This window comes from Camarhynchus parvulus, chromosome 9 (assembly GCF_901933205.1).
Source record: "Camarhynchus parvulus chromosome 9, STF_HiC, whole genome shotgun sequence".
Classification (NCBI taxonomy): Eukaryota; Metazoa; Chordata; class Aves; order Passeriformes; family Thraupidae; genus Camarhynchus; species Camarhynchus parvulus.
Window position 1 is genome coordinate 25,102,652 of NC_044579.1, and position 144,179 is coordinate 25,246,830.

The 144,179-nt window shown below is 46.3% G+C and overlaps 2 protein-coding genes across 4 annotated transcripts; both read right to left on the reverse strand.

Annotated features, from left to right (window-relative positions):
* Positions 1-9,632: 9,632 nt before the first annotated feature.
* PIK3CB (phosphatidylinositol-4,5-bisphosphate 3-kinase catalytic subunit beta) lies at positions 9,633-105,409 on the reverse strand. Of its 3 annotated transcripts, XM_030954742.1 has the most exons (27): positions 105,375-105,409; positions 104,108-104,190; positions 95,762-95,846; positions 79,831-79,998; positions 59,822-59,937; positions 46,994-47,179; positions 45,728-45,953; positions 42,878-43,101; positions 39,996-40,178; positions 39,585-39,752; positions 39,027-39,104; positions 36,207-36,458; positions 35,799-35,895; positions 34,886-35,016; positions 31,886-31,939; positions 30,982-31,170; positions 26,267-26,388; positions 25,235-25,378; positions 24,178-24,277; positions 21,780-21,958; positions 20,973-21,082; positions 20,604-20,682; positions 14,961-15,128; positions 14,420-14,543; positions 13,211-13,356; positions 11,615-11,747; positions 9,633-11,142 (listed from the first exon to the last, which is right to left on the reverse strand). In XM_030954742.1, the coding sequence occupies exons 6-27, from the start codon at positions 47,144-47,146 to the stop codon at positions 11,005-11,007; spliced, it is 3,198 nt and encodes a 1,065-aa protein (XP_030810602.1). In that variant the 5' UTR covers positions 47,147-47,179; positions 59,822-59,937; positions 79,831-79,998; positions 95,762-95,846; positions 104,108-104,190; positions 105,375-105,409; the 3' UTR covers positions 9,633-11,004. The 3 variants fall into 3 exon arrangements, with proteins under 3 accessions (XP_030810602.1, XP_030810601.1, XP_030810603.1); XM_030954741.1 differs by lacking the exons at positions 79,831-79,998; positions 95,762-95,846; positions 104,108-104,190; positions 105,375-105,409 and adding an exon at positions 78,579-78,666 and having other exon boundaries at positions 11,005-11,142; XM_030954743.1 differs by lacking the exons at positions 79,831-79,998; positions 95,762-95,846; positions 104,108-104,190; positions 105,375-105,409 and adding an exon at positions 78,526-78,648 and having other exon boundaries at positions 11,005-11,142.
* Positions 105,410-128,966: 23,557 nt separating this feature from the next.
* FOXL2 (forkhead box L2) lies at positions 128,967-131,547 on the reverse strand. The gene has a single exon (XM_030954374.1). The coding sequence runs from the start codon at positions 131,177-131,179 to the stop codon at positions 130,256-130,258; it is 924 nt and encodes a 307-aa protein (XP_030810234.1). The 5' UTR covers positions 131,180-131,547; the 3' UTR covers positions 128,967-130,255.
* Between the last annotated feature and the right edge of the window lie 12,632 nt (positions 131,548-144,179).

Here is a 144,179-nt window from a genome sequence, read left to right on the forward strand (position 1 = left end):
CTTTCACTCAAAACTTCTATTCATTCCTTCACAGCAAATTAGTGCTGCAGTGATAATTTCCTTTTATAGGTCAGTGAAGCATTTGTAATTTCTCTCATAAATTGCCTTTTCTGCCATTTCTCTGAGAGATCTAGGTCCAGCTTACCTGGGCTCTGTTAAAACCCTGGGTGGCTCATTACCAAGGCTGAGTAGCAAGGTGTGATGCTCTGTGCTCCTTCAAGGCATTTACAGTTCCTTGTTAATGTGCATTAATGGATAACTTTGAAAACTTTGGAGCTGCGATCCTGCCTGGCATTTGCACAGTGAGGCCCAGTCCCTCCTGCCTGTGTGTGTCCCTGTGGTAAAAAGTGGGTACAGGGAACTCTGCTTAAAAATCTGTGAGGGGCTGAGGAGGGAGGAGAAGAAGAGTAAAAGAAGAAGAGTTAAAAATGGTTGCCAATTTTGTTTTTAAGCCTACAAGCTTTGTGTGGTTTGATTGAGAAGATTTGTGGGAAATACTTGTAGCAGGCAGGAACAAGACAACAGACAGAGGAGGGGGGAGCATGACCCTCCAAGTCAAGCAACCAAAAGTTAATGCAATTACCAAATATGAAATGTGGAGCAGAGGCACTAATTCGATCAGAGAGGCCAAAGGGATAATTCTCGGAGACAAAGCATTGCAACACGGAAATGCAGGCTAATCAACTGCTTTATCAAAAGAAAAAGGAAACAATTTCCAAGCCTTAACTAAAATCCCCAGTTGGTTCTTCATCTTTTCAGGGGTCTGTTTTTTGCCTAGCAGCATTTGTTCCATCTCACATTTGTTTCACTGCTTCTGGTCCCTGCACAGAGCTGTTTCCCTGGCTCCTGCTCTTCGACCCGCCTCTGCCCTCGGTTTAAGGAACTCCTCAGTCATGAAAGAGAGCATGCAGAGGGAAATATTCATTCTATTTAATGTCCAAGCCTACTTTCCATAATTATCTGGGATAGAGCAAGACTATCCAGAGTCACTTTGTGCCTGCAGGATTTTTCAGAGCAGGTATTTGCTTCATCTGATGGAAAGCAGCTGCTCAGTGATCTCCGCTGAGCTCCTGCGTGCCCGGGACCCTCTCAGGTCTGTAGAGCAGCAGATCCAGACTTCACCAGGTACAACCCAGCAAAGCAGAGGTTTTCAGACTCAGATTTCTGCTTCCAGGTGCTGCTGGTATGACAGATAAAATGAGCTGGCACAAAGGAAAGAAGGAAGTGACAGAAGAAAGCACAGGAGAGGGGAAGCACGGCCGGAAAAAGCGAGAGCGGCTCTTCAAGAAGAGATTTTCTCGACTGAGCCTCTTCTCTGGGTCTCCCAAAAATAAACTGTAAGTACATCCAAGATTATATTTTGCATACATTTTCAAACAAGAAATTTTGAGAGTATTTCCAGAGCAGCTTTGGAAGAGCCACAGACACCTTGTCACCTCCATTGGATTCACTGTTTCACAAACAAGGAAACAGAGGCTAATTGGACAACTTGAGCTAAAAACTATTAAGTCTCTGGCAGCACTAGAGATGAAATTAACTTCTCCAAGTCTTGTGTGTCTGTGTGTTTATCTAATATCCATTTCCCTATGCCTCAAGCAAGACATTAGCAGGGGCAGCATCTCTGTTTCTCCAGGTACACCCCAGCACTGCCACTGGGACAGCCCCACTGTTTCCAGCACTAACTTTAAAAAAAAAAATGTTGTTGCACCAGAGCAGGAACTCCAGGGTGCAATGGAAAGTGTCAATGCATGGGCAGCAGCAAAAATCACTGTTCAACAAAGTTAATGATACTAAATTTCTGTAAATTCATAATGAATGCCTGTGTTCCTGCAATAGTGTCTTTATACTTACTCATTCCAGTTAAAAGGAGAAAAAGGGAAACGAAACAAAAAGACAAATAATAACAATTAGTTTTTTAAACCAAAGTAAGCAAAGGCAAAAATTACTTCGAGCTCATTGCTTTGTGAATGTATTAGTTTTGAGCTATCATAATCATTCTTATGGGATTTGAAATTCTTTTCTTGGGTCTGTCTCCCTGGTATTATTCTTCCTTTACATGAAGCATACTGAGTGTATGCTAAGATCAAGGAGGGGTTTCCAAAAAGTGTCTTTTCTCATCCAAGAGCTGTTTTCTCTACAGATCTCCTAAAAGGAGTCTGTCTTTGGTAATTATCATGAAATTACCGTCTTAGCAGGAAGTGCACGCAAGTCTCCACAATTACTCAGCTAACTGCATTAGCCTTGATAGCCACAGCAGCTGGTTGCAGGCTCCACAGAAGATTAAAATACACTAGCAAGAAATGAACCTGAGAGCCAGATTTTCCCCTCTGATTTATTTGCAGCACAATTAATACCAAGGGCTTGGTTTTGGGATTTTTCTGCTGAGGAACTGGACTAGAAACATAGTCAAACACCCAAGAAGTGAATTACTGCTGTGAAATGTTGTCTGCTGTTCATAATTTCACCGAAGAGCACATTCAGGAGGCAGACAAATACAACTGAAACAGTAAAATCCTGGTTTCTGAACATTCATCCTTATTTGTAAGTGATAAATACGGATTTTCCCCAGTTTGAGCTAAAAGAAAGAAAAAACTAAAAATTGAGCAGTAATCTAGTAACCTCCCATGGTACTCCCATGTTAGTGAGAGAGAGTCAGCCTTCAGACTTTACTGGATCTGCCCCTACAGACACACTGCATGGCAGTGAGCTTGAAACACATTCGAGCCATCAGGGCTTACAGAGCTTTCACAGTGGTGCAGCCAAACCAGATCATCTCTGCAGGCAGCACTGATTCATGAGCTCTGCCAGGGATTGTGTAGGTAGAACAGAAGGGGGTATAATTTGATCAGGAGAGCTTTCCTTTCAGCTCTTCCCTCTCTGGCCAAGGCCAGTGCAATAGTGGCCAGTCCTGGCTTTACTGGCCAGCATTGGTGTGCATTGCTGGTGCACACAAGTGGGACAAGAACCTTTGTGATGGTGTAGGGCAGCACAGGGTCAGACACAGAGCTCTCTGGAGTTTGTCTTCATGCAAACACATGAGGCTCATGCCACAATCATGCACAGAAGAGTTGCATGTTGAAGCTCCTACCCCGTTAGGAATACAGGTAGGCATCAACTCCTACCCATAGCTGATGCCACTCTTTTATGGTTTTGTTTAAATGATGGAAGTCCTTCAATAATTCTGGGCTCTAAAACTAACAGCTTGTCACTGCCACCACAGCACCAGAGCCAGACTCTCCTTTTTGCTGTCCATCCCTGCTTTTCCAGGTGGCCACACACGGCACCCACTCATAGGGTGTCACAGGTACAGCCTCTGGAAGGGTTGATAAATCTAATGATTTATGAACTCACGAATCCTTCTGCTGCCCGAATCCATGCCCGGGCTGATTTGTCACCTGTGTGTGTGCCGCTTGCAGCCCGCAGGGAAGGAGCCCGCTGCCGGAGGACACGCGGAGCTGCTGGCACAGGAGGGGCTGCCGGCGGCCGCAGGAGGAGCCGTGCTCGCTGCCGCAGCTCGGGGCCCCGCGGCGCTCCGGGGGGATGTGCCCGAGCTGCGAGATCCTGCTCTGCCGGCCCTGCGGGACCCTGCACTCGCAGCGCGCCTTCATCGCACACAGCCTGCTGGACCACTACGACAGCGCAGCCCTGCCCTGCTGAGAGCTCTGGGGGATGGAGGCTCTGGGAGCCCTGAGCGCATCCCAAACCCAAAGCTGGATCCATCAGTATGATGGATCCCGGTATGGAAGCTCTGGGGGCCCTGAGCACATCCCAAACCCAGAGCTGGATCCATCGGGATGATGGATCCCAGCATGGAAGCTCTGGGGGCCCTGAGAGCATCCCAAGCCCAGAGCTGGATCCATTGGGATGACAAATCCCGGTATGGAAGCTCTGAGGGCCCTGAGCGCATCCCAAACCCAGAGCTGGATCCATTGGGATGACAAATACGGGTATGGAAGCTCTGAGGGCCCTGAGCGCATCCCAAACCCAGAGCTGGATCCATCAGGATGACAGATCCCAGCATGGAGGCTCTGGGGGCCCTGAGCGCATCCCAAACCCAGAGCTGGATCCATCAGGATGACAAATCCTGGTATGGAAGCTCTGGGGGCCCTGAGCACATCCCAAACCCAAAGCTGGATCCATTGGGATGACAGATCCCAGCATGGAAGCTCTGGGGGCCCTGAGCGCATCCCAAACCCAGAGCTGGATCCATTGGGATGACAAATCCTGGTATGGAAGCCGAGGCCCTGAGCTCCCAAACCTAGAGGAAAGAGAAACTGGGGGCCCTGGAGCCTGAGCGCATCCCAAACCCAGAGCTGGATCCATTAGGATGACAAATCCTAGCATGGAAGCTCTGGGGGCCCTGACCACCAACAAGCTGGATCCATTGGGATGACAGATCCCAGCATGGAAGCTCTGGGGGCCCTGAGCGCATCCCAAGCCCAGAGCTGGATCCATTGGGATGATGGATCCCGGTATGGAAGCTCTGGGGGCCCTGAGAGCATCCCAAGCCCAGAGCTGGATCCATTGGGATGATGGATCCCGGCCCGGCAGCAGCTCCGTGCAGCCGCAGCCACCCCGCAGTTCAGTCTGTACCCATCACTCACTTAACCAGCACAAACCCGGTAAACAGAGCTGTAACCTAAACATTTCTCAGCTGTTCAGGACAGGGAATTGTTTCAGAAATACTCTCCAGAGCCCTCATTCTCCTCTCAAAAAACAAAGATTATCCCATTGAGCTGCAAGCACGAGTGTGATGATTACATGCAGAGCCACTTGCAATGCCTTTGTTTGCTTCAGTGTCGCTTGTGGTCTGAAATATTAAAAATTTTATTTCTAAATTAACTACCTCTGAGAAGCAACTTTATTGGGGAAAGGGGCTTCTAAAAGCTGTCCTGGCCACAATGATTGCAGCTCACATCCCAATTCCCTCCTAGAATTTCCAAACTTGCATAGGTTTTTGATATCTCACTTGTGATCCTGCACCTTGCCTTAAAAGGAGCAACAACAATCATAACTCAAAGTATTTAAGCCTTCTTTGAGCCCTTAAAGCCTGACCTGTATTTTTAAGCAGTTCTTCCAACAGTGTAGTAGAGCTGCAGACACCAGGCCAAGGCTCTGGGCAGGGGTGGGTGGCATTAAGCTCCAGGTGTACAAAGACTTTACCACTGCGGAATTCCCAAGCAGAGGTGAGGGGTGGAAGTAGCCTCAGGAACAGCTGGTCCCAAGTGCAGCAGCATGCACCTTTTCCTCCCATGCCAAGGGGCACACATCTATGTGCAGGATTAATTCCTTGCTCTTTGGTAGGGAATAGGCTAAACAGACTTTGTCTCCCACAGCCATTAATGTTAAGGGTTCTTTTATTTAGCCAAGCAGAAGAACAGAGGCTGGGACATTTGGACCTTCATTTCATCTCTCCTTTTCCTAAATTCCAAAGTAACAAGTCCATAGGGAAAAGGACTTTCTGTCCTTCCCACTCCTCTTTTGGAGCTGTTCCATTTTTGTTCAAATGAATGTCTGGTAAGGTGACTGGAATCCAGATTTTTTTCCTATCCCTAGGGAATACTTGGACGGGGCTATGACATCTATTCTTGTGTTTTGTTTCCAGCCCCCCAGGAAAAGGGTTTCAGCAGGAGGAGTTCAGAGCCACATATACAACATTCTGTGCTCCAGAGTACCTTGAACAACAGTGCTCAGCTCCCTTGTGGAATGTCTGACACTCAATGCTCCTCATACAAGAGTACAGAGATCATTTCAGAAAACCAGACTGAGCTGCTGAAAGCTCCCAGGGCAAAGCCCATTAGGAATTCCATGTAGGACAAAGCCTTAGGCAGAACTCACAAACTGGAATGAACTGCTGCCAGGTTCCCTCCTTTCTGCCCAGACTTCACTGGTTCTGCCCATTGCCAGCAAGTGCCCAGATTTCCTGCCCAAATGCAGACTTCTAAAGCCAGAAATGAGATCTTACAAACACCCTTGTGCTACAAGGGCCTTAATCCTTCCAAAACCACATTTCCATGGTGCTTGATTGCCACTTTCAAAAGCCAACCAGGGCCTGGCAAACCAGAATTAACCTTTCACATTTCTTTGGGACTGCTATTCTTAAACTGAGACCCCTTACAGCTCTCCCAAGAGTAAGCCATGCCATTACTCTGTAAGCCATACCATTACTTTAAGAAATATAAATTCAACCCCATCCCTCATAATCAAGCAATCCAGAGGAGACTTCTCCAAACAATCACCTGAGGAAGAGCAAGGTGACAGACTGAAAGGATGAAGGATTAGCTCATCACAACAGCATTATTTTAAATCCTTCAGTGCCATACAGTGAAATCAGTTCAAATAGGTCACAACTGAGCCTTTATCCAAGTGTTCCAGAGGGGACAGAACAAGGGAAGTTCTCTCAGCATCTGCCTGGCAGGATTTCCTGTGTGGCTTGCTGAAGGACACAAGCAGCTCCTCATGTGGCTCATGAGGCTGGAAAGGCACCTGAGCAGCAGCAGCAGCAGTGTGCAAAGAGCTCACTGAGCCCAGCTCTGTCCTGTCCCCATGGCTGCTGCTGGGCTGGGCTGTGCTGGCTGAAGGACAGCTGCCAACACCAGGGTGAACAATGCTCCTGGCAGGAGCACCTCCCTCTCCCCATCAGGCACGCAGCCACGCTTGGGGAGAGTAACTACAACATTTCTGTTATGCACTGAGGCAGCACCAACAGTTTTGTCCTTGATTTCTCAGAGCTGGTGAATTACTGCTCCTTGCCTGCACTGGCTACCAAAACCTGCTGCAGAGATCTGCCTGGTGCTGTGTTTGCTCCTTCCACATCCAGCTTAATGTGTGTCCATTGAGGTCAGGCAATAGAACCACACCTTGAGTTTAGCTTGGCTTTAATTTCATCAGCCTCACCACAGCCAGCCCCTTTTGTCTCCAAAATCCCCAAAGCAAACAGCGAGGCCCAACAGCAGCAGGGCACGGAGCCCTCACATGGCAGCACCTACTGACACTTGTGCACCACAGCAGCTCTGCTCCCTCAGCTCTTGGACTGTCATGCCAGACAAGTCATTTTAAAAATTATTACATCTTAGCAGAGGATTTCAGGCTTAGATTTTAAAGCTGGCTCCGACACATAATTACACTAATACACTATATTGTGAAAGAATAATAATAGAAATACTGATTGCACATTTAAAAGATGTAGGCTTGAGACCATCCTACAGAATAAAGCTACAATATAGCCTGACATACCAATTATTAAGAGCCTCTACTATTTAATTATCTGATTTCAATAGCTCTGGGAGATTAAAGAGGAATATTGGACTCTTCTATATGAAATACAGGAATGGGCTCTGTCCAAGGCATTTGCTGGAATGTGAGTGACTGACAACCAACACCCCACTGCCAAAACAACCAATACAAGCACAAGAGGGAAAGGAAGCAGCTCCACAGCTGAGGAGCAAATCCACGGGAGCTCCTTCCCTGGAAATCCAAGACAGGACAAGCAGGAGTGTGAAAGCAGCAGCTGTCAGTCTGTCACAAAATGAAAGATTCAAGGTAGAAAGCAAAGCCCCTCAAGTATTCATGCAATCAGTAATAAACCAGAACAAATAATGATCATTTACACACTGCACATACCAAGTTTCAGCTGTGGTTTTTAAAGCAGCCCAGGTAGCTTTCCCCTCTGCCAGATACAATGAAGGCCTTGAGAAGGAAAAGTTATTTTTCCAGTGGACATATACAAAGAAAGGTAATTAACATGAGACCATGTGAACTGAAGATTCAACACAAACTCTTTAAATTCTCTTATTATAATCTATCAGTTTGATGTCTTGTGAATTCAGAAACTGATCTAAAATAATATGTTCCAAATCAGCCCAAATTAACTTACCAATTTAGTATTAGAGCTGGATGTTGTGAGGAAAGTACAGAAACAATCAATGGACTGATGTGCCAAAATCCAGTCTTCTCTTGGATGACAGTGTCAAAGTTAGAGTCTCCTTTGACTTTTCACAAAGTAATTTATTTATTTGTTTGTTTTCTGAATGAAGGTCTGTATGCCACAGGCTATAGCAAGTATGATGAAAACCAGGGAAAGTAGTGATGTTTTTACTAATACAGTTCAGCACACCAGGACTCTGCTCAAAACTTAACATGAAGGTGTCACAAAATCAGCCTTGGTGACCTGGTAAATGCTGCTTCCTGCCAGGTTCAGCCCTGAGAGGTCAGCCTGGGAAGCACTGCTGTGAGATGGGATCTCTTCTCAGCTATTTGGAGATCAATTCACAAGAGGAAAACGCTTCATTGTCTTCGTTGCCAAACACAAAAATAGACCATTTAACTCGGCTCTAACTTTCTTTTCCCATTCTTGTTAATTAATTGCCAAGAGTAAACATAGAGAAGGTAAAGACAAGCAAACACAACACAGCCATTGAAAGGCTATTAACCAACACAAACACTGAGCAGAAGCAGTATTTCCTAATCACCTCTAAACACTCCTCAAGGAACACAGGCAATAGGATTTTCTCACCATCTCATGTACTTTTATAGCCTGCATTAAAGTCACATCCAAAATCCTCTCTGGACTCAGTGCAGTGCCCCGGTGGTGCTGGTGGCAGGGAAGGTGTCCCTGCACCTGCAGCTCACAGCTCTCACCTGCAGAGGTGCAGAGGGGAGCAGAGAGGGGAGCCTGAGGCACAGAGGGGAGCAGAGAGGGGAGCCTGAGACACAGAGGGGAGCAGAGAGGAGCCTGAGGCACAGAGGGGAGCAGAGAGGAGCCTGAGGCACAGAAGGGAGCAGAGCAGAGGGGAGCCTGAGGCACAGAGAGGAGCAGAGGGGAGCCTGAGGCACAGAGAGGAGCAGAGGGGAGCCTGAGGCACAGAAGGGAGCAGAGCAGAGGGGAGCCTGAGGCAGAGTCTGGAGCCGCCTGCCCGAGTCCCACGGGACACCTGGGGCGGGACAGGAACCCAGCTGCCCTCAGAGCCAGGGAAATAAAGGAAATGGAGATGCCACTGTGCTCCCTCCTGCCAGAGCCCATGCACACCAGCCCCAGGCAGCCAACAAGGGGCACTTGCCAACTTCACCTCACAGTCCTGGAAAAGCTGATGTCTCCCTCAGCAAGGCCAGAGATGTCCAAGGGCTCTGTCCAAGCGCTCTGTCCCACAGAAAAACAAAATATGTCCAGGAATGGCTCCTTATGCACAGTCACATGCTGTGAATTACCTGAAGATGCCATTACTTTTTTCAGAGCTGTCACCTGCAATGTAGTTTCTTTTTAACTTTCTTGCTATCTGCTGTAGAAATAATAATTTTAAAAAGGACATGGCACACTTGAAATGCTACTATGCTGTACACTAAAAAACCAACCCACGTAACACTTGTTACTTTTAGAATATTCTAGAAGTCTTTTCAGAGAGATAACCCATAGTGTGAGGAGAAGAGAATCCATCCCTACACAGAACTGACTCCAGGTAAGTTCTTAACCTTTAAAATAAACATGGAAACCCCAAAACAACAAAAGCAAAACACTCTCAACAAAGTAAAACCTACTTTAATTAAATTCATACATCATCCAACATTTCTATGCAGAACAACTGTTTAGTCAAAAAGTAAATATATATGTTTAATCTCTTTCAAATGTCCACAAGAATCAAGAGCTACCAGTGCTCCTTGGAGAACAGGCAGTAGTTAAACCTCTCTTGCTGATGCTCAGGAACAGTTTGTTACATCTTTTAACCAGCAGTCCCCTATTGCACATAACAAATTTGCTCTCCATTTAAGCACCTAAAAGCCTGGTACCTCACTAAATAAATTAAAACAAATCCAGTTTCTTCAGCAACCATCTTCAACATATATATCTCAGTAAAGCAACATTCCTGCAAGCTTTTAATAAATAGAGAGAGAAGATCAGCGACTGCATTGGTGTTCTGTGGAATGATCTTTCCCCATCAACTCTTGCTTCTCCAACCAGTTGGGGTTTTTGGTATGTATGCTTTAAAAATCACTTTGTGTTGTTTATTTAATGAGAACATCCCTTACATAGGTCAGTACATTTCACAGGGAAGGACTGATCTGAGACAGGAATTTCAGTGTAAGGCTGGAAGGAGCTTCTTGCTGGAACCAAACCAAACTGTGCCTCTCTGGGAGCCGAAGGCAAAGCCCCAGAGGCTGAGTGGGAGACTGTAACCAACGAGGGATTCTCAGGCACGTTTGGAATTGGCCTAACCTTCCTCCTTCTGAAGGGTTTTTTTGTGTGTTAGGTCAGAGGAACAAAGCTGTGCAACCCTGAACATCTGGATGCTGCATCACATCTGTCAGGTCTGCCGCACCCTTCCTTCAGCAGCAGCACAGACACGAAGCAGCTCCCTGCAGTACAGTGATACCATGGTTGCTATTTACAGTAGAATTAATGCATCTGTGCCAGTAGGGCAGAGGTCATATGAAAAATATACACAATACACTCATTTTTAGCCAGATTAGGATATAAAAAAAAATTTACTCTTCAAGTCCTAACTTGAAATGAAGAACAGTTCTGCCAGAGGTCTTCAAACCTCCTGAGGATATGTTAGAGCACATTACCCTAACGTATAAAAACAAATATTTACACCTCCATGAAGTACCAAAGAATTTTTAAAAATGCCTAGTAGCTCTCAGCGTGCAAAGTCAGCAGGAACTGATTATCCAGGATGTTCACTAACTGTAGAGACAGTCTTGGAATCAAGCATTCAGAAGCAGAGTGCAAAAGACTCGGGAATTATTTCAGTCCATTTGTTCTCACTGTCGTTTCCTTTCTTGGTTTGGATCATTTCATAGAATCACAGAATGTGCTGAGCTGGAAGGGACCCATCAGGATCAGAGTCCAACTGCTGGCCCTGTGTGGGGGGGGGGCTCCCCAAGAACCACCTTGTGCCTGAGAGCATTGTCCCGGTGCTTCCTGAAGTTTCGTTGGTCCATACCACAGAAACCCTTTACAAACACTTATCAAGGTAACCTTCAGCTTAGTGCAAATGCTACAATCTCCTAGGACCTGTAATCCTTTCTGACAGTGTGAGCCATCCAGTTCACTTTAGTAGTCCAACTTTCCCGCAGAGCTTCATCAAACTTTTGCTTGAACTGTTTTAGTGCTTCTTCCTCACTCTTCCCTAAGGCCAGGGAGTCCTAAGGCAACAGGGAAACAAGGACTGTCAGGAATTTTAAAATGCACAGTGAAAGGCTCCTTCACCTTTCAACACAAGCCACAGTGCGTTTTGTTCTCCTTTGACACTTTTTCTGCTTACTACTCAATGAGCAATACATCAATTGGTTTAAATAATAAATCTTCCTGGGTTTAAAGATAAAACTGAAAGAGAATGAAGCAAATCATTTTCACCTTTCCAGGTCTGTGCTTGTGCATGAGCCAAGATGTAAAATACCCCTGAGATGACTCCATTTAAGATGCACAGATCCTGAACTCATTCTCTGAGCAGCAGCCCTGACTACAGACCTTGTCCTATAGAGCTGAAAAAGAAAACTTCAAGGAGAGTGTGGAAATCTTCACAGAAATGAAAAACAATGAAAATGCATTAATCTTGGAAAAAAATCATATGCTGGAAAAATGCTGAGTCCTGCTGAGCTGTAGCTCTTACTGTACCTTGAGATACTGGATGTCCTTGACAGAGGTGAGCTCTGGCAGCCCTGCAGTCAGCATCAGTGCAAAGAGGGTAATAAATAGGTTGCCGTGCTTGCGCAGGATCAGGTAGGCTTCCTCACAGTACTGCCGGAACCTGGGCACAGGCAGGGAGCACAACAGGCCAGTCACACACTGCAGATGGCTGCAACTGCTAGCTCTTTATCTGCTAACTCTTATCTGCAATCTGGGATCTGTCTGACAAATACACACTGTGGAACACAGCATAGAGACAGAGATGCCTGCAGAACCTGTTTGTGCACTCCCACAGTGTCCTGGGCTGACTATATGATGCTTTTATCCCCAATTGTCTGTTCTGTTTATGCTGAATAATAAGTTTTGCACCTTTAAGACTTGTTGCAGAGAGTGAAGGGGGGAGAGAAGCAGCAGCAGTTTGTTTTCAGACACTGCACTCACCCCTCCACATTCCTGCTCCTGGACTGTGCTGTCTGAGGATGGACAGACAGCAGGACAGAGCTCTCCTTTGCTTTTAGTTAGTTTTAGCTGGCTGAGGCAAAGAAGTTCCCTGGACTGTGGGGTTTTTTTTCCCTTTTCTTTGGCCCTGTTCAAACCTGCTCTGGACTGAACACCCAGCAGAGCACCGGCAGCTCCACCTGTGGCCACCGGGCCGGGCCTGGCCTGCGGCATTTCCAGCACTGAGGGACTGATCAGAGACTGAGTGAGCTGAGCTGCAGCCCAGGGAGGGACTTTCTCAGTTTGTCATCTCTTTTGGAGCAGCAAGGGGTTTTATTGTTTAATATTGTTTAGGTTTTATTGTTTAATAAACAGGTTTTTTTCACTTTTCTCCAAGGAGGTATTTTCTCCCGGACCGGTTGGAGGGAGGGGCCAATTGAATCTGCTTTCCTAGAGGAGCCCCTTTGGGGGTCTCTCCCAAATTTGCTCTGAACCAGGACACACAGACACATCCCATGTGTCCCCAGCGAGCCCTCAGTACAAAACACCACCAGCTGCTCTTCAGAAAGAACAAAAGGGCCAGAGCTCATGGTCCCAACTCCCTGAGAATTCGTTAGGTGAAATGCCCTGATATCCTATAGGGTGGGCTACAGTGGAAAAGCCAAAGCTCTACTGCAATCCCTCTAATCTCTGCCATTTCTAATTCCTTCTGTGGTCAAAACTGAGCCAGCTTCCAGGGCTGGTGGATCAGGAGCATGTGGCTCCTCATGGCCAAGCATCCAAGCAGGGCCAGCATGGGGCAGGACAATGAACATGCCCTGATGGGCAGGAAGGGCAGGAGGGAGCCTCTTCCTAAGGCAGTGCTTGAACAACAGCCTGGCAGCCCTGCCTGGAGCCCAGAGCTGCTGCAGGCAGAGCTGAGCCCAGCAGAACCTGCCACCTCCTGCTGTGGGAGGTCAACTGCAGAGCTGCAGCTTCTGGTTCTGAAGTCATCCGTGGACATTCCAGCTCAGGGAAAGCAGCAGATAGCCCTATAAATGCATGTTGGCACACTTCCACACAAGTGCAAATGAGCAAACCAACCCCAGGTAAGTTCTGGTATGTTGGAAGTTATCTCAATTACAAATAGATCAAAATAACACTCACCGACCAAACTTTTCAGTGTTCCCTGTTTTTCCTTGTTGAATAACATGAATGAAATCATAGGTGAGTATGAAAGGTACCCGTTCCCTTTTAATTCCAAACTTGGACTTGAAGTTTCCAAGAATATGCCCAAAATCTATGTGAAAGAGCTAAAAAAAAAACCCAAACCAAAACAAACAAACAAAAAAAAACAAGTGAAAAATAATCTCTCCAGTGAAATGTGTCACTTTCCTAATATCTCTACAGGATGCAGGTATCAAGAACAGTTAACTCCTAATGTGACTTTCCAAAACCTGTGGTTTCAACCCCTTTGGGAGAATTTGGTTCTAAACCACTTCAAGATTTAAAGTCAGTAATAACATCCATACACTTCTGAGTGACCACTGCAGCAAAAGATTCTCTCAGGTTTAAGCTGCGGCTGCCACAGAGAGACAGCTTGGTGGCAGCATCAGACAAAAATAAGCCCAAGGATGAGCCCACAAGGATCAACATCATCATATCCAAGGCCTTTCCCACACAAGGACAGAGGCAAAGGGAGCAGAGCTGAGTTAATCTGAAGGACCCTGTGGCAGCTCCCCATGTCAGAATTGAGGTTAAGGGCATTCCAGCTTTCTTCCAGGAAGTACAAACTTAAAAAGAATACTGCAAATGTCTGTAAAGCTCTCCATTTTATAACCCTTGCTGATTTTCTAGAAGAATAATTTCAATTAAATCAGACAAGTTGCATTGCAGGGTAACAATTAAGAAAGCAGATGGCTAGGAGCTCCCCCAGGTTCTGAGCGCACAGCATTGTGCTGAGCACACTGAGCATTTCTGCAGGGCTGAGCTGCACAGACTCACTTCAGGGAAACCACACTGCTCCAAAGTGCACCTCATGGATTTTTAAGGGTGGTCTTTTGCAAGATAACCCTAAGACCATTTTTATTCAATGAATCTAAACCACTATAAGGCCTCTTGCATGTTCTGTAAAAGCTCTGCAGAACAGCCTCTCTCCATACAGAATTGCTGATGGACCAGGCTGTGCTCTCTCCTTCCCCCAGCATTACATTTCCCTTCCTTGAAGCTCTCTCCAACCCTCAGTGAGCCACAGACATCAGTTCTAACCACGTGTGCCTTTCCTTTCATCATGGCACCAAAGTAATTACAAGTTCTCAAGAGAACTCTTGCACACCAAGGTCACCAAAGGCATTCTGCCCACAGGAGGTTTTTTACCTGCCCATTTTTCCTGACCATGATATTGTCACTGTGTCTGTCACCAATTCCCAGCACATATGTAGCTACACAGTAGCCAGCACAAGACAGAGTAAATTCTTCAATGGCTCGATCCAAGTCCTCTCTGCAACCACAGAGAAAATTGTATTAGTGCACACTGATGGAATTCATGTCATGCTTTGGCCTCAAAAAAGATTTTTACTTGTTTAAACTAGAAGTCCATTAGGATGCTGCAAAACCAGAATTACTTGAGAAAAAAATACTGTAAAGGTAGCTGTGGAGAACAAGCAGTATGGAAGGCAACATCAAGTACTGAGACCCATGTAGTTTCCTTGGGTTAGTTTGTGCTGCCAAATTTAATATAACCTATTCAATAGCACACAGCCAAAATGCTGCAAATGCCAGGTCCAAGGGTACCATGAATCTCAGGCAGAATTTGACATGCTAGAAAAACAATTAGCAAGAAACCACACCTTCCTCCAGACTGAAAGAGGAATTTTGTAGCTTATACTATAGCTAAGAGAATAAGTGTAGAAATTACCCTAAATTGTATTCCTTCAGCCAGTTCAAGAGCGCGTCCTTGTTGAAGGCAGCAGCTGCAGCAACGTTGCTGCTGTTTAACTGAATGTCAGCAATGGTTTCTGAGCTAGAAACAGCCTCAATGAGGCCAGAGTGATCTCCAGTTGCCAAACAGCCATAGGGCAATATCCTGCAAGGAAACACAGAATCATGTCAGAACCTAAACCAGCAAAATGCTTCTTTAGTGTATTCAATGTTTGGAGATGGCTGAATGTTCATGTGAACAGTAAACTCTCAAGGGGCAATATACAGGAATTGCTTGTGAGGGTTAAAGACCAGCAATACATTTAAAACATGCATTTTTCCTATTTTGTATATAGATGTAAAGAAGAGAGATACTTTAAAAAGCCCAATTTTTCCTTTTTACTGGAACCCAGTTTCTTGTAACTTCCCAGGATGAGCCACAGAGGGAGCCCTGTGCTTGCATTTGGGAATTCCTGCCCGGACAGACCCTGACCTGCTCCAGTTCATTACCCATAAATTATTGCTGGAAATGCAAAAGAGGATCTTATCCTTTTCCATCATCTTCCTACTTCAAAGGAAAATGCTAGAAATCCTTCTGAATCTTAACATAAAGAATGTTTTCCAGCTCATTGTAAACTGAAGCATAGAAACCCAATGGAAAACAGGAATACATCTCTTAACTGGCTTGGTTATATCTCAGAACACACCTGTGCATTCACACACTGTGACCAGTGAAATACCTCTTACCATGTCACTGCATTACAGAGAGACACAGTTCAGGATGAAAATCAAGGAGAGGTGTGTATAAATAGGTAAGTGTATCTTTTCCCAATCCATTTCCTCCCTTCAGATGCTTAAAAAGCTAAACAGAATGGCAACTCCCCATGAGATAGGAGCTCAGCATTTGCAAGGTAAACTTACAGCAAACTTTTCAAAGAAAAAAATCAGAAATTGAGGTGTCTGCTCTTGTGCCAGGCAGCTCAGGCCAAGAATATGATCTCAGTTGTGGTCATGGTCCATGGGTAAGAGAATGAACACCAACAAAAATCTACACTGCAGCACACAAGGTATAGACCAGCACTCACTGACTTACAGAGCTGTATAAAACAACTGCAGGACATGAAAATTGATGTGAAAATTTGATCAATTTTCAAATGAAAATTGATCATAAAAATTGATGTCTGAAGGTACATACATACATACATACATATATATATATACATATAAAAAGCTTCACTGCTGGTGAAGCTGACATTAGTATTTACATATAAAACTATGTATTTTTATATATATATATATGTAAAGTTTATTATACGATATTAAATTTAATAGCTACAAAGCATAACCACGTCTCTTAACTGACACAGTCTATTATCCCAAGCCATAGAAGAAAAATAAATAAAATTCCTTACAAAATTAAACACAATATTTTTGCCTTATAGCTATCAGGGAACTGAGCAGTTCTCCACCAAAGGGATAACACAACTGAAGTGGTGCAAGAAGTGATGCCTTGGAGGGGCTACCTAGAACAGAGGCTGGACAAGATTTAGAGAATAAAGTGGGTATTGATTAAAGGCCTTCAACAGCCACACCTTGGGCAGTCAGAAGCCTCCCAGAGGCTACACCCGAGCTGGACAATGGGCACCAGTTTTTCAGACAATTATAAGTTTGGTCCATTTACATATCAGGGGTTAATTCTCCAATTACAGCTTCAGGTAGTGAAGTCATTTACCCCCAGTTTGCCCCCCTCAGTTCACTTTTGTTTGTACTTTTTGGGGCCTGAGACAGTAAAGTGTCCTAGAGCTTCAGGCCCAGAGGGATTGTTTTGTCTGACCAAAATGTGAGGACAGTAACTCACACTCTGCATGGAGTTCAGAGTTGTGCACTAATGCAATACAGGATCTGAAAAATATGAAAGCTAAAATGCTAAGGCATCAGAAACAGTAATGATATAGATTAGGATTCTTCTCTACTGGCAACGAAGTGCACTGAAAACCAGATTGAACAGGGCATTTCAAGAGGACTCAACTTCAAAACAACAGCAGAAGTGCAGGCTTGGAACGTTCTTCCCGTTTCTGCTCTGAGCCCTGCCCAGTCCCAGCCCTGTCCCCAGAGCAGGGCTCTCCAGGAGCAGGAGGGTGGCTGGGATTGCCCCTGGGCACGGGGAAGCTCTGCCCATCCTTATCAGCAGAGCACAAATGGCAGCCAAAGCTGGCCAGGTTAAAGTGCACCCTGGCCTCCTCCCACGGCACCGCAACCCAGCCCGCTCGGGCTGAGCCGGGCATGCGGCCAACAACTTCCCCTTCAAAAGCAGGCAATGATGAAAGCTGCAGCCCCTGGAGGGCTGTGTGCTTACAACTGCAGGAAAAAACATCCTTGTCAGAGAGACAGTTTGACAGAAGTCAAGTTAGGGACAAATCCTCTGGGCCCTTTCCATCTCATCCTGATCTTTCTGACTTCAGCATCTGTCAGCAGGATATGCTCCCTGCTTTTTAAAGCCAGCAAAAGCCATGGACAGATCAATACTGAAATCCTGGGTAGGACAGAAAATTCTCTTCACTCATTTAAAACTGTTCTTTATTTCAAGTGTTTAATTCACCAAACCAGTGCCCTTCCAAACACACACAAAATACTGGTGATTTATCAACACATTCTCTGTGACTTCAGGTCCAATAGTTTAAAAATGATGACATGTTAAAGAGTTGTAACAAATACATTTTCCAGTATGTGTGTGAACTCTGACTTCACTCATACACAGCCATGTAACCTCAGATCTCACACACATAAGGGAGACAAAAATGAGAGCCTACTATATACAGGCACTGAAACAAAAAAGTGGTTTGGAGAATGTCCTGCATCTGGTCAAAAAGTAACCAAGTATTAAATACTTTTATGACAATTTCCCACAGTAAAGGTGACTTGACATAGATCAAACTCCTCAAATACATGATTTTCTGTTGCTGTTGCTCTACTCGTTTCTCCACTAACACAACTTTGATGCTATAACAGAGCTAAAGCAGCACTTTCTGACACAGGGATTTTCCTGAGAGGTGCAGCACCACAAACCCCACAGCATCCTTGGGAAGACAGATGTTGTGCTCCTCTGCTGTGACATGTATTTGTAATAGGCCATCTACTTCCTGCTCTGTGCTCAGATACAAGTTTGTCTTAGAAATTAAGGCATGGGGATTAACTAAAAAATGTACTTTTTGCTTTGTTCATTTCTCTCTGCCACTTTGGATGATGTTTGAGGTAGACTGACAAAGGCAGAGTGCTCTAAGTGTCAGTGTTTGTCTCGGTGCTGGTCCTGTTCTGGGAAGCAGATCCACCCTACACCCCATGCTTTCCTCACTGTGCCCACACAGGGAGAGCCCAGGATGAAGGACTTAGAGGAGCACATGGTGCCATCCTCCTGCACACAAGTGTCCCCTCTGATACACTCCCTGCCCTGTTTGTCACCTACAAGATAAATTAGTTGGCAGTTAAACAAACAAACATTTCTCCTCCTTCAGCTCTCAAAATCAATATGTATTTGGTGTTTCTCTCTAGAGCTGAGAAATCCCACTGGGAATATCGTGCCTGCTTTAGACACAGACTGAGCTTAGGTTTCATTTTCAATGACTGCTAGAGAACTGAGTGTGCACTGCAGTGCAATTAGAAGGGAACTGAGCTTGTCCCCAGCTCAGTGGGGCACTGGCTGCCATTTGATCCATGGAAGCTGGACAATCTGCTTGTGGCAAAACATGACTGATGGGGAGGAGCAGCAGCCAGAGCTGCTCTGACACTGCTGGCACAGCTGATACCCTGCTTTTACTTGGATGGAGTTACCAGACTCCACAGTGGAAAAAAGTTGAAAAGTGCAAAATCCATTGTGCATCCACAAATGGGAACAACTTCGGGGGAACTAAGGATGGTACAGGGCAACAAGCAAGGACTGCACTCTTTGGTGTGGCACTGTATTTTTCAGGAAAGCAGCTCTTTGACACTACTTTTCCAGCTGAGACCATGCTTCTCACCCAAGCAAAAAGTAACCACTGACTCCTGACTCACAAACAGGGCAAAGAACTCACTCCACCACTGCTGGCTCATGGATTCTGGAGCTGTCTCTTCTTGAGAGAGATGCAGGCTGTAAACACAGAGATGCCAAAGCCTTGCCCTGCTGGCTGTGCCCTCATGCTCTGGGTGTTCTGAGCGCTGTTTTGGCCAATTCTGTTCTCAAGGAAGGTCATTTCAGAGCCTTCTCTTGGCAAGTGCCTGATTAATCTCTTTGACAGACACTGAACTGTAACCCTGCCTCAATCCCAGGATTTTATTTCATAATGGTAACTATGACAGGATGAATGGAAGGAAGATGCTCCCAGTTAAGCAAACAAATTGAAGAGGCCAAATATAGAACTTCAATTCTCACTAGGAACTTCCCCTTCTCTACTTTTTTTTCTTTGCAGACTTTTAAGAAAAATCTTGGACATCAGAGCTACTTTTTTGTTTTCCTTTGTTGTGTTAAAAAAAATAGGCTTAGTCAGGAAAAGCATATTTGATGACTCTCATCACTATTCCTGTTTGCTAGGCATGGTGTGTGGCCCAGGCTGGAACCACAAACAGCTTCTGGGAAGGCAGCTACTGAGGAATGCCTCATCTGGGATTCCACAGCTGCCAGAGGCTGTCCTTGCCCCCAAATGCTGGATCAGCCTCCTCAAAGTCAATTTATAATGACATAAATGACCTAAGGTTTCTTCAAGTCAGTGTTCAACTTCACACACACTCAACCATCTCATCACAACTATATCTTTCTAGAAACAATTTGTAATTCACATTTCCACCTTTCCTTCAGCATTCTAAGCAACAAGTTGATAATTTTACTTACCTGTGCTGATGCTATGTGCCTTATGTAGTTCCCACTACTATACTTGAACAATAAAAATTTTAAAAGAGCTCCAAGAATCTAAATTAAGTACTTCAGGCAATATTTAAATATAAGTACTTCAAGACTTGTAAACAAAACTTAAACAGAGAGGATTACAGCTCTTGAAACAGGCATACAAAATTTAATTTATGGCTAAAAATGGTTTCTAATAATATGATACCTTCCTTAGGACTACTTTCTAAAGTGCAATTAGAATTTTTGAATTATGTTACCTAAAACTGGTTCATAAATTTGGGTGGAAAAGCTTCCCATGTACTAGAGGGTTGTGTGATAACACTGAGCAATGACTGATACTGTTGCTCTTAGGAATACTCCAGTATTCATTCAAAGAAATCACGTTGACCCTACCGAGGATACAAAAGCAAGAAAGATACTTTGCAAGAGACTTTGGAAGATACAAAGATACTTCTGGCTGGAAAAATGCATTCTGGCATCCAAGCAGTGTTTTACCAAGAAGAGAAAGTGACTTCAGAGCTGCAGATGTTCCCAGTGGCTGTGAGTGCAGGTGTGAGCAGCAATGAGAGCCCTGCTCCCAGCAGGAAGGAGCAGAGGTAACACTTCCCACAGCCTGCTCACCTTGGCCATGACAGCTGGGAGCTCTGGGCACCCCAACAGATGCGCAGAGAAAGGACAGTGGGGAAGGTGCTAAAAGCAGGAAAGCTTTATTTCTCAAAGCACCCTTCCATCCAAAGCAAGCAGCCCTCAGGAGCTCCTTACCGGAGATCCAGGCCAGCCTCTTTCCACAGAATGTCCATCAGGCGCAGAATCTGCAGCGTCAGCATGTCCTGCCGGAGATCTGCAATGAGAGGTGACACCACTGCTTCAGCTCCTCACACCTCCTCCAGCCCCCAAGGCCTTCAGAAAAGGGGATCTAAAAATACTCAGCCTAAGGGTTCAAGTGGTATTAATCATAATTACATCCTGACTGGCAGTGTCCGTGCTTTGAAACTCAGAAGATGCTTAATTTATTTACTGATGTCAGAGTAATCCATGCTTACATGATGGCAACACAGAATAATACCAAATAACTCAAGTGCAAACATGCCAGTGAAAAAGGAAAAACTGAAAGTTTCTAGCATTGCTTACCATCACCATTTTTAAAGATGATCCCTACAAGATCTCCTCCAAACATTTTGTTGTTGTACACTATCCAGAGAGGCTTCATTTTAGAATCCATATATCTACACTTCTCAACACTGAAAGAAAACATGACAGAAGTCTTAGTCAAATATATCTACACTTCTCAACACTGGAAGAAAACATGACAGAAGTCTTAGTCAAATAGGAATAATTCACCTGAAATGATCTAAACGTGGCTCAGAACATAAGAGAACAGGTAGACTTCCAGTCTGGAAGTACTTAAATGCTCTGTCTGCTTTCATTCTGCTGCTATGTCATGAGCACTCACCAAGCTATGAACACATTTGGTACATGTGGAATGTATTTGATACTGACTGGTGAATGTATCTCTACTTAAATCCACCACCCTCATTTTCAGAGAAAACAGTTTTCTTTACATCCTTTCCCATGAATTTTTAGACTTTATATTTAAGTGCTGTGGAAAGTTTTAGTGGCCTTTGTGCTGCTCATTGTTAAAAACAGAAGTCAAGAATGCAGTCACATTCACTTTTAGGCTTACATTTAAATATGTGTAGCCATGGTAATGCATTGACCAAGACAGTATTAAGTTTCATAGTGGATCACAAAAGTCTTCTAATTTAACTGATGCCTTAACCTCAGAAGATGCCCAGCAGAGCTTCTGTCACTACAGGACAAGTTCCCTGTGGCAGCATGTGCTGAACAATGCAGCCAGAGAAGTTCAGACACAAATGTGTTTCTGCTCTACTGTTTCCATGCAAAGCTATGGTGAAATTGTGCTCATTCTCTACTTACTGCAGCTCTGAGAGTATAACAGAAGGATTCAGAGGAGACTGGAGGTCAGAAAGTGCTTCTCTGTAAGCATTCTGTTTCAAACACGTATGCATTGCATCTTTGCCTTTTGCTTTGCTTTGCTTCATGGCATTCAGCTTAATTAGACTATTTAAAGTCTTCATTTTATTGAGGGCTTCCACCTGAAAGAGATATTTTAGCATTAAGAGTTACTGCTTTGATTTGAGATGTAAGATAATGTGAAATCCCATTTCACAACAAAACCAAGCATTAAATAATTCTACAACTTTTTAAAAATAGAAATAATGGATGGAAATTAAGTTGCCCATGTTTCAGAAATACCATTCTCATAATTAAGAGAGACACTAATGAGAGGAAAGCTCCTAAGCTTTGAGTCACTTTTAAAAGCATGACTTAACATTGCCAAAAAAATGAATGAGGCGTTTTAATGTATGACACACTAAGACAAATTCCTTCTTCAAAGTACAATTTTTAGTTCCCTATTTCAACAAAGCACATAGGTGCCCTCTAGACATACAGAAGTAACAGAAATACTGATTATTTCACACTCTAACAAACTCAGACATTGCTGGAGATGAGCTGTGGATGCAGACACTTCATTGTTCACATTAAGATGCATCCAGCAAGGAATGGCCATGCGACCACTTGCAGACAATTTTCACAGAACAAAGTCTTAAGTGTGTGTCATTAAAATCCTGCTGAAGTCAGGCAGAACACAAAAGCTTTAATTGGCTAAGGTGTTTAAAATCATAGCATCTCAACTAATCTAAGTTTTTACCTGAGAAGTGTGTAAAAAGTCAAGGCAATTATTTGCAATAATATAGGTGGGCTAAACTCCTTGTCTCCCTTGTGTTTTGCAAAGTTCTTTACTGTTCCAAAATCTCTAAGGAAATTGGTGATGTAAATGTGTAACACTGACAGAGCAGAGCCCTTTGACAAACCCAGATAGCACATACAGCAAATACAACTTCTACATCTAAGCAACTTTTTGAAAATAGCTCTTCTAATAATCAGCTGGGCCTGCACCAGTAAGATGCTGAGCAATGCACAGATTCTGTAGCAAACAGCAGCAATGTAACAATTATGAAAGCTCTTTTCTATCCGAGGAAGCTTCAGGCTGACTTACAAGGTGCTGAGTCAAAACTCACCCCTCCCACAGGCTGAACCCTGCCAGGCAGGATGCTGTGGAAATTGTATGGAGTTTGATTATAAAACTGGGCAGTGGAGAGCTGCCAGGTCAGCCATCTGTCAAAACCAAAAGGGCTCTGCTTTTCCACTATTCTAGGAGCTGTACAAACATCAGTGACAAGGGAACAAAATGGAACCTGTGTTGTACAAACAGGAACTTTTTGAAGTATTTCTACTTTGAATTTCTTCCGTGTTTGCACAGTTGGGAATTTTTTTGCCCCTTCTTTGATTGTACTGACATTTGCTTCCTGTAAATTGCACAAAAACTTTACTGACCTTACATCTATTGCTTAAAGCGTTTCACCACCTACTCTTTTTATGATTTTGACAATGCTAACAAGCACACATGGAAGAGATGGTCTTTTCCACGTCCTGTGAGCTGCAGCAATAAAGAGCACAACAGAACATCCCTGCTCCAAATGCTCCCAAATGGCAGTTTCAATGCAGACAAACACCACCACCAGTTACTCATCCACTGTGTGGATCTCTGAGGCCTGATACTGTAGATACTTTAACTCCAAAGAGAGATGAACTTTCAAATATTTTTAAGATCACAATCTAAATTAATTCACTAAAACCACATTAGAGACTTCAAACATGATTTGTGAGTGTCCCTTAATGATCTGGTGATATAATTATTAATGCTTTCAAAAGCAAACCTCTAGTACTTATTAGGGTATTTAAAAGCAAACATATCTCTCCTTTGTTCTCTCTTTTCGTGTGTGTGTGTAAATGAAAGACTTATATTAACACTAAAATGAGTATTTGGGTAATTTGCAACACCTTTTAACAAAAGCAAAAGCTGCAGGAAGTAGTCCTGAAGTAATCTAGGTAAAATGTAGAACAAGCTACCCTTACAGGGAGAAAAACTTGAAACACACAGAAGCTCTTCTTCAGTTGATCTAGAGTTTCTTGTGTCCAGAATACACAGACAGTGCTGAAGGTGCCTCATGGGTCTTAGAGGACTGTAAAACCAGCTCCCTGAGGCCTCACAGCTCTAGCTGCCTTCTGTGCCATGGAGGCTGCTCCATCACTCAGCCCTTTTAATTCCCTGTCTCACTCACGCCTCCTTCTCCTCCACACTGCCCAACTTTGGCAAGGCAGCCAATACCCCCCAGGAGCAACGGAGTAAGGATGGGAGTTCCAGGCTTGGCTAGGTCAGGATGACAGGAAAGGGAAGGGCTGTCCCTACCTGTTTAGCCAGCACCTTCATGTGAGCCACGCTGCCCCTGCAGTAAGCCTCCAGGATCAGCCCGAACTGCACCGACACGGCGGGGATGTGAACCTCCGACCTGCCGGGGGAAAAGCTGCTCAGCAGAGCACAGCACGCACACAACTGCATCCTCCCAGCCACTCAAACAGCCAGAACAAACAGTAAAACACCTCATGGGCACATCAAACATTGAAACACCTCATGGCCATGTAGCTGAAAGTAGCCAGGTTTCCTGTGAGATGCTAGAAGCCCTCTGTGCTGGAGACAACAAGGACAGGCCACTTTGGATGCAGGATCTTTGTTTCCAGCCCAGGACTGCTCTGGGGGCAGCAGGGCTCATGCCAAGAGGTGCTGACTGAGTATGTGCTTCAGGGCCCCCTTCTATTCAGAGCAGCTCTGAGAAGTCACTGAAGGGCTGACTTTAAACCACACATTCTCCAATCTTTGTAAGGGAAAAGGCCAATTTGCCTGAGGGAGAACACTTTGAAACAAACCACTGAACTTTGTATCAGAGCCAATTATCCCCCAAAACAATTTCATGTAACACTTGCTCTTTTTACCTAGAAATATTAAAATTAATTGTGTTCTAAAGACAGAATCAACCTATCCAGCCTATTCCAGTCCATTCTAAAAGGTTTTTGCCATTCATGAAACTGCTCATCAAAAGTAGCAAGAATACACAGAACAGCTTTTACTTTCTGTTAGACTTGCAACAATAATAATTTTTCCCAACTGTGAGGTATAAATATTGTGCTTTTACTGCACCCACAGCCAAAACAAACACTAGGGGTATTTACAAAGCTAACTCATCAGGTAGTCAGAGCTGAATGCAGTTTGGAATACTTTCATCCCAGGGTAGATTACAGACCACTCTAATTTATTTTTAATGAGAGGTCTGATCCATAGATGCCAAAAATAAATAAATGGAGTTGTGGGCATTATGATAATGGCTCATTTAGAAAAATTCTCAAGAAATCATATTTGAAAGCCCAATCATGCTCAATAGTTTCAGAAAGATGAAAGGAAAATCTCCTACCTCAGGTGCCAGAACAACATCTGTCCTATTCTCCGATTGCCGAGTGCTCTTTCCAGAAGAAACCTGGAGAGTGCACAATCCAGAAAAGGCTCATACTTCAGGACTTGCACAAGTTGGAGAAGATACTGGGACAGCTCTTCATCACTAGAATGAGGTACATAAAAGCAGTTAGTAAGAGAGTGGCTAGATTAGTGGTATTTCAGAAATTCAGGTGCATATGACAAACAGAAGAATTACAGGATTTGGTTCAATACCAAGAGAGTCTCCCAGTTTTTCCATCACACAGAGAAGGACAACACACAGCTTAGTGTAACTTCCAGATGGAAGTAATTCCCGATGCATTCTTAGGATAGAATTCTAAGCAGCCAAATTCCTTGTTTGGATTTGAAAGAAGTCAAAATAATTTATTTGTTTTACCCCAAATGTCTATCCTTGACCATTAGAAATTACTCACTATACTATTCACCACAGAGAATTCAGCATTCAAGGACAGGAAATGTGCAGTAATGATAATGTTACACAAGTCCTGCCCTAGGTTACAGAGGAAAGCAAATGAAATGCAATAATGGAAGAACTGCAGAGAATGAAGAACTCTGTGAATCAAAACCAAATCAGTAATTCTCTGATTATTTATTGCATGCTGCAGCTCACATTCCTATTAAATGGTACAGCAGAGTGGAGGTGGCTGGGTGCCAGGTGTTACAGTACTTGACTCAGGAATATTTCTCCCTTTGTTATTAAAACTCTCAGAGTTTCTCGCTCCCCTTGCCCAAGAAAGGGATGAACACCCAGGCCGCTCTGGGACAAAGGTGCACTGGTGCTCTCTTCCAACATGGAAAAAAATCATAATTCCCTACAAGGTGTCAGAATAAGGTGGTTTTATTTAGCCACCAGTGAGCCTACCCAGCAATCAGACTGGTTTATTTGGCTACCTATTCACGACAGGCGGTGTGGTCAGCTCTTTCCTCTTGGGCTTCTTTTGTCCTGTGAGCAAAAAGAATGAAGTTTGGTACCCCAGCAACCCCCACCTACCTCATCTGCCTCAAACAGCCCACTGCATATTCCCTGACGTACTGGTCAGGGTAGTTGAAATCCAGCAGCTCCAAAGCCTCCCTGGGCAGCAGCTTGGGCCAGATCTGCAGGAGGGCCTGGAGCTGTTCCAAAAAAAAGGTGACAGGTAAGGACACAGGTGGGTCTCACTGCTCATAAAGGCACTCAAATGAACAGAAGATGGTGACCAGCTGCCATGGGATGGGGGTGTGTAAAAAGGAGAGAAATCATTTGGGGTAACTGGGCCCACTTTTGATTATGTTTCTTACTCTTTTAAATGATGCAGATTATTTTCAGTCTGAAAAACCCATTTCTTCACATGTAGACACAATGCACAGTAAACGAAAATTAGGCAACACCTGATATGTGTGGTTTAAAAACAGACATTCAATAAAAATAAGAGGTTTTGTAAGTGCTCTCATAAATATATAACCATTTTGCTAACAGTGAAAGTTTTCTACTAAGGATAAAAAAAAGGGTTTTGTTGAGAGAGAGCTTTCTTTACCAAAAATATTTGACGACCTCAACTGATGGAGCCTTTTTGAACATTCACTGTGAATATTAATGAGCTTAAATTGAAAAAAAAATAAGTCAGGTTAGATATTAAAACAAATAAAGAATCTCTAGACTGATGCAATAATGTGCTGGAAAAAATTACAGAATACAGTGATGCATAACTTTGGACTACCAAAAAGAACAACATTTCGAGGCCTCACAAAATAAACTGATTTTATTGCATTTTTATGAAGCTCACAGCTGCCTGCTGAGAGCAATATGTATAGAGTTGTATCACTGAAACAGTGCACTATAGATACAAATAAACACTTTAATGCCCATTAATATAAATGTATATTAGTATAAATTCAGTGTATCAACAGCACAAGATGTTTCTTCCTGTAGGAACAAGTCATGATAATAACACCATTCCCTACAAATTAGGTTATACAGGTTATTTTGTATTTCAATAGCAACTTATAAAAGCTGAATAGTTGTTTTTCTCCTGATTTCATAATGACTTACAGCAGTGAAAAACCTTTATTTCTACTCAGTCACCCATTAACTCCTGCTTCCAGTTCCAGTAGGACAAACAGGAGTTCACATTCTCAGCCCACATTTAACAGGCATGTTCATAACACCATTTATACACCTTGGGGGCAGATTCTGAACTGAGTCATCGTTTTTGTGACATTCAGAAGGCAAGAAATGAGCATGAATCACATCACAAAGCCAGGGCTGTGCTGAAACTCCACAAGTGGAGGAAAGGACCAGCTAAGCCATGGGCAAATACAGGTATGGACACATGATGTAAAGTAAAAGTAAAGCTGTTTTAAACATAGATGTCACATTCCCACAGAAAAATACACTCAAGAATCTACTGACCCAGCAAGGATCAAGATGCCAGTCCTGACTGCAGCCACCACCATTTCCATAGCAGGAGCACTGGCACTGAAACTCTGCAGGCAATGTAACCCTGAGCACATATTTAACACACAAGGCAGACACTGAAAATGCAAACAGCAGCTCTGCTTGTCAGTCACAGACTCCAAAACAAAACGATCAGGATTTCTACACAATCTACTGTAAATCAGGGGCAGAACCAGCAAAAATATAGAGGTATTTTGTTAATACTAAATGATTGAAATGAGAAACTGAAATAGTCTGAAAAGATGAGCTCACGTGGCCCCACATGGCTCATACACCAGGCAGTGAAAGTCATGGTCCACAGCATGTACATTTACTGGGAGGAAGATCTGAAAATACAGAGCTCCTCCCTTTGCTGAAATCATTGCACAGGTGGTTACAATGAGAATGAACAATGCATGTTTCAGAGAAAACTTGAATTTGGCCTTGGTGTATCAATATTTTCTTCTGTGAAGAAATAACCACAATTTCTTCCCTAAGAAGACTGTATGAGACAATACAATTAAGCACAGGCCAGTATTTTTATTCCAATTATTTTCAGTATTTCAGTTGTCCTTTCTCTACTTCTCATTAATGATGGTGTCACTTCACTGAAAGCAAGTGGATTTTTAAATTTTTTTTTGTTTTAATTCTACTTTGAGAATCAGTACTGCCTGAGAATTCTCATAGCAAGTTTTGCCACTCTGCTACTCTGCTGAGCAGGGTAGGTTATGGCAGCAGTAAGAGCAAATTCCTGCAGTGCAACCACTCTGCTAAAATCCTGCAAATCCAACGAGGCCTTGGTAAATAATGGTAAATAATTCAGGAAAGCTGCTTGAATCCACTGAACATAACTTCAGGGACCACTGAACTAACAGATTAAAGATAATCTACAATCAAATACGAGAGAGTCCACTTCTAAAAGAGCCTTACTATTTTTAAACTGCATTAAATAAAAACAGGAATATAGTTATTAGGTCCATTTGTTTACAAATAGCTGGTATTTGAGTGCTTTTTCTTATAAACAGCTGATGTTTTATTGCTTCTTTGAGTTTTGCTGCTTTGTTCTATTGTGTTAGGGGTTTCTTGAACTTCTTTCCTGAAGTGTCAAGACTTACTGAAATACATCTAAAAATGGGCATTAAAACAACTTTTGGTACAACAGCATGCACATTGTAGCAGACAACTACAGCTAGTACAGCAAGTATTTCATTTTAAGGGGAAGTAAATTATAAATCCTGATCACTTTGGAATTCCTAAAATGAATGAGGCTGTCTTGCCTTACCTGAAAAGGTAAATCACCAGGAGAACTGACATGTCTATGTACTACAGAAATATTCAGCATGTTTAAGGTAAGAGCTCATTTTTCAGAGACTCTACACACAGCCAAAACCAATATTATGATATAAACTGCACTATTGTCTATACATAAGCAAATATAAATACTATACTCCCTCCAGAAAGTACACAGTAACAAGACAACAACATATTTTCAGCATCTGTTTAAATAAAAAGTTTTATGCAAATATAATATTTAATGTTTCCAAGTGTAAAGGACTTTGAGCTGTCAGCTAATAGCCATACACCTAGTAAGTTTTCAAAACCGCCACCAGGGGCCATATTTTAAAGCCCCAGAACTCAGAATGCCTTTTCTTTCACATATTTTAAGATGCAAACAAGTGCCTGTTTGTATTTCTACAGCTTTGATTTCCAGATAACTTTGAATAAAGAACAATAAATTCAGAAGTAATGGAACTACTAAGGAATGGGATTCCTGCACATGAAAGAACACAAGTGAGCAAGGAACGTGTGGGTGCTCCATGTTGTTAGTGTAGTGTTCATGGCACAGACAAGGAGCTGGGATGAAATTCCATTTATTTTCAGAAGTTCACAAAACTTAACACATCTAGCTGGGAGGAAGGATTTAGCAGAAAATGAACTCTCTGCTGGAGCACACTAAGAGCCTGACTGGATAATCACAAAAATCATATAATGGATAGACAGAAGATGGATGTTCATGGAGTGGCTGCCTTTTCTTCCAAGAACAGATAGCTTGTAACAGGTGAAGGTCAGAATACTAAGGGGCAATAGAGTTTTCTACCATCAGTCATAATCCTTCACAGCAAATGCTTTTTAGCTCTCAGTTTATAAAATTCAAAAAAGGTAGTTGAAAAATTTTTAAATTAGACTTAGGGAAAGACACGAACATTATCTCAGTGCAGTGGTCTGCAAGAAGATGAACATCATTTATATCTGAATTCTGTCAGGAACACCAGAACAACATCAGTGCTTGGTAACTTGGGCCAGACTTCATAGTCTGGCTCAAACTTCACTGTACACAACCTGACTAAAACCTTTCCATTCCAATCCAGAAACCTGTTGCTTTATTATTTTTACAACCAGTCTATCAAGCAGGGATGGTCTTACTATGAGCTCATATAATTTTTCCTGTATTAAAGTTCAACCTATTCTCACAAAGTACCCCAAGAGTTGGATTCTATTTGAGTAAATACAGCAAAAGGCAGCAACATCAACTCCTTTACAGTGTACTGAAATAACCTTGCACATCTGTGCAGCAAACAAATGAACCAATTTTACTGAAAATGCACCTTGTATCACAGCACCAGCTTCATGTCCTTAAAAGTTATTTTAAAGAGACTATTTGGTCAAAGAGACAGGATGGGAATGATGTGTTTTGTAGCACTGGTGGGTCTCATATCTGTCTGCCTTGGTGAGTTTTAATTACCCAGTCTGAGATCTGGATTTTATAGTATTTGAGCAGCTTAATTTTCACAAGCAGTTTTATTTCAGATCTTGATTTACAAAGTTTTTTTTAGAATAGCCCTATAAAAAACATTCTTGCTGTGAGGGTGGTCAAGCACTGGACTTTTTTGCCCCGAGTCTGTGGAGTCTCCACTGGTGGAGGTACTCCCAGCTCAGCTGGACACAGCCCAGCTCAGGCTGACCATGCTGGAGCATGGGGCTGCACTGGATGGGTCTGGGAAATTCTTGCTTTTAGCATCAAATTGAGCACGAGGTTTTAACATCAGCCTGTGTAAATATCCAATGTGCTTTTCTTATCATTCAGAGGATCCCTGAAATGCATTGTGGTTTTGGTTTATGCAGCTTTTTTTTAGAGAATAAGTTCTTTACGCGTCCAGGTTGCAGAAGTTAGACAATGAGCTCCAGCTTGCACACCAGCACCATTTCAAACTGGCTACACTTGGGAAAGAAATCCTATTTTCTGATGATTTAATTGAAGCTTTTTTCCCCACCAGCATTGTCTTTTCCCTTACCTGAGCAACGTCTTCAAGTTTGTTCCACTTTAAAGAGAGCAGCAGTTTTGGCAACGATTGTGGGAAATTTTCACGACAGTCATATCGCAAAGTCCAAATGAGATCCATTTCATTTTCACAAAGCTGAGATAAAGGATCTCTTTCCATTATATCTTTTAGCACAACATAAAACTTCTTACCACCTCGACCCTAGGAAATGAGACATGTATAATGTGATAAATTCAGTAAGAGTCTGGTATGGTACCTCAGATACCAGCAACCCTACAGCAGAAAGAACATCAGATAAAAACTCATGAAACACAGGGAAATGACCACTGTGCCTTTCTTTCAGATTCCTTACTGTAGACACTGTAAGTAACAGATTCCAAATGCAGTGTGCAGAACTTTCTGAAAAAATAACTCAACTTTAGAGTTAAGGACGCTAGATGGCAATATTTCTGTTTTCCAACTCCAACATGGAGCACTCTCATTTAGGATGCATATACTTTCTTCTCCTATTTTTCAAATGAGCAAATTTAGATAAATCTAATAATTTCTTCTCATAAGCAATAAAAAAATACTTTTGCAACAATCAAAAGAAAACACATTTGCCAAGTAGACACACATATATTTTGGTCTTCTAGCCCTAAATTGTTTTTCAACTCAAATGTAAATCTTAGCTGTCTTCCAAATCCAGAGTATGTAAAGCTTTTTGACAAAATATAGACAAATCCAAACTATACTGGGAAAAGCAGATATATATCTGAATTCTAAAGCAGTTCATCAAAGTGAATTATATAAGAAAACAGAGCCAATAGAATTGCTATTTGAGCAGCTGATTTATTTATTTCTAGACTGATGCAGAAGATAAGAACCAAATAAACCCAGAAAATTAATTATAAAATAGTCTTTAGATGATGCTCACCGCCATTGCAGCATTGTCACTGTTTCTTGCAATCTCAGCTGCCTTTTCAAGTATCTGCAAGAAGTTGGTTTTAAATACATTAGATTTAACCCCAAATCTGACCACATTGCTAGAGTAAGCATTACATAAACTAAGCAGATAAGGAAATGTTGCTACCTTTTAGGTAGTTTTGTATATCCAGTGGTATAACGTGGACTTGTGTGCAGTGTCCCCTTTCTCACCAGCAGGATCAGGGAGATCAGGACCAGCAGTGCTTAGGATGACCTCCATTATTTCCTTTTTCATCACTCCTAGGCTAAATTAAACAGCCTTCCTGATGACATCTTGCTTTCTGTTTCTGCATTTCCTCCTTATTTTTCACCACAGCAAATCAGTTCCTCAGCTCTAAGTTACCCTTTGCTTTCTCACCTCTACTTGTGCAGTTTCCAAGGGCACTGTTTCCATGCCCATGGATTCATGTCTCTAGCCCTCAATCCCAGTAAGAACACACAAGCCCAGTCCTTTCACCGTGCTCTCAGACTGCCCATATGATCTCAGTCAGTGTGTCCATGTACTTCTCTAGATCTTGGATCTCCTCTCCTTTTTTTTTTTTCCTTTTGAACATTTGACTTGGTTTTTGAAGTTCAGGCAATAACCCATAAGGGAGAATTAAGTCTAGAAGTAAATGCAGTTCTTCAAAGTGCATTCTGTACATTACTGCAACCAAGCCAGGTTTTACAATGCTGAGCTGGCCAGATATGTCTGTCTACAGCTGTCAGATGCTGCTGTTTCAAGGAACAAATCGTGAAATAAAACCTCAATAAAGAAAAAAGTCTAAGGAACTCCAGCATCTCATTTCCCTGAGAGCTCTGCCTCTCCTGTCACCCAGGAATACAACAGCACCCCAGCTGGTCTGGGAGTCACGGGTCCATCAAGACTTGTGCTGTCTTTACTCAGACAACACAAGAAACAACAAAAGACTGCAATAATCAGAGCATAAATACCCAGCAGCTAAAATCCCTAGAAAGGCATCCTAACTTGTTTTATTTCTTTTCTCTGTATGAAACTCTCATTAATATCATGTATTACATCTGCTACTTGGCTACAAAGGTTATTTACATACTGTGTGTGAAAACATGCATAAACAAAACCACAGTGTCCTAATTCTACGTTTGATTCTCTCCTCCCCCTGCTTCGCAGAGTTTCTCTGTGTGCAAATAAATTTTCAAAGTCTTTGCAAGCCCAGCTTTGTTCGCGTGAACCCGAGCCCCACGATGTGCCTGCAGCACTGGCCATGGCCCAGCCCCACACATGGCTCTTGTCTCAGACAAGTTTCTTATCCCTGCTCCAGGCTCTTTCACTCCCTCGGCCCCCCAAAAAGTTCCTCACTGTGCAAGCAGCATTGCACAGCTCGCTGTGCAAGCAGGTTGATGAGATGATTGAAAAGATTAATCTATTTTTGCACATTATGTTTCTCAAAACACAAATCTGGCATCTCGTTCTTTGTTTTCTTGGCAGAAACCAGCAACAACACTGGGAAAATGAGAAGCAGCCATAGAACAAGCAAGTCTCAGCTGGAGCATTGTAAGAGACAGATCCTCAGCTGATGTAATTCCAGCAGCTGCAACATCACCCCTCATTCAACAGAACCTTCACCAAGAGGATCTTTAGGAGATTGAGTTGAATGAAGCTGAAAGCCACAAGGGATGAAGACCATAAGACCCTACCTTAATGTCACTACACTCTGTCTCACCCAGTAAAATCTATTAGCTGACTTCAGCCCAGGGTTTTAACTTCCTGAGAACTTGGTATTGCAGGGACAAAGAAAAGAAACACCAGAGCCAGAACAAATATGTGATTACTAAAGAGACACACTTTTACTTAGTCTGTCTAATTTGTACATTCTTTTTTTTTCTTTAAAAATTAAATACCCATAAGTGTAATGAGCAAAAAACTTAAAGCAATACCAAAACTGGATAAAATATGTCCACTGTGAAGCATTAACTGGTCAGCCATAAATAAACAGCAATTGGTCAGTACTGGTTTAGTTCTTACTGCATTTCCAATGCTGTTTGAATAAAAGAAAAAGTACTGTGATGACAAGGAAGGGGAAACACTATTAACCCCAACTGAAACAAAAGAAATGCTATCTTGTTATTTGATTTCATTTTTATGAACCTTAAATCCCAAATCTGCCTTTGAACAAGATGATAAAACTTGGTAATTTCAGTCTTTTTGTTCACGCCTCTTGAAGGTGCAAAATCCTCCAAAAAGAAAAAGAAGCAATTTCTCTAGGTTGTTACTGAATTTCCCCAAACCAAAATTCAGACTAACGTGTACATGAGTTAAGCCTGACTTTTATAATGTATAATTAGCAGTCTGTTTTAAGACTTATTTCAATACTTGTTTCCAGGACTTAGCCTTTTTTGCTAGTTTCTCAACAATTTTCCATCTATCCTTCACACTACAGAAATAACCATGTGTTATTCCAAATATACACTTCCTTTCTAGACAGATTCTTATCTTCATCTGTAGAAAACTGCAGGGTCACACTTCAGTGGATTTAGTCCAAGAGCAGACCTTCAGAAATCCCTTTGCACACAGTGTTAAGAGTCCATTTATCCTTTAAAGGACTTGAGCTCACAGGGCAGTGTCCCAAAGAGTGCCTAACACACATCTGTACCAAGAGAGAACAGATCTTTATAGATCACAGGCAGGAACAGTTTGAAGGTTTCCAGAAAGGCTGATAAATTTAGCTTTTTGTAAAACCATTCATACAGGAAACTGATTTGCTTTTGACCTTCAAAAGACCAAGTACAGACCACTTTTGAAAGTGTACATCTTCAAAATAGACCCTGAAGTCAAGCACTGCCACTCATGCAGTGCAAGTTTAACAAACTGCAGTACAGTGACTAAAAGGCAGGAAAAGAGGAATTCACTGGAAAAGGCAGTGTTGAAAGGAAAGAAAAACCAGCTATTTCTACATAAGCATTCATGACTGCTCTTTAGGTCATCCCTTACCTTATCAAAGGGAGGGTAATTAATGGGCTGTTTTGAATATTCCTGAAATCTAATGTGCAAAGCTGTTGCATTTTCAGTGTAAGGGTTGGTCTGGACGGTTCCCATGGGATTCAACATTTCTTCAAGTTCATCTGAAATAGAGACAGAACAAGCCAGCATGCAGTAAGAAATCACTTCCTTATAAAATGGACAGAGCATGTTCTGCTGCACAGCACTTGCAGTGCAATGCTCTGTATTTCCAACATAAACCACCACCTGCATTCCCAAATATTGGATTATCACCCCGTGAGAAACTCATTTCCTTAAGGAAACATAATAGTCCAGGGAAGCTGAGCTATCCCTACACTGAAACAAATCCCAGTGAGATCTGCAGCTTCTGCAAAGCAGGACACACCCTCTGGATCAATTGGAGAGCAGAGCTTCAGGCCAGCCAGGCTGGGACAGAGCTCCTCAGGATGGGATCAGAGTGACATGAGGCTCCACACACTCCCACTAATTGATCTCAATAGCAGGGAACAAGACAAAATTCCAATTTACAACTTTTGCTGATACAGGTATTACCACTAACAATACAATTGATCTATTCAATCTGGGGTGCAAGGCACAGAGACCAAATGAAACCTAAACTGTACCTTAAAGGCAAGTAAGACCAGATATAAACATGCATCTATTTTATGTTCTTTTCCTTCCATAACAGATTAAACATTTAGAACACTACTTCTTGCTCTTCCTCTTTCCTGCTAAACAATACTTTCAGGAAAGAGATTAAAATGTTGTATATATATATCCACATAAAAATTACAAGTATAAAGAGATTATTACAAGAGATCTGAACATGCATACAGTCAATATTCTGTTATTGCACCCACTCTTCCCCACAGCCAAAGTCCAAATCTGAAAAGCTGAGGTTTACCAGGAAATGATGACCAGCTGTGCAGTACCAGTTCTCCATTCCTCAAGTGTCCTTTATAATCAAACACCATGGTATTTACCCAGGCTACAGGATAATGCTGCCAAAGGAAAGAATTGTTATATGGAAATGAAGATGCCAGCAAATGTTACTATACACAAAACACTGCAAATAAAATTGAGAGGATGACTTCGAGTTTTTTTCAAATGGTAATACCTTTCAAAAAATAAATTAATCACTGAGAAGTATCAAAAGTTTTCATACCAAGATGTGCAATTCTTAATACATACACTGCTTTTAATACCTTTTCATTTTGCATTCTTGAGCACAAGTGAGGACAAGGAAAGATTTCTGGATGCTCATTTTGATATAATTAGGAGGTCACTCAAGAAAAACAAATGAGATAATTACCACTTTTCCTGCTTTCCTAATGGTTTGGTATTTGGAAGGATTCATTGCCTTGGTGGACTTTTTAGTTTTCATCTTATCCATGACAGCATAAACTGCAAAGCAGAGCCTTGCCATCCTTGGCAGATCACAGACATTGATTTCAAACTCCAGCACCTCATTCCAAACGTGGTCACTTCTCCCAGATATTTCTGTGCTCACAACTGTTTTACAAAGGAGCTCTGTGCCATGGAAAAGACCAGCCCTAACATGAACCTGCCATAAAGAAATGAGAGATTTTAAGATTGTCACAGAACCTACAGAAGTCTGCATAGAATAATACACAGAACATACATACATATTAATTCCATCAAACAAACAACTAAGCACAGTGAAGAAGTTAAGACTGATTTTCTGAATACAAATTAAAATCTCCAGGTAGAACTAATTTGTGCTTCTAAATGAGAAATATTTGGGGTTTTTTTCAGCTTAAGAAAAACCTCACTTTTTACTTAAACTATTTCTAAAAACGTATAGAGGGAACACTGCTGACCCTAAATCAGGAGTCACCTGTAGTAATAATAAGAATGCACAAGATTTCCAGGGTTTGTTTTGTCTTTAGTACCCAGGAACCAACAAAACCAGGTAGCTTGAACAATTAAAATAAGGATCAGGAAAGGAGAAAGACAACTAGACAAAGAAGCTGGAGTTACTGGCACTGAAATTAAACTCATTACATGTCAATGCTAAGATGTTTTCTCTTCTTTCTTCCTTTTTCTGTTTCATTTCTACATTTCTGTTCCATAACATATATACACAGAAAACTGCAGAGTGAAATGTGCCAACTTCTTTCAGGTGGCTTTCCAAAATATCAGTGAGAGAGACACAGAGAGAGAGAAAAACCCACAAATGTAATCTTCTGGCTCAACACCAAAAAGAAATCCTCAATGTTAAATATGTAAAAGTGATCTGATGTTTCAGGTTCCCTCTGCTCCTGAATCAACCTTCCCCCCATTCACTTTAAGCTATCATATTATTGCTGAGCACTGCAAAGGAAAGAGAGAGATATTAAATTTGATAGTGGCTTTGGGTAAAAAAATAATTCACCTCTTTAATTCTATGACTTCTGATCCTGTTAATGTAAGGGTCTGAACCCCAGTTTTTTTCTTTTCATTCCAACATGCCCCTTTTTGGATGAAATTGTGTGTACTGATGGGGTGGTCAAAGACCAAGAGAAAAGAAAAGCAATTTTCAATGTCATGTATTTGGAAAATGGGGTGTTGGACTGCTGGGTGAGGTCACTTGGGCCCTAGGTCCATGTCCCCAACCCAGCTCACGCTGGGGCAGTGCTACCCAGCTGACAAATGTTTTGTTCCCCACTACCAACCCTGCATTTGTGAACCTTGGTGGTGGGTTCAGCAGAAATGGATGAATATTGGCTTATCCACAGCACAGTGGGGCTAAAGGAACAATGGCAGTGAATTAAACAGCCTTAGAATCAGGACTGGAAAACAAATGCAAAATTGTCACTATTGAGAGTGTAACACTGCAGACAAACAAGGCAGGGAAGCATGCACAGGTTTGCAGGGTCACTGCATTTGTTCCTGTCCTAGGTTATCCACAGGACTTGTAATTTTTCAAGACTGAAAAGCATTCAAAATACTAAATAACATTTAGATGGTGCCCACAGGTGACAGTATGAAAAAACTGCCCATTTTTCCTGCTTCTTCTCAAGCTTAGAAAATACTTTGATTGTTTTTCCCCTAAAAGCATACTGAAATTAACCAAAAGTCACTTTTCTCAGCATGAAAAAACCCACCCTAGAAACTCCTGATAGCTATGTTCATTCCAGAATCCACCAACTCTTTTATCTTTCCTTTTAAAAACTTAAGGGTCTACAGAGGAGGGTTAAGAAGATATTGGAACTAGCTAAATAATGGTTTAGACAAAAAAGAAGAAAACTCTGTTTTTGTAGCCATCAACTTCCACAATCACAGTGTCTCAGGTATTAAAATGTAACTGTGGCTCATTTATCTGTAATGTAGAACTTCTTTTTGGTGTTGACCAAAATGTAGGATTGTTTATTTACAAGGAGGTTGTAACAACAGTTTTGAAAGAAAAAAATGCACCGAGTACCCTGAATATAACATGAGAACAGAAAATATCAATGGTTAACTAGGTATCTTCCTTGTTTACAGGACTGGCTACACAATTCACTGATTTCTGAACAAAATAAAGGAGTTTAATGTTGTTCTACCTCACAGGCAAGTGTTTTGCAAGGCATTAAAGTAGCTGAGCAATAAATTCCCATGTGTTAACAACTTGTGGTCTGTATAGCAGTCAGTAGCCCAGTCATGTATATTTTTACAGGAAATGATACTCCAGCTTTCTTTGTGTTCCTCATGTGTAGAAAATAAAAGACAGATTGTATAGAAACACACAGCCCAAGTTTAGACATACAGAATATATTCAGGACTACTAAAATACCATGTTGCACTTTATTGAATATTTAATTTACTTGTGCAAGGTGTTTATGACAACCTATTTAAAATGAACTCATTTCACACCACTATCAGCACTTTAGAGAAACCATGTTTTAAAAAAATGAAATACCAATGAATACTTACGTCACACTGCCACAATGATTGCAATGTTCCAATGCACATATCCAGCTTCAGACAATAAAGGAATATTTTAGCAATAAAGCCACATTTTGACCAATGCTACCAATGCAATTGGGAATAATTAAAAATGCTGAAATCTGTATGATTTTGAGTTCATTTAGCATTAAAATCATTAAAACAATGAACAGAATGTCTTCTGACACCAGACACAGTTACTTACTTTGGCATTTTCTTCTGTGTTTAGTTTATTGCCCTTTAATAGAATAATCTTGAAAGGGTTGGAAATATCCCACACACTCTGAGGAGAGAAATAAAGATACAAGTTCACTCTTCACCTCTGTAACATTGAGACCTATTTTGTAAGCCAAGCATTTTAAGCAAAAATATCAAATACAAAGGAAAAAAAGTGCAGTTAAAAATATAAATCTGAAATCTTCAAAGATAAATTGGTCATCATAGCTACAAGAGGAGACGAAGCAAAAACTCAGTAAAAAATCAAACAAGGCTAAAGAAAAGAGCTGGGGATGAGAACATACATCATGTACTACACCCTGACAATTCCAAATTTATTGTTCATTCTGAATAACTCCAGAGTGTGTAATAGAGCAAAGACCTGTCCACATTTATGTTTCTGAGGTAAATCTGCCAAGCAAGAGGAGTTGACCCAGGTGACCTCCACTGGAGCACAGCAGTCACAGCACAAACCCCAGGCCCTGTGATTTATGTGCCACGAGTCACTGCTCCCTTTGGGTATCAGACATTCTTCCCACCAACTCACAGTTGTTGCTCTTTTTTTTGGTGGCAGAGGAAGAGGAAGGCTGGAGGATTTTCGGTTTATGGCAGCTTCTATGGCAATCATCTCCTGCTCACACATCTTCTTTATGGTGCAGCACTCCACCAGGGTCAGCTGGGGAAGGGTCCTGCTCATCACACAGTTGCGGATATACTGAAAGCCCAGGGAAAGCAGTTGTTAGCAGCCAGCAGAATATTCCTACAGCAACCTCCAAACCACAGAAACAAAGAATTCATTCCAGAGCTACAAAGGGAATGGTGCTCATATGTTTTACCACTGCAGAGGGCTGCAGACGTGAGGAGGGGGATGTTGATGTTCAGTAATGGGATAGGAGGAAGCACCTTTGGCCAAGGCAGCAGGGAATTGTTATATCAAGTTCCAAAAAACTCTGTGTACCTGGAACTGAATTAATGGGTGATCACCAAAGACATATTCCAGCCTTCCACTAACTTGCAGCACATAATCAGCAGGATCAACTTCCTCATCTTCTTTTCCATGGATAGTCAAACGTTTTCGGATTGCCAGCTCGTTCAGCTTGATGGGATTCATGTTAGGAGACACCTGGAAACTAAACACATCCTAACAAAACACAAGCAGGGATAATGAAGGTCAAACTTGTCTTCAGCAGACAAACAAGGCTAAAATTGTAGCACACATAAAAACAGGTAAAAATAATAACTGTTAAATCCAGACTATTTTAACAGTTAGAGTCTCTGTGTTTAGGACAATCAAAATCACAAACACTCTAAAAGCTGTAAGATGTTAATTCCCAAAGTTTTATATTATCAGAAGTACTTTTAAAAACATAGGCCTTTATTTGATTTAGCAGTGAATTACAGACTACTAGAGCAATGTATTGAGCTAGAAGGTTGTATTTTGGAATGTTGAATGAGGGAGACAGTCATGATGCATTTCAAAGTATTTAGCAGAACTAGAGGTGTTAATTTTTCATCTTTCTGGCCACTAGCAAGTTATCCTCTTTCTAAGTACCACTGAACTCAGAAGAAAAAGCTTCAAGTAAGAAAGCAGAAGAAACTGTGAATGTAATTTATGTAGAAAACCACCACCACATTGGGAGGAGAGCAGAAAAGAGGAGTAGTGGCCAATATCTGTAGCATTCTGAACACAATGTGGAAAGACTGCATTTTTTAAGAAAGTTTCTAATCAAAACCCTTAGAGGCTATCAACCTATTTCCAAAGTATCTCTACTTTTAATGTGTTCTAAAAAGATAAAGGTAAGAAAGTTCTCCGATTTTGTAAATTAAAAAGGAGGTTTAAATTAATTTCAAGTTCCTAAAGTACAAGATCTTCTGTGAAATCTTTGATCTCCCTTCATCTACTACATTATGCTTCATACAGGTTTATTTGCAAAGGTTGATTCAGGAGGTACTGGGGTTTTGTTGCTTTATTTTTTTCAAGTTTTTTAATTTTTTTATTTACATGCCCAATTCTGAAGATGTGAGCACCCTAAACTCAGTTATTGACAAATGTGTTGTCAGTGTTGTCTGCTTAGATTCTTTTGACTTGTGCTTTATTTATATAGACTGGTAAGGAGCCAAGCTGCCCCAATGGAACAAGTAAACTCTGCAGTCACAGCAAGTTAATTCTGTGTTTTCTCAGTTTCTGCCTGGTTCACAACAGCTTCCCCCTTTCAGAAAGCTGCCCCAATGTGAAGGCTTTCTTCTCCTGCCATAACTTCTAGTGGCAGACAGGGAATAATACTTTTTCTTCACAGGAAGCTGGTGCTCTCTGACAGCTGCCTTGCTCCCCAGATGATCTTAACAGACATGTCACAGAGATGGGGAGCAGTCTCTCCTGCTCCAAAGAAAACCATGAAGCCCTTACAGCTCACCCACACCTTCCAGACAAAAACTACTTCAATATTTCCTTCTCTCAATCTTGCAGCTGCAAGAATTGACAGAACAGTCCCCACACCTTCCTCTCTTACTCCCCTGGGATGACTCCAGTGCTCAGTGCAAGCAGTAAAGCCTGGAAGTTTACTGCTCTAAAAAGCAGCTCAGATTTGAACTGTTAATAGCTCTGAAGGTCAGAGTTGGCAGCAGAAGCATTTGAAACATTTGAAATGTCAGCAGCCTAAGCTATTATAGTGGCAGGCAAATACATTCTGCACCAGCAAGAACTTTTGCACTGCTTTTGTCTTGTCAGCACAGGCATATAGATGCAGTATTTTATCAAGGGCTGAAGATAATCTCACTCCTGGACAACACAAATTCTCTCTTAAGCTGAAGAGGACTGGAACATATTTTGTCATAAAACATTTGCATTTGCAACAACATTTGCAACACCTATGCATCCAACATCAGCTGGGGTTACTGGTGATCACCTTTAGCTTTTGTCTCTCCATTTAGTGTCTGCAGAGGCAGATATGTAAAGTGTACCACTTTAAACCTTTAAAGTTTAAAAGGTTAGTGCTAGAAATAATTCAGCTTTGTAACTAAAATAATCTGAATCATTAGAAAATCAGCCTCTTGCACCTGGGTCAAAATGGACACCAAATCCAGCCTGATGCATTTACACACTTGTAAGATTTTTAAGGTTTCCAATGTTGATCATTCACGGTTATCCAAAGGAACAGAGTGCAAAAAAGGGTAATGGGAATACTGGATTCTAGCACAGTCAGAGCAACTGCAACATCATAAAAACTCATGCTAAAACATTTCATGTTTTCCTGGTAGAAACTAAAGGGGGGTTTTATTTTAAAAATAAACTATAGTTTTGCTAGCCTTAATGAAAAGCTAAGTCTCAGTGTTTTGGTTTTCTACATGCATTTCTAGTAAAGGAAATTCTGATTCTTCTTTTTTAATTTTTTAAAAATTATTTCTCAGTCTAATTAGCAGATCAACCTCAAAGATGTTCAGTGAGTCACACACAGAGACAAGTATGTTGAATATGGTGCTACCAATTACCAGCAATCTCTGATGAACTGAGCTTAAAACTGAATGTAAGTGAAGCAACACAGGAACAGATGGCAAAACAAGTCCTGACAACTTTGAACTATGTTTTACATTTAAACAAATCTGAAGTAATACAGAAGATACAATTGTACATTCTGCCTCTAGAAGTTGAACTGTAATTAGAAGTTCAATTCTCAACTGTGGGCTCACACCCTCACTTTCTTTCAAGAGTCAAGGATCCTGCTGAAAGACTTTGCAAACACCATAATATAAGTACTCTATCTCATTTAGATCCTTTAGCAATCCATGCTAATTCAGACCTGGTCCAAGAACAGCTCATGAAACACGAACAACCATTCCTACCTGGCAGTTATCAAAATGAACAGCCACTACAAGGTTTCCACTGTAGAGCTTATCTTGGAAGCTCTCTGGGATAACAGGCTCCTGCTCTGGTGGGTAAGTGTGCTTCAACCAGTCCATCCAGGAGAGACCCACAAGTGACTGAATCTTTTCCTCACTGATTCTCCTCATTTTAGCTCGGAAGTCATTCACTTCAGGATCTTGTAAGGCATCAAACTCATGGAGACCTGAAAGAATTCAAGGAAGCAAAAGGATACACAGCTGTAAAAATACTGCCCATCCCATTTAAACTGTTACTATCTTTAAGTTAAGGTGACACAGGTGGCTTCCTTCAGAATCCCATCCAAAATGGATGCTCAAAGCTGAGCTGGGTTCTACATTGTCCTGTACATCAGTGTTCTTCAAAGTTACTTGCACAACTGGCATGAGTGTTGATTTTAAACAAGAACCAATGTATCTCCTAGGTATTATGAAGCAGAAAATCCAATCTCACCCTGAATTCAAGGTAGTTTGAAAGTTTCAAGTCTCTCCTCACAAGAGCAAATTTTAAAAAGCACAGTAAACGCATCATAAAGACCACCAGAAGAGCTTTCAAGCTATAGGGTTTTTTAATTGCCCAGAAAGGTGACATCATCCTTTTAAATTTTGTTTAAAAGTCAAAAAAGAAAATCCTCTACTCAAGTCAAAATGACATGACTGAAATTTCTACCAATCCAAGACCAGTAAAGTTCCTTTCCCAAAACATATAAAGAACAAACACACAGGGCAAGTCCTGCCTGACCAACTTGGTGGCCTTCTGTGACTGAGTGACAACAGAGGACAAGGGGATGGCTGTGGATGTGGACTTCTGAAAGGCCTTGGACATGGGCCCCATAATGTCCTTGTCTCTAAACTGGAAAGAGATGTATTTGATGGGGGGCTGCTCCGTGGGTGTGAAATTGGTCAGATGGGCACATCCAGAGGGTCACGGTCACCAGCTCAGAGTCCCAATGAACAAGAGTGACAAGCAGTGTCCCTCCGGGTCACCAATGTTATTAACTAGCTTCATTAATGACATGGACAGAAGCACTGAGGGCACCCTCAGCAGAGCTGCAGATGACACCAAGCTGAGGGGTGACACACCCAAAGGAGGGGACGCCAGCCACAGCAACCTGGACAAGCTCAAGAAGTGGGCACATGGGAATCTCACTGAGGTTCAACAAGACCAAATGCAAGGTCCTGCACCTTGGTCACAGCAACCCCCAGGATCAACACAGGCTGGGGGATGAGCAGATGGGGAGCAGCCCAACCCAGAATGATTTGGGGGGGCTGGTGGATGAGCTGGACATGACCTGGCCATGAGCACTCAGAGCTCAGAAAGCCAAACGTGTCCTGGGCTGCATCACAAGCACTGAAGGCAGGTGTGCAGGGGAGGAGAGCCTGCCCCTCTCTTCTGCTCTGGTGAGACCCCACCTGCAGTGGGGGCCCCAGCTCTGGGCCCCCAGTACAGGGGGACAGGGACCTGCTGCAGAGACTCCAGAGGAGGCCACAAAGAGGCTCAGAGGGCTGGAGCACCTCTGCAATGGAGATGGGCTGAGAGAGCCTGGAGAAAAGCAAGTTCTGGGGAGTTCTTAAATTAAAAGAGGGTAGATTTAGATTATATGTAAAGAAGGAATTTTTTACAAGGAGGGTAGTGAGACACTGGCACCAGTTGCCCAGAGAGGTGGTGGATGCCCCATCCTGGACACAGTCAAGGTCAGACTGGACAGGCTCTGAGCAACCTGGTCCAGTTGAATGTATCCCTGCCCACAGCAGGGTGGTGGAATGAGATGACCTTTAAAAGGTCCCTTTCAACACAAACCATCCCATGTTCCTATGATACAATGGAAAGCTGCGACTTTTTGGTACTTCAGGGCATGTAGGGCCTGCAAATGTCTTCATCTTTACTGGTGAACTTTGAAGGACATTGTCCAAATCACAAAGCACCCAGCACCTTCTGAGAACAAAGCACTAAGTTTAGAAGCTCAGACAGGAACACGTTTTTTTCCCTGCTAAGGTACAGAATAGGGGCTGCCTAAGGCAGGATCTCACACAGCTCTGATAAACCAAATATTCAGTCACAGAATGTGAATCTCTCCGAATCTGTCAGGATCTGTCTGAATGGTTAAACTGACCAACTGTTCCCATTGTCAGCTCTAACAAATAGGCAGACAGTGTACTGCTGAAATCTAAACAAAACTTGCAGTCTTTATAAGAGACCTAACAATGGCTCATTGTTTTAAAACAAGAGGTATGACCTCATATGACCCTGTCAATCTTGATTGTATAACCAGGCAGAGTAGATTTAAAAGCTGAAAATTCTGAAATAACATCAAGAATAAGTTACTGTGAAACCTTCAAAAATAGCATTTCATTGTTTGATGAAAATTAGTGTCACAATTGAGAGCAAAACCAAGAATCATTGTTAACCAACTCAGACACCACATATAATAAAATCATAATAATTTCTAGTTCCTTCTGAGTATGCAGTTTCTGGTAGGTTATTTACGATAACACTACTCAAGGATTATGCTGTTCTTCACTTAATAATAATAATAATAATATATATTTTCTCCTCATCTACAAAATAAAATTTGTTCCTGATTGATGTAGTAATACAATGCTGAAATGCAATACAGAAAGTAGCTTTAAATAACTTGCACGTGTTTCATGTTGAGTATTTAAATTCTTTCCAATTATATCAGTGCTTGTTTGACAAAGGGAAACACTGAATTTTTAACAGTTTTTTCTTTAAATCCACTCCTGCCTGCCCAATTAAGACCCTCATACACAACAAAGTTTAACCTCATTTCTCAAAAAAACAAATTGAATTACCTTTGCCTATAAGGACACCTATTTTGGAATCCAACTTTTCTCCTGGATCACAGTTCCTTGTCACTAATTTAAGGACAGGAAGAAAGGGTCTAACATCACAAAGTCTCCGTGTTTCATCCTCTAATTCTTCATGTACAGCAGTCTGATTCACACATGAGAACATGTAAGAGTCAATCTCCATGAGGAGATGAAAGAGTGGGTAGGAATGTGCCTGCTTCCATAACAGCTGCAATGAAAACAAAGACATAAATGAAAAAAAAAAAACCAAAACCAGAAAATAGGGACATATGTTGAAGTACTGAAGGTAACATTCATTTCCATTTATGTTCCCCAAAAAATAGAAAAGAAACATGTTTGCTGATTTGTTTAAATTTTACCACTATAAATCATTGTATGTTTACTTTGTCCCCACTTCTAGTCTCTGTCCTGAGTGATTTCCAGGCCAGACCTCTGGAGGTAGCATCAGCATTCCTTTTCTTTGGGAAACAGCTAAACATCAACAGTATATATTCATGGCATGTCAAGTTTCCATGTGCCACAAGCAGCAAGGCAACCAGACAGTTTAGTTCCAATCTCTTATTGCTGTCACTCACACATCTGTTCTCAAAATCTTTATCACTTGAAATCACTTGATATATTAGGAGTAGGTTAGTCTGTGTTGTAATTCATTCACTGGGAGAAGTTACTGAGGAATTAGGCAATGTCCTCACATGGCCATTATCTGATCAAAGGTCATTAGATTGCTTTTTAGTGTCTGTAGTCACTTCCTGACATTCTCCCCTTCCCTTTGTTTGGACATTCCATCGTGTTTTAAGTGATGCTCCAATTTGTACAAAACCTTTAAGAAGAGGCAGACGCAGTTTTTAAAGCAATTCTCTTTGGTGCCAGTCAACAGAAGCAGGGGCCCAATCTGTGACTTCTGCACTAAAAATCTAATCAAGGCAATGTTAGCTCAGCAAACAATGGACTGTCAATGTGTTAGAAAAAGGTTCAGAGTAGCAGTGCAGTATTAATATAGAGCTATTAGAATAACCTCTGCTGAAGTGTAACTATCAGCAAGAAGCCACTTTGCAAACCTTGCCCTCTGCCCAAAGCCAGTGCTAACCCCCCCAGACACACTTCTTTATCAGTCAATCTGCTGGGCACGTGCCTTCAGTACCTCATTTCTATGCCTGCCAAAACTCATGACTTGATTTGCCAGAGGGCAGGTCAAAATCAGAACCAGCCCTCGTTCCAAACCTCAGCTAACTGCCCATTTGGTGTTACCTGTTTAATCTGAGATATGGTGGCATCTCGAGGGACATCCAGGTTGATGTAGATTCCAGTGGGCAACAGGAAGTCCACAGATATTGAGCCATCAGCACCAATCTGTGAATCCACTGCCCAGATGTCAAGGCTGTCTGTCACGGCAGGAGGCATTATGGAATCTCAATAATATCATAACCACATGGCCTTAGGGAAAAAAAAAAAAACCCTAAAATTCAGTATACTTAACCTTCTATAATTAGACACACATTTTAAAGTCTTTGGAAGGTTTACATAAGCCTGCTTTGTACAGCTCAGCTTACAGCTCTGAGGTCTCAAATGCCAGTATTGCAAATACATAAGCATATTTTTACTCATTAATGTTATTTAATATAATAAAAGTATTTGCCTAGCAAAGCACTATTGTTGAGATGTTTATATCATTAAAACTAAGTAATAAGAGAAAAAACTAATTAGAGGTTAGCTGAAACAAAGTTAGAAATTCATTTCAAGTTCTCTCTAAAACTTTACCTGCATAAAACACAACGAAAATAAACTTCATGGATGAAGAGTGGCAATATTTTATATGAAAACTCATGATCAGTTTCATTATTTTATTTTCTGCAAGATTCCTCTTAGAATGAATGTGGCCAGTGACATTCAACTTGAAAGTCTGTATTAATAGCAGGAAAAGTTTCTTTGACTCTACTACACACTACACTACTAGAAAGTGCCATTTTCCTCTGAAGACACTTACCTCAATTTGTTTTCACCCTTAGAGAACCATCACCGAACTCCACCCATGGTGGGAACTGCATCCCTGCAGGGTAGGAGGAAACCCTGCCCATGATCTCCTCTGGCTCACTCTGCCTTCCTGCTGCCTGTCCTCTGTATTTCTGCACATTCCCATTTACTCTGAATGCTACCACTGGTTTTTCTGACATTCCAAGTCTTCTTTTGTGATTGCCACTCTCTAAAGCTGAGTTTTCCCTTCAGCCGTGGCTCACTGAATCATTTACCTTCCTCCTCATCCAGACAATGCTCCTCAGCTGCCAAAGGGATGGGGAGCATTGGAAAACACTACAATACAGCACTTTAACAGACAAGTTACCCCTGCATCTTTTGAATTCTTGTTGGACAGCACAAGATGTGAGAAATCACCCTTTGTAACAGAAAATGTCAGAATGTTGAACTCCACTCGAAGCTTTCCAATATCTCAATTAGGCCTTCCCTTCCCCACAATGGATAACAGATGATGCCAGCAGCACAAAAATCAACTTGCCAGTTCAAAGCTGCCTCAGGTATTTGACAACACACTCCATCCCACTCTAACTGCCACACAAATACACTGAAAAACAAAAGCCAGATCGTTCCAACACCTTTCCACCTGGCCTTAGCAAAGCTGTGAGGACCAGCACAAGCTGCCAACACATCCTGTAACCACATTAATGCATGGATCACTTCACATTTCACTTGTACTAGATAAAATATAGCAGAGTTTTCATTAATGCCAAATAAAATACCTTTAAGTTTCAGAAACCATAAGTACATAAGGAAAAACATTTTTTTCTCAATAGAAGCAATAATTAGGGAGCTTCCACCATCATCGCTATCAAAAATAGTTTTACCACCATTATGTCCACATTTTCATCCAAAAAAAAAAATCCACTACACTGAACAGATTAAACTAAAGCAGAAGTAATAAAGGTGGTAGTATGGTAAAAATAACAACTCAGATATGAAGGTATTTTATTTGAATTACCACAGTTTACAAATCCATCCATTCATCATTGGACATGCAAAGTTTAGCATGGTGTTTGAGCTCTAAGCTGTCCAAAGGGAAGAAATAAAATGTTACCCACCATTACACCCAGCACAGACTATGTTATTGGAATAACACAGCATCTACCCAAAAAACAAACCCAGACAAAATGTCTAATTCCTCATTACCAACCAGTATATTTTCCACAAGCTGCTATTTAATGGGAAACTATTTGTTTTCCTCCATCCAGTTACTGGTACTCATAAAATGCTGGCTGCAATTCTGTTGGAACTGAAATTAGCAGTCAGGAAAAAATACTAATACTGTACATTTTTCATATTTGGATACTCACATTTGCAGTTATTTTCTGTGGTCATGAGGGTAAAATAAAGAGGTATTTCCATTACAAAACATTACTTTGACAGGTACAGCAGCAACAAAATCTGTTTTATGTAGTTATTTTGTATATAGTCCATTCCTGCTTTAATTCAGTGTATCTTTTCTATTTTCATCCTCTTTCAGATGTTTTCCACAGCTGCAGTTGTTGAAACCACTTTAGTGTATCAACAAGAGTTTTAAATCTTCAAAGAACCAACACTTAAAAATGCTGTTCCATATCCTGGAGCCCAAACACCACAACACAGAGTTATAAAGTTCTTGTAAGATACTTGTTTCTAATTACAGATTTCCAGCACAGACACCAGAATCTTTTACAATTCCATTTGCATTTTCAGATAAAAAGGGAAGAGAAGCCATCTGACCAATCTGAGCATGCTGAGGAGCTATTCTTGCCTGCAGGCACTTAACATTTCCTTCCTCAAGGAAGCAGGTCAGTGTGCTTTGCAGGCAGCACCCCTTCTTCCCCAAGAGCTGACATCACAGGGTGAGAGAAGCAGGTTTTATCCTGAGAAACTCAAGACTCCCAACCCACAGCAGCTCTGGGGATGAGTCACGGCCCCAGCTGGGACATGTGTGGTGACTGACTCTCAATATCACATCTAGGAACTGAAACAAAGGCAAAAAGCCATCTGGATTGGGAGTAACAGCACCAGAGACATTTTAAACAACTTCCAGCTAAAGGAAAAACCCAACAATTCAAATAATAATAAAAAGCTATTTCAGGCTGTTAACCTCATAGCTATTCCTGCCCACTGTCACAGTAACAACAACCTCACTTACAAAAGAAGGAAGTAATTAAACCAGCACTTAACCTTGGCTCCTCAAGTGTCCGATCAATGACTTGGAATTTCACAGGAGCAAAGCCCAATACAAAATGCGTTTCTAAGGTACAGGTAGTACTGACAGACAGCATTCAAACCTTCCCATGTAAGTGTAAATTTTCTCGAAGCTTTAACCTGCACATTTCAGATTCATATATTCATGTGTGCCCACAAATGTGTCTCCCTCCTAATCAATTTGTATTTTAATATACCAGCAGTTCTGCCAGAGCTGCTTATACTAATGGAAAGAAATGGAACACAGATGAGTAGAACATCTGCAAAAGAAGGAAATTTATCACTCATTTATTTAATGTACACAAAGAAGAAGCCCTAAAACAGGATTTCTCAATTGGGTGTTGCTGTTGTGGTTTTTAAAGGACTTTCCATCTCTAGGCAGACAAAAGAATTTGCTCTGGTGCTAACAGCCTCATTCCAGAAGCCAGGAGACTTTACAGCTTTCCCCTCACCTCCCAGCAAAAGTACATCTCCTCATTTAATCAACAAGACCACTTGGAAAGGAAAAAAGGAAGAAAAAACAAACAAAGAAAAAAAGAGCTACCAGAAGCAGGCTGCTTCTTCGCTGATTTCTAAAATACTTTAAGGACAGACACAGTCAAAAGTAAGCTGCAGATATTTTTATGTGAATTGCAGCCCCCTCATGTTTTCTCCCTAACCAAAACAGAACTAAAATGTACAGGAATTAAATCAATGTAACCCGTGCTGGGTAGTTAACTTGCACACATACAGGAATTAAATCAATGTAACCCGTGCTGGGTAGTTAACTTGCACATGTACAGGAATTAAATCCAGGAGGTGCAAATATCAAAGAGTGATGACCAAGGAGATACAAAGGACAAGCATGGGAGGGAGTTTGTAAGGCTACCCTGAAATTAAGAGCTGCCCAAGAACATCCTCACAGAGAGCCTGTCTGGAGCACTGCAAAAAATGAGACATGGAATAACAATGCAATGAACTCTCCTTTGAAAACAATTTATCATATCAGCAAAAGGCTTAGACATTAAAAAGTACCAAATCCACTTTAATTGTCATCAACACTCAACATTTATCTGAGTCAGATAAGTTCTTCTAAAACCAACTTTTTGATGAATGCAGCAATTATGAAAACTCACACTGTGTCATTAAATCCTTTACTTCTGAACTCACCACAAATCCCCTATCACTCATCCTCTGAGATCTGTTTTTCTGTTGTTAAAAGAACACCAACATAAAATCCAACGCAATGTTCAATGTTTTATCTTGAACTATAATCCAGAAGAATAGTAATCAAACACAAGTAAAAGTAGCTGCAAAGAAGGTGATAATTATAAACACACATATAATGCAGTGCCAGAGGAAAATTTTGATGCCCTGTTATCTCTCCTAGTATTTATTCTCCTGAGCACCAAGTCTTTGGAAAAGTCTTTAGAAGAGCTATCTTTCATCTGAAATGATGTCACCCAGCCCTGAAATGTGGTCAGTTCTCTCAGGATGAAATCAGTATGCTATCATCCCAAAGAGATGGCAAAAAGTTGGAGGAGAGGATCATTTATATATTGAAAAGTAACTTTCCATAAGTTTCTTTTACACCACCTCTTCAAAACTCAGGTGCATTTTAAGGGCACATAGATATCTACAGCTCTTCAAGTTAAATATAAAGCTGGATTTACTCTTTCACTAAACCTATGAATATTTAAATAAAGGACGAGTATCAGAAGCAAACTTGTTTTGGATATGCAAAAACTAAGGGCACTCTACTTATCCAGATTTTTGCTTTGTGGAATAAGTTGTTACAACTGTTGAGCACCACATCCAAGGCAATCATCACTGTGATCAATACAGCTCTTTATCTACTGCTTGCTCTGTCATGTGGCAGTCAAGGGGCTAAAAAAAACCAGAAGTCTTGCAGTAGTGAAAAGGGCCACCCCATGCAGACACACAAGAACAGTGTTTGAACAGTATCTCACTGTCCAGAACACGAGATGACAATCTGACCAGTCTTTTTCTAGGAAATGGCAGCAGCACATCACGTAGTCTAAGTAGGAGAAACACTAAGCACTTACACAACACAACCATTGTAATCGTTTTTCTAACCATGTAAACATCTAGTACTATAAAAGGATGAGCAAGCTATAAATGAAATATTTGAGAAGAAACAAGGGAAAAGAACCTAGTAGTATGATGGAAAAGGAGTCTCACTATGCAGGAAGACTTATGTCCTATGAAACTTAGAAGGCCTTCAGAAAAAAGCTTTTAAAAAAGATTGAAAAAGTCTGATTTCTTCTGAGGACAGTAAAGACAAATATATGCATTAGATGAGGGGCAGTTCACAGCTCTGTAGAACTACATTCTCCTCTGTTCTCAATCTGCACCAAATTCCCGGGAGCTGGTCTGCAGCCCAGGGCAGTGCCCGAGAGCTGCCCGGGATGGCCATAGGCTGTGACAGGGGCACTTTGGGCACCAGCTCGACCCTCTCCCCTCATCACTCCTGCTCCATGGCCTCACCACTCCTGTTCTATCCCCTCATCACTCCCGTTCCATCTCATTGCTCCTATCCCCTGTCCCTATCACTCCTGTTTCATGTCCTCATTCCATGCTCCTTTTCCACTCCCCTCATCACTCCCATTCCCTCTCCTCATCACCCCTGTTCCATCCTCTCATCAGTCCCATTCCATCTCCTCAGCAGCCCTGTCCCATCCTCTCATCAGTTCCATTCCCTCATCGCTCCCGTTCCTTCTCCCCCATCGCTCCCATTTCATCTCATCAGTTCTGTTCCCTCCCCTCATCCCTCCCGTTCCATCCCCTCATGGCTCCTGTCCCGTTCACTCCCCTCATTGCTCCAGTGCCATTCGCTCCCCTCATGGCTCCCGTCCCATTTGCTCCCCTCATCCCTCCCGTTCTATGCCCTCATGGCTCCAGTCCTGTTCCATCCCCTCATCGCCCCAGTGCCGTTCGCTCGCCTCATGGCTCCCGTTCCATTCCCCCACCCCAAGGGCAGCTCTCCCTGAGGGCAGCCCGCAGCGCTGTTCAGCGTTCCCCATTCCTGCCATCCCCTCCCACCCGCTGTGGGCACACAACGTTAACACCGGGCACACAACGTTAACACCGGGCGCAGGCACCCCCCGTTCGGCACGGCCCGAGCGGCCTCGGCCTGCAGCGGCCAGCTGTGCGTGCAGCGGGGCACGGGGAGAGTGCGGCCCTCACCCACGGAACGGGCACGGGGTGACACCAGGGTAACGGGAATCACAGAATAACCAGGCTGGAAGAGACCTTCAGATCATCAAATCAGCCCCAACACCTCAACTAAACCCTGGCACCCAGTGCCACATCCAGGCTTGTTTTAAACACACCCAGGGATGGTGACTCTGCTACCTCCCCAGGCACGCCATTCCAGAGCTTTATCACTCTTTCTGTAAAAAACTTTTCCCTAACATCCAACCTGTATTTCCCTTGGCACAGCTTGAGACTGTGACCTCTGGCTACGTCATTTGTCACCTGGAGAAAGAGCCCGAGCCCACCTGGGCACGGCCTCCTTTCAGGAGCTGCAGCCGAGTTTAAAGGTTTAACGTGACAGGAGCAGCACTGCCTATTCCAGCAGTGAGCGAGTGTAGCCATATTTTCTGAAAAATCCTTGCCTGAGGATTTTTTTCTCCTGAGAAGCTGAGAGGCTTCAGGAACAAAATGTAAACATTGATTATCTGCTGCTGTGGAATGCAACAGGTGCATCTCTGATTGGTCTCATGTGGTTGTTTCTAATTAATGGCCAATCACAGTCAGCTGGCTCAGACTCTCTGTCCGAGCCACAAGCTTTTGTTATTCATTCCTTCTTTTTCTATTCTTAGCTAGCCTTCTGATGAAATCCTTTCTTCTATTCTTTTAGGATAGTTTTAATATAATATATATCATAAAATAATCAATCAAGCCTTCTGAAACATGGAGTCAGATCATTGTCTCTTCCCTCATCCCAAGACCCCTGTGAACACGGTCACATGTGGGCCACTGCAGAACCACATGGAAACCCTGCAGAACCTCCATGGCAATTCTCATTTACCCCTAGAGTGAACCCACTCAAGGTTCTGGCCTTCTACAGCTGCACAGGTGAATTTCCAGCCAAAATGCTTCCAAATCTAAAAATAAAATACAATCAACTTGATGATAAATACAAATGCCTAAATCATCAAAGCAGAGATATTTCCACTCCACAAATGTCACGGGTATCTACCTATAATAGCAAAAATTTTAGGAATTCAAGACATCTACAAAGTAGACTGGAAAGTTATTTTTAAAGATCATGTGGTACTATAAATATTTCCCAGCAGTTTAGTTCAACTTCCACATGAGCTGGCCCTATGGAATGGAAAATTAAATGTCCATTTAGTCAGGGTTTCTCCAGAAATCAGAATAAAAATATCACCATTTAGTTTTCTAAAAATATCTATGTACAGAAAACATAGAAGGCCTTTTTCAAAGGTCTCCTTCCCTCACAGTGCTCACACTGGTACCAAGAGCGGTCTCTCAGCCATCAAGCCCAGATTGTCTCATTTTCCTCACAAAATACAGCTAATTTTCCACACACAAAGATAATTTCACTTGAGGTTTTTTTTATCTCAGGTCCCTAATTATTTTGCCTGCTCATCTCCTGTAGCCTTATTCCTCTGGTGTACCCATAACATTATGCACCAAGTTTTAAAACCTGAAGTCAGGATTTTAAACCTACAATGAATGCAGTTTCTACTCAAATATTAATGCCTCTAAATAAAAGTGGCCCAGTTTTCAAGAAATGCTGAGCACCTACATTTGCAATTGACTTACACAGGACTCAGAGATATGAAAAAAATGCAAACATGTTAACTGGTTACAAATTAAAATTTAACTTACGTAACTTCATTTGAACAGATGGTTAGATTAGATTACCTCTAGTCATCCCTTTTTACAAAAGTTATTCTACAATTCAATGACAGTATAGCTTAAAAACTAACTGTGAATAAGACTGTCTTCAGAATTTTTTTTCCTGGAAAACAAGTCTACATGTAGAGAACAACACTACTAAAATGGTATTCCAGACTCAGAGGAACTCATGGGCTTGGCTTGCACAAGAAGGAAAATCTTACTTCCTGTTACTTTATACGCAGGCAAGCACACACGTCTGCTGCTCTCTCTGAAGAATATCCATGAGGAACTGAACAAGTGAATAAAACTTAAGTCCCAGCTTTGGACAGACTTCTGCCAATGGCCAGGCAGCAGGTAATTCTGGAACAGCAATCAGGAACACAGCAGCTTCTCACAGCCAATTCACAGCCATCCTCTGCTCTACCCTGAAATCACTGCATAGTCACATTAAAACAGAAACAGGTTCAGGCCATCCTTTTGAATTGTGCAAGTAGACTGAGTTACAGGGAGAATAAAAACTCCTTTCACATTTCCATATTGCTGTGTAATTTCACACAATCACTGGATCACACACAAGCTGGGGACACCATGGGAAAACATTCCCTTTCAGCTGGCTGGAATGCTGTTCTGCATGGTTGAGAAGGAAGGAGTAAAAAGGAATGGAAGAAAACAGCAGCTCAGAAAAGCACTGTCATATAAGGAACAGAGTCAGGGAGAGAAAAAGGAGAAAAGCTCAAAGGAAAAAAGCCCAGGCCAGTTATTCAGGATTCTGTATCAACTGGGCTGTGAGAAAACATCTGGTACAATCACCTTTAGAAGCATTTCTAACCAGCTCTCAGATATTTTGGAAAACTTCAACAGCAGCAGGCAGAGTGGGCCCTGACATGAGGGGCAATGCATCTGTAGATCCTGTTCCTGTGCATAAAGGTGAGACTGAAGATTTGGGAACAGATCAGAGCTGGTGAGTTCTCAGCCCTTTTGACCCTGCACTGTAGATACTTCATGAACTAGAGGGAGTGTTGCCTTTTTCCCAGCCTGGAAATGAAACTTGAGATAATTTTAGTAAGGAGGTAACATAAGAGCAGATCTTTATTTGAAGGCCTTCAGGGGCAGTTATGGAGAGATCATGTTAAAAAATAATGAAAAAAAAGGCAAAAACCAAACAGCATCAGGAGGCCAGCATGAAATGTTGAGTTCCAAGAATAGACTAAACATTGAAATGATGGCACACTCACTTGGATATTTTAAACAAACAAACAAAACCAAGCTTAACAAAACAGGTGAGTGGAAGGGGCACACAGGCAGGAGGAGGACTGGAAGGTCAGACTGAATGGGAGAGGAGGAGGAGCTGAAGCAGAATAAAGATGCCATTTGAAGCCAGGCAGTCAGGTGTTTCTCTAGAGCTGCAGCAGTGCTTGTGCCAGCACAGTGAGGGTGCAGGAGGAGTGGCACAGCGACAGCTCCTCGCAGCCTCAGGGCTGCCTGGCCACTTGACAGCTCTTAAGATCATTTCAAATTGTAGGCAAAACCACAGCCTAAGGACCTGGCTTTCTAACAGCCCAAGCTATTATTAAACTCCTATGCAGTGTCTGTCATGAATCTGAAAAGATGCATTAATAATCTGAGCTTTTATTACTTTATTGTACTAAGTAAACTGTAAATAAAACTTTATTGTTAAGTAAACTGTAGAGGCCCTGTCCTCCCATTGCTCAACAAGAATTGTACCTGACTTCTTAACAGTCCAACAACAAAACTAGGAAATAATCAACCAGGATTAGTTCTGCTCTCTGGGATTGCCTTGCCTGTTCTACCACTCAAAATTATTTTTTATTGCACTGTAAACACAAAGGAAACATTCCACTTATTTAAATATATAAATAGTTCATATTTCCTCTCCTTAGGAATTGTACAAATGAACCTAGACCATCAAATCTCACCAGGAGCTGGCTATTAAGATGTTACATCTAGATAACATTCTACTGTAAAAGAAGTTAAAAACAGAAACTGAGGTTTTCCTGTAAGTAGATGGATACCTCTTCACACAGGGACTAGAAGATTCACCTTTTAGTTATTTCTGGTATTTTGATCAAAACCTCTAGGAAAGGGGATTATTCCCCAGCAGACAGATTGCATGTATCTACAGAGGGATGTGAACCAGTGAAATAAAAGGCAGTTGAGTATCAAGGAGTGAAATGTTCACCTACAAAGAGGGCACACAGCCCAAAACACACAAGTAGCTTGTGATTAAGTCTCATACAGAGATGCCATGCATCCTACAAAGTAGAAAGATGACTTTTAATGGAAAAAAGATAGACTTTACATGCTTCATCTGGCCAGGCATTCTTCCTGATGGAGTCTGTTTCCTACATAATCTGGATTTTTGCAGTTATTTTTCTTCCAACACCAGTTTCAATGCCCCCATCATAGATTCAGAGGTGGCTGCTCACAGCCATTTGTTACATGGACAGGACTGGTCAAGGACTGAGCAAACACTGAAGGAAATCCAACAACTCAACTCTAATGCAAATATTTAGATATATTTTATACATAATTTTCATCAAACTTATTTATAAAGACAAGTTGAAATACAATGCCATTTGGTAGAAAACCACAATCCTAGAAACCCTTTTTGTCATGAAGATAAAGGTAATAAAGCCAAAAGTAGCCCTGGCCATTCATCACAAGGACCAAAAAACATTTAAGATTAAGCAGGAATTACAGACTATTTAGCCTGAAAGGCACCCCTGGGAGTCAGCTGCTTCCAAGCTCAGCTCCAGCACTGAAGTTAAAGCACCTTGCTTAGGAGTCTGCCCACATAATTTTGCAAGTCTCCATGGATGGAGCTCAGTGTCCCAGAAATGCAGCAGCCCTTGGAGCCTCCAGCATCCCTTCAGCAGGACCTGGCTGCTCCTGGGCTTACTTTTCCCCAGCTGTGAGTCAGCATCTGCTCCTAAGACTTCACAAGAACTCCACCTGGCTTTTAAACTGTGAATAGAGATGCTGAGAGGACTTTATTTTAATTTTAAAATTCCAATTGCAAAATACCTTGTGATGATCCAGACACACACAAGCACACAAACTCTAACTAAAAACAAACGAGTCGCAAAACATTTCTCCAAAAAGGAAAAATCTGAATTAATTTTAAGTTGTAACAGTGGAATGCTCTGAGTCTCTTAAAAAAAAAGGGCAGGGGGGAGGGAAGAAACACAAGTTTACTGACTATGGAACACCTGAGCAAGTTTTGTGTCTGGCATAAGCCTAAGAACAATGATTTAAAATGACTAAAGCTGTCTCCAGTGGACATTCTTTTTTTTTTTTTTTTTTTGTTTAGGGAGCTCAGCTGCAACTTAATTGTTTATCTGTTTTAGTAACTTGATTACCAGAGTGAAGAATTAACCTGTCAAACTAAGTGTGCAGGCAGCAAATAGGTTGGTTTGGTTGTTTGTACTGGGACCTTGTGAAGAGGTGCCTGTATTTCCATTGTGTAATCTAATAAGGCAGTAAAAGACAAATAACTCCACATAACACAGCTCCTGAACACTTCAGGGGTCAGAATTCAGAATCAGGTGCCACAAGAATGTTGCACATGAGTATTTAACAGTCACTTGACATTTGGCCTAGATCAGGAACTGATGAAAATTTAAATGTGCTGACTAAAAATTGTAGCATTTCTTTCAAGTACTTAGAGAAAGGGAACTAATGCACATCAACTTCTTTAAATCCACACTGAATTGAAAATTTTATAGAATTTTTTTCTTTAAGGCAGGAAATCGATCAATCCAAACATGTTATTCTGCCAGTTAAACACACTTTGTTAAAAACACCAAGTATAAAAAGCTTTTCTTGTCTGATTAGGTTCCACAGACATTGTTCTACCCAAATTATGACACCTTCTACACATCTGTGTTCAAAGAAGAAGCTAAGAGGAGTCATTTCCTCTTGGTAATAGATTAATATGCTGAAATATACTTCTTGTAAAGTAAAATGACTTCTCACCCTTCTCAGTTCTAATGGCCAGCTCTTTTTCACTCCCAACCAGGCATTCAGGACCACTTCCGGTGATTCCTGCAGAGTTACATTCACACAACCACCCAGCAGGAGTAAAATGCATCAGACATATGCATTTTACATACTACATTTTACATGAGACATATGCATTTAAAATGCATCAGACAAATGCAGCTTTTCCCCAGTTTCTAAGGAGAATATGTTTAAACATCTGACAATCCGATGCGAAGTGGCAGAAAAATTATTACACGTCCCATCTCAAGCACATGAAGGATACAGAAATTAAGAATTACACTATCAGGATGCAAATGTTTATTTATCTGGTGGCAAAAAGTGCCATCCACAGTACCTGTATTAGGTAGAGAAACTCCTTTTATCAGAAATGAGACACACAGGTGTCAGCCCAGAATCACAAAAGCTGGAAGTGAGCTACAAACAGTGAAGGAAAGATGTCTCTGATATTCAAAAACTGAAAACCTAAGCAAGTTTGATGAATGATTGAACTGCAATACAGGACAAATAATACACACAACAAAAATAAAGTCAGTCATAAGGGCCATGACTGGAGAGTCACAGACCAAAAAAAAAAACCAAGTGTATTTTCAAATTCCCTGGAAAATACAAGCGGTGCCTTAACTTTTCCCAGCAAATAAAGGCTTACATGTAATCACATCTATACCAGACAACCCCCTGCTCAAAACCACACACAGCGTACACAGCAGCCAAGAGAAAAACCTGAAACCCATCCCAATTTCACAAGATACCACTAATTCCAAGAGGGAAGATGGTTCAGTGAGAATCCATGAGTCCATTACCAGCTGACCAACTGAAATGAGTACAGAGTCACCCATTTATATTTTTAATGTAACTACAACAAAGTTAAATACAATAAAAGCCTAATAATCATGCTGACTTTACAAGCAAAAGACAATAGAAAACAACCCCAGAAAACCCCAGCCCTGTAATACTTACTCCAATGAACCTTCCCTGTTTCAGTCTGACTGTGTAGAGAAGATACTTTTATTAAACATTTTCTTCCTATTACTCTTGTTTTTTCAGAAGATTCCACGAGATGACCTCAATGTGATCTAAAAAAAGTAAAACACAATATAATGTTATTGACCAAATGAGAAAATCAGCAATTTGTATTTGGTGTAAAAGCTGCACCAATTTTCTGTGCAGAAATACCTAAATAATCACACTTTTTTTTACTGCCTTCAAATACTACAGCACCACATTCCCACTGCACAATGTGATCAATCTAACAACTAAATCAATGTCAAATCCACAAACACCCTGCTAGCAGAAAGGAAAAAAAGGAAGTAATAATTTGAATATGCAATTTATTCTAATAAGTCTTACGATCATGAATTAGTCAAAAGCATTTTTAGCTGCTACAAATATCTTCAAATTTTTGTACACTCAATTTGAACCAGACTAGCAGATCTCCATTGCACTTAAAGCCAAAAAAAAGGGAGACAGAGTTGCCTTCTTATCTTAAGCACATTTTCTCTTTTTCCTCTGGGCTGTAAGGTGATTTTGGTGGAGGTTTTTTGCTTGTTTGGGGGGATTTTGGTGGTTTTGTGGTTTTTTAAGAGTGTAATGTCATCTGTAGTTCTACTATGGAGAAGCCGAGCTGATGACACGAGTGATCCCCTATTCCTATTCACAGTTCAATGTGTGACTGGCTTAGAAGGTCTCTGACCAACCAACATCCTGCAGATGTGCAGGGCAGAACATCTCCACACAGCCAAGGCATCATCCTCCTCAGCTGTACCCTGCAAACTGAGCTCTCAGGAAAGAGAAGTGAACAAAAACCATTCAATCCCCCTGAGCAGCAAGCAGTGCTGGCAGCTTGCACTGATGCTATCTCCAGGTTTGTAGGCCAAGCCACAAAGCACAGGACATGTAACTACCCTGCACTTCCTATAAACAATTCTTTTTCTAAACCTCACCAGGCAGGTCCCCTGTGCTCGTGAGAACTCATCACAGCGACCAGGAGGGATGGAGGGCTGCTACTGCCTCATCCCACACAGAGCAGAATTCCTCTGGGCACATGGAGCCCTCTGAAGCAACTCCAACTCTTCAGTGGCTTTGAGAGATAAATTCTTACTGTCTCATGTACTTAGGTCTAAAAAAAGTTAAGTTACTGCTCCATGCACAACCTTTTGGTGCATAAAGGTGTTGTCACAAAATGGGTTTTCACCTAGCGTCCAAGAAGGCAATCCACACACACTGAGTTATTTGATTTATTTACAGAGTTAGTCCAAAAACTTCTCATAATTAATGTTTAGGAGCCTACAGCAGGGAACACACATGAGAGAAAAAAAAAAAAAGACTAAAGAAAAATGAAGACAGTATTGTGTGATTTGGAAATTGCAAGGACAAAGTATCAGTGTGAATCTCACAGAACCAAGGCTGAACTACCAGCCTGGAATTCATGTTTTACAGCCATGTCAACATTTGTGCTTGTGGAATCAGAAAAATCCTAATCAAAGGCTACTGGCCAGCAGGCAGGATCTAAGGAGGGGCTGTGAAATGCATCCTGCTATAGCCCACAGGCATGACCACAGAACTTCCACCCAAGGAAGAAATCCTGCATGACCTGTGGCCCCTCACACAAGGGGCACAGTGTGTGACTGAACCATACCCCATGGCAGGAGCAGGACACTGACTAAAAGCTGGATATTCCAAACTTCTAGAGGTCAATGGCTAACTACACACATGATGACCAATCAGATGGTGGGTGCCCAAAAATTACCCAGGGTCTATAAATAGCACAGCTTAAACAACCCACTGCATTGTGAATAGCTCCTGTCACAGCTCCCTGTCCTGTTTCCCCTCTTTGCTCACAGCACTCTGGATCTCTGCAGCTCAGACATCACACTGACAACAGGCTGGTCCTCTACAACCATCTGTGGGGGATCAGCCAGCCCTTGAGACCTTAAACCAGTTCTAAAGTACACAAACAAAGCACCCATTGCTACACCCAAGCATGAGAAACAAACCCTTCACTAGAGGATGAGAGTGTGCAGCCTTGCTTTTCTCACCAACCAAGCCCTCCCGTTCTGCAGAGCAGCAGAGCAGGGGTTAAGAGAGGTGGTGCCCAAGGGCTGCACATCACACATGGGCAGCCAGGACACTTCCCACCTTCACACCATGAGTTTCAAAGGCTGGTTAACACCCAGCAGACAGGATACAAACCCTGCTGGCCTTTTACTGACTGTGAGCAGCTGCTGAGGACTCCAACCACGTCACAAACCTGCCAGCACCATCTTGGGGAACTGCATAAGGACAGAGGGACTTGCAGGAACTGCCTCACAAACTGCACTCTCTGAGGACATCTCTTTTCCCCACTGCACCTCTCTGCAGAACATGGGAAAACCAGAACTGGACACTACAGACAGCCTCTCCTCTGGGTCTGCTGGGTGTGACCTCAGCCAGAAACACACCACCAAACCACCATGGGCCCACACCCATATGACTTCTGACAGCACCCACCAGGGACCCAACAGAAATTCTTTTCCATTCCAGCTTGCAACTTCTGCATGAGAAATTGCATTTGGCAAAATAATAATTTTCGTGAATCCTTTAATCACACTCTCATTACATAGATACTGATTTTATGTAAATCATAACTTGTTTTTTCTAAAACATTAACAATCTTATGAGGCAATTCAGCAATCATAACGCTGTGTGGTGGCAGTCAAAATGCCTGTGACAATACAGTAAAACTTTTTAGAGCTCTTCACCTACACTCCCTATGCCCAAATGTATTACCAAAATACATTTAGGAATGTATTACCAAAAAAAATTATATCACAAGGAAAGAAAGGGGGAAGAGCTACAAGAAACTTTTGCCTAAAACTCCTGTGTGGCATAATGTTCAAGACAAACAATTACAAGCCAAGAGAATAGGCCACTCACAAAGACAGAAAAAAGGAAAAAGAGAAGAGAGAAAAAAATAATTCATAAGCAATGTGTCACATAGAAATTACTGGGCTAATTGTGGCCTCATTGTCTTCTGCTCTATAACAATTTCTAGGCCCATCAGACAGGCTGCTGCTCTGTTAATTCTTCCAGAGTACACAAAAAATCCATTTGTCAGAGAGGATGCTCCAGGTTTATTTCAGCATAAGGAACTCTGAGTGGGTTGAATGACATAACACAGCAGTTTCTTGGGTATCTTCTCTGTGATTAAATCTCTCACTCTGGAAGAAAGCACTGAGGCAGACATCAGGAGAGACTAGCAGAAGCTTAGGAGAGTGATACACAGCCGGGGCATTTTAGAGCTTTTGGTTCACAGCTCTGGTCACCTCCAAGCTGCCTTGAGCATTTCATGCTCTCAGTAGTGCTGAAGACCAGACAAGTGAATATCAAAGTGAATTAGCTGCTGTAGCAATGAAGAAACTCACCATTTCACCAAGTCAGAGACAAAAAAGTATGAAGGATCAGTAAATATACCAAGTATCTTCAACTCTAAAAAACACTGAAACATATAAAGCAACTCAGTCTGAAGTTCCAACAATAACAGACACAAAATTCTTCAAGAGCATTCACTGCCAGTAACTAAGCCATCACAACTCAAGTGCAGGAACTAAAACAGTGAGCAGAAGAGAAGCTCACAGCAGTGCACATCTGCCTAAATGACAGCAACTTCCAGCTTCTGCATGCTGCACAGGCTGGAAATGCAGGTTCAGTCCTAGCTCGGAAAGGAACATTTCATGTCTGTTCTGTAGTGGTGTGTGCCAGCTGACCCAGAGAGCAAAGCTCAACACAAGCACTGCCCCAGCAATGCCCAGAGTCCCTTCAGCAGCACAGACCAGCTCTGACCTCTAAAAGGTGGCACCTATTTCTGCAGGAACACCAAGAGACAAAACTGACAATGGACAGCACACTGTTACACACAGGACAGCATTCTTCTTTGTGTTCTACTTTCCCAGGTGTTGGTGCTTGGTCAGAAACCAGTAATATCCTTTGAAAAGCCTCAGACTTCTCTGAAATGTGAAACCCACGTATCTTGTACAAAATCTTTTAACCAAAACTGAACAAGGCATAGAGCAACAAGTTCCCACTGCACAAGAACAGCCACAGAAAAAGAAAAAAAAGGCAGAGACAGAAATTGCAGAGCACCAAATGAGTTCAAAAGAGGCATCTATGTCAGATTGTAAGTCAGTTTATGTCCTTTCTTATTCCTGAAGCTGGGAAAGCAGAGACCACTTAGCATTCTCCAGTATTATTCTTTAAGTTAAACGGATAAAAACATGATTTGAAGCTAGATTCAATTATGGCTTCATCAAGAAGTCGATCCCATAATTACATTGATGCAGTGGGTGACTGAGGGCAGGAGCCCTGTCTCCCACCCCAGTGACTCACAGTCTGAGGGAGCCTTGTTCACTCTTCCCAGAGCTCTGCCTCACTGAGCCCTGGCTCACCTCTGAAATCCCCTTCAGTGCCCAACAGGCTCGGCTAAAACTCATTTATACTCACACAAGCACAGACTAATACACTTCACAATGAATCATGTTTTTACTTGGTTACACGTGCTGCTGAGTTCCCTTCCAGTTTAGATCTGCAAGACGACATCAAAACGATCTTGCAAGTTCTCACCTTTATTTTGAACATAATCTTTCTTGTGAACACAGTGATTCTTTAACAGGGTGTCAGCTACAGACATTTGAATTTAGCTGGGAGGGTGTGTCCCTCCCTCCCAGTGATGTATCCTGCCTGATGGTGCTCAAGGTTCAGTAATCCAGTAACCCTCCTCCTAATTCTATTTTAGAACTCAATCCCATGGGAGTTGTGAGGAAAATAATCTTTTTTCCTTACAATAAAGTCAAACTTAAGAGCAAAAGACTGTTGGCACTTACTGGCACTGGAAAATGAAGGACTTTCCATTAAAGCAGCAAGAACAGATAGTTCCAGATGGGAAGGAATCACCTGCACTATTTAGGATCAACAAACAGAAACCTAAACAAAAATAATTCATTTTTATTTTCCCAGAACGTTTCACTTGGTTTTTTCCTGCTCTGTCACCTTCAAAAGAAATGCCTCTGGGCAAAGCAGAAGGGGAGCACATCGCTGTTAGAGAAGCTTAACAAAAAGAGGCTCCTAGACAGCAAATTTTCCTCTCACACTCTGCCACACAGCCAGACATTCCCTGACCTGAGGGCAGAGTGCTGAGATGGAGATGGGCAAGGTCTCTGCTGAGGGAGACCCTGGGATGCCCCCAGCACTCAGGGCTGGCTGACAGTGCTGATCACTGCTAATGCCAAGTGCAGAGGAAGAAAAGCTCCCAGGAGAGGCTCTGGCCTGGAGGATGTGCTCTGTCTGCTACTCTACGGTTCAAAAAGCACAAAGTTCAAGGCTGCTGCGACGGTTTTGTGAAAACAGCAGTGCGTTTGTTATTTCAGATGACTCACAAACAAGTGCTTAGATCTGCTTTATACTGCTCCACAAACACAGAATCAAGTGAGCAACACTTTCCAGCTGGTTTCCAGTTCCGCTGCAGCACGGGGCACAAGTGATGACCCAGCTGGCTCAGCAGCCCAGAGCTGGGACAAAGCCCTGGATGGCTCACCCTGAACAGGCTCATCCATGTGAAGATGGAACTCCTCCCAGGGCCCACAGATCACTTCCACCTCCACGCCAGCCCTGCAGCTTCTCTACCTCTGGCTCACTCCATGTGGCTGGGAGCAGTGAAGAACTGGAAGCTGTGGTCACAGAGCAGTGCTCCTCTTCCCAGAAATCCTCACCTACACGTGCATGTGCAAGAAATCCTCACCTACACGTGAAATGTGAGGCCCAAAGGCTTGAGCTGAGCCAGCCTAACCGCTGAGCAGCAGTTTAGGCAGGTGCAGACAAAGCCAGCATCCTGCACAAGCCCTTGTGACACCTACAGAGGTGTTTGCAGGAGTCAATGAACCCCCAACCAGCCTGGCTGCCATCCCTGCACACCCTCAGCAGCCCTGGCATCCTACAACAGGCTGCAGGCAATAATAAAATATTTGATTCTGCATGGATTTTCATTGCATCTGAAGCAGTATTTAAGGATAGAAGTCTCAGGGGCAAGGGCAGGGGCATAAACTGACAGCAGCACAGCAATTCCTGTTCCTGTTTCTTTGGTCCTCTATCACAACACAATCACATCCCATACTTTTGTTTTTTAAGCTGCTCCTGAATCTAGAGTTAATTACTGGGCAGAACACAGGGACTTGCTCTCGAACAAAATTACCCCTGCACCATTACTTTCAATAAAGAAACCTTATATTTGTTTAATGAGGTATTTTCAGCCACTCTAAAGTTTATGGTGTTGTTTTTCATGATTTCTCTCTGCCTTGAACTCTGAAAGGGCAAGGTGCCTAAGGACTGACAAACACTTCCTCTGAATTCAGGAACACCTGAACATGGCCCTTATTGCTGATGCATTTTCTACTCACCAGTGTGTCACAGACATAAAAACACAGAAAAACACCAACTGGTTCCACCCAAAAGTTACTACGTGAATAAATATTTACCTGCACTTTAAAGACAGAAATACAGCAGTGAGTCCTCATCCTGTTTCTGTGAAGATCCCACCACAATTACTGAGTTACTTGAAATGTAATTAGTAGCACCACTTGTGATTTGTGCTTCTTGTGATCTGTGTAGTTTATTTTCTTCACTATTTGCACGTCCCCACGTTTCACTTCCCAATTACATTCTGTGAAATGCCTAATATGGTGAAACTACACAAATTTACTTCTGTTTAGTTCCCAAATTCTGCTTTTTGTTGTGCTCATATTTGAATTTATAGAAATGAGAACACAGAATTCAAAAGCAAGACTGAACAATTTGTCAGTTATTAATTATTCTGAGCCATTTTATGAAGGTCCTGCCCACCCCACTCCAGCATCACTTGAAAGGCTTTGTTCTTTATGATTAAAACAAACTCCCAAGTGTGGATTGCAAGGGACTATGAACCAACACAGAAATACCTAATTTATTTTACAGACATGCTGCTGCAGTCCAACTTGCTCTTTGATTCCAAATATTACCACATAATAAATAATAACAACATTCCATCACTAACAACATGCATACAGTAAATACTACCTGAAACTAGAATTAATCACTAAGAATAGTTCCTGTGCCGAAGAAGGAAAAATACAAGTATCTAATAAATGCAGTTTACCTCCAGCTACATCCAATACTCAAAAGGAACTCTATCAGCTCTTTTAGATAATAAAAGTGTGCATTTTAATCTGCTCTTGCTCCCCACTCCCTCCTCTTTCAGGTAGTGAGGCCTCATAGAAAAAATATTTAAAATATGAAGCATAATTTCAGCATGGTAATTTATAATACTACATAATTTAAGAACTCCAAATCTGAACTAATCCCAGGCTAGAAGCAAGGGAGTGCTTGGTTTCAAAAACAAAAACAAAACAAAACAAAAAAATAAACAGGCAAACAAAATCCTAAACCCACCAAAACAAAAAACACACCACAAAAGAAAAACAAATACAAAAGACAATCCTTCTGCCCTTGAACCAACAGTTTAAATCTGAATTTGGATCCAAAAGCCAGATTTGAATGGTATTCACATTTTTTACACTGCCTTTGGACATAGCACCTAACATTACAGAATACTTGATGTAAGAACAAACCAACCAATCCAGACCCTTCCATTTTCCTCAGCTGCAGTGCTCAGCTCAGGAATTTAGACATTTTCTGGCTTTCCTCATTAAAGAAAGGTTTCAGTCCATTCACCCGCTACCTGTTCCACAGGCTCATTTCTGAGAGAAGCAGAAGCATTTTGTGGTGCCAGGAGAAATTCCCTTCCAGGTTCTGAGCAGGAGCAGAGGCTGAGCAGGGCTGGGGCACCTCCTCGTGCAGGCTGTGGGAGGATGGAGCAGAGGCAGCAGATACATTATAGTCCGTGTTTATTTTATATGATATATTTTATATATTATTTTATATTGTATATTTTATACATTATTATTTTATTTATCCTGCTGGCACTCAGTCAGGACATCAGTATTTACACCACTGTCTGCCAACAGGCATCTCAGACCCAGCCTCTCCCTGATACATGAACATGAGCTCCTTCTCCTCCCAGAGCTGATCACGGGAGATTTTCATGTGACACTTTCACTGCATTCTGCACCCCAGCCTGCTGCTTCACCTCCAAACTGCAGGAGCAGGAAGACAGCATCTGTATTTAGGAAAGCAATTACTAAAATATGACAAAATCAGACACCAAAAAAGTGACTCTTGCAACTGAAAGCAAAGGCTTTTCATTTTTCACACCAACAACGATGGCTTGATCAAGATAGAAATTGCTCGGCACCATATTGACAGCAGAAAAGCTCAGAAAATATTTCCCTAAACTCCTTTCTAATTTTCTCCCAAGATAAGTGAGAAAGAAAACAAAGCCCCTCTAAAATCCTATTTTACTTCTCACCTGTACATTGCAAGAGAAGAGTACATCACAGAACGACAGAAAGTTTAACAACAAACCATTTCATTTGCCACCACACCCCAACAAATCTTTCTTCAGCTTCACTGGGTCTGTTAATCACCAAAATGTAGGTGCTTGAGCCTAAGGTTTCAGGAATACTGCCATTTTGAAGAGCTCTTCTTGTATAAGGGGTCTAGCCACTGCCTCTTTTTCAGGAAAATTGTCATTACATAGGTAGAAACCCTTTATCACTGCACAAATAGAGCTCAAAACCACCTGAAGAGTAGCGTGCTACCTTCCTGGCCAACAAGTGCCAGTTAAATCAGCAATGAAGAAGCAACTTAGGGCATCAAGAGAGTGGAAAACTTTCACAGAAATTGGTATATATTGTCTGGTTCTTTCAATCTTTTTAGTACAGCACACAGAGCCTGCACCTCTCATTCTCCTGAGGCAATAACTCCAGGAATTCACCCCTAAGCAGTGATATACCAGGATTTAAGAAACTGGGAAGTAGTGATGGGAAGACAAAAGGAGCCACCAAATGCTGAAGGCCTCTATAAATCCTGTACTTGTACATAATAAAAGCTGACAAGTTACCAAACTACAAATAAATCTGAAAATTCAGCCGTGGTTTCTGAAATTCACATTAAAAAGAAAGTAACTTGAGGACACTAAAATGATGAGCTGCAGAGATAGACTAAGGCAAGAATTGCTCTGCCTTCTCATGAAATTTACCTCGAAGTTAACTGGAACCAAAATAACTCAGAAAACAGCTATAAATAGAAAGGGGTTAATCATTCAAATTTCTATTCCCATGACAAGAATACACTGAAGACTCTAACTTTTTAATCTTATGATATGATGCTTTAAAAATACTTCAGCTGCTGCACTACAATCTGCCTCTACCTACTTTTTAAGAATAATTTCTCCTTTATTTTTTGAAACACGATAAAGGAGATTTTCTTTTGACAAAACCATTTTCACTGACAGTCACCAAAGGGAGCCTGTGCATCAGCTGGAACAACTATATGTGTTCACTTAAACAGATCTTTTTTTAATGGGGCCACTTAAAAATATATTTACCTTTTCCCCATCCTATTATAAAGCACATAAAACTTATTTGTCATCGATTTCAACTACCAGAGCTGCTACAAAGTATTTTTCAATTAAGTGTTTGCATTTATCCTAAAAGCAGCAGAGAAACTTGGACTCATTAGGGTTGGAAAAGGCCTCTAAAGTGATGGAATCCAACTTGTCCCAGCACTGCCAGGCCCATCCCCAAGCCCTGTCCCTCAGCATCACATCCATTGTATTTTATTCAAGGATATTAATTCAAGTTTTCCATGCAAAGAAAGAAAACTGCCTCGCCCTCGATGCACAGATAAAAACACACCAGGCTAAGCCAATGTCTCTGAACTCACACAGAGCCCGTGACACACTTGGAAATAGAATCTAATTATTACAAATCCCCAGCCAGTGCTTTACTCACAGTATTTCCCATCCAAGTAAATTAATGCTGAAGCTTTTCAGTTAAACTAAATGGAGTATGAGAAATAATACAGAGAGAGAAGTTCTTTATTCAAAATGTAGAAATAGATAAAGACTTTTGTCATTTTGTGGTGCCCAGCAGGTTTACTAGAAAGTGAGTTGTAACCCAGCATATTTGCAGTGACAGAAATCAGGACAGCACCCAATATCTGCATTCAGCTGCTGCAGATCTCCATTGACAGGAAATTGTGACAGAAAAACTTTATTATGGTCTTAACATTCTTTCCAACTTGTTAAGTTACATCCTCACATTCTTGCCAAACCTGCTTTTATTGAAGAACTCTACTAAACAGACAGCTTTTCCTTTTCATGCAGAACTTTTCTGCTCTTCCCTCTCACTGCAACTCTTCATGCACCAGATTTATTTACAGCACCCAGAGGAAACAGAAGCTCCCAGTTATCAAAACAGACTGCAGAATGTAAATAAACAATTGTCATGCATTCATGTCAGCTGGACTCTAATTTGTGCAGAATGACACTGGGTATAAAAAAAATGGTATCCTAATGTCACTGTCATATTTTATGAAAAATCCCTTTGCCAGGATTTTTCTCCTAAGAAACCTCAGAAATGTAAACAATAATTATCTGATTGCTTGGAATGTGGTTTAGAAGTTGCTTACCAACAGGTGCATCTTTAATTAGTTCCATGTGAATTGTTTTTAATTAATGACCGATCCCAGTCCAGCTGTGTTGGGACTCTGGTCTGTCACAAGTTTTTTATTATCATTCTTTTCTAACCTTCTGATATCTCCTTTCTCTTTCTTTAGTGTAATTTTAGTATATCATTTTGTTTTAATATAATATCATAATATAATAAATCAACCTTCTAAGAACTTAAGAGTCAATTCTCATCTCTTACCTCGTCCTAGAGACCCTCACAACAACACCACAACAATTAATAACCACATCCTAATAGTTAAAGCAACAATTCAGTAAACAAAATGTCACTGCTGTTACTATTACTCAGACAAAAATAGAGTTAGGTCATTCTTCTGAGCTTACTAAAATTTTCAGCGTAGCTAGAGGTTACCTAATTCAAGTGTAAATAAACATTTCTATTTAAAAAATATTATCTCCCTACATTACTACCACTAGTAGGAGACGTAAAAAAGACCCTCTGAAGTGCTGGGGAAGTAAAACTGGCCTAGCATGAAGACTCTCAGTATTCTACACATCTGGAGAGTGATATCTCCATCTCTAAACACATGGGAAATTTTGCAATTGTTTGCACACAGCTTGTAAAAGCTTATAACATAATAAAATTATTTAAAGATAGACATGTAATCAGATGCAGATTATCAGTATATTATAAAGTGTTTTTTAATTTTTAATAAAATATAAAAGGACTTGTCAAAAGCATTGTATCTGTCTTACATGGATACTAAAAAGCAGAACAATATTAGCTACTGAGCACAGATAATCAGTCCCTCCTCATTTTTATTTTTAACAATAGAAAGGAAAGTCTCTTTTTTTTGCTAGCAAGTTTTGTGCCAACAATTAATGTACCATTTGCTGCTGACAATCTGCCAGACTAATGGGTTTTTTCTTCACTCTGAGGGTTCAGAAACTGCTGCTCACTTTCCGGTCAGCATTCATCAGATTCCTCCCATGAAAGGAGAAATAAGGCAGCTCTTCTGCAGACACAGACACACCTCAGTCATTAGCACAAGTAAATAAACTTCAGCAGAAGCACACGAGTGCTCCTCACCTCCTGCTGTTGTGGCTCAATCCACAATTCCTCAATTTCACTTAAACCTGGCATAGTACAGAATAAAATCATAGAATCATTTAGCTTGGAAGAAAAGACCCTTAACAGCAAGTTTAACCATTAACCCAGTGCTGCCAAGCCCAGCACTAAACCATACCCTGAGTGCCACATCTGCACATCTTTTATACACATCCAGGGAAGGTGAGTGCACCACTTCTCTGGCAGTTTCAATGCTAGATAATGCTTCTGGTGGAGAAATGTTTCCTAATATCCAACCTAAACCTCCCCTGGTGCAGCTGAGGCAGTTTCCTCTCATGCTTTCACTTGGCGCTTGGGTAAAGGCTGACCCTCCCCTGGCTGTAAACTCCTTTCAGGGTGTTTTACACTACATTGAAGTTGTAAAGCAAGCTGTGGCTGCCCCACCCCTGGAAGTGTCCCAGGCCAGGCTGGAAGGGGCTTGGAGCAACCTGGGATAGTGCAAGGTGTCCCTGCCATGGCAGTGAACTGCAATCTTTAACCTTTCCACCCAAATCATTTTAGGATACTACACTGCAAACTTTATTTCCTACTAGGTTTGGACTTGTTTCTGGGGATTCAGTCTTGTCCATCTCCATGAATTAGTAGCAGGACCAACACTCTGCTGTGTCTGCTCCCATCCTGAGGCTGCCACTGCCCATAGGGACAGCAGACACACCTGCACTGTCCCTGGCACTGCTGTCTGTACACCAAGCACCTTCCTTGTTTAGAGGAGCCCTGGTTAGGACTTGGACAATCTTCCTTAAACATCTTATGTCCTGAACTGCATCCTTAGCAGGGCATGCAGACAACCAAACAGTAAATTCAGAAATTCTTTCCCTGTATCAGAAACAAAGTAAGATGCTCAGCACTAAAGGTCAGAAATACAAATAGCCCAAGACCCCCATGGGATTTTCAAACTCCAGTACACAATGTGTGTGGTGGTGTGAAAATCTCAAAGGCCTTGTCTTCCTCAGCAACACCTATTTAAGTCAAAAAGGGAACTGGAAAAAAAAACAACAAAACCAAACCACAAAAAACCCCAAATGCAAAAAATATCCCAACACCAGCAGAGAGTAAGTAACATTGTCACGTATGGTTAACACACTTAAATTCTTTGGGGCTAGGAGGGAAAAAATGGAGGATCTGGGGAGAAGGACCCCAGAGTAATAAACTTAGTGCCATACTGTACAAAGACAAAAAAGTAAAAAAGCTGGGTATACTGAAAGGTAGATGAAGTGGAAACAAGTACAGGCAAAAGGACCAAAGTACCCTTCAAAACCAGAAAAGGAATTTGAGAGATGAAGCCAAGCAGGAAGGGCATTCAGTGCCCAGTGCAATTTTGAAATAACATTTTATGTGCTTCTTTCTACCAGGCCAACTTTGTACTTAGCTTTTTGAGTTTCTGCTGGCAACACTGGCCTTTGGTGACCTGGTTCTCCCCCTGCAGCTGTGCCTGTATCAATGGTTTGTACATGCAAACTACAGACCAACCTGCAGCCTTCTGGAGAAACAGCAATGACACCACTGACTGAAAACCATCCTTCTGCAGGACTCAAAAGGCCTTTTACTTTTGGCTTTTACTTGTAGTGACACAAATGTAATCAGTTTCTTAAATCATGTAGGCTTCATATTCTTCTGTAGTGAACCTGCTATACTCATAAACATCCAATTGTTAAGTGAAAATAACAGTTACCTTTGCATCTTAGAAAATAAAATGATGCAACAACATCAAAATGCATCTCTCAAAAACTGTAGTTACCAAAGATAAAAAAAGGAATTGCTCCAGAGTTAGCTCCCATAAGAACCTCAAGCACTAAAAAATACTACCAGCTATTCTGTTTTCTAGAGATTTTGTACAATGCTCTCCAAACCACCTAACTGCCCTGATTTTTAAACTGCTTCTGATACTCTGTAGCTGCACACTAGCACAGGTCTTCCACACTAAATCTGTCACAAAACCACCTGACAGCAGGACTCTGAGCCTGGGTCAGGGTAATGGTACAGACCAGTGATTGTCCACATGGCAACTTCCATAAACAACTGGCTATTCTTATGCTTATTTTTTAATTATTTCATTGCCCTGATACCTTCCTGCACGCAAAGGACTTCCAGAAACACCAAGAGTTAGCAAACACCTCACAGCAACACTGCACCATAAAACTAAAGGCACAGGGGTATTTTTACAAATTCTTATTAACAGATAACTCTCCCCACAGAGCCCCACATGACTTCCACAGAACTCTTTATCTACCTCTGCCAGCCACACGAGCTCCTGCCCACATTCTGCCAGCTGAGGCCAACTCCAAACTTACATCCTCCAATTCACCTCTCAATTCTCTCACTGAGGTTTATTTTTTAAAATCCAGTGGATCAATGATGCCTGGGGGCAAGGAGAGGACAGGAATGACCTAAAGGGAGAGCAAGCAGTGCAAGCTCTAATGGAGTACACATCACTTAAAACTGCCCCTTAGTTCCAAATTAATGCCTCTGCATTCTGCTTTGCATACAACAAATATGGTGGGGAAAAGCCTCAGAAAAGCACTGTGAAAAGAAATTTAAAATCAACCTAAGCCTTCAGTAGCCCCTAGAAGTGAAGCCAAAGAGACAGCAATGAGAAGGCACTGATTACTTGTGTGTCATAAAAAGGAATTAGGAGTAACAGTGCTGTCAGTGTTCCTCCCCTTACAAGTAAATTCATGCAAAGACAAAACATAACATCACATACCAACACAAAAATTAAACCCCCAACACAGCCTTTACTCCAAATCATCACAGTTTCTGGAAAACAGGACAGAAATTGTATTTATACAGCCAGTAGTGAAGTACTAAATTATTATTTATCAACCTAATATGGGAGGCAAAACAGTTCAGCTTTAAAACAGCATATAAAGCCGAGCTACACAAGCATAAAACTAGACAGCAATACCTCTGATGGAGTTCCTTAAAGATATTTGATGAATTCACAAAGCTGTTCTACGAAATCAGAGTAACTACTTTTGCAAACAAAAGCAAGATAGACTAGAAACAGAAAAGCCCCCTTTGCAATTCAACTTCATTGCAAAAATCGCAATGCATATTGAAATTGTATGCAATACTACTTATGAAAAATGCACATGTTTAACAAGCTTGAAAAAAACAACAGTAAGCTGTGAGTAGCAAATTTACATATTTTGTGTCAGAAGGAAGTTATAGTATTCCTAATTCTTATGCTCTTTTAAAAGTAAATACTAAACATACTTCTGTACACCTAGATGCAGCTCCAAAGACACGAAGTTACTCCCGAGTTCAGCTCATTCACAATTTCAAGTCAGGACACCGAAAGTAAGAAATGGATACAACTGCCCTTCTCCCTTTGCAATGAACTGAAGAGGGCTTGGCCAAAAGCCAAAGCAGGGAATTGGCCAAGGTAGGAGAGGACAGCCCGGATCCTCCGCCGTGTGCAGCCCTGGAGCAGGCTGGGGTGAACCTCGGCTGCAGAAAAGAAACCAGAATCAAACCAGTAACCATGGGCACACACAAATGAGCAGCGGTGAAGCAGAACTGCCCAATCCCACTTCTCAAAGGAAGCTGGTTTTGACACCTCGGTGTCACTCTTTGTTTCTTTAATCTTCTGAAGCGGTATGTAAATTCAATTATGTTGGTACCTACATATCCACGGGCATTTGCACATGAGGGCCTCCTCTGCGGCTCCTAATGTATGTAAATGAAACCACATTCCTGAATTTCCTTCCACCAAAGGCTGGGATAAAAAGATTTACCCGTGTAAATTTGATAGACTAACACAGTTTGGTCGATGTTGCCAATTAAAATACCTGATACTTCAGGCATTATCCAGATCCAAGTTCCCTTCACCTTGAAGGTTCCTTGAATTGTGATTATTTCAAAGGTTACCTGCTGTTCATTCTGGATTGTAAATACAGACTTTACCAACCCAAAGCAAAACTGCTTGCTTACTAACATAACTTACAAAAAAAAAAAGTTAAATTTCTAACACAAGATGATCTTTGCCCCCAAATCTGATTTAATTATCAAAACAAAACACATGGAAACTTTCACACGAGTGATGAGAAGGACTAACAGCACTGCCACAAAACAAAGTGTTTCATGTACTCAGGCATTAGTATTTGAATGAATTAATATGAATTTCTGGCCTCCACCATTCAAAGTCCTCATACCTTGAGGCAAACGATTTGAGATGTGTAACATCGTGTGTGTTAGCCCAAGAGTATTGGTTTGAGGAAAACACACATTCACTAAAAAATAACAAACAAACAAACAAAAAACCAAACTCACAAAAAAACCAAACAAAAAACCCCCACCAAAACAAACAAGCAAGCTTTTCTATGCAACTGTGTGAATTATGCTTATTTCAGATTGTTCTGTCCTGGACTGATTCCACCGAAACTGCCAGTGGGGAAATGCTCCCAAGAGTGGCAAGTCAGAAAGTCCAGCAAACCCAAAGCATCCTTTGGATAAACACAGCATCACATTCTGCAGCCCAACAAGCCCTGCATTTATTTTCAGGTAAGTTAACTGATGACAACCCTTTAAAGAACCAAGGGCAACACTTCCATGTGTATCTTTAGATCTGTGAAAAAGCACTTCAACTGTGTGCCCTGGTCACTGAAACACAACAGCAGCTTTCTAAGTAAACAGCCAAAGCATCAGCCTGCATTTGCACACAACTTCTAAATAACAACATTCCTTCCTCTGCACCCTCCTCCTGTATACAGCATCCTAACAGCTGGGGGTTTTACTGGACTTTGGGTTTAAATTATTTGCAAAATAGAGCATATAACAGACATATACAAACTTTAAAGGGAAAAGAGTAGTGGAATGGGACATGTTCTCTCTTCACTACATGACAAGGTCAAAGAATTATTTTTTTTTTTTAAGAAGGCTTTCCTACACTAGAATTTGAAGTTCTGCCAAAAGTCCATAGACAATTGGAGAACCAGTGAATTCATGACATCAGATATTCCAAGGAAGTGAAACCTGGTTGAATGGAAGTGATTTTTACTCAAGAAAAATGGACACTTAAATAGGCAAACAACAAAACTATTTTAAGACCACGTATAGAAGAGGACTCTTTTATTTAAAGGAAAAAACACACAAAAGCCAAATAATCAAACACCCCCAAAATATTTAATCAACGTTAAAAACCCCACTAAAGCATGTTTCCAGGGCAATACACATCAAAACATTCCTGATGTGACCAAGATCCCTGATATTCTTTTTTAAAAGGCCAGTAAACCAATTACCAAAGAATTTTTGTTCAGTAATTCTTTCCTGAACCCCAGCTCTCCTGGGAAGCACTGCTTGCCGCCATGAAACTCCCAGAGCCTGGAAGCCACCATCAGTCTGAAGGGAAGCTTCCAGATCAAAGTTTCCAGGTGACCTGGTGATTGATTCCCAGCCACCTTAACGCATTCCTGAGAATTCACAACCCTCTGCCAAGCATATGGATGTTCAATATTCCTTTATATGCAATTTTCCTAAAAGCAAGCATGTACTAGAGTTTTATTCCACCTTTTAATTAATCTTTGAAGGCATAAAGCTGTGGGAGTCTCTGGCTAATATTGCAAAACACAGGCCAGTCAAATTTCTCCAACATCCTTCATACATTCATCTCACTTCAAACCCTGAACTATGATCCTGAGAACATAAATTATATATTGCTGAGGTTTCCAGCTTCAGGAGCTTCCTAAGCCTGAATGAAGCTTAATATCAACAGAACAATGGCAGCACGGACTAAGTTAGTACCTAATATTTACAGCTATGGCCACACTTTGTCAATTCCAAATGAACAAAACTTCAGTGTATGCAGTGAAAAGAAAAGACTGTAAATGCATAAAGTTCGGGGAAAAAACCACACACCTAAACCAAACCAAAACAAACAAAAACTCTGTACATCCCAAGAAGAAAAACTCAGTTTTCCGGAGTTTGGAAAGTGTCCAGCATGAGTCTAAGCACACATGTGTTGCAGCCAGACAAACCAGCGAGTCTGGCATGAGAGGTTTACGTTTTTCTTTCAGGAACTCTTTGGGACTAATGAAGATTTATTCCCCCCTTGCAGAGAAGCCGCTCCCCGTCTGTGGCAGCGTGGCTGTCTGTTAGGAGAGCACACGATGACAGCAGAGCCAAAGCCACCGCTCCGTGCGCCGCCCTGCACAGCGCGAGCGGCTGACTGCAAACACATTTCCCAAATACTGCTTTGCCATACAAATTCCTGCGGTTCCCAAGGAAAACAACGCTCAGAAACCCAGCTGAAAACAACCGGGAGTATCGACTAATAGAAACGCCACTTAAAATTCACAGAGCAATCACCGAAAGTTCTCAGCTTGGGGAAAAAAAAAAAGAAAAAAATAGAAAAAAACTCCAGGCAGAGCGCAAAGCTTGTCCGGCCAACGCTCGGGGGGAGCAGGAGCCCGGGGACCGAGCAGGCTCTCCCGAGGGGGGAGCAGGAGTCCGGGGACCGAGCAGGCTCTCCGAGCCCCGGGCAGCGGGAGGGCTGACCCGGGCAGGAGCGGGGCCGCGCCGGGCACTTGTTGCGGGGCCGTTCCCGGCGCGGTCGGGCACAAAGGCGCCCGCCCGCCGCACCGAGCCCGGCCCAGCCCTGCCGGCCGCCCCGGGCCCCTTTCCGCCGCCAAACGGCCGCGTCCCGCCGGAACCTTCCCCCGCGCGGGGCGGGCGCGGAGCCGCCCGCGCAGTTGAGCAACCGCGGTGTCGCAAGCGGAGCGGAGCGGAGCCCTCTTGCTGCGCAGCTCGGCGCCCGGGCCGGGGAGGCACGGCCAGCAGCGGGCTGGCAGCCCAGGGAGCCCCGCCGCAGCCACACCGACACCGAGCCGTGCCGCCGCTCCGCCCCGTCCCGTCGTGCTCGGAGCGGAGCCCGGGCACGGCCAGCTGCTTGCCCCGCACACCCACCTGCCCGGGCACGGCCAGCTGCTTGCACCGCACACCCACCTGCCCGGGCACGGCCAGCCCCGCACATCCAGCTGCTTGCCCCGCACACCCACCTGCCCGGGCAGCGGCCGCCGCCGTGTCCGCGCCGCCCCAGCCAGCGCGGCGGCGCTGGAGCCAGCCGGGAGCGCTCCCTCGGCCGCCACCGGCCCCGGCGCTGCGCTCCGCCGGGGTTACCAAGGCGATGGCTTCGCCCTCCGGCCGCCACCGCCAACCCGGGCCGGGCTTTCGCTATGGAAGCGCGGCTGGCGGCCAATGGCGCGGCGCGTCCCGCCCCTGCGGCCGCTCCCTTCCCCGGAGGGCCGGAGCTGGCCGCGCCTCCGGCCGGCGCTGCGGGCTTGCGGCGGCCGGGCTGGGGGTCGCCTTTCCCCCGCCGGGCCGCGGAGCCCCCGGCGAGCCGCCCCTGGCGCTCCGGGAGCGCTCCCCCGGCCCGCGGACGGACGCGCAGCTCCGCTTGCCCCGGGCCGGCGCTCCCCGCAGCGCAGCGCACCCACCTCGCACTCGCAGCGCCCCGGAAGCCGCTACCGCGCCCCCAAGTCGGACTGCGAGCAGGGGCAGCCGCCCTGGGCACGCTGGAGAGGCTCATCCTAGAGCGCCTTTCCCGAAGCGCCTTCTGGAAATCAGCAGGCAAGAGCTCATTATAGCAGCCTGTTGCCTCGGCAATGAATTCCCCGCTCCGTCCTCATTTCAAGAGTTTTGGTGCTGAGTGGTCAGGAAGAATTGCATGGGAACTAGTACCTAGAAAAGGGGGTTTTCTAAGGCTTGAAAGAAGCAACCAAAGGAAGGCAAGGTAGAATGTAACCGGTAATGAAACAACTTTTGCATACAGCGGGCCCGTCCCCACCCACTGAAATCAGCAGCAACATTCCTGCCGTCTTCAATGAACACAGGGCGAGGCGTAGCACATCCTTGTCCACAAAGAGTATGCTCCTATTATGCATATTTTAACATCCCTATGCTAATAATCATCCTGTATCATTAACCTTGTCTATTTTAGTCTGTTCATTTTTCCAGTTATTCCAGTTTTGAAAATGGATGGATGGATTTACTTCCTCAACTTCACTTGCCGATTCTCAAGGCACTAAAAATCCATTAAATTTGGATTAAAACACATCTAGGAAATGTTTTGTTGTTTTTTACAAACCACCCAACCAACCACAACATCTATTAACTGGAAATCTCTGGGAAGGACAATGATCTCCCCTATTACTTCAGCAAATGGGATTTTTGCATGAATGGTGATCATGCAATGCTACCTCTAGGCAAATCTCAGTGGAAGGGCAGAAGTTAATGAGAAATCTTGCCTACCGTGTGTCAGTTGCCTTCACAGCCTGTCTGTCCTGTGTCAATTAACAGCTCCCCTTCCTGCTTTTAACCAGTTCCTTAATCTGCTCAGTACCACAGGCATTGCTCCTGAACATCATGCTGCTACTTCACACCACAGAGTGTAGTAACTTCCCTTGACTTCCCTTCTTCCTGGAAAAAAAAAAAAAGCAGAGTTCAAATGAAACTGGTTTATCAGGCAAATGTGCCACTCATACAAATGGATCATGTTCTACATAACAAAGTTTAGTTCATCATGTTGAGCCACTTGTTTCTTCTGTTTAAAGCTTACACTGCAATTGAAATATATTTCTGAAGAAATAAGGTATTAATGAAATCCAGTAGTGTAAAAAGTCCCAGATCTGCTGTTTTTCAAATCATTCTGATACTTGTGGTTTTGACATTAAATATTCCAGATAGTCTTGGCTTAGGCACTGAAACCTTGGCTCAGTAGTTGGCCTCACTGATGACAAATGGCTTTGTGACTGGAAAGGCTTGATAAGGTTTCTTTAAAAAGAGCTATTTGCTCTGGATCTTGCAACATTAGGTGGTTGTTCTACAGGATCCAGTGCAGAGCACAAGCCATGATGTGAATGACTTATGGACTGAGCAGAGGGCTACAATGCAGAGCCTTAAAAATCTCTTTACTGTTTACTGCCATTTTTTTCAATTGACTAATGATGCCTTGAAGTGTCTATCACACATAAAGCCCCAGGCACTTTAAAACTGTCTTGTGTAGACAATTCCTGTGAATTGACTTCAGTGATACCTGACCACACCGAGTTTTTCTCCAGGGTTGTAATCCCTGATTTCAAATTTCCTTTCCATTTTCTGTTTTATGCCTCTAAATACAATATCAGTATTTAGCAGGGGGAATAAAGAGATCTCAGCCAGTAGTTATTAAGATATTTCAGATTCTAGTTGATCAGCTTGCATGATATTCATGCCCTTGTCACACACTGAGTTGTTACAGACAGCGTGTGACTCGGATAAGGAACTTGCCTTGAAACATCTCAAAGAAACATTTTTATATCCTATGTGGCATGCAAAAAAAAAATCCACCAGACTTCAAATATAATTTTAATTTTCAATTTCCTTATCTTTAGATTGCCTTCCCACCCCCCTTCACAAAACAACAAATGTTCTATTATTCTGCCCCCCAGGCTATTGTTACATGTGTTCTCAGTATAATGAAAGGGCTTTGTCTGAAAAGGCTGGATCTGAGTCATGTCTTTGCATGTGAAACAGCTGTACACCTAGGGCACATTCTCGGTTGCTTGAAAATGTGTCATTTTCAGTTTTTTGGGTTTACACTCTTTGAATCCTGTGTCACTGCAGTGATCAGAAGAAAGGAACTAAGTTGTCTCTGTATTTGCAAACATCACAGAACTGTGGCAGCAGACCCAGACTTAAAAAAGGCAAGTGGAAATGCCATGTTAAGGATGTTTGGCCTAAAGCAGAAAAAGCCATTCTAAAAAAAAAAAAAAAAAGGAATAAATCTAAAGGACAACGATCCAGAACACAGCAAAATACTGGGCAGGAGATGCTTAGAAAGAATTCATTAGAAAATTTAAACACTTACAGCAACTTGCTACTGTCTGACATTGTGATACAATGGCAACATCTACAAACCAAATGAGCTTTGGGAAGTTAAAGCACAGGAATGTTTTCTAGTGAATACAGAATGACACGAGAAATTCTCATCAGTAATTCTTTTCTTAAAAAAAAAGTTATATTCAAAACTGTGAGCAATAGTAAGAGAGAATAATGGCCACTGCACTGCATGGTCATCCCTTTGCCAGCCTGCTGCCTACTGCTGTCCAAATAAAAGGCCTTAGAACATCTTGTGTATGACAAATAACATGTCACTCTCCTCAGCAGTCACTAGAGGAAAGCCAGTTTGCTTTGTAACATTCAAAAAATAGCTTGTCTGTTAACAAAACTTTAATCTCCCCTTTGAAGGCCCTTCTTCATCTAGACTAGAAAAAATATGTCCCCTATTCCCTAAAGTAGCAGGTTGGTACCATTTGGAAGGGAGAGTCATTAGTCACTGAAATTTAAGAAGTGTTAATTAACAAGTGAATAATACTGGCAGTGACTATTTCATACCCTGTGTTTAGTACAATAAATCCCAAGAATCAGGTTTAACTGTCAATGCCTATATTTAATCTCCTGTAGGGAAAACGCTAAGAGATTCCCAATACATGATTTCATGCCCTAGGTTAAAGTGCTGCAGCACACATAAACAATATGACAGAGAGGATATGGTATTTGGGTAGCATGGTCCTGTACCAGCTCAGCTGATAAGTGAAAGTTGGTCTCCTGGACCTCCCCCATCTCTGCAGCTGTTAGACAGCCCAGCCTGTGAAACCCAAGCTGGCCACTGCCACCAGGACCTCTGGGGGTGCATGGAGAAGTGCTAATGGCACGGGGAGGGACATGGTGTGACATGCCACCTCGATGCTGTGAGCAGGACACAGCAGCTCAGGGCTGTGAGCAGGACACAGCACCCCAGAGGTGCTCAGGCAGTGCTGTGGTCCCTGTGCCTATGCAACTCTAGCCTGGGTGTCTGTGAAAGCTGCCCTTGGTGTCTCAGCTGTACCAGTGCAGGGGGCGGCAGCAGCAGCAGCAGCAGCAGCAGGAGAAGAAGCAGCAGCAGCAGCAGCAGCCAGCCCAAGCAGTACCAGACTGCTAACCACGTGTCAGACAAAAAGGATGCTGGTTTTGGCTAATGGAACACCAGCCTGCAGCCAGAACAAGCAGCTTTTTAACAGTGCTTTGCTAAACCAAGTTATTGAACATGAGTAAAATTCAGTAGCAGAGTTGTCTGAGAACCTAGAGTGTACAGGAAGCAGAGAGGCAAACCCCTCTGCCAGCTGCAGCAGCCCCTCAAATCCAGCTGCAGCAGCCCAGGCATCATCCTGGCCCTTCGATGTTCTGTTCCCCCTGCTGAATTCCATATCTGAGACCTCTCATTTTAAAATTTTAAGCCTAGCTTAAACGACACGGAGCCACTTTAAATACAGGGCCTCTTCCTCAGCCTCCCTGAGGTCCCAGGCTGCTGTGCCACACCAGAATCACCAGCAGTCAGCTAATGCACCCACCAGGGCAGACACTGCCCTGCTGTGAACTGCTGGGCTCAGCTCCCTCTGCTTTTCCCTGCTCAGATAAGCTGTGTGAGCTGGTGAGCAGCAGCAGGTCTGACCCCAGCAAGGCTCTCCTGGAGCACTGGCTGTGCTGGTGATCCCCACAGGGCTCCCAGAGCTCCCCAAAGCTGGCTCCTGGCTGGGGAACTGCAGAGTCCCTCTGCCCTGAGGCTGCAGCTGTGCCAGGAAGGGCTGGGAGCTGAACCCCACAGCCAGAAGGCACTTGGTCCTACTGCTTCCAAAGCACAAAAACCCCACAAAAACCCCCAGGAGCTCCTAGGCAGCCACTTTTAAATGGTGGCATTTTGATCACTTTATGCAAATTCCATTGAAATAAAGCAGCAAATTTTTAATAGCACTAATCGTCGACAAACTGACTGAAAATACTTATTGTCACTAATTCCATACCTAGCCAATGTATCTTTTTCTGCATCTGTTCTGGTCTCTGGGTATGGTCACACTTTACAAGACAGCTTTTTCATGAGGTATGTGGGCCTCCATCTGTACCAGCAAGTGAAGATTAAAAAAATTACTCAGAATTAGGAAGAGTAAGGCCTTTACAACAATCAACAGCATCCTGAAGTGGCCAGCTGACTTTCCTGCTATATTCTCCCTTTATACACAAATAACTCTACATAGTCTTTAATTTTTCCAGTTTCCTAACACAGACTTTGTAAAATCAGTTCCATCAATACAAAACAAATTCTTTCATTCAAAAGGCCAATGCTTACTAGAGCAAGACTTCTGTCCACATGTAACCTCACAGCCCACACAGACAAGTCTCCCACCAGCTATTTCCTCTGTCTACTTTGTGGGCCTGAACTCATAACCAATATTAATATTTTATTAACATAACTGGATTGTTAGAAATGTCAGTTTTTAGATGAGGCACTGAGTTCCCCTGTGTTATTTCTACCGACTTTTCTAATCAAATACAAAGATCCCATGACACACTTTGACAAAAAGTAGGGCACAGCCAGCTTATTTATTCTTTTACTAAAAATAGGCTTCAATGTCCAGCAGGTTGTAATGTGTGAGACAGCACTTCAAGTGTAACAGCTGCTCCTCCTGCCTCAACACATCTGTGTTACCAGCCCCCTTTGCAATCTGCTAATTACCAAAATCAAACATCAGCCTTCACAAGGAGTTCCCTTTTTCTGAAATGCTTCCTATGATTAGGCTAACCAACAGTTGGAATAGCAATAAAATATCTTCTCATCCTTACAGGAGGAGTTTCTGACACCCTTCCAAGCACAGCACAGCATGTTTTACATCTCTTGGGTTAATGGCATATTACTATTCTCAGCCAGAGGCAAAGACTAGAAAGAGATTCATTACAGGAAATCCATCTCTCTTTCAGCCTCTTTGCATATTTATTTTCTAGCTGGCCTTCTTGTTAAGGCAATTCTGATAACAGAGCAGATGTGACAACTGTGAAAACCAGCAATGATCAGGAACACTATTGAGGCTGTCACACGTTTTAATGACTGTGGATATGAAGCACTGTACAATTTCAGCATTTCACCTTGAGGAGACTTTCAACTCATGTTTTGTCAAGTTTTCTTCGAGGACATCATTGTCCAGCCACAATGGTGTAAGTCACAGTTAGGAAGACTTTGTTTTGTCAGAACTGCCACAAGAGAGAAACCAGTCTTGTCCCTCCAAGGACACTGATGTAGTTATCCTTTGGGTCAAACACATCTACTGACCTGAAGGGCACAGTGGGCATCACCTCAGAATTTGGCCATGTAACTCTGCAAACCAGGAAAGACTTGCTCCAACCCACCTTGCATGAGTTACACATGATGTGCAAACCAAAGAAAGAGATAAAAGCAAATGTGATATATTGCTGCTACCATAAGACACAGGTACTGCATTAACGTTTCACTAGCCCATGGAAAACATGATCAAAACAATAATTTCATTGCTTATCACCACTATACCTACATAGCAGGGCAAACTAAAAAAGCTGTTGTGAAATTTAAAAATTCTGTAAGCACTAGAAAAATGACAAATACTACATGCATCATCATTCCTCAAAAATACCAGTTCTACCTACAAATGGACTATTATTTTGAATCTCTATCTAAAATCTCAGATCATCATTCCTCAAAAATACCAGTTCTACCTACAAATGGACTGTTATTTTGAATCTCTATCTAAAATCTCAGATTCTAACTTCTTCCCTCTGGTGACTGTGTCGTAATTTTAATACTACTGATGAGTTTCTAGTTTTAAAAGGACTACCAAAAATACATATATATAGCAGATAGGCTTTCCAAAGGCATTTACAGATGTCTTATTAACAATGTTTCAAGTCTAATACTAATTCATGTATAACTAACTTCAATGTTTATTTTTCTATAAAACTGTCCTACATTAAATCAGTGCAAGCAGAGTCACAAGCACACACTGAAATTGCTGAGAAGCAAGAATGTTCAGTTCCCTGCTGCAGCAGACAGAAATAATTTCATCCCACAGTTCTACTAAACTTCTGATAATACAGAGCCATGAGTCCCATCCTTGGAAAAAAGCACATTTCAGAGCAGAGTTGTTAACAGACACTGCACATCCAGTGCAGGAGAGATTCCTGGAATACTCCTAAAATGCCAGTACATTTTTTGAATTCCTTTTTTCTAGCCTTTCATTGCTAGACCATCCAGTCATCCTGAATCAGGAAGACTCATGTTTATTTCTAGGAATTATATTTTAGACAGTTTCTTCGAGCTACAGATGCATAATCCTAATTTTTAGTCTATAAAAGTTAAAATTACTAAGTCTGGCAAGATGCCATCACAAAAAAAAAAAATTAAAATTGTTGCAATGTAAGAGTTCAAGTATATTATTATTTGTTTCAAAACTAGAAATTAAGCCTGCCTTACTATTTTGGAAACTCCAGGCTTTGTGCTGAATCACCTTTTACGGAATTTCCAGGTACTGATTAACCAAATCAAAAACTGTGTGTTTCACCCCCTCTGCCTGGCAATATCACAACAAGTCAAAAGTTTCATTTATACCACTCCCACGCCTTCAGATTAAACAACTATGCAAATGATGCCAAGTCTTTGTTTATCACAGCTTTGTCAGCAAAACAAAATCATCCAGCAGGTGAATCATGAAATTGCTGTCTGTGTGGATGAGGGAAGCAGAGATGCCTGCTGAACTTCACGCTCCCCAATCCATTTCTCCTTCCCCTCTCCTTCACTGTGTGCCTGCAGCCCTGCTCATGGGAGCAGAACTCTCCCTGCCTCTTCCCCAGCAGAAAGGCACAGCTCACTTGGCTGCAGCTCACAAAGTCCTTTAGGCCCACCAGCAGAGCTCAGCCTAAGTGGCTCTGTAAGCTCAGGAGAGTGCCCTTGCTGCTTCCCCCTGCGAGGGAACATGAGGCTTGCTTCCAGAAGGAGAAGTGCATCCATCTCAGTGCCCCCTCCCCTGCTTGCAGAGGGCTCAGGGGGGCTTTTGTTGCAGCTCTGCTCTGCTCTGGAGAAACACTGACAGGTTGGCAGCCATCTGGGCAAGGTTAGATCACCTTCACAAGAGGAGAGCACATTCCAGCAGCTCATAAAAATGTGGCTCAAGAACACTTTTTCTGTTCCTGGAATGTATCTCATTGCCAAAGAAGGTAGCTACGACCAGGAAAATATTCCATGGGGAGCAAACAAATTCTCCTGCCAATGCCATTCCTCCCTGCTCCACCCCAGCTGATATTACACAAGTTGAATAATGCATGTCAAGGTATTAAGTAACATGTAAACACTTCCAGTAAATGTTTCTGCTGCAAGCCTTGTCTTAACTGGTATTGCTTCCCCCCTGTGATAATGGAAAAACATCTTCCTCAGTTCTTCTGCACCTAAAGCTCATTATTAATGAGGCACTTCCCACCAAACATTGGCTCGTAATCTTCCTCTTGCCCCATCTCCAGGGCAGATTTTAAACCTCTTGCAAACTCAGCTCTCTCAGAGATGGCCTTCCCTGAAAGCCTCTACTGGCCCCACAGCCAGCTCTGGGGAAGGCTGGTGTCCCAGGAGAACTGCACTTCTGGTAATCCTCTCAGGAACAGATGACAAATTCCAATGGAAGCAAGCTGGGGGTTTTCTCTCCCACCAAGGATGTTTTATAGGAGCCTTGTCTTCCCATCATTGCCCAACAGTGTTCTCCACCCCAATTTTGAGAATATGTGTTTTCACATCTTTTCCCAAGGGGAGCCACAGCTCTTTCCAATCTGGTAGAGGAAATCTCCTTGGAATTTAGTAGGCATGCCCACTGCTTGCACAGCATATGCCAATAATTCCTTCTGCTTTACTGGCTGGGACACTCCTCAACAGGGGCAAAGGCAGTTCTGAGCCAACTGACCAAAAGGGGACATGGTTAATCACATCACTGGGATGAAGCTGGCTCTTGAATCACCTCCATGAGACTGAGAATCATTAGTCCCAAGGGAGAACTGCCCAAGGAAATTTCTGGGATTTTCCACTGGCAATTGTACTTTCATGAGGGTTTTCTGTAGGAGAGACTGACCTAAGGTCAAGTATCCAAGGAACTCCCAGGGAACAACACCAAATTCCACTCTGAAAAATGCCTGGCCAATACGTTTGAGCAGAGCTGTTAAGTAAGAAGGTAACCTCATGCATTTTCTATAACTTTTTCCAATTATAAATTATTTCATTTGATGTCTGTTAACTGCACAGGGCTGAGAGCTGTGAATTGAGTTGGGTTGTTTCCTTTCCATAACTGTTTTGGTGGCAATTGAACTTGCAGCCCAGCTGAGGATGTGACACCAGCAGCACTAAACACTACTGAGATCCGAGCCACTGCAATTGGTAAGAAATTTGCTCCTGTTTGGGCAATACATGGAAAGCAGAAATACCAGTGAACAACCTCCTCCAAGCCTTCTCTGTCCCTGCTTACAGCACAGCCTTTTGTGCCTGCTCTCCCACATCTGGGAGAGGAGCAATGGCAACATCTCAGCTCCCAGCTCTGTCTGACAACTGCACCATCAGCACAAAGAGCACAGAGAGCATGGGAACTGAAATTACACCCACCACGGCAAAATCAGGTCACAGCTACACAACAACTGCTGGGCACTTCTCAGGAACTCATACAGGCTGACGTTTTTGTCTGGGCTAATCAGGACAGGCAGAAAGCAAACCCCATGCCAGAAGGAGCCTGTCCTGCTCAGAAGATTGCTCAGGAGATGGGTAATGACTGCATTACAGCTCAGTAAGGAGTGATTTGAAGAAGGGTTTCCAAATGCTACTCCCTGCTGCTTTTAGTTCCCCCACAGAAGAACTTTTGGCAAGACCAAACCCTCCACAAACACCTTTGGAGAAAGCTTTAGTCAGCCACGGCTGCTTTCCTAGGAAAGGGTAACTCACTGCAGCCTTAATTCTTCTTTATGCTGTAAAATAACATCTTTTTGATGAAAGACTAATAAAATAACTGATTTCCAGACTTCTAAAAACGTTAGGGCTAAGTGGACACTCAGAAAGATATTCAGAAAGTCTAGACTTCTCAAGAACTGAAAAGCTCACCTGAAAAGCTGTTTATTTTTCATCCAGGGCACTGAGGGCACTGAAGCTCATGTAAAAATTCCTGGTGCAGATGAAATAGAGATTTTTGGAGTTCACTTGAGTTAGCAATATGAATTAAACATTTAAATTTTAGCTTGTAGAATTACGTGTTGAATTTTAACCTTCTACTTAAGAAACCTCTGCCATGGTTCATAACTACATCAGGTTGTGCAGTGTATTTATTCTGTATATCACTTCATAGAGAGGAATGTGATGACAGCAAAGGAAATGCTTTTGCACTGTCCTTTTTCCCCTCCACCCACCCAAAGCAGAATTGTGCTGCCCAGCTCCTGCCTGGATCCTTCTCCACAGGGACAGGGGAACAAGCAGGACCTGCCACAGCCCCCAGAGCAGCAGCACGTGGGATAAAGCAGGACACACAGAGCCAGGAGGGCTTTCCTGAGGGGGCTCCTGGGTGTGCACTCTGCACACACACACAGATGTGCATAACCCACCCTCCTGCAACTTGACAGCAGTTTGTTCTCAGTACAGCAAGAAATGTTGTACTGTCCCACACCATAAGCTTGTGTCACACAATGGACACCAACACTCAATCATTGAAACTGAAACTTCAAGGACATCCTTACCGTGCCATTAAACTGCATTTAGAATTTCTTTTGTCAAGTACAATTTTCAGTTGCGGTGAGGACTACAGGTGTTTCAAAACAGCAAAAAAAAGCATCAAGTATCAGCTGTCAAGCACCTTTGTTCTCAAGCACTATTAACCACAGAGCAAATACCTGGAGCAGTCACAATTCAGGAAAAGAAATCTCTACATCCCAGTGAAAGAAGTCTCAATTAATGAAATAGCACCTGTAAACTTCCAAACCATCCTACGCTAATTCCTTCATATAATAGATCCAAAATAACCTCTTAAAACACTATTGTTAAACATTAGTCTTTTCCTTTGATAATTTAACTTAAAGATGTTTATTTAACCTTTAAATCTTGACTCTATTGCTAAATATTCCTCGGAGGAAAAGTCTCAATAAAGTATTAGAAAGATGAATACTTCATCTCTTTTAATCTTAGTCACATCTTAAGCTGCCATTATCACAGATATATATTAAAAAGAAATACATTCAGGTATGAAAAACAAAGTCATGTTACAGCATGTCAGGTTTTCTATCAAAGAACATGCCATTACACTTCGTGGCTTAATAATTTTCAAGCCTAAGAACTGATGATGCTCAGCTAAATTATCCATAAAACATGCCTTGAAAAAGAGCATAGTTTTGTTTTGCTGTTTTCTCTCCTTCCCCCACAACAACAGCTGGGGGAACAGTCATGCAGTTCCATAGTGGCTTGGCCATATGAACTCTATTAAAAAACTGATTATTTCAAGTTGCTAAAGATCAGGTGATAACCTCCCTCAAAAAAAAAAAGAAAAAATGTGAACAGACCCTAATTAGTATCTGATAGAAGTGGGGCTGTTGCGCTGTGTAAACGCTGAATTGGAATGATAATGCAGGGAACTCAACACAAGCAGCTTTGAGTTCCTCCCTGCAGCCGGTGACAGCTCCTGCAGGGGCTGTCCCTTGCAGCATGTGGCACTCTGAACACTGGTTTTCCACACCCTGCAGGGCTTCTACAGCTAGCTTAAGAGAACAAACCCCTGTCCCATGCTGCACACCTTGTCTGGGGCAAAGACTTTTTAAATAAATCCTTCTGGGCTGACTGACTCACTCTTACCTCTCAAACACACCTGCCCATGCACCTGTGGCACTGCCTGCAGAAACCCCAGCTGAGCACCACTGCTGCTCCCTGGCCTTACCCAAAACCAGGCTCTGTCCCTGCATTTTGGGCTGATGCTGCTGCTCCAGGTGACACTGGAGTGTCACTCCATGGCAAACAGCTGCTCTGCACATCAGGGACAGGCTCTGCCCTCACCAGGGCTGGCACCCAAACACGCCAGGGGCTGCTGCAGGCCAGGGCTACAATGGACACTGCATGGCATCACTGCATGGCATCACTGCATTGCCATCACTGCATTGCCATCATTGCATTACATCACTGCATGGCAGGTTCATGCATTGTTGGAATCCTGGATGCTGAGAATTTTAAACTTTCTGTGCTGAAAGGCACAGACCCACAAGAGAACACTGCATTTGACCTGAGGCTGTGAAGGTTTCCAAAATCGATTGGTAGCACTGGGATTATGGGTGTGTGGTTGGTTAGAAGTGTGTAATATCACAGGGTGGAAAACTCAGAGTTTGGGGTCTTAGAATACAGAAATAAATATGAAGCAAGATGGAGGTTTTAAGATGGAGGCAGGTTGTTCTTCTTTACCTTCTTCTTCCTGGGTTTGGGTGATGTTTTGTAATTGGGCAGAAAAGTCTGCATTGCAGGTTTCCAGTGATCAGTTATTGGGTTAAAAGGGAAAACAACCTAGGTGTCCTTTCTTAATTGGATAATTTAGTCTTAAAAGACCTTGTAACAAGAGATTGTTGGGCATTTTGTGCCTTCTAATGAAAAGCTGCTGAACTCACAGCAGTGAGACTGTTTTACTGATAAGAAATAATAAACACCTGAGTCCCAACATGAAACTGCTGTCTGGAGTGCCTTCAGTCCCGACCCAAAGAAACTGATAGTGCATGGCAGGTTTATTGCCAGCTCCCAGTGACTGTGCTTGCCTCATGCAGGTTTCCTGACAGACACTGAGTGTCTTAATTAGCAGCCTGCCTTTTTAATGCCCAGAAAATCACACTGTGTTTGGCGCTCTGGGTCTGCAGTGGCTGCTCCCACACACCCCCACCTGTAACCTTACCCACACAGAAATCCTGCTGAGTCCAACCTTCTTTCCAAGCCAGTCTGCCCTCAGCATATGTCAGCTTCTGTACATTGTGCCCTTTTCCAATTCATCCCATCTGTTTATGGTCTATCTAGTTAAATACGACTTTCCAAGGTTTCCAAGTAATCTTTTTTGCCTTTTTTTTCCTATCTGATGTCCAGTTAATGATATTAAAGGGAAATTTATTAAAGAACTACTTTAATTTCTATTTTATTAAAGAACTATCTTAATTTGAAAATAGCTACTCAATTTCTTTCCACATTTTTTCTCCAAACTGGCTGAGTGTGACCTTTGTAAAGGTATTTAGCAGAGGCCTGTCATTTGTCAAATTATTTTTTCAGTTTTTTTCAGCAAGAATTTTGAAATCATTATCAAATTATTTTTGTTACATCAAATTAAAAAAATGTTCTCTAGCTAAGCTGACATATTTTAGTCTAATTCCTTAAAACTGCATGAGATTAAGTACACAGTGGAAAAAACCCACAAAAGTCTGGTTTGTGGCCAAAATTGCACCTTGACGTAAAACAGAAGGGGGAGAAAAATTAAATCTCTTGAATAATATTTCCCAAGTGTTTATTAAGAATTGCTTTCTTTCTTAGTCTCAAATCCACAGCAGTCTCAAGGCAACAGTGCCACATCTGGGTTTGATGGGCTCTGTTGAAAATGTGTTGGGCCAACCCCTCGTTCTGCTGCCCTGCCATCTCCAGTAGGTTCTGCATCCGTGGCACACGCAGCCCAAATTGTTTATTTCTCCAGCTCTCATTAACCTCTGACTGCTCTGTTGGAATCAGGAGACCAGTTCAAATATCTTCTTACAGTTGCTGCTAAATTGTAACTGTTTGAAAAGATTAAGTGTGACAGGTCAGAGAGAGGAACAAAGAGTTTTATTCATGAAGAATCTTACCAGCCTTCAAAGCGAGTCATATGAGAAATATATGAACACATAGGTTTTTATAGCTCGTGCCTGAATTAGAAACAAGATCAGAAACCTCAACGGCCCTCATGAACTCCTTCCTGTTTCTCCATGCTCTCCTATTCATTTTGGATGACACACTGTCCCCCTTTATTCCTCTTCCTCCTCTTGTCCCTCCTTGCCCCTTGTTCCCCCCTCTCTGCACATCCTGCTCCGTGACTCTGCGCTCACTTGTGCTGCATTCAGAGGAGAACACCCCAAGATCTGCCACTCTGGAAATCTGGGAATTGCCAGCTGTCAATGTCCCATCTTGCCTCCCCCAAAGAAGCAAAGTGAGTATGAATCCAGACTCCAGCCCTCCTTAACAAGGGATGTTCAAATACACTTCACAGCAAGGTAAGAAACAAGCAATTTAATGTGGTACGTGACAAAAAAAACCTGGCAAAGCAAAATTCCCGAGGAAAAAGGCCATTTCCTCACCCTCTGGCTTTGGAACTAGACCAGGATAAGCTAAGTGGGTGAGGCAGAACTGCTGGCCATTTGACCATCTCAACAGGAGGAAAGAAAAAAGGAAAAAAAAGAGGGAAAAAAAAGCAGAAAACAAATGAAAACTGTTTGCACATGAATCCCTAGGGCCATCCAAACTGGGAAGGTGTGCTAGAAACCAGTTCTGCTTCCAGGATTAAAGTTTTGAAGTCAACAAGGGCAATGATTTCTGGAGATATAGTACAATACAGATAGTGCCTTTTGACTCAGAGAGAAGAGAGAGCAAGAGACAAACTTCTGGCTGGACAAAAAACTCTTCCTGCAAGAACAACCACCTCTGAAAGAGGTAAAGAGAGCAACAGCAGTGCTTTGATTTACACTGATGTCACAGAACAGAATTGGAACCAGCCAGTATCTCTAACTGGTACCAATTGCTACATCAGTGGGTCTAAACAAGTTTACAGCCTCAGAAGACTGCAATCTCCCTTCTACACAGGAAAGGAAAATAGTTTCTTTTAGAGGAACTCAGAATTTCTCAACCCTAATTAATCTTCTAAAACAGGAAATCCCTGCCAGCACAGGTGGAACTGTAACACACTGGCTGTGCAGCTGGGGAATGAAAAATGGGATTTCCGTGCTCCCAGCTCACCCACCAAAACCAGAGCAAGTAAAACAGGCAGCTGAAAAGCTGAAAAGAAGAATGCAAGTGAAAAAACCGAGAGGGGAATTTAGGAAGTCACTAGGTCATTCCTAAGAAAATTCCCTACAGTGTCAAGGATGGTTTAAGCCCTTCTGAGGAAGCAGCTCTCACTGAGAGCTGAGCATTAGGGCAAAGGAAACTCATCCAAATCTGTATTTCAGGAACCAAAGTCGAGAGGACACTCTGCTGCCTCCTGAAAGAGCCCTGTAATGTGCATGGACAAGTCCAGCTTCCCTCAGCCATCCCTTTGTTCTCTGTAATTGCTATGTTTAAATACAGTTTACACTGTTACTCACTGGACCACATCACAAAAGATGAATGCCAGCATAGACATTTCTTTGCCATTGAAATGTTACTTGAGTTAAAAGTCAAGACAAGAAATAGCCATTTCTTTTTGATACTTACAGCATTATAATTGTGGAGGCATGTAGAAAAGAGGGATATAAGCAATTATTTACATTGCTACACATTTCTGTCTGTCTAATTGAAGCCAAAAGACTTAGAGACAGGTGAAGATAACACAGGTGCTTGTAGGGTATGCCCTGCACTCTGCTCTGAGCACTAGGGCTGTGCTTAAGTTCAGCTTGGGATAAACAGTATTTTTCATGGGAGTTTGTTTTTTGGTTTTGTTTTTGTTTTTTTGGTTTTTTGAACAACCTGGTCTAGTGGAAGTTGTCCCTGCCCATGGCTGGGGGGTCAGAACTAGGTGATCTCTAAGGTTCTGTAAGGTCCCTTCAATCCCAGGCCGTGCTGTGATGCTGTGATTGGATGACATCAAGCACCACAGAACCATCTGTATCACAAGACACGGGGCAGATTTCAGAGAAACTAAAAAAGCATGGTGTCTGAAACATAAACAACTAACACAAACAGTAGCACCCAAGCTTTGTTTAGACTAGGGGAAGTCCAGCAAGGCAGTGATAAAAGAGCAGTCAGGATTGGGTACTGAAAGGTGTGTTTTCACCAGAAGAGCAGTGCTCTCAGTGTAAAACAGCCTGAGTACTTCCAGCCATAGGAAGTGACCCTCACTCTCTGATGTGCCAGACCAAGTGGGTAACAAGCAAAACCAGATTAATTTACTTGAACTGCAAGTACATCCTCAACACTTGCTCACCGGGGGAAAAGATAAATATACTTACTATTAATAAAAATAACACTAGGAGAGCATACTTTTTTTTCTTTGCTACACACACACACACAAGTTCTCTTTATTTAGACTATTAGAAGGCTAACTTTTCTCACACATGCATTTCAGTCAATATAACAGGTATTTGCATTGTTACTTTCTCATGAGTTTGTATTTCATTGCCCCATTTTGACAGGCCATTGAGCCCACAGGACACTGCTGGAGTCCATATGGTTTTGTACAGCACAGCAAAGCAGGCCATGCTTGGAAATGCACTGAACACGTGCAGAGGAGGCAGAAAACGAGCAAGGTCACTCAGCTGGGCTTTCATTTCAGCCTGGATGCCATGCTCCAGCAAGAAAGTCACACACATTCTCCAGAGCAGGCGTCAGCCAGAGCCATAGAAGCTCAGCTGCTCACAGTTCAGTGCCTCCATGTGCAGTGGCAGTGCCACTCAGAGCTGTGAGTAACCTGCACAGGAGCTGCTCCAAAATGTGCACGTGCCCCCCAGCAGCCCCACAGCCATCCCCAGGCTGACCTCTGTGCTTCAGGCTGCTACACTCAATATTGAAGGTAAATGTATAGGAAGTACTGAAAACGATTTTTGTCCTGGCCTACTAGTGAAGTGCTTAATTGAAGAAGAAGACAAAGATTTAACAGACGTGTTCTTCCCCTTAAGATGGATCGGTAAAACACAGAATTTAACGTTAGGTAACTGCAGAAGTGAGATAATGTCATGATGTTTTGCTTTCTACAAGATAAAAGGAAAACCCCGGTTTCTATATTAAGAGAGGAAATGATTTTAAATAAATATCTTATCTTCCTGGCAAATTACAAGGTTTAGGTCAGCTCTAAAAGGAATTTGTGTCAGCTAGAATAAGACATCTATGTGAAAGATTAATGAGAATGAAAACCAACCTCTTAAAAAAGTAGAAGTAATGCTTGTTGAATTTATCATCACCTGTAAGACTGGTTATGTTAATAATGCTTCATGTTATGCCAGGTAGACTGAAAATAATTAATAGCTCACAACCTTCCCACAGAAGTTTCAGTGCCAATGTTGTTTTGACTGTTGACAATAAATACAAAGTACAATCCCAAATATTTAGGCCTTCAACATAAATTCCTTATATCTGAGCAACTTCCGTGAAAAGTTAATAAGAAATCTACCTGTCCAGCATTACCTGTGAGTTCCTGGATCACAGACTCAGCGGGGAATTTCAGCCTCACTGTTCACAGCTCTTCAATGAAGTCCACTGTGCTCACGACCTGCAGAAGCAGAAGTGATGTTACACTCAGGGCTCCACAGCTGAGCTCTGCTGAGCCACCAGCAATGTTCAGGAGTCAGAGATGAGAACCAGGGTGCTGCCAAAGCCTGGCTGATTGTGCTGCTCAGGGGCTGCTGTGAAATCCTGAGGGCTCTTTGTCCCACGTGCAAGCTCTTTCACAGCTGGGAAACAATGCTCACCTCAAAGCAGCAACAAGGAACGTCTGTGAGGACACAGCACCGTGAGAGAGGATGGAGAGGAAGAGAAGGAAATGCAGAATAAAGCAAAAGATGGAAGGGAGGAAGGCTGTTTATACGCTTACAAAATCTCTAAAATAGTCACAGCCCAGAGAGATGCAGGTGGCAAACTGATCTCATTAGAGAAACCACAATGGTTCAGAGACAAGGTTCATTTCTGCCAGGATCCTGTTTCCAGTACTGCTCATACCCAGATGCTGCACAGGAAGGTTCCCAGCCACACTGTTTGACAGACTTTAATGTGATTCCTGAAGGACAAGCCAGAAATATTTGGCTAAAATTTATTGCCAAGTTAGACAACCACTACATAAGGAAGAAATAAAATCCACTATGTAGAACAGGACACCCATGGTTATCAAGTTTAGAACCCGCTCATGGCATTTTTCCTTGGAAACAGCACTTGGTGCAGCACACAGCATCCCTGCAGAACTTCCACAGCCAAAACACTCTGATACAGGCCTCAAAAGTGTGAGAAATAAACCAGTTAGCCTAGGAACTGGGCAACTGGTGTGCACCAGCACGAAATCCATCGAGGTGTGAAAGGACTGCAGTATGCACCTGCACCATGCAGACTTTTGGGGCAAAGCAGAAAGATTTACACATGCACCCACTCCTAGGGAAGGGAGTGCCCCATCAGGACAACGTGGCAGTCAGTGCTTCACTCATGGATGCTGTCGAGGCAAGAAATGGACAAGACTGACTGCCTTCATTCCTCATCCCTCCATTGGTACTGGATCTTAGGAACTGCTGCTCAGGGCTAGTCAAAAAACTCCCTTCATGATGTTTTTCTATTGAAAATTGTGTGTTTGTCCTTCGGGGGAAGCTTCCCATTAAAGGCCCTCACTCTGTCTATTATTTAATTTCTAAAAACACCAAGACCTACTATGTTTTTGTTTTCAACAAAACCTTGTTTCTGAAGCGGTGCCTCACCGGAGCTGTGGTTCAGCTGCCAGAGCACACCTCCCACGAGGTGTGAGATCACTCAGAGGGGAGGTGATGACACCACTGCGGAGATGCAGCCTGGCCAGGGAAGCCAGGCTGCAGCTGAGTCAAAGCTGTCAATCAAAAAGTATTTGCAATTTTAGAAAGTCTACTGCAAATTTTGACAAAAGCAATGTGCGTCGCTTGAAATTTTTCTGCAAAATAATGTATTTGGTGATCATGTCTGCTCCTCACCATTTCTGGGCACTCCTGAAGTGCCACTCATAAAAGTGGAGTGAGGAGGATACTGGAGGCTCCAGCAACAGCAGCCATACCCACCACTGCCAGACTCCTTCCATGCTTGGGAATTGCAAGGGGATTCTTCCCCTCCTCAAGCATCTCAGCTCCAATATCTGGCCTCTCACTGCCCAGAGGGACTGGGCTCCCAGGGAATGCTCTGACAACGTCAAAGATTAACTCACTGACCCTCATGTTTAATGTACAAAACCTCTTACAGGAACTCTGCATGTAAGCCTTTAACACAGACTCTGATCCGAGGGCAATGGACAGCCCTAACAGCAAATCCGGGTTCCTCGGCAGCTGCCTGAGCTCTCTGAGGGGACGTGAAGGCTCCGAGAAGCAGCCCAAGAGCACACAAGCATTTGCAATCAAGGCTTCACTCTTATCAGACCCCTCTCAGTCCGCTCGAGCTTTACCAGATCACTGACCTCCCTCGTGTCACAATTGCCAGTAAAACACAAAAGCCTGAAACTGAAAACACCTCCGGTCTACCAAGAACTCACTCCGAAGGACAAAGTCACTGATAACACTGAGCCCAGCTCACAGGATGAGACGCTGATTGTCTCAGTGCTCTAAGTGAGCAGCTTAATTGGAACAGAAAAACAGGGTGATGAATCACAGCTAAGGAAAGCACCTTGCTCAGGAAGACAGACAACATCAACGCTTTACATCATTAAAATTTTTTGAGGTTACTCTTTAGGACAGCACACGTGGAAAACATTTCAGGGGAAAAAAGATGAAATGTTGTTTAATTGGTGAATTCTTGCCATTAACAGGTCTGACACATGCTGTTGGGCAGGAGGTGTGAGCCTCAGACACGCTGCCAGCCACACTTCCCCGCTCCCTGCAGCTGCCAGACCTCGCTGAGGTTTGAAAGTTTCCCAGCGGGAGGCCCTGTTCCCTTTGCTTTCTGGTAAATTAGCCACTGTAGTTACATCTCCTTGGTGGGTTTGGTTTCGTTTTTTCTTCTTTCTTCTGGTTCTTTTTTTTTTTTCCCCTGGTTTCTTTTTGATGCAGTAGCATCTGATCTCACTCAATCCTAACCTCTCTTCTCATCTCCTCACCCCGAAAAGGGAAAGAGACCCCAGAAGCACCCTCGGGAGTGGGGATTCACCTGGGACTGGGGAGGATGTCACAGCACGGGAAGCGCCAGCAGCGACAGGGAGGGGACGCGCAAGGGAGGAGTCCGGCCCGGGCAGCGGGCAGGAGCGGCGGGGGCTCCGGGCGGTGCCGGGCCCGGGGCAGGGCCGGGAGCGCTCCAGCTCCTGGGCAGGGGCCGGGGCAGGTCACAAAAGCAGCAAAGCAATAACGCGAGCCGCGCTCCTACCGGGCCGTGCCTCCCGCAGCCTCGCACCGACAGCGCGTCCCCGGCACCGCCGGCCGGCCCGCCCCGCCCCGGGGCCGCCGCCTCTTCCTCCCGCCGTGCCTCGGCCCGGCCCCGAGCCGCCCTCAGCGACCCCGCGGGGCTCGGCCGGGCTCGGCCGGGCACGGCCCCGAGCCGCCCTCAGCGACACCGCGGGGCTCGGCACGGCCGGCCCGGGACAGGGCGGCTCGCACAGCCCGCTCCCCTCCTTCTGCCGCCCGCAGAGCTCCTCCTCACCCCGGGCATTTCTCAGGGCACCGCTGTCCACCGGCCACTGCCACCGCTGCCACCGCCACCTGCTACTGCCACTGCCACACACAGCCTGGCAGTGCCCCGGAGCCACGCAGTGCCTTTGGCGTGGGCAGAGGAGCAGCCAGCCCCCTCAGTTTACAAGCATAATCTTTTCAGCCATGACTTTGCACTTGGTAGTGAAATACTGAGTCATGCCAAATGTTACCCAGCTGTTCCTTTATCTCCTTCTCCGGGGAAAGGTGATTACTGCAATAAAATCTGCTGGTTTCTTTCACACCAGCCTCGGTTCCCTCAGTGGGAAAGCAGCAGGGGATGTGGGGGATGCAGGGCTCGGCTCTGCCACAGCCAGCCGAGGCCACTGCTTCCTTCCACCCCTCTCCTCCTCAGCCAGCTCCCAGCGTGGCCTGCAGCCAGCCAGCCGCCCACGGGGCCTGCCTTCCGCACAAACACCACACCTGCCACAGAAACTGCCGTGGGAGCCCTGCAGGCTGATACGGGCATCCCGCAGGCACACCCTGCATCACCGGGGATGCTCTGCACTGCCCGAGCCAGCCCAGCTCAGTGCACAGCAGAAACCAGCTGCCCACACAGGTGTCTGCCTGACCTCCAGACGTCCAAAAAGGCCTTCGCTCTCCTCCTCACTTCAGCAGCACCTTGTGCCAGCCTTGCCCAGGTTCAGGCCACTGCTTGGGAGATGACATTCTGACAAATCAAAACCTGTAAATTCAGGTGCAGAGGTGACAGATGTGCAAACCCAGTCATCACACCTGGCCACATGTCAGGGGGTGAAGAACAGAGCTCTACAGCTCGGATCTGGGGGGAGAGCCAGGGCACCTGCCAGCAGACATGGGGCAGATAAAAGCTAAAAGGAGGACAGGGAACAGACCCTACAGGAGGAGTGGCTTCCACTGCTGAACCAAAGGCAAGCGTGGTCTCTAAGAAAAGCCTGAATCCAAAAAATGCCCTAGTAGGAGAGCTGGAACATCCCACAGGGCAAGCTGATTGCATTCCTGTTTTATTGTCTGGCATAAACAGCAAGCGTGGTGTTCAGCAGCAGAGGAACTTGAGTTAATGATCTCTTGTAAATTTTAGTACTTGCAAGAAAGGTTCAACAAGAATTTTCAAGCCTGCAAAGTTGTAATATATGCTAAAAGCATGGCAATATTACATTTTTGAAGCCTGACATTCTTTTAATGCATGGTATGGGCAATAACTTACAATGAACAGTAGCAACTCCAGACCCTCTCCTACAGCTGTGCTAGCCACAAATAAGGTTCTGAGCAGGGCAGAAAAAACAATGTCACAGAACAAAGGAACCTGAAGTTCCCTCCCCTGGAATTTCCTTTTCTAGTGTGCTTTGGGGATCCTCAGTGCCAGATGTCTTCCCTGCCCCTGTCCTCTGGAAGGAGCAGAGCTGTCCCTCCCAGTGACACAGAACAAAGCCCAGGTTGCAGCAGTTCCTTTTCATTTCTTGCAGGGTGCTGGTTCCCTTCCCTTGCACAAGCATCTGTGCCCACCAGTTACATCAGCACGTTGCAACCTCACCCTCACGTGTGGAGGAGAGCTTGGGGCACTCTGTGCACACAGCTTCCACCTGGACTCACAGGGAGTGGGAAGGCAGCGTTCAGCCCCAATTTTACCTGGCACAAACCCACACCACAGGAAGACACCCCCTTCCCTTGCCCACTTGTGGTGCTCTCTGCTCCTTTCCCTCTGCACATGTGGGATGAGATGAGTGAACTTAGCCAGGCTAAAACACAGTGTTGGCTTCTTTTCCCAATGTACTTGTGACTTCTTAACAACTGCTTCCTCGACAGAAAGGATATGTTCAGTTGGTTAGAAAGGATATGTTCAGAAGGTACAGTACTTAGTTCTGTATCTAGAAGTAGTGGTTCAATAATCTGAATTGAGGCATCCTCCAGGCACATCTCCTAACACCCATATGGATCAATGGCAGATGTGATGAAAACCCAAGCAGCTGAGAAGGAGCAAGCAGGAAAAACAGTCAGGACCTGAGGAAGTGTTTTGCACCAGTAACTCTCAGTGGCTGTGGGTGCTTTTGAGTTTATATCTGCATCAGAATTTACAGATTTGAAGGCACAGTTCTCCAGACTGACTTTTGCCAGCACTTTATCAGTAGCTTTTATGGCATGTGTTGGTCAAACCCTGCTTTGAAGGACTCTGCTTCCTTTGGACATTCTGGTATGACCATCTATGTCAAGGGAGCCAATGTGTCAAATTTCAGAGAACAACGAGCAGCAAGGCACTGCTGGCTCTAATTCTTCACTGAGTGTTCCTCAGATAGTTCCTTAATCCAAATTTCCCACAGAGCACGGCCAGCACTTTCCTTTTTCCACTCTGCACCAGCCATCCCTGTACAGATGATGCTGTCCAAGTCAGGCTGTTCCCCATGCACTGAATGCAGCTGTGGCACCTCAGCATTGCCTGAAAGGGTAAAAATAGGTACCGAGCTACTGCAGAGACAAATCCCACTTGCTCACTTTCTTGCCCTTACCATGAAGGAATCCTGTTTTTATGTCCACTGCCACAGCTGGATTTTTCAGCCTGCAGACAGCTTGTCTGCCCAGCCTAACTTACAGACTCCTGGCCAAGGTTTCATCTCACCTTATCAGTGTATTCAGCATTCTTCAGATCCTGCCTACCCACGCCCCTCCCTCTCTGCTTCCCAGGATCCCTTTGTATTCTCATCCTTATCTAGTGTTGCCTTTTATCCTTCTTGCTTTTTCTTTTTACTATCATTTCTCACCACACACCTTGAGAAGGGTGAGTTTCCTGGAAGAAGGCTTATGGAAAAGATCTTGCCTCCCTATCTGAGCAAGCAAGGGAGCCAGGAGCTATTTACATATTTTCTGATAAGCAGTGAGAATGTCCTGATGGTCCTGTGAAGTCCACAAGGAATTGGTTTCATGCTGTTCTGCATTTTCTGCTTGTCTATGCTTGCCCGATTCCAATGAACTAACAGTATTGAAGATATTTTACATATTGTTATAACATTATTTGGAGGAGAAAACAGTATCACCATCTTGAATTTAGTCATTAAAGACATATTGGCAACACTTAGCATTTAAATAATAAAAATAACTTTTAAAGTATGATTTTTTCTTTATTAATTATCAGTTAATTTCTGCCTACACTATTACATTACAGCTGCATCTAATTTCTAATTTTTTGTGCAACCATTAGGGCAAAAATTATATTTAATTATATATTATTAATTTAAATTCTGTACTTTTTTTATACGGACCAAAACCGGGGGTGTATTGAGTTTTTTACAGTTGACATCTTCTTTTCTTAACATAACTTTAAAGATCTGGAGCCTCACAAGAAAACTCCCTTCCAGTGAGTGAGCTCTGCATGGTGTGAATGCAGCAGATTTCTGAGTATTTCGTGCTCTGTAGCTAAGAAATAAGAAAGGCTGGGCTAGGAGGGAACTAACTACCAGGAGAGAGCTGCTTGCATGACCACTTCTGAAAACACAGCTGAAACTCTCCTGGGGGCAGATCCTGAGACTGTAACTGTTTTTGCTCGCAATATTCAAATCAGCCTGTACTGACAACAAACAGAGTGAAAGCAAAGCCAAGCCGCAGTCTCGGAGGAGAGGAGAAGACACAAGCAGCTGTGAGAAGAGAGCACATGAGCTGCCCCTGCAAGGGCTGCCCGCTGCTCTCAGGGAGCCTCTCCCTGCCCTGGTGGGAACTCTCCTGTTCCCACTAATTTCATTCTTTCATTTTTCATTAGATACTCGACCTGTTATGACTTTCAGAGTGGTTAATTCAAAGTTTCATCTTACTCACAGCAGTTATCAAGCCCTAACACTTGACAAATACCTCAAACACACCTGCTTTGAACCTGGCTTTAGATTACAATATAAAAACTACCCATTTGGTCAACAAAAGTTGGTCATCTGTCAGTCCCTGACAGCCACACCCATCCTGTCTCTGACAATCACCTGTTGCAGCATCTGCTGCAAGCAGGATAAAGGAATATCTCTTAGTTTTCACTTCTCTTAATCCTGTGATGATCAAAATTCCTGACTTTTGAAAAGGCTTTTCTATAGGTGCAGTTTAGCACAACACTGACTTTTAAAGCAATACAGACACACCATTTGCAATAAAACTCCATTCACACAGGGAGAAATGAGGCAGCAGGCTTCGTTCCAAGGAGCAAATTCCACCATCCCAACCCAGATGAACTTGACCCTTACACAGCACCTTGAAAACACAAGTACAGGCCTAAAACACACAACTCCACGCATCCATTTGCTACCATAGCAGCTCTCAGTCCAAATGCTTACAGGTGAGGATCCCTCTTAACTCTGTTTTTGAATAGTTGCACTCATTCTCATTTTGGCAATCTGCTGATGGCAATAGCGCAAGTTCCATGTGTGATACTTCATTCAGCTGAACGTTACTGAGCTGTTCCTCACCTGGCTGTGCCTGATGCTGCGGGACAGGCACCAGGGCTCAGCCAAAGTCACATGAACCGTGCTGCTGCTAGGCAGGAGCAGCAAGCTGTGGGGAAAACATTGCCAGGTACTGCACAGGTGTATGGAATCCTGTACCACGGGCCCGGCCGTGAGCGGCAGCACCGCGCTCACAGCGCTCGCTGCCAGCAGCCTTGACCTTGGAACCCTCCCGAAAGCAGCGCTGCAGAGGAGGGAGCGCAGGACATTTGCAAGCAGTGCACTCGGGCGGAAAGACAAGCCCGGGGCACGTCTGCCACGGGATCGCTGCCGCTGCACAATCCCGCCGTGCAGCCGAGCGCGAACCCCACGGGAGCCGCTCACCGGGGCTGGCTCCCCTCCCCTCGGCCGGGAGCCGCTCACCGGGGCTGGATCCCCTCCCCACGGCCCGGACCGGGGCTGGCTCCCCTCCCACGGCCGGCGCCGGGGCTGGCTGGAGTAGCCGCTCACCTGCCCACGGACCGCACCGGGGCTGGGTCCCCTCCTCACTGCCCGGACCGGGGCTGGTTGCCGCGGCCGCTCAGCTCCCCTGCCCGGGGTCCGGGGCTGTCCGGAGTTGCCGCTCCCGGGTCCGGGGCTGTCCGGAGTTGCCGCTCCCCTGCCCAGTGCCCGCGGCCCAGCCCCGGCTCTGCGGAGCGCTCTCTGCACGCTCTGCCCTCGCTGCACACAGCGCCAGCGGGGCTCACCTGCGAGGCCTCGCTCTGCCGGGATCAGCGCTTCCTTGAGGCACCATGGCATTCATCCTGGTGGGTGCTAAAATGGTGTTTCCCTGGGAAAAAGCAAGGATGCTTGTGGAGCTTACTTTAAGAGCATCATTGTCTGCAAAGTCACTGCAATGCTTTCTAAAGTCCCTGGGATATTTTTATACTCGTTCATTATAAGATCTATCAACTGCTACAAAATAGCAAGGGCTTCAATAAGAGCATTACACGTTAAGGATGGCTTTAATTACACACACAATATCTATGCAAATGCCAGATAGCATCTTCTGCATGAAAGGGTTGGTTGGTTTGCTTCTTATCCTCACAGTATGGAATCTTAGTGGTTCTTATGATGCAATATTAATTTGGTGAGACTTAATTTAATTACTTTGGTTGGTAATTAAATCAGCATGTCTTAAATTAAAATAACCAGTATCATCATGAAGTATTTCTGTCACAGTGGCTTCTAAAATATTTCAGTCAGGACTAGATCCCTATTGTTCAAGAGGCTGTAAAAAAAAAAAACATTAGATAAAGGGGCCAGACAAACCCATCTGCCTCTTAATGTGAGGAGGCCACTGCTGAATGGCAGACACCTGGCACACTACAGGTCCCTCTCCAGCACCAAAAGCAACATTTTTCTCAGTCTCATCCTACTTTGAATACCTTGACCTGAGTGTCATGTCCAACATTACACCATAAAGCACTAGAGCAGTGCTTGTTTCACTGCTTTTCTTCAGCTGTTTCAGTGTGTTTGGTTAAACCCTGGAGCACCAGAGAGCAAGTTCACAGTGACGATCATCCTGCATACCCCGAGTCATTGAGAGGTGAAGTAACTTGACCAAGGTAGTGTTAACTCAGTGGCTTACCCTTATTTGTACTGCTGCTCTAACTGTGCTAGGAAGCTGGGCTCCTGTTTGAGCAGGACTAAACACACATCAGGCCCTTGTTGAGTCACTGGCACAGACACAAGAACTCCAACATCCTGCCACTGGTAATGATGCTTCAGGCACAGCACGCCAGGCAATGGGGGTCTTTGACTTTCCTGCAGGAGCAGCTTCCCCTGATGTGGTCTGGCCAACCAGGTTTTGAGGTAAAAAGCAAGCATTTTCTCCAGATTAACACAGCACATGTGGAATTACACTGTTTGTTTAACTATGACTATTGCAAAGTGTCGTGAGCAAGGTACAGTTACAGGTACAGTGAAGAAACAGAACCAGCCCCACAGATTTCCAGGACAAAGGTTACCAACACAATTTCAGCTCAGTCCTCTGCAGGCCATGTGGCACAGTCCTGACTCCTTATTTCTCCTGCATTAATTCATCAGTGAAGCTCGAGCCCACTCTCTCCCTTGCAGCTCTCAGGAAGGGATTGCTTGCAGACTTTCTCAGCTGGATGACAAGGGAAACATTCAGCGTGGGCCAGGAGAACACATACCCCACAGTGAGTTACACAAGCAGTTGTGAGACAGTACTGGAATGTCAGCAAACAGGATCTTTGGGTCTAGCTGCAAGTCTAGAGGCAGAGAGCAGCCTAAGTCATCATGAGCAAGAGGCCCCATCACAGCAGCAGGTAGATTTGCTTTGAGAGGTGACATGGCAAAGCAGATGAGCCCCGCTGCTCTCCAGGCCAGGGCTCCATTCCCAGCTCTGTGCACAGACTGCACACTGCAGTTAGTCTGCAAGGCAGGTGCAGGACCCCTGCCTCCCACCAGGAGGGATGACTGCCTTGTGGAGTGCATGTGGGAACAGCAGCAGTGGGGCATGTGGGATCACACATCACAGACTTCTGGGCAGCAGCAAACAGCATTGTGACCATGTCTAACTTCTCCCGCTGCCCTCGCCCTTCCCCTGTTATTGTGTGGGCTGGCAGGCTTGCCAAATGTGTCAGAGCCACATGAAATGGGTGACACTTGTGACCCTGCCCTCGTGGCCCCCAGGCTGACGGTCAAGTCTGAGACACAGACCAACCCAAAAGGAAATGAGGAAGGTCCTACCCATAACATAAAGACTGCACGACCAGTCTCAATGTGTTTGTTTATTCTGCAAATTTTAAGATGGGAAAACCCCCTGTAATAACAACCAAGCTTGTGAATTCTGTGCTATGTATAGCAATTCTCCTATATGTGAGCTCTGCATGTGCTTGTTGATGTCAGTGCCCTGTAACCAAGAGCCACTGCTGCCTATCACACACAAGTCCTCATTATGTTGCATAACAAATTACCTTTGTTGCCTCACAGAATGGCACAGTAGATTTTGTTGTTGCCTCGTGTAAACTTTAGTCTTGCGAGTTCCATTTTGCCCTGACGCACTGCTGCTGCCTGACAAGTGCTTCATTTCTGTTGTTCAGCAGCGAGCTCCACGGTGCAGGCGGCCACAGAGCCTGAAAAACAAGTTCAGAAATGCAGAAATACGCCACCAGTGTGTCTGCAAAACAATCAGCCACGTGGATCCTGGCTGCTGGAACACTGGGCTTAGAGGCTGCAGCCGCACATCCTGGGAGGCAGCGCCGCTGCACATTCAGCCCTCGTGGTCATCTGATGTTTTCAGCCACAAGGAAAAACAGCAGCATAGAGGAACAAAGAAAGTGGCAGAACAGCAAAGGAATTTTAAACCGACAAAGAATTCATGGTGTTGGCATTTTAATTCTATATTACTGCCTTTTTAGTGGATTTATCCAACTGCATTGCACTGACTCTCATTTTCAGTGTTTAAGTGCTGTTTCTAACTAAAACCTATTAGTTACAATATTCATCTATTAAAGAAGAAAGTGTGAAAATGTTAACAAATTCATCCATATGATTACAGAATGTTAAACCTCACTAGACACCCCTGATTCTTCCTTCTTTATATATGTTCAGCACATATTTCAGGGGAAGGAAAACATTTACTGCCAGGCTTCAAACAGTGTTTCCTTTCTTAAAATGTTTTAGTTGGCAGCTTTTTCTGCTGGCACAGGACCAATACTCTGGATAAGTGGGAAAATAGCAGTGATATCTACAGGCCAGATTTTGCCACTTCTTAAAATGAGTAATGCTATCGTATTTTCATATGTCCTGGCCATTCCCTCTACTCTGAGCACTACTGGAAACTCACTGATAGCTGCTCCCTACTTTGCCTGGACAAAATCCAAAGAGGAAGAAAATCTAGGCATTACAAGGGCAAACTTCAATAAAATCTGAGAGTTGGCCTGTTGGGATAACCCTAAATAAGGGTTACAAAATCTGGATGCCAGCTTATTTAAAAATACATGTTTTGCCATCCCCTCCTAGTTCTTTTTGAGAAATGTATGTTCCAATCTCCAACACAGACTCCTCTCCCATGCACTCTCCAAATTTTTTAGCTGCTTCCTAGTTGAACCTGCCCTTTCATCAGTGCTCCTGTCACCCCACTGCTCACTCCATCTCCTCCACAGCCAAGCAACACTCATCAAATAAATCACTGGAGACATTGCTGGACAATGGGTGAATGAACTACTGCTGAGGGATTGGGGTTTGCCTCTATTTACTGGCTGTAGTTAGAAACACTTGAAGCCAAATTTCAATTACAGGGATAAAATAAAGGCCAGCCCAGTCTGGGCATTTTAAGAGATAATTGTACTTCAGTAAAGCACTAAGGCACTGCTGTTGTCAGACACCGCTGCTCACAGCTAATGGTGCTGGTACAAAATCTACCTGGGTATGACTGCAAACAGCTTTGGAGAGCCGTTGTGGGAATGAGCGTGGCCAATGAAGGCAGCAGGGAGCCTGGATGCTTGAGGTACAGGACAGAGAAACAAAAAAATCTTTGTAGGAACCTCAGGTATGTGAGCGCTGTACAGCTGTAATTATGTTGTTATTATAACAGCTACTCCTTAGCTTGTGGAAAAATATCGTGAGCAGTGCTAAGGGCAAGGGAGGGAGATCACAGCCCTGCCTGCTTCAGAGTGAAACACCAGCCCTGAAGCTGTCACCTCCTTCACCTTCTCAACATGCTGATGACACAGGGCCTGGGGAATTTCACATGATGGCTGAAAGACCTGGGATTTCCCAGGAGAGAGAACTAGTGAGTCAAAGAAGACTTGATAGAAGCATTCAATACAGGAGATAGCAGCTTGGCTCTTTCCTGTCCTGGTGTTTGAACACAGGGCTATAGAAGGAAATGGAAAGGGTAGAAAACACAAATCTGAAGAAAAGTAATGCCTTTTCACAGCAAAATTTAAAGTGAGTCCAGAGAAAGTCTGGACATTAACAAGAGCAGGCAGTAACCCAACTCCTGTTTACGCTTCACACGTTTGGGCACTAACAGCTATTGTATAAGTCCTGCTGTCAGCTCTGGGCTGACTGGTTACCCTCTTTTAAAAATACAAGAACAACACGACTTCAATGCAATTTGAAAGGCAACATTCTAAATTATAAAATTCCTTTTCTACACAGCATATAATTAACCTATGGAACTCATTCCCACAAGATTTCAGTTGAGCTGAGACTCCTCCAAAAAGGATTGTACATGTATTTATTAGCTGGCCCGATTCCACCCAGGGCAAGGGCAGTGAACATTCAATTGGGTATTTGTAAGTGATCCTTTTTAAGTCCCCGTGGAGAATGTGCCAGCAACCCTAAGGACGTCAGCCGTGGGAACGATACACCCAGGGGCAGCAATTCTCCAGGGCTGCCCTTTAACACTTGATTTCTCCTCAGCAAGAGATGCAGCTGAAAGTTCAGCTCCACTGCAGCTGGCAACAGCGCCCTCGGGACTCGACCTGCAGCCTTGGCAGTGGCAGTGCACAGGTAATAAAAAATACAGTGACCACACACCTGCAGTGAGTGTGCACAGGTAACACAGTGACCACACACCTGCAGTGGGTGTGCACAGGTGACAGTGGGCGTGCACAGGTGACAATGACAGTGGGTATGCACAGGTGACAGTGGGTGTCACATGTGACAGGTACAGTGGGTGTCACAGGTAATACAGTACAGTGGTGTCACAGTACATACATACAATCAGTGGTACACAGGTACAGTTGTGCACAGGTGACGGCGTACAGTACAGTGTGTGCACAGGTAATACAGTACAGTGGTAGCACAGGTGACAGTGGTGTCACAGGTACAGTGGGTGTGCACAGGTAATACAGTGACAGTGGGTGTGCACAGGTGACAGTGGGCGTGCACAGGTGACAATGACAGTGGGTATGCACAGGTGACAGTGGGTGTGCACAGGTGACAGTGGGCGTGCACAGGTGACAGTGGGTGTGCACAGGTAATACAGTGACAGTGGGTATGCACAGGTGACAGTGGGTGTGCACAGGTGACAGTGGGCGTGCACAGGTAATACAGTGACAGTGGGTGTGCACAGGTGACAGTGGGCGTGCACAGGTAATGCCCAGTGGCCGCACACCTGCAGTGACCACTGACCGCACCTCTCTGCATTGCTGAGGTTTCCTCCCACCTACCGAGCTCACCGAGTGTTCGGATTTTTGTCGCTCAGCCGCTCCAGCAGAGTCGGGGCCCCTGCAGAGCCGACACTTGACAAACACAGATCTGCTGGGACCCAAATCCCGACCACACCGTTTGCGATTTCCGTGCCGCCAAAGCCACCGCTGCCCCCGGCTGCGGCGGGGACGGACGGCCACGGAGCCATCGGGCCGGCGCACGGTGCAGCCCGTGCGCTTGGACCGGGCCCCTCGGACCTTCTCCGGGCTCCCCCGGGCTCCTCCGGGTCCCCCGGGCTCCTCAGAGCTTCTCCGGGCTCCTCCGGGTCCCCCGGGCTCCTCGGAGCTTCTCCAGGCTCCTCCGCCGCCCTCTGGGTCTCTCCGGCCCCTCCGCCGGCCCCGGCCCCGGCCCAGCGCCGGCACCGCCCGCAGCGGAACTCCCGCGCCCCGCGGCGACACCTGGCGGCGGCGACCGGGACTGCCGGCTCGGGCACACCGGGATGGGCTCGGACACACCGGGGTGGGACAGCTCGGGCACACCGGGATGGGGACAGCTCGGGCACAGTGCACCGGGCTCGGTCACACCGGGATGGGCTCGGACACACCGGGGTGGGACAGCTCGGGCGCACCGGGATGGGGACAGCTTGTACACAGTGCGCCGGGCTCGGTCACACCGCGCTGGGGACGCGGGGCTCCGTCCTTCCCGCTGCCTTAAAGCCAGCGCTCACCTGGGGAGGCCGGACTGGCTACAGCCCCTGGGCAGCACTGTCCCAGTTTGCCTCCGCGTCTCAGGGACAGGGGCATTGGGATAGGACTGGACCTCAGGAGGGGACACATCCTCCTGTACCTTGGCCTGAGAAGTGGCTGAATTGCAGTGGAAAACCCCTGGAAGCTGTAGGCTTATTTAAGGTGCTCGTTTTAGCTTCATTGATTCAAAAGTGGAAGGGCCCTGTGGAAGGAGAAAAGCAGTTCAGCCTCAGAACCCTGCTAAGTGCAAAGGCAGCCTGGGCTGGAAACAGCCCTGCCAGCACAGCACAGGGGCTGAGCGGGCAAAGACACCTGAACACTGATGTTACTCTTAAAAAAGACAAAGCAGAGCCTGGGCAAGAGAAGAGAAACAAACCTAGAAAGGAAAGGTAGCATCCCAACAAGTCAGTTGAAGAGAAATACAGGAGAGGAGGGGAAGAAGGATTTCACCAGTTTTGCCTCTGCAATTTTGTCTCCACTTTTTAGGGCACAAACCTACAAGGAAGGCACTTCTACACCTTTTGTAGAGGTGTCCTTCACCTCTGGAGAGAGCTCGATTTCTCTTGGGGTGAGTTAAGCATCGGGCCCATCTCCCAAGACCCACCTTCCATGTCAAAATGCAGTCGAGGCTGCTGGTTCCTCCCTGCTCCAGCCAGTGCCCTCCAGGTGTCCCGGGCAGACGCACAGTGACAGGGCAGGGCTGGGACCAGGCCTCAGTGTCAGTCTGTGGCACAGCTGTGAGCGTGGCTGGAGCTGTCCTGTGGCTCAGGTCAGCACTGAGGCCTCCAGGGGGAGCAGAAAGAGGCTCCTGGGCCATGGGCAGAGGTGGCTGGAGGGCCCCGGGAAGGCTGTTCGGGCTGATTGGAGCCTCTTGGTGCCCTCAGGCCCTGACACACGGAGACACACTCCTGTGCTGCCTGAAGGCTTCAGGGGCTCCAGGGACCTCACTGCATGGGCAGGGAGGGATCCAAGAGCAAACTGCTGAAAGAGCATGGGGAGATATTGTGCTGATGTGCAGTGGCTGTCCCAGAGCCCTGCCAGGTCTCAGCAGTAAAAGCCTCCTGGTTTTCCTAAAAACAGCCTTTCTGAAGGCACCAGCCAGAGGGACATCACCCACAGCTGAGGAGACGAGGAAGGAACAAGGTATTTCAGAGTAACTGCAAAAATCAAACATGCTGTTTCAGTATTTTACAATGGCATCTGGGATCCCACAATGAAGCAGGGTTTGGAGAAGCAGCTGCAAATTTCTCCAGTTTTCAGTTCCATTTCAAAACTCTGACTCCGTGCATTTGCAGCCCGAAGTCTCAAGACAGCTCAAGCTTCACTGTGCTGGGTTTCCTCAGCCTCAACCCCTCTGGAAAACATCCCATGTGCACATTGCATCTCTCCAGATTTTCTTCTCATTCCAAATCTGCAAGCACAAATATAGTAACATTCCATTCTCCTAATGCACACTCACAAGATGTGCTGAAATGTCAGATGCTAAACGGTACAAAAAAGCACTTTAGCACGTTCCTGTTGATGTGCACTGTAAGAGAGAAGGCAGAAATCGCTTTAACATCTGGTGATTTATTAGATCTGAGTACTGCCCTCCTTTCATCTGGCAGCAACAGAGCCATTAACACTGCAGCAGCTCCTTCAGAGCTTGCAGCAGAGCACAAGGGAACGGCCCCGTTGCTGGGGGCTTGGAGCAGGGCTCGCTCTGTCCCAGGGGGAGCTGCGGGAGCGGGGGGATTGCAGGAAGGTGACCCCAGCAGAGAGGGGTGGGCAGGCAGGTAATGCCCCTGCTGGGGGAGGAAGCCGGGGGGAGACTGGAAAGCTTCCTACCGCTGGAGCTATTGTGTGCCTGCTTCCTCTGCTGCACAGGCAGGGCCAGCAGCGCTGACGCAGCCGGGATGGAGCTCACAGCACGGGGATGGAGCACACACTCCAGGGATGGAGCTCACAGCCCGGGGATGGAGCTCACAGCACGGGGATGGAGCTCACAGCACGGGGATGGAGCTCACACACCAGGGATGGAGCTCACAGCCAGCCCGGGGATGGAGCTCACAGCCCAAGGATGGAGCTCACAGCCCAGGGATGGAGCTCACACCCCAAGGATGGAGCTCACAGCCCGGGGATGGAGCTCACACCCAGCCCGGGGATGGAGCTCACAGCGGAGCTCACACTGGGGAGAAGCTCAGGGATGGAGCTCACAGCCCGGGGATGGAGCTCACACCCAGCCCGGGGATGGAGCTCACACCCCGGAGATGGAGCTCATAGCCCGCGGATGCAGCTCACAGCCCGGGGATGCAGCTCATAGCCCGGGGATGGAGCTCACAGCCCGGGGATGCAGCTCACAGCCCAAGGATGGAGCTCACAGCCCGGGGATGCAGCTCATAGCCCGGGGATGGAGCTCACAGCCCGGGGATGCAGCTCATAGCCCGGGGATGGAGCTCACAGCCCAGGGATGGAGCTCACAGCCCAAGGATGGAGCTCACAGCCCGGGGATGGAGCTCACAGCACAGGGATGGAGCTCACAGCCCAAGGATGGAGCTCACAGCCCAAGGATGGAGCTCACACCCCGGGGATGGAACTCACAGCCCAAGGATGGAGCTCACACCCCAAGGATGGAGCTCACAGCCCGGGGATGGAGCTCACACCCAGCCCGGGGATGGAGCTCACAGCCAGGGGATAGAGCTCACAGCACGGGGATGGAGCTCACAGCCCGGCGATGCGGCTCACAGCTCAGGGATGGAGCCCACAGCCCGGGGATGGAGCTCACAGCCCAAGGATGCAGCTCATAGCCCGGGGATGGAGCTCACAGCCAGCCCGGGGATGGGGCTCACACCCCGGGGATGGAGCTCACAGCACAGGGATGGAGCTCACACCCCGGGGATGGAGCTCACACCCCGGGGATGGAACTCACAGCCCAAGGATGGAGCTCACAGGCTGGGGATGGAGCTCACACCCAGCCCGGGGATGGAGCTCACAGGCCGGGGATGGGGCTCACACCCTGGGGATGGATCTCACAGCCCAGGGATGGAGCTCACAGCCCGGGGATGGAGCTCACAGCCCGGGGGTGGGGTTCACACCCCAAGGAGGGAGCTCACAGCCCGGGGATGGAGCTCACAGCCACCCCGGGGGTGGGGCTCACGCCCCGGCACTGCGGGGCTCTCCTGCCCCATCAGAGCCGGCTCCTGACTGGAGCATCGCTGAGCCATTCCAGTGGGAGTGATACAGGCTCTTCTCCGTGGTTGGCATTGTTTCTCATGCTGCTAAAAACAGACAGTTGGCAATATTCCTTCTGCACATTTGAATTTACCCAGAAAACTCAGCTCGGCCAAAAATGTTGAGATTACATGATTTTATCCTGCTTCTGGATGGGAAACTGAATATTTTGACATATTAAGAGACTTCAAACTGGAAAAAAATATCAAGGTTTTGTTCTGATATATTTGCATTTTCACAGGGAGCAGAGGGTCAGGGAATCACTTCATTTCAATTTCCCAGTCAGATTAAAGAATAAGGATATGACCTTGTAGAAGTGAACTGTGACATGAACATTTTCTCTTAACAGAAGACACAACCACTACTTTCCTGTGGATGAAGCTGGGCTGTTGAACACTGTCCAAAGGAGAAAATGAATGTGTGTTCAAATGGGAGCATCTTGTCCACACCCAAAGCTCCATGTGAAGGAAGCACAGCTGAGAGCTCCACGTCCTTCCCCACCTCTGGTCCTGCCCTGTCCTTCCAGGAAGAGAACTGGAGCTTTCTGTGAGTTAGAGACACAGCCTGCCTCCTCTCAGGGAGAATTTAGGAGAGGAATTGTTAGCACAGCTGGCTGGTGTGCTGCCTTTTGTCAAACATCCTCCAAACTGGCCATTGCTCCCTTCCCTCCCAAGGCCATGGGCACAAATCCTCTCTGAGCATCGATCCAGCAGCTACAGCAGCTGTCAAAACCCTGAGGCCAAAGAGTTGTGAGGACAAATTTGCTAGGAATCAAATTCGAACTTCACTGTGGGATAAGCATCAGGTTAAGCTGAGCCACCTCAGGAGCATCCTTTAAACAAGCTCTTTTCTGCTGGCAGGAAGCCTCCTGACTTCAGTGTATTACTTTACCCAAATACACTCATATTTTCCTAATATTGAAATTATAAACTGCCAGAGAAGCTAAATATAGGAACAAAACTAACTGCAGGAGAAATAAAAGCTTATTTCTTTTGATTTTGTTAGTAATATTTCTTTCCTTTTTCTAGAGTACCTTGCTGAGATGGAAAGAAAAAAATCCTAGTTGCCAAATTGTATTACTAAATTGCCAAATCTGTATTTAATCTGATGTTTCTTTCTATACACTTGTTATATATTCTTTCTTTTTTTTCAGTCACAGTTCCTATATAAATGCAAATTCTCCACAGTGTCCTAGCCGAAATATCTGCTGCATTAGTGGGAACTAATCTCTTTGGTACTTAAGGAGTGAATCTCCAGGGATTTTTCTTCAGCAGAAGATCTGTCACACCATGAGCACTAACAAATACTGCAATTTGTGTCTCCACACTTGGTGTATAAAATTTAATCTTCTCACAGCTGCATTTCTGGCTGTGATCTCCATGGAGATGTCACTGCTGACCTGGAACTGGGGCACACAGCCCTGCAACGTTTCCTTCCCTCTGCCTGTGTTAAGCCCAGCTAACTTTTGCCATCTTCTGGAGGAAGGGAATAAAATGAGGGTGCTCAGTTATTTCTGTGCTTTTTCAAACTTCAGGCATTAAGTAATCTGGGGTTTTGCTGTTCTTACAAAGAGCACTAAATTTGTAGAATTTTTAAGGAGCTTTTAACTATTTCATCCCCAGTTCTCCAATGCAGTTCTGATTCTGCCTCAGACTCCAGAGGCCTTATGTTCTTCAGAAACACTCCCAAGGTCCACATTTGGGGGGTTTCCTGACAAGTTCTTTTCAGCATTGCAGCCTGCTGAACAGAACTGCTCAGTACCAGACCAATGGTGCATTTCCCCTTGACTGAAACAAAAATCTCCTTCACAGGAGAGCTGTGCTTTCCCGTGGATAGTGAACTCACTTCCTTCTGTTTTGCTTATAGCCCTATGTGAGGTTTTTCCTCTTCCATTCCCTTTTCCAAAAGCAGTAGGACAATAAGACATTGTTAAGTGCTAAACATCCATGTTTCTGTTTCTTGTCTTCATAACAGGATTATTAGAATTATGAGAAATTAAACAGGGGAATGATAAGGGAGAATAGCAAAATTTAGCTCAGATTTTTATACAAAACAGAAGAAAAGACATCCAGAATTGGTCCAGCATTGGCCAGAGGCCTTTTTAGTTTTAGAAAAATTACAGATTAACCATGTGCTGTTAATGAACCTGGGATCCATGCCTGAGTTAGAACACTTTGTACCCTGGAAAAGGTGAACAATGCCAGCTGTGACAGGGCACGGGAATGAAGCACACAGGTCGCTGCCAAAGTGCTGAAATGCCACTTCCAACAGCACCAGGAAATAAAGTATCCATCACTGAACTAAAAAATCCTTGGACTCCTCAAAAACGAGCCCTCCCTGGAGGGATGAGGGGTAAACACACTCATGGGAGGACCTGAGGATACCTGTGGAGAAGAGGAAACTCTCCAGAGTGTGGGAGAAAGCTAAAGGAGTCTGACCTTCCTCATACCTTGGGGAGAACATCAAATAGATAGTTTCAATATCACTCCATGACTCTTTTAACCCTAAAACCCACGAAAAGTTGTGCTATTTTACTAGCAGCTTGCATGCACAGGAACACACAAGGCAAAACCAACAGCACTAATTCAATTAATAACCAATTCAACAATGAAACGTTTTCTATATTTCGGATCAGTCAATGCAAAATGACAATATCAACAGGGGGAAACAGCAATTGCAAACAACCCAAGGGACAGCCCTGAAGTTAGGTGCTGCCAGAACCCCCATTTCCAGCTCTTGGAGGGCAGGACACAAACAAACAGCAAACTGAAACAGAAAGCCCTGGCTCACAGCATGGCGTGGAACAGGGCATTACTGCTGCTGGACATGTGGCAGGCTGGGAAAACTGATAGTGTGGGGAACAGTGGGGGATCCCCAGGGAGACTGAAATTTCTGTGTCATTTTATGTATGTAATTACATGGACACACACACACACATATATATATATAAATACATATATATAACACTATGAAAAAATCCCAAACCCCTCCCACATACTTTCAATATGTAAGTAGCAACCTTTATGCTGCAGGCTTAGTTTTTCTAAAGTCAAAGCTGACAGATTACACAACAAAGTGTCATTATTTTTCTTGATGCTCTCCTTCTCTTTCCTATCTCATATCCCTCTTCATTTTTTCTTTATCTTTAACTCTTCTTCTTTCTTCCCCCTTTCCATTCCTCACTCTCCCTACTCCCCCCATATTAGCATTTCATCCCTCCACTCATTCTTGTTCTTTCCCTGCTGCTTCTGCTCTTCTGTCTTCTTCCCAGTCATTCACTTCTTTCATATTGAATTAATTCTACCCCTGCTCTATGAATCCTGACAATCTATCTGGTTTTAATTGTTGCATTAAACCTAGCTGGACATTTCAGAGAGCCGTGTACATTTAAACTGAGGACCTTTTCAAAGTCTTCATAATTCAAGTTGATTCCATGTATTTGATACAAGAGCCATATGTTTCTGTGGCTCACCTACTGATTGGCACATGTGAACACTTAGGGAGCAGACCTGGATTTGGGTACCCAGGGCTTTTGCTTTCTCAGCTGTCAAGTAGTTTTGGGTCATGTAACAGCATTGATACTTTGAAACATGCAGAGATTTTCTCCACGCTGCTAAAAATGCTCTTTAAATGTAACAAATGAGAGCTCACAATGCTGACTGGGCTGTGCTTTCAGGGGTGGAAAAGGAGCCCTCCCATGCAGCTCCTGCTCAGGGCTAGCAGGGTGGGAGGGTTTGAGCAGCATCGAGACCACGATGCCTCTTCATCACCATCAGCCTTGCTAACACTGTCACAGGTGCCACCACTGCTTTGGAGGTTTTCTGATTCATCCCAACAAACTCCCTAGGAATGATCAACTCACCTATTGCATCCTCAGAGCACACCCAGTGGCCTTTACTCAGACAAAGCTCCTGTGCCTCACCTGCTGAGTGCTGAGTCTATAAAGAAGGGGAGAGAAGAGGGGGAACATCATAATGGATTCTGGCAAAGACGCGTGAGAATTGACATTTCCTTCTTAGCACCTAACTCAGTAAACTGGACATTAAATCCTACCCTGGGTGTAGGTGTCCCTTAGGCACAACTTTGTATCAAATGTGTGCATCTCCAGGGAAGAGTGGACAGAGACTAGGAATGATCTAAATGGAGGGGAAAAGTTCTCACACTGATTCAATTAGAGCAGTAGATGTTGTAATATAGCTTCAAGGGATAACTGAAACTTTTGGAGAGTGCTTCCTTTTTTTTTTTCTTTCCCTTTTTCTTTCCTTTGGCTGCTGCCACATGGAGCTCATTTCACATTTCAACTATAATGTGAGTGATACAGGAAAACAGTTCTCACATTGTGTCAAATCCACTGGTGCCAGATCCACAGGCACCCTCCTTCAAGGAGCCTGAGAGCACAGCCATGCTCAGGGGTTTGCCTTTTCCACCCTGCTCCTGCAGCACCTGGGCTCTTCATGTGGATGACTTTTATTTCTGACTGCCAGCCAGAAAATACTGAGTGACCACCAGAAAATAGTCCATCTCAGTCAGTTCTCTGGGAAAAAGCACAAAAGTTAAATCATGACAGGTGTTCTGTGCTACAGTGATGTGAGGCACCGGAGAAAGGGAAAAGTGCTGTTAACTGCCCATGTCAATAGAAATCCCTCCTAGCACCATGAGGGTGCACTGGGTTCATTTCTGCTCTGCTGATTTGCACTGGGGCAGCATCAGCCCTGGCAAGTTCCCGGGAGCAGGGCGCCCTTCAGTCTGCAACAGACTGCAAACATCACAGGAGTATTTTGTCTGGGGGCTCTCAGGAGCTGGGGCTGCTCCTTGTGCTGTGGTATTGCAGAAACACCTCAGTCTTGCTTGAACAGTAAACAAATATAACCATAGCTGCAAAGATAAACCACAAAAAAAAATTCCCACTCCTGGAATTCCCAACGCAAGGTGAGCACCTTCCTCCCAGAAACAGCCAGCTCCTCATCTTCCCACTGCACTGGCTCAAGCTGTGGGTGCTCAGTGAGTCCAAAATTCAGTCTTTGTCAGCTCAGAAATTGAAAGATTTGAGAAAAACAACCCTGGAAATCAAGGCAGATAGGTTTGCTCACAGAGGAGAGCTGCCCCAGCTCAGTCCTTGCCACTCAAACTCTCATCCTGCCATCAGAGCTGGCACATTGACCCTGCAGCACCGAGCGGGGCTGTGGCTTCACCACGGCCAGGCTGGGCAGCCAAGGGGGGATTCATTTGCAGTCTGTATTTCTGTGCTGGCAGGGGATATCACAGCTCATCCTCCCGCTGGCTGGCTGGCTGGCTGCTGAGACACAAGGACAGGAGTGTTCATGTCAGCCCAGGGGCCGTGGGGACCCTCTTGCAGTGCCACACAGTCTCTGCCCAGCCCCGTGCAGAAGTGAAACAGGGCAGGGCCGCTGCCAGCCCCCAGCCAGGGAGCAGCACGGGGAATCCAGGGCTTCCTGCTCACTGCAGCATCACTTCACTGCTCCTGACATTCTCCAGCATCCACCACGCTCGAGTTTCTTCAGCAAACCCTGCTACTCTTAATACTTTATCAATAGTTCATTTTCAAATAAAGGGCCATAGCTGATCATATAAAGAATTTTAGAATTCGTGTACAATTTAATAAATTGTGAACACCTTAAACCTGTGATGTTGGGAACTACAGAACTTGGTGATTTTGTTGCATGAATTACAAACCACTGCTATAAGCTAGCAACAATCCTGTGTCCGTGCATTAACAGATGTGAGTAATGTATGGAAAGGGATATTTCCTTAGCCCATACCCTGTTCTCTTTTTTCTCACTTCACATTTTGCAATTACAAATGTCCCTTTGCTCAAGGTCAATGGACTACACCGTGACTTTTTTGGATCTCAGTAATAGAAAATGAAGGTTTACTACCAAAAACGTCAGTAAGTGTGTACACATACGTTTTCTGTATTTGCAAAGTCTCAGTTGCCAAAAAAGGATTGTGTCCTGCATGTATTTACAGGAAAATTTGGCTATGAAGATCACTTGACACCTTCTAGTTCTGCTAACCAAGGGCTGCTTTCCACAACACTTTATTAAAATTTGTCTGGGGCCACGCTCCAAAACGCAAGAACTCAGAACGATTTGTTACATGAAGGAAATTTTCCTTCAAGGAGAGATCGGTGGTTAAAAACATGGAACACCAGAGCAGTGGTAAAAGCCTGCTGTCAGGAACGAGGGCGAGAGAGGTAACAGCGAGAGAGGGCGAGCAGCAGCCAAGGAGAATCCGCGAGGGGAAGGGAGCCGGCAAAAGCAGAAATGTGCAACCGCGCGTTTCTAGAGCGGGAATTCCCCGCGCTGCGAGACCGCACGGAGAGCAAACGCCCGGCGGGCCGGGAAACACCTCCCGGCCCCGGCTGGGCTGGGCGTGCTCGGCCGCGGCGCTGGGACGCGCGGAGCCCCGGGGAGAGACACGGAGCGGCTGCCGGCGGAGCGGGGCCGGCAGAGGGCAGCGCCGGGCAGGGCTCGGCCTCAGCGCAGGACAGGGCTCGGCCACAGCCACAGCGCCGGGCAGGGCTCGGTCACAGCGCTGAACAGAGCTCGGCCACAGCCACAGCACCGGACAGGGCTCGGTCACAGCCACAGCTCCGGACAGGGCTCGGTCACAGCCACAGCTCCGGACAGGGCTCGGTCACAGCCACAGCACCGGACAGGGCTCGGTCACAGCCACAGCGCCGGACGGGGCTCGGCCACAGCCACAGCTCCGGACGGGGCTCGGCCACAGCCACAGCTCCGGACAGGGCTCGGCCTCAGCGCAGGACAGGGCTCGGTCACAGCGCTGAACAGGGCTCGGTTACAGAGCCGGACAGGGCTCGGTCACAGCTCCGGACCGGGCTCGGTCACAGCGCTGAACAGGGCTCGGTCACAGCTTCGGACCGGGCTCGGTCACAGCCACAGCTCCGGACCGGGCTCGGCCTCAGCGCTGAACAGGGCTCGGTCACGGCGCCGGGCAGGGCTCGGTCACAGCTTCGGACCGGGCTCGGTCACAGTCACAGCACCGGGCCGGGCCCAGTCATAGCTCCAGACCGGGCTCGGCCTCAGCCTCAGCGCCGGGCTCGGCCCTGCTCCGCACCGTTCCAGCCGCAATGCTCAGGGCGTGCTCCTGCCTCAAAGCCCGAAACGCGTCATGTGCAACATCAGAAAGGCGCACGGGTGAACTCCCCGCCTCTAATGGGAAACACTTGAGAGTTCTACCAAATCTGTCACTTTTTAAATGAAAACATGAAAAAGGGCCGAGATAAAACAAAACAACAGGGAAAAAAAAAGTTGGAATCATGCGCTTTGATTCAGATACTGAAAAATTTTCCTCAAGGAATGGAAAAACTGATGGGGGGAGGCAAACCAAAATCTTCTGGTGCTTGCAGCAGCCGGAGCAGACATTCTTCCCTGTAATCCCCTCTCTCCCTTCTCGCTTCGGGAAGGGAACAAAAACCCCAAACCCTTCTGTGATGGCTCTTAGAGATTTTAGGACATTAAGATGTTTAAACAAATGGTTCCCATTTCTGTTCCAAGGCAACTGGTGACTGTCCCAGACACCACTGGCTGCTCTGGGCTGAGCTGAACTGTGGTTTATCAAAAAAGGCGAGCCAAGAGACTTCCAAAGCAAACTCGTTGATTTGGGGAAAAGAGTAGGTTAAGAGGACTGTTCCCTGAGACTGGAACTACAACAGGCCGGGCAGGAGGCTGCCTTACAGGAGATATCACTGAGGGTATTTTTAAAAGCCATACAGCTAACTTTTAAAATCTCCTGGTCTTTTAGGTGTTTTGGGTTTTGTTTTTCTGTTTGTGGGGTTTGGGGTATTTTTGGGTTTTGTTTTGTTTTGTTTTGTTTTCCTGAAAACGTCCCTGTATGTCGGAGGCTTCATAGGAAGCAGAAAAGCGACTTGCAAGGCTGGGGACACAGAGGCCGCCCCTTCCCATATCCCTGTCCCTGCCCTTGCCTCTGCCCTGGCTGCCCGGCAGGGAACATCAGATCCATGGCAGGATCTAACGGGGACATGGACTGAAGCGCCTCGGAGCCCCTCTCCCGCTGGTACAGGCGGGGATCCCGGGGCCGTTCCGGTGCCTCCTGCCCCTCTGGGACTGCTCTGAAGGCAGGAGGGGCTGGCAGCAGCTCCCGGCGGGCACGGCCCCAACACCTCGGGGAGAGCGCACAAGGCAGAACTGCGGCTGCCCAAACCTCAGGCTCCTGCAACCTGCATCCCCCAAACCCCTCCCGGCCCGGGGGGAGTTTCAGTAGCCCGGCAGCCAGTGGCGGCGAACATTTCTCGGCATTTCGTTGTTTGGCCTCTGCGAGCCGTTACCGGGGCCACTTCTGACTCTCCGCTGTGGCTGCCAGCGGCTCCTCGCCGGGGCTGGATGGGGGGTTGGATGGGGGGTTGAATGCGGCCTGGATGCGGGGCTGGATGGGGGCTGGATGGAGGGTGGATGGGGGTTATGGGGGTTTGAGGTTGGATGGGGGCTGGATGGGGTGGATGGGGGGGATGCGGGTGATGGGATGGGGTTGGATGGGGTTGGATGGGGGTGGATGCGGGTTGGATGGGGGTTGGATGAGGGTTGGATGCAGGGTGGATGCGGGCTGGATGCTGGTGCGGTGATGCGGGGTGGGGTTGGGGGTGGGGGTGGATGGTGGAGGGTTGGATGCAGGGTTGGATGCGGGGCTGGATGCGGGGCTGGATGGGGGTTGGATGCGGGGTTGGATGCCGGGTTGGATGGGGGGTTGGATGCAGGGTTGGATGCGGGGTTGGATGCGGGGTTGGATGCGGGGCTGGATGCGGGGCTGGATGCCGGGTTGGATGGGGGTTGGATGCAGGGTTGGATGCAGGGTTGGATGCGGGGTTGGATGAGGGGCTGGATGCGGGGCTGGATGCGGGGCTGGATGCCGGGTTGGATGGGGGTTGGATGCAGGGCTGGATGCGGGATTGGATGCGGGGCTCTACGCCGGGCAACCTTCGTGCCGCAAGAACCACTCGTACCCGAGCGCGGGGAGCAGTCAGGAGCCACGTACCAGATGCCTCAGACGTTGTGGCCGATAAGCACCAAGGGATATCGCCTCCAAAGTCAGGAACAGAGGAAGCGCAGACCAACATGTGCCTGATATAATTTTTTTCTGAACATCTTGTTAAAAGCCACACCTGAAAAAAAAAAAAAAGAGATCAGTAGCGAGTGACTCTTTTTTGTTTCCTCCCCGTTTTGATAACTGAGAACATTACGCCTCGTGTTGTGCCCAGCTTCACCCTGCACTTTATTGATTGTTTGGGTTTTCGAGGAACAAAACGATAGTAACGAAAAGAATCAGTTATCGCTGGGCAGAAAACGGGGAAACGGCCGACATGTCTTAAACAACAGGTCAGTAACTCTTGTGTGCGGCGGCGCCGGCAGCGTGCCTCCAAACCCGCACCTTGGCTAGCACTGCTTGCTCGAAGAAGTGGAGGCTACCCCGACAGCCCACGAACCACGAACCTTCTCCTCTCCGGGGCCATTTACTGAAGCCCCGCGGTTTTCCTTCCCCTGCCCCAGCCAAAGGCCAGATGCCCATCAGCTGTCAGTGACATGTCCCTCGAGGGCCAGCCCGTGGCTCGGGGCCACTCCGTGCCCGCATTCACCCCATGCTGCCTCATGTCATCGAAAATGGTCACTGTGAACGACAAAAGTGAAATTCCGTCCCGTTATTTCGTGATCGCTCCGAATTTGTTATCCATGTAGGGTGCGGGGGGGAAGTTACTTTTGGAAAGAGAGAGAAATTAAACGAAAGTAGACGAACAATTTATCTGCCAGCAAAACCGTCGGGTTTGCAGGGACCACCTGGGAAGACAGGAGCTTTCGCCGGTGTCAGGAGCCACGTGTGTGCCCGCACCCGTGTTTTTCCACAGGGAAAACCGAGTTTGGCACCTCTGGCACGGCACGGCACAGCAGGGCAAGGCAGGGTGCCGCTCCTCCTGCCGTCATTTTATAACGGGAAAAGGCCTTACACTGCTCGCAAACCTTCTCTCAAAGGCAGAGCAGGGACAGCCGGTGTTTCACTTTCAAACCGCACCTGATGAGATTTCTCAGGCTTTTTGCTCACTGTGCGACTTGAAGGAGAGCAGGGCTCTCCGTCCCTGCCTGTGCGCTCCTGATCCGTGCTCCTCGCCTCTCTGTCTCCGGGACAGCGGGCAGGTCCCGCAGGGCAGCGGGCGGGGTCCCGCGGGGTGCAGCCCTGCCCGGTGCCCGGCGCCGTGTGCCCGGGGCGGGAACAAGCACGAGGTTTTGTCGAAAGCCGAATTCTTCTTCTTCAGGAAACATGCAGCTGATTCTGAAAGAATTCCCGACCAGCCCACCAAATCTTGCAGCTGCTTGTTTGGGCAATAAAACCCCGTGTGGTTTCTAAACTCACGGAAAGAAAAAGGAAAAAGATGTTAATCCAAGTAAACTATAAGTGAAAACTCATTGATTACCTCCGCCTTCCTGTCTCTGATTTGATTAATCATTTGCCATCATGCTTTCCGAGTCACTTCTGTGTTGGTTTCCCTCTGCCTGAATCCTGTAAGACTTTTCCAGAAGGGCGGCTGTGATGTTGAGACCGACATACTGTAAACAACCACAAGAAGCAGAGCGAATGTTTTCAATACAGCTCGAGGACTAAAATAAACTCATTGCATTAGGCCAGCCCGAGCGATTGTTTTGGTGAACGCTTCCCAGGCCCGCTGCTGAGCACATCCCCGAGGGCTACCTGGGGCGGGCGGCGGTGCCGCGGCGGCCCCGGGCGGCGGAGCGGGCGCCGGGAGGAGCCCCCTGCCCTCCCTCCCCCTGTCCTGTGCTGCGGGACAGATGTCACAGTGCCCCAGAGCAGAGCCTGCCAGGGCGGAGATGCTCCGCAGACCCAGGCATGGGCTTCTGGTGGATGGAGAAGCCGCAGGGGAACCGCAGAGCCGGGAGCCCCGTCTGAGTCCCCTCTCCCTGCGCCCGTCCCGGCCGCCGCGGTGTGCCCAGGGCTGCCAGCGCCGCTCCGGAGCTCAACACTGGGCTCTGCAGCGCTTCTCGGGGCTCTCCAGCCTGCCTATCCCGGCCCTGCCCGAGCCCGCTACAGCGTCCAGCTTTTTAGCCCTAGCAATGATTTTTTCGCCGTCTGGGGTTGACCAAAGCACCACGCCGGCTGTCCGTGCCCGCCTGCACGGAGCTGATCCCCCGCGTTTGAGGCCGAACGGCCCCTCCTGCGAGCGGGCAGGAGCGGACCCCCAGGGCGGGGAACGGGGGGGAACGCGGGTCCCCGGTGCCCGCCCGCCCCTTCGAGCCGCCCTCCGGCCGCACAGGCCGGGCCGGGGCCGCCGGACCTCACCGCGCTCCCGACCGTCACACACGCAGAGCGGAGATTTTTTAAGTAACAAATATACTTTTTTATTTTTGAAGCAAAAATATCGTTTTCGGCTTAACAATAGCCGGATCTCGCTGAATGAAGCCTTTGCATATTTTCCTGTTTTAATTGGTTGTATAATAAACAGTCCTGACCCCGCACTCTCTTTTCAATGAGTTCAGGGTGAAACGCAGACCATGGGACTGGAAATGACTTTTTCACCGCTTAAAACACTGACAAGAATACCAGGAATCAGGCGGTACTAAACAGCCGCTCCGGCCGGGGCGGGAGGGAGGGCGCAAGGTAAGAGCCGTGTGTGTATCTCCTCACGAAGCCTGCTCTGCCCTGCCCGCAGCCACCGCCCCCTGCCCGCTCCCGCTCCCGGCACGACAAGAGGAGCCGGGACAGAGCCCACGGGGTCCCTCATTCAGCATCCCGCTGCCGGGCCGCTGTCCCCGCGCTCCCGCCGGCCCGCAGGCAGAGGGCAGCCGAGCCGTGCCGTGCCGTGCCGTCCGTGCCGTGCCGTGCCGTGCCGTGCCGTGCCGAGCCGTGCCGTGCCGTGCCGTGCCGTGCCGCCGGGGAGCGCTCCCTGCGCCCAGGGCTCTGCCACCCTCCGAGCCCGGCCAAGGCTTCAAAGGACCTTTGCGGCCTGTGCAAAGGACCGGAGAGGACGAGAAAGCTGCGGTGACAAAAGATCCCCCGGCGCTGGCACTGCCCCGGGGGCTGCAGCAGCAGAGGGGCGCTGGGAGTCCGCTCAGCCTCGGGGATCAAACTCGGTCCTTCCCCGACAGATCCCCGCTCAGCCTCGGGGATCAAACTCTGTCCTTCCCCGACAGAGGCAGGCTGCTTCCACGGGCTGCTTCCACGTCCGCTCCGGACAGGGAGAAAACACCCCTCGCTCTTCTGCTTTCATCTCTCGCCAGCGTTGCATAAACCCGGGGCCGCTCCGAAAGGGCAGCGGCGGCTCAGCAGCCCTGAGCCCCCTTTCCCTGGCTCTGGCCCCCGCAGCAGCCCCGGGAGCGGAGGAGGCTCCGCGCCAAGGTGCTGTCCCGGGGAGCGCGTCCCGCTCCGTGCGCATTCCTCCCGCCGTCATTTATATAACGGGGAAAGACCTTACACAACGCGCGAAGCCTGCGCTTGCCAAGAGTGCGGCGCTCGGCCGCTCGATATTGTCAGGGACCCACGGGGCTGGGGCAGGTGGGAGCCGCGGGAGGAGGGTGCGAGGGAGCGCTGAGCCACCGCGGGCACCCCTCGGTCCTGTGCTGGTGTTCGTGCCCGCGGAGCTGTCTGCGGAGGGGTCTGCAGCGCTCCTGCTCCCGCTCAGCCCCTGCAGTCCCGAGCGCCGCTGTTCGGGGCGAGGCCCGGTCCTGCACATCACCCAGGCTGCCCAGCGGGCCCGCGGGCAGGCACAGCTTCTACGGGACACTCGGTCCCTGCGTGCCTGGCTGCTCGGTAGCGGTTCCCCAGGGGTCGTGCCCGCTGCCGAGGCAAGCACGAGCACGCGGGGAGATGACGGCCACCCCCTCCCCAGGCCGGCGGCACCGCGCGGGACGCCCGGCAGTCCCCGGCAGCGGCACAGGCCGGGCTGCTGCCGGCAGGACCAGCCCTGCCTCAGGCCGCCGCCCGACAGCGCCCGGCGAGCGCGGCCAGCCACGGCGGCCGGGCTCTCCCCGCGGTTTCCCTGCGAGTTTCATTGCAGTCGCTGTAAAATACAGAAAACCATCGCAAAAATACCCTACAGGCGCGACGGCCACTGCCGCCCGGGAGCGGAGCAGGGAGAACGAGAGCAGAGCCCCGGCCGGGCACAGGGAGCCCCGGACAAGGAGAGCAGAGCCCCGGCCGGGCACAGGGAGCTCGGGCTGAGGGAAGCCCCGGCGAGCACGGAGCCCGGGCTGAGGGAGAGCAGAGCCCGGCCGGGCACAGGGAGCCCGGGCTGAGGGAGAGCAGAGCCCCGGCCGGGCACAGGGAGCCCGGGCTGAGGGAGAGCAGAGCCCCGGCCGGGCACAGGGAGCCCGGGCTGAGGGGGGGCAGAGCCCCGGCCGGGCACAGGGAGCTCGGGCTGAGGGAGAGCAGAGCCCCGGCCGGGCACAGGGAGCTCGGGCTGAGGGAGAGCAGAGCCCCGCAGCCGGGCTGAGGCAGAGCCCAGCTGCGGGAGCCCGGGCTGAGGGAGAGCAGAGCCCAGCTGGGCACAGGGAGCCCGGGCTGAGGGAGAGCAGAGCCCGGCCGGGCACAGGGAGCCCGGGCTGAGGGAGAGCAGAGCCCCGGCCGGGCACAGGGAGCTCGGGCTGAGGGAGAGCAGAGCCCAGCTGGGCACAGGGAGCCCGGGCTGAGGGAGAGCAGAGCCCCGGCCGGGCACAGGGAGCCCGACAGTCGGACGAGGCCCCTGACCTGGCAGGGAGAGCGGCCGCACGGCCCTGCCGGCCCGCTTCTCTCCCAAACGCGCGGCTCTCTGCCTCTCTCTATGGGCTCAGTCGGCCGCTGGTCAAGCACAGCGGGACCTGGGTGGACACCACCTATTCCAGGAACTGGAATAGCCCCAGGGGCCGCACGTCCCTGCCCGGTCCCGGCCTGCCGCCTTCTCTCCTTGCACCTGGCACGGTCAGGTGTCGCTTCACCCAAAGCTGGCGAGCCCCAGCCGTTCCCGGGGATGTGCCAGCGGTGCTTCAGCCTTTGCCTCGGGCCGAACGACGGCACAGCCCAGCACGGAGCCCAGGGAGCGCCGGTGGGCCTGGGCGGGGGTCCGGGGAGCTGCTCCCACCCTCCCTTCGCCCCATGCCCACCTTCGGTGGCCAGGGTTTCCCTTTTGGCCTCAACATACCCCTGAGGAAAGTAGCGGTATTGACAGTACCTATCTAGTAAGGAACAAGCAGCCAAGGCCCTGAGCCCTCCGGTGCAAAGCCGCGATCCCCGGTGCGCTGGCAACAGCGCGAGTCCGGCCGCGTTCCGTGTGCGCCGGCATCCCCGCTTCGGCCTTGGGCCTCGCGTTACAGCGGTGTTCGTGCGGAGGCCAGGCTCTCTCCGTGCCGCCTGTACCGGGCAGCCGCTCGCCCCAGCGGCACGGCCGCCTCGCCGTGACCCCGCTTTCCGCACCCCTTGTGCCCCTCTATCCCCCCGGAGCGGAGCCCCTCGGCCGCATCAACGCTCGCAGCGCCCTCCCCGCCTGAGGAGCGGGGCCAGGGGGCACCGCAGGGCTACGGGATGGCCGGGCGGGTTCCTCAGAGCCCCTGTGCCCTGGCCATGCCCGCTGAGCGGCAGAGAGGCCGCCAGTCCCCGCGTCTCGCACTGCCTTGTGCGAGCGGGCTGCAGGCTGCCGCTTCCCGCCGTGCGGGCCAGCAGGCCCTGCCTGCAGAAAGGGAGAGCGTCAGGCAGTCAGGCAGGGGCGAGTGCCAGGCCCCTGGCTGCGGAATGCTCGGCCCCGTTACCGGTTCACCCCGGCAGCGCTGGCCGGGGCAGCGCGCTGTCCGCGCGGCCCGTGAGGCGAACAGCGCGTCCCCGCCGCTGCCGCGGCACCGCGGGCCTGGCCAGGCCGGGGGCTGAGCGGGACCCGCTGCGAGCCGGGCCCGCACCGGGCGGGGGCCGCCCCGCCGGCCCCACGCTCTGCTGAGCCCCGGCACGGGCCCTGCCTGCGGGGACGGGCAGGGTTAGAAGCGAGGCCCAGGCCCGGGCCCGGCGAGGAAAGAGAGACCCGCCTGCGGCTCCCGCATGGGGCTCGGGCCCCGTCGCAGCGCGGCCGGGCCGGGCTTGGGGCGGCACGGGACCGTTCTTTTCCTTCCAGGACCACGGCTCCGAGCACGCGAGGAAGAAATGAAAGCGAAGCCAGGGTCCGGCACAGCCCCAGGCACAAGCGCGAGGCCTCCGCCGCCCCGGGCCGGGCACACGGGCGAGGTGCCGGCGGCGGCCCGGAGCGGAGGCGCCGCACACGGCGGAACCAACGCAACGCTCCCGCACCTTGTCGGCCGCCGCCGAGACTGCCCCGGGGCCTGGCGGAGATGATGGAGCGCCCAGCACGGGTCCCGCAGCCGAACTGCGGTGCACGGGGAGCGGTGCCCGCCGCCCGGAGCGGCCCCGGCACACAGCGCCCGCCCCGCTCCCCGCTGCCGCTTCCCGATCCCGAGCGCGGAGGAGCGAGTGAAATAAAACGATATGGAAAGAAGGAAAGGCATTTTATTGGAGACTTTACAATGCTAGAAAGTACAATGAAAGTGCTAGTTCATTCTAGAAAAGTTGGTCCCAAAATGGTACTATGCCACAGCATCTATCGGTTTACACAAACATTTACAAAATCGCTATGAACTGGCCCCTGTTTTAAAATCGCTATTTTTTTCCACATTAATCTATGTAAAATTGAAGGATCAAAACCTTTTAAGAAAAAGAGTAAGCATTCAAAAGCAGAACCTACCGGGAAATCCATTTTGGGCCAGGTTTGGGGGCAAAAAACCTGAAGATAGTTTAAACTTTCATTATTAATAATAATATGCACACGGAAAAAATATCCCAATTTACAGGAAAGCGTCTCTTTTTTTTTTTAATAACATCAAAATATTTTTTAGACCTGTATAAAATTACTTTTAAGACCTCAGAGGACATTGTCTCCTTTAAAAAATATATTTACCGCTGCCGAAACGTTTCACGAGTGACCCTGGCGCGTTTTGTTTGTTGGTTTCTATTAACCAGCAATATCGCACATCTGCTGTTACAGCAGTCCCCACTTTAAGTACTATTTTAACGAAAAAGCCACAGCTCGGAAGAAGCGCAGTGCTTTGCAGAGCGAGGAAGAAGACAGAGGGGATGAAGAAGAGGACGAGCACCGCGGGCACACGATAGTGTCTAGGCCCCGCCAGCCCCGCACCGCACGCGTGAAAATGCCTCCGCTATTTACAAACTCCGTTTTACTCTCCCCATGACTGAGCCCGAAAAGATTACGGCCGAATTACAAAATAATTTTGAGGGCTGAACAACCAATTTTTAATTAGATGCTCCCCCCGTCCCCCCACCCCATAAAAAAACAAAACAAAACTAAACTAAACTAAACCAACAAAACAAAACCAAACCATACAAACCCAAACCAAAAAAACCCCACCGAACCCAACAACTCTCACACACACACACACAGAGCAGAGAAACTCCCGGTGAATCCCCGCTCGCCCGGAGAGGCGGCCCGGCCGCCGCTGCCCGGCGCGGCCCCGCGGGGAACCCCCACACTTACGCTGCTTTCTTCTCATGGAGGGACGCTCCTACACTGACACTACGCGCGGGGCAAAGCCGCTATTTCCCCACCGCGAGAGTTTGGGCACAGAGAGAGGGAAGTCCGTGACTAGAGACGAGGAGGAGAGACGCGGAGCGCGGGGGAACGCGGCGGGGTAGCAGCGGGGCCGGTGCATTGCCGTGACGGCGCTGGCCGGAGCCTCCCTAGATGTCTATGCGGGAGTGCAGGGCGCTGTGTTTGCTGTCGTGCTCCCAGTAAGAACAGTGCATCATGGACAGCTCGGCGGGCTGGCGGGCACAGGCAAACTGGAGGCCGGCTCCGTTTGCCGCCGGGGCCGAGGGCGGCGCGGGGCTGGCCGGGCTCAGCTGCTGGGGGTGGTGGGCGTGCGGGTGGTGGTGGTGGTGGTGGCCCACGCCGTTGTAGGAGTTCACCATGCTGGGCAGCGCCATGCTCTGCACCCGCGAGTAGGGGCTGTAGGACGCCGGGCCCGAGAGTCCTTTCACATTGACGGGGCTGACGTTCCCACCAGACATCTGGCAGGACGTGTAGGGCATGGGCGCGGGGGGCTGCGCCAGCGGCCACGAGTTGTTCATGAAGGTGGACTGCAAGTACTTGGGCGGGGACAGGTAGCCGTAGCTGTCGGGGCCGAAGAGGGTCTTGCCCGGCTGGAAGTGGGTCGGAGGCGGCCGGAAAGGCCGTTTCATCCTTCGTCTTCTGCGGTAGTTGCCCTTCTCGAACATGTCCTCGCAGGCGGGGTCCAGGGTCCAGTAGTTGCCCTTGCGCTCGCCGCCGCCCTCCCGGGGCACCTTGATGAAGCACTCGTTGAGGCTGAGGTTGTGGCGGATGCTGTTCTGCCAGCCTTTCTTGTTCTTCTCGTAGAAAGGGAACTTGCTGATGATGTACTGGTAGATCCCAGACAGCGTAAGCCTCTTCTCCGCACTCTCCCGAATGGCCATCGCGATCAGGGCCACGTAGGAATAGGGGGGCTTCTGCGAGGGGTCCGGCTTCTCGGGGCCCTTGTCCGCGCTCAGCTCCTCCTTGCTCCGATCCGGCTCCTTGCTGCCGCCGGTGTCATGAGCCAGCAGCGCCACCGTGTCCTCCTCGCCGTCCGGGTAGTTGCTCATCATGGTGCCCCGCGCCCGCCGCCCGGGGCGCCCAGCGGTGCGGAGCGCTGCCCGCTGCACGGAGCCCGCTGCCGGCGGCCGTCCCGCTCCGCGCTCGCCGCGACGGGGCCGAAGCCGAAGCCGAAGTCGAAGCCGGGACCCGGCCGGAGATCGGGAGGCGCCTCTCGCGGCGCCGCTGGTCCGTGCAGCGCGGCGGCGGCGGCGTCCCTGCCCCCGCGGGTCTCCGCTCCCCTCTGCCGCGGCGGCCGGGCTCTTTTCTGATTTGTATGGGCCCGGCCGAGTTCCGCTTTCGTCAGGAGCCCGCTCCCCTATCGCCGCCGAGCCGCTGGGCACGGCCGAGTTCACCCCGCAGTCACGGCGCCGCGCTCAGCCCGCGCACACGCGGCCCGACGTGGCCCCGCGGAGCGGCGCGGAACGGCCGGGGGCGGGGGAGGCGGGGGCGGCGTCCGGGGGCGCTGGGCGAGCCTCCGCCGCCCACCCCGGAGCCCGCCGGTCCCGCGGCGCTGCGCTCCCCTCCCGCCCGGCGCGGGGTCGCGCTGGAGGCGGTGGGTGCGAAGGGGTGTGCCCGCGGCGCTCGCCCTGCCACGGCGGCTTGTCACACTTCCAGCCGCACACGCGGTCGCGTTTATATGTCTTGGCCGCGGGCCCCGCCAACCGATCGCGCCCGGGGAGCGCAAGGAGGCTGTTGCCGCTCCCTGCAAGTCGATTCTTGCAGCTCTTATTTGCCGAGGCAGAAAGCATAAGGTGTCGGGTCGCCCCTTCTCCCTCCCCACAGAGTACACGCAGAGCCCCAGCGCGGCTGCGGGGCTGACATGCGGCTCGAGGGCCGGGGCAGGGTGGCGAGACGGGGGATGACACACTGGGCAGCTTTCCTGCTCCTTCCCCTGGAGGGCTTCGGCTTATTTCACACGGTTCCGGGAGTAGCGTATGTGGCATCCACATTCCCCTCTCCTTCCCTTTTCCTGCCTTCAGGCAGAGCCTCCCCGAGCAGCAGGCTGGCAGTGTCAGCTGGCCCGAGCACAAGAGATGTCGCGCTGTGACAAACCAGTGCCCCGGGGCACAGCGGCGGACACTTCACACTGGTTTCTAACGGGCTCGGTAGTCCTGTCCCGGGAGCGGGGCAGATCCCGTTTGTTTCCCGAGCCTTTCCAGCAGACAAGGCACCGCCGGCAGCCGCAGGAGCCGGGCCGGGCTCCGCGGGGCCGGCACCACCGGCGCTCCCCGGCCGCGGCCTCATTCGGCCCCGGGGCGCTGCAGCGAGCCCGCCGGACCCGGCCTCGCCGCCCGTGCTCAAACACAACTCACGCTGCCCAAAGCGGCCCTGGCAGCAGCTGCACGCTCACCTCGGAGCCCGCAGCTCTGCCCGCCGGCAGCTCATGGCCCTCAGACTCGCTCCTGCCTTCCTTGCTTGCGAACCGCCTCTCACGATGTGCCCTGTCCCGGTGATTTTAAGTGCGACATCAATTTTCGTAACCGAGCGTGAGCCCGGGGGGGCAGCAGCTCCCGAACGTCCGTGCCCGGGACAGCTGGCCTCTGCCGTCGCGGCGCTAAGGGTTTCGGTGGCCCATGAGCGGATTTCTAGTTCCTCTGCCCGGCCACGGGTCCCTGCTCCCCTACCCGGGACAGACTAATTGCGGGTAAAGGCAGTCGAAGATGTAGAAACGTATTTTAACCGAGATATAAATTAGCTCTTCGAAGAACTATTAGATTTATATACATGCATATATGTATATATATATAAAATTATATATTTCTATATGTCTCAGTTAGAACACGTTTGTGCATCTTCGCCTAGAGCCTTATAACCAATCCTTTATCTCCCGTCGGCGGAGGAACGTATGGCCCAAAAGCCGGGCTGTGTGATTTCGGTCACAGAAAGGAGGCCCGTCTATTTCCGCACCCAGGCGCGGAGCAGCTCGCGCCGGCCCCGGGTTCTCTCCTAAGGCGCACAAACGAAACGGCGAAGGGATGATGCCCGCAGGAGAAACCCTCTCCAGGGATCCCCTCCCCGGGCAGCTCCCGGCGGCTCCCCGGCCCCTCGCCCCGCTCAGGGCGACGCAGCAGCCGGAGCCAGCTGTGCCCCGCCGTCGGGGTCGGGGCTGCCGGGCTCCCCAGGGCCGGGGGAGCTCCTTTTTGCCGGCCACCCATGCTGCTCCCGGCGCTCCCCCTCGCAGCATTTTCGCGGCCGGAGCCGGTGCAGGTGTAGCAGCGCTGCTGCGTGTGTCATCACCTCCGCCAAATGGCACATTCCTCCCTTCTCACTCCTGAGCCGGGCGCGCAGCTCCTTGGCAGGGCTCGCTCGCTCGCAAAGGACATTTGACATCCGAGGGCCTTGTTTGGGTTTTTTTGACAGCCCCATCAAGGGGGATTTCGGATGAACACCAGGGCAGAAGCTCAGCCCAGCGCTGGGAGCGGCGGTCGGGCCGAGCAGCAAAGGTGAGCGCGCAGCCCCGTGTGCGGCTACTTGAACGCTTGACACAAGGGCAGGCAGGGGCTGTCGGGCTCTCCCCTCTCCCCTCTCTTAATTAAGCCCTTTTTGGGACATGAAACAACTACCTGAAAATGCAGGAACACGCCCCTGGCAGCTGAACGCTGTAGCTGCGGTTAAGCGGAGAGCTGAGGGCTTATCGGCGCCCACAGAAAAGCCGCAGCGAGGGGAATGCAATAGCGGGGACGGGCAGAGAGCAGAGGAGCGCGGAGAGCCCTTTCGGGAGAAGGAGCGGGGAGCCCGGCACGGCCCCGGGGAGCGGCCCGATCCGCCGGTGCCCCCGGGGCCAGGCAGCGGACGGACAAACCCAGACACGGCGGGAGCAGAAGGAGCCGGCAGAGCCGCTCCCGGGGCCGGGCAGCGGACGGACAAACCGGGACAAGCCGGGAGCAGAAGGGGCCGGCAGAGCCGCTCCCGGGCCGGTCCCGCAGCCGCTCGCCGGGGTAGGGGATACAGGAGGGGAATTAGCAGTGGAGGGGCTCACGGCACCGCGCCCTTGCCCCGGCCTGCTGCGGCGGGGAAGGGACTCTCGCTTTCTGCACACGGGGGCAGAACAGCCCCGGACACTGCCCGGCCCCGGTGCCGGGAAGCCGGGAGGGAGGCGGGCAGAGCGGGGCTCGATCCCGGCCGCGCAACCCCGCTGAGAGAGGACCCAAGAGATGCTGCAAACCGGGGCTTCGCCGCTACCGAGCCGGAGCGGGTTCCCCTTCCCGAACAGAGCACGGGAGCCCCGCCGCGGCCCCGGTGCGATTTCCCCGCCGCGCAGCGCTGAGCCCGTTCGCGGTGGGAGCGCCGAGCGGAGCGGGGCACGGCGAGCGGCGGGGTCTGCCGCGGGGACACGGGGCACGGTGCCACCCCCACGTCTGGCCCCGGCAGCCCGGACGAGGATTCCCACCAAAACCGTGCCTTCAGCTGAAGCGCTGATAAGACTCGAGTAGCCCGAGTGGTTTGGGTTTTCTTTTATACTCACCCTCTGCAGGCAGCAGGACCGGGAAGGTCTGGGGTCGGTTTGTTTGAAAATGCGGCAGCCTTTTCCTCTCCCTAAGTTTTTTTTTTTTTTTATTTTTTCTCTTGGCGAGAAAACGGAGAGCCGATCCGCCTCTGGCTCGGAGAGCCCCGCTCCCGTTCGGCCAGCGCAGCCCGCCTGCAGGCACCGGGGCAGGGCTCTCGCCTACCGCACCGAGACCCGGACGGGGACAGGCGACACAGCCCGGGGTCAGCCCCGCGGCTCTCACTCCGTTCTGCTGCCCCGCCGCGGCCCGGCTCCCGGGGACGGACCCGCGGCCGGTGCCTCCTCAGCACGCACGGTCTGGGGCCGTCCCGACATTATCCGCACTCACTGAATTCACGTAGCAGCCACACGGTCACGGGTGTAAATGCGGCCCCAGGCGCGCCTTGTTCCGAGTCCCGTTTCCCCGAGGAACGGGATCCGCGGCGGCGCGGGGCTCCCGGAGCCGGGGAGGGCCGGGCGCTCTCGGTCCCCGCTCCGTCCCCCTGGCTGTTCTCCTTCCCTCGGCACACCCCGCAAAGTCACCATGCTGCCGTTTCAACTATTCCGAGTTTATTCCTTTCTTTTTCTTTTTCTTTTCTTTTTAATTTTTTTTTCTTAAAAATATTGTTTTCCCAGGTACTACTGGTTTTTAAGATCGTGTAGTATTTTTTCCACATAACAAACCCAGAAAAAGTCGGGTCGGTGTTAAACGCGGCGTGCGCGGGTCTGTCTCGCACCACGGCGCTCATGAGAATTAACGAAATGTACTGCGGGAAATAAAATATTCTGGCCTCAATGAAAATTCAGCCGATCTGCTCTATGAAAAGGCTGGGACGGGGGCGTTTTCCCGCGGTACCGACGCGCGGAGCCCCGTGTCCCCTCGGGCGGAGGGAGCGGAGGTGCCCCGGGATGCGGCTGCTCCGGTGCCCGCAGGCAGCTCGGGCCGGGCCGGCCCCGCTTCCCTTCCAAAACCCGCTCGCTCCCTTTCTAAATGACACCTAGAGGCAGGGCTCGGACCTGGAGGTGCTTTTGTCGGCACAGCACCGACCACCAGGATTAAAACCTTTGTAACCTCAGCGTAACTATTATGTGAGACGAGACTGCGTGCGTGTCACTGCCTTTAGACCCTAAACGCTGCCTTGGAAAAGCTTGCATGATCAAAATTTCACCTCTCACTTGGCCTGCAAATCACCTCACCTCGCTCATGTAGGGACACCACAAACACACACACAATCCCGCTTTGCCGTCTGCTCAGGATTCCCAGCAGCACAGCCCCGAACATTTCATAAACGCTCTTTAATTACATTACTCAGAGTGTGACGCCAGAAGAAGGAAATATTCACCTGGAAAGTGTCTTCTTCTGCATGAATGAGTCTCATTGTCAAAACCTTGAGCCTATATGTTTTGCAGTGGAGAATTTAGTTTCTCATTTATACTGTACAGCTAAAAATTTTGGTAGCTTCAGGCTTGTTTTTACAAGCTCCCAGCTGTACAAAGATTTCTGTTTTTACAGGAAAAACTAAGCAATCCGTAGACCATGATGGCTGTACATCCAAAATGTGAGCTTCATGAGGAACAGAGCAACTTTATTATGATCTGGACTGAAATCACATTGAATAAAAGTCCATCTAACAGAGCCCGAGGGGAAGAGTCACAAATGGGCTCAATTCTCTACCGAATCCAATGGGAGTGAAAGGTTTTAGGATCCAGAGAGTAGATTTCCCTGTTCAGCTGATACTCTGAAGATATTTTCATGATCCCATTCAGTTTTGAGCCTATTCCTGCTGCCTCGATATCAAAGAAATCTATCTCACAAGAAAAGACCAGCCCCAGCCCTTTCCCCTTATCTATTCCTGCTTCCCACCTCTCCTCAGCTCTTCTTCTGTAGCCTGAGCCCGAGTCTTCACTACAGTATATTTGTTTATGCTTAGAGAACAGACCAAGAGGAAAACAAACTCTGTATTTCACCCCAGCATTTGGTAGTTCCTTTCTTTCATCTGAAAACAGAGCTTGATCCAGGGAAGGTTCTTGAATTCACACAACCGGTTACATGATGAAATGCAAACAGTTTCTTGTGGTATTAAATGGCAGCCCGCAGCAGAGTTCAGGTTGGCTGTTATGGATTCACCAGGCAGGGCTCTGCAGGATAATCCTGTGTTGCTGCCATCCTGCAGCTCGTGGCCTACAGCAACGCTGCCGAATGCTGCAAATAAAAACAAACAAGGCAGCCTCTGCTTTTTACACAGAGTAGAAATTATGTCTTTTTAGGAAGCTCGAAGCAAAGATCGTTTGTTTCAGCCTGACAGCCTCAAAAGCAAGCTGCTCTTTCTAGCACTTCAAAATTGATGCTTATTTTTTCTACAAAGCATGGGAAGGGGGAAATAAAAGGAGGGATTAAAAAAACCCAAACCATACAAGTCCACTCATGTCCAGATCACCCCGAAGTTGTAAATTAATAACATTGTACAACAAAATTAGAGCCAAAGCAGGCGTCTCCCGTTGTTGCTGCAGAGGTACATGGCTCAACAGATCATTTTTAGGTAAGAAAAAATTCTGGGTGCTTGTCTAGAACATTTGAAAATTGCTTAGTTAAATATTGAAGCAAGGAAAATTCTACAAACTTCAGATTTTTTGAAAAAGAGAGAATTCAAGAAAAATTCTTCCAACCAATGTGCAGACATCAATGAAAATTTATTTTTCTATTACTTTTTTTTTCAGAATGTGGGTTCAAAACTGTAGCCACGATGATTTTCTATAATCTCTGAATTTATATAATCACCCAAATCTGTTTTCATAAAGGATCTGTTACTACATTGGAGCAACAACATTTGAAAAGCTCATTCAGGGTAGAAGCTGAAATGTCTAAATTCGGGAGACACGGTGTAACAATGGGAGTGGGTTGTTAGTGATGGGGAGAAGAGCAGTGCCTCACCTGACACAGCCAAGGCCCTTTCAGAGGCTGGGGCTGGCAGAGCTGCTCCAGCCTGGAGCTTGCACCTCAGCCTCGGGGCTGGAGGCAGCTCTGGCACTGGGGGAGTGCTGGCTCACTGCTGGGAGCCCTTTGCTGTGGGAGCTTTTGGGGATGCTCCTGCTCAGCGCCAGTCCCAGGGCAGAGCTGGCCGGCTGGGGACGGGCTGGGACACGTCTGCAGCTCTGCAGCTTTCAGTGTGAGCCAGCAGCCCGTGCTGACTCACCCGACCTCCGAATTGGGGCAGCGGCTGTGCGCCGAGAATTCCAGTTTTGTCTTGAGCAGCTCCTTGAGAATTTGTGCCAGGCATGGTCAGGGCTTTCTTTCAGAGGAGGTGCTGCCCTGGGAGAAAGCAGCCAGACACAGCCAGGTGCTGTCAAATCCACGTGTGCACTCAGACTTTGCCATCTACACCACAACCACGTAAATTATGCTCCTCTCCCATCTCTGAGCAATGAAGGAACAGTTGAATTTGGTTAAAGCTAAGCAGTCATGTCCCAGGGTCTTCCAGAACTTGCAGAAGGGGCTGTATCAGCCAGGAACAGGGTGCTTTTGTTTTAAATAGTCTGTCCACATCTGGAATGTGTGTCTATATTACCTACCTAAAGGATTTGTGAATAACTCTCTGTACACACAAGCTTCTCCCCACGTGCTCGCCGAACAGAAGCCCTGGCTGCAGCACCCAGGGAGTGCCTTGCCACATCCAGAGGGCAGAGGATGTGAGGAGGGACTGAAACGCCCTGCCAAGAGCACCTTCCTCCCCTTGGAAACCTGCAGGGTTCAGGAGGAGCCGGGGGCATGAGCTGCAGCTGTAAATCTGTTCTTTTTCCCCAGCTCCCCAGTCAGAATGGTGCACAAACTATTCCCTCCTAACTCCAGCTGTGCCTCTCCCAATACCTGCTGCACTTTAAAACAATTACAAGTTTCTTTCTTTTTAAATGTAACTACTGTGCTTCTACAAAGATTGTGAGATTGCAAGATAAATAACTAGGTTTGATCTGACAACAAATCTGTTTCGTCGGATCAAACCACACGCCATCTCTAGAGAACCAGGTTAAAAGTGATGTGATGGAAGTAATTCTCTTCTATCTGGGGGAAAAGAGCTAAGCCTTAGCCAAAGTCAGCTTCAGATGACATACAGTCTCCCCCAAAACCTGAATGAAGCACACAGTCCCTGGAGTGCCAGTGGAGGGTGGATCTGATCCTCAGACACCTCTCAGGTCCCTGCATTGTCCCAGCCAACCAGTGGGCTTGGAAACACACTGTGAACCCAAAGGACTAAATTTCCCTTCGTGGCCAGAACTGAAATTTTGAAGAAGCTTTCAGTTTAAGTGTGGCCACCTAAATCCCAGTTGATTTTTGTCTGTGCAATCACCTCGAGGTTTTTAGTTTATGTCCATCTTGTTCTGACCTTCTGAGTATGCAAACCTGAACTGGGAATGCACCAAACATGGAATTTTCATGACATTTCCAGCTTGTCCTGCTTTTGGCCTGGCCAGAAACAGCAGATCAGAGCTGCTTGCAGTTTTCCAGCATTTCTCCTCTTGGTCACAATTGAGAGCAAGGAAATGCAGAGCAGACCAAACAAAAAAAAAATTAACCAAATTTTCTTAGACTCTCAGAAGGGACTTGGTTCAAATCCAGTTGAAATGTAGATGAAAGTTCAGCCTGCTCATTTTATTACAGTTTGTTTACTTACATATAATTTAATTTCAATTTGTTTTCCCTTTTTCATCCAGTTTGTAGCTATCCCTTGCAACAAATAAAAGAGACACCCATTATATGAATAGCTGTCAGGAGAAGTTAAGCCCTGTATCAGTCTTCATCTGCCTGGTGCCACAGGTGTTTCATACAAAGCATGAAAGAACATTATTTCCACAGAAAAGCATGTGCTACATGGCTGAATATTGTGTTGAGCCAGTTCTGTTTGAGGGCTTCATGTGGGGCTGAGCTCTGGCACTGAATGTGGAAGCAGGTATTGCACTGAATGCATGTTAAAGTCTCCAGCAGGTATTTGGAATAACTGTTGGAAAAATTAAAATGTATTATTCTCCCGTGGCTCGTTTTTAATGGGGTGTTTTGAAACTCTGATTTTAGCTGAATTCAGTCCATGGCAGAGGAAATGAAGGGCTTTGGCTGTTTCTTTTGCCTTGAGTGATGTGTCAGCTTTTAGTGCTTGGTGTGTCCCTGCACCATCCAGAGAGGGCTCTGGGGATGTGCAGCGTGTGCCAGGGCACCAATGCATGGCTCACACTGCAGAGGGGAGAGCTGGGCTCAGCTTCACCTGAAAAGTTGATGAACCAACAGTTCTTAGAGCTGATGCTATGACTGGAGTGTTATACAGCAGCATGTCACCCACCTTTTGGGCAATTCAAGTGTTTTACAAACAGCATCATTGCTGGAAGGCACAAAACAAAGCTTCACTTGCTATTGGATCCTCCATCAGTCATTTCATGGCATATTTTATACATGTGGTTTCTCAGAATTAGGTAATACACATCTGGGAACTCCTGTTCTAAATCCTGGCTGGGATTGCTGATGTCAGACACCTCACTTTGAAAATGTGATGGGCCTTGACAGTAAGAAACACTAAAAACAATGAATGAAGGGCACTTCAGCAGAGATTTTTTAAGGCAGATATTGTGCCATTGAAACAAAGCAAAAAAACCCAAAACAACACCCCTCTAAAAAGAAATAGAGAGGCAGCAGTCATTGAATACTACAAGTCCTGGAGAAAAGCAGGCCCTGTAACCCTGATAGAAAGTGTAAGGAGCTCTGTCCTTGTTCCTGATTGTGGGGTGACTGCAAAGGGATGGAAATGCTTGGGCTTTTAAACAGGCTTTCAGAATAATGCAAGAGCTACATTTTGGCTATTTTGAAGCTGAAAAGGAATTTCCCTCTTGATCTCAAAGGGAGCAGGATTTCCCCTACTGTTTAAAACCCCTCATAATGAAAAGGTGCTTTTCTGTTTCAGTTCTTGCTGTTGGTGAGGTGTTAATCCATGGCCTTGCAGCTATTTTGCACATTTGCTGGGAATGAAGAAAAGGAGAAACTACAGTTTATGACCTATTTAAAGCCTGTTTGTTCTAATAAAACTTATATTTACAAACCAAAATTTTACAGCCACTTCTGGGATAGAAAATGGAAAAAACAAAAGCCATCTCTCCTTTCTGGCTCAAGTGTCTATGCATAGAGTCTTGCCTGCCTCAGAGACTCATTACCTTAGAAATACCTATATGGAGGGACTAATGTGGGGGATAACCCCAAAACTCATTGATTCATGAAGCTGGTGTAAATATATATTTTGAAAAACCATTTGTTAGGAGGCTCCCCTTTTTCAGAGACTGTTAGATTTTCCTGAAACCAGCAAAGAACTTTTTTTTTGGAAGAAAAAACCCCTGTGGGTTTATAAGCAATTATTTTTGTCTGAATATTGTATCAAAAAAATCCCAGCCTGGCTTCAGTTTTTCATTAGAAATGCTATCAATTTTTGGCAAAAATCAAAACTGCCTAGCTACTCCTTTGGGCACAGGTCAGTTTCTTGTTTAAAATAAAAGATAAAATCTTTGATAAAAGATTTCTGATTAGTACTGCACTGTGTCTCTGAAATGCCCAACTGAAATGTACCTGGGGCAGGAGCTGGGGGCTGATTTTGAGCTCAGAGGCAGAGGGGGTTTGGTTGTCCCAGACCACCAGGGAACACTTCTGCTGCTTCACATCCTTGCCAGAAACCAACCTCCACTGAAAATGCTTCAAGGGCACCTTAAATCAGCAGCAAGTTTGCTGCAATCAAACTGAGAGAGTCTTTTCAGAGGTGGGGTTAGTGTTTTAAAAGTGATGCTGTTGTGCAGCAGCTCCTGCTGTGGTACCTGCAGTTATTTGCTGGATGGGAGGAGGCTGCTCCTGTCTTACAGAGTTTGTAAATGTGAATGATCACAGTGCAGGCAGTGGGGTTATTCAGCTGCACTGCTTTCCTCTCAGTCTCAGTGTGTCTGAAAACTGGCACAAAAACCCTTTAGCATGTGCCCACCACATGATGGCCACCACATCATCACAACGCTGATTAGATAAAAAAGAAAGGAAAAGTGGAGCTAATATAGTTTTTTCTAAATGGTGATAACTATAGTCCCTGGATAGAATTGCTGTTTTTATGACTGAAATCAGCTTTCTTTGTGCATCTCTTCCATAAAAAAATGATAAAAGAAGATTCTTAAGGGCAGGGTGGCTTGTTCTCTCCTACCTCCTTGAATCAATAATGAGCCACAAGGTTCTCCCACCCTCTTTCCCCTTTCAGGTTTGATTCCTCAAGCACCATTCTGGCCGGGCTGCAGGGCCTGTTTCAGCTCTGGAGTGGCTGTGTTAGTCAAACACACAGCAGATGTCAGTGCGTTACAAAACTTGGTCTGAGAATAAAAAAAAAAGAAGTTACAAGTGAGAAAGTTAAATGGGAAAGCAAAAAATGCAGGAACTGCAGAGCTCTGGAGCTGTGGAGGAGGTCACCCCTGCGTGTTTGACACATCTTGTTAACCACTGACACTGGCAGCATCACTGCAATTGTCCAGCCTCTCCTGCTGAACTGTCTAAAGCTCTTAAATCTCTCACCCACCCAGGTTTCCTGGGAAGCAGAGCTCAACCTTCCCAGCTGGGCTGGGAAAGTGATGCCTGAGGATTCTTTCCCCTTTTGCACAATTCAGCCCCTGGAAGTGCAGCAGAGAGTGGCACAAACTGAAAGCATCTCTGCTGCTCGCCGCTCCCGTAACCAGAGATTTTCTCCCTGCTTTAGGAAAGTCATCCCCAAGCAAAACATTTCCCTGGCCGGGGTGTCAGGACTGAGGCAGAGGTGGGTCATGGGGAGTCGGGGCACGCATACCCTAAAGCAGCAAGCCGGGAACAGAGGAGAGATCCAGTTAAAGGCTCCCTTGTTTCCCCAGAAAGGAGAGTGAGCGCCCTGGGAAAACAAACAGCGGCTCCCCGGGCCCGCGGAGAGAGCTGCGGAGCGCGGAGGGACCCTCGGGCCCCCGGGACGTTGTCAGCGAGCCCCGCACACGCAGCTCAGCCTCGGCTGCCGCGCTGTGCGCCGGGCACAGCTCCCTGCGGGACACGGGGCTTCGTGTGCCGGGAACCGCGGCTCCGGCAGGGACCGACGGACACGGGGACACAGGGACACAGGGACACAGGGACCGACGGACACGGGGACACAGGGACACACAGGGACAGACGGACACGGGGACGGACAGGGACACAGGGACACAGGGACAGATGGACACAGGGACACAGGGACACAGGGACACACAGGGACACAGGGACACAGGGACCGACGGACACAGGGACACAGGGACAGAGCTCCGGCAGGGACAGACGGACACAGGGACAGACGGACACAGGGACAGACCTCCGACAGGGACAGACGGACACAGGGGCACAGGGACACAGGGACAGAGCTCCGGCAGGGACAGAGCTCCGGCAGGGACAGAGGGACACAGGGACAGACGGACACAGGGACACAGGGACAGAGCTCCGGCAGGGACACAGGGACATAGGGACACAGGGACACGGGGACACGGGGACACGGGGACACGGGGACACGGGGACACAGGGACAAAGCTCCGGCAGGGACAGATGGACACAGGGACACAGGGACACACACAGGGACAGACGGACATAGGGACAGACGGACACAGGGACACAGGGACAAACGGACACAGGGACACAGGGACAGAGGGACACGGCTCTGCAGGGACAGAGCTCCGGCAGGGACAGAGGGACAGAGGGACAGAGTGACAGAGTGACAGAGTGACAGAGGGACAGAGCTCTAGCAGGACACAAGCACACAGCTCCTGCAGGACAGAGCTCTAGCAGGACACAAGCCCACGGCTCCTGCAGGACAGAGGGACAGAGGGACACAAGCCCACGGCTCCTGCAGGCTCGCAGCTCCCGCAGCTCCTCTCCAGGAAACGGCCCCGGGCTGCCTTTGTTCCGGGAGAAGTGCAGCAGAATGTCTGTCTGTCTTATCTCGGATAGGAAACCTATGGGAAATGCTGAGCCACATTCTCCACTGTTCTCCTGTCATATCATTATAATGCATTGCACGAAGCAAAATCTTTTGGAAAATGAGCGAGGCTAATGGGAAGACAATCCCCTAGTAGAAGGCGCTTTTCTTTCCAAATTCTGCAGGGCTGATGTGAGTAGCCATTGGTACAAAAACAAAAGATGAGCTAAATGTTTATGTCAGGAAAGCACAACGCACCCCGAGTGTCTCATGGCATTAGGAGAGTAATTGTTACACAAGACTAATCTCTTTTCCCCAAATAACAAACCTAGGCCAGATTTTTTTTCAGACTTCAAAGAAAGAACACAGTAGGGCCTTTCCACTGCCAAATGGCTAAGTGGAATAAAAAATTGTGATTTTGCCATTAAATACTTGATATCAATTCAAGAGGATTTTTTTTTAAAACAGTGATGCTATTGCATTCTATACTGGAAAAGGATAAATTAGAATTTCAAAGGCTGTGAGCGGTCACTGGACAAGGAACTGTGCACACAAAGCTGTGCACCA

Excerpts from the sequence above, each read along its gene's own strand:
- PIK3CB (XM_030954742.1), bottom strand. The coding sequence starts at position 47,146 with ATGCCTCCTGCCGTGACAGACAGCCTTGACATCTGGGCAGTGGATTCA. Across the intron at positions 36,459-39,026 it reads ACACAGAAGAAAATGCCAAA|GTTCATGTTAGGGCTGGTCT; the intron begins GTAAGTAACTGT and ends TCTTTATGGCAG. Across the intron at positions 35,896-36,206 it reads TTAGGAAAGCAGGAAAAGTG|CATTATCCTGTAGCCTGGGT; the intron begins GTAATTATCTCA and ends TTCCTTTGGCAG.
- FOXL2 (XM_030954374.1), bottom strand. The coding sequence starts at position 131,179 with ATGATGAGCAACTACCCGGACGGCGAGGAGGACACGGTGGCGCTGCTG.